Raw genomic sequence first — 134,900 nt, 5'->3', positions numbered from 1 at the left:
TGAAAAGAACGAGTGAAGAATTGCGTGTGTGTCAATTTCGCTTCTTTGAAAGAGTTTGACCCTTTAAAAAACAAATTTCAGCAAATACATAAATACAGTATTTAATACACTTTGCCGCTGCTGCTGCTCAGGCAAACGCTCGTTAACCACCTCTGCTGCTGTTACGATCGCTGCCAGAGTGGAGGCTGTGGCTGAGTTCTGTGCCAGTCCCAGCACATAAATATGATGTTATAGCACCAGAAGCCATCTAGCAAATGTTACTGGTCGTCGCCGTCCCCTCATTGTCCTCAACCCGTTTGTTTCCCACCCTGTTTTTCCAGCGCGCAGCTCCCCAATAAGCGTCAGCCGTGATTCCAGCCTCCCCCTCACTTTTCCTGGTGGTATTTTTAGAGGGGCTCGGCCCGGCAGTGCGGTCCTCGTGTTGTTTTCTGTTGATCGCTGCCTTGCCACGCTGGTGTGATGACCCGCAAAGAGCTGGTGCCTCCACACGTCACAAGAGGCCGGAACGAGTGGGAGTCAGGCTCCGGGGTCTATTAAGGCAGGAGGCAGCTGCTCACATTATTGGGCAACAAGTGAAGGGGGGCCGTCCCGTGGATTTCCACTTACGGCTATTTTTGGTGTGAGCAGCAGGTCTGTTTTCAGTTTAGAGAGAACCCACAATATCCTATTAAGCCATTTCAAAGCGATTCATCAGTGTTTAAGTCAGTCTCAAAGATGAATGATGGATAAAAATCACCAACATATTACATGATTATAAAGTAAATCAATTAATTGATATTATAGCACCTAAAGAAGAGTATAACTAAAACAAAACTAATGTGTACTTTTAAGCACTCCACAGGATGTGATCACTGCAGCGTGCGTGTGGAAGCGGCCTGAAACAGCTGGACTGTGGCTGGGTCAGCAGCGAGGCACAGGCAGGTCATCCAACTCCAACTCACCACCGGCTGACGCATCCAGCACAGCCGACTTCAACTGAGTCTGTGGTTTGAATTGAATCCTCAAAAAGAGCTTAAGTGTCCAAATGATATAAGAGCGTGCAAGTCTCTTCAAAAACGTTTATTTGTACGTGTAGGTTTAGGCGAGTGGTGAGCGAAAGCATTTTGAACCCCTGGAAATGGACGGATTTCATTTCGGCTGCGCTCATATTGACAGGAAAATCCAACTTAAAACCAGGATTGTGCTAATGAGCCTCTGGGTCTATGATCACAGTTCAGTTCATTAATAGGAACCTCAGAGGCAAAACCACAGGAACCAACAGGCAACAACAGTGACTGGAAAGTTGGTACTGACCGGTAATAAATGGTCATGAGCCGATTCGCCTTCTGTGAGTCAGTCCATGCTGTAATCACCCTCAGACAAACACTTGGAGCCTACAATTTACACAGGCGGCAGATTTCACTGAAATGAGGCCCAGTCGGGATATTCTCTGAGGAATATGTTGCTTAAAAAGCAAAAAAGAGGACGTTTTTTTTATTACAGACAGCGAAATAAGGAAGTAACTACTATAAACACACACAATCTTCAATTGCATTAAAGAATTGTGTGGTTCATGTGTTATTAGATTACATTTAAACCGTAATCTTTCTTTAATCTTCCTAAACCCAGTCCTCAAGTCCCAGTTTACATGTGTCTTACTCTCAATTCATGTCACTGTTGCTTTAATGTTATTATGTTATTATTTTCACTGTTTGCCCCAAATGTAAAAAAGTAACGGCTGCGTACTATCGTAATATTGTTATTGTCATCCTGATCATCTCACTTTAAGCAACGCGTCTTTCCTCGAAGACACACGCGCGTCTCATTGCTCTCTTCAGCAGCAGCGTGCGATCAGTGAAGCTGAGACTGCTTTCCTCTTATGAATGAGCCGCTCCTCAGCAGGTGACGGGGCAGTGGATGATAAATACTAGCATCACCCCACTCACACAGGCATGTGAGAAAGGTCTAGAGTCTGAGGAAAGTCACACGACGGACACACACACACGCACGCACGCGCGCACACACACACACACACACACACACACACACACACACACACACACACACACACACACACACACACACACACACACACACAGCGCCTACGTCATTATAGCACTTTGCACCACAGCGGTCCTGCCAACAGTCCGGAAGCAGATCGGAGCAGCAGCGAGGACAAATTAAGACGACTCTGTGGGCAGAGGGAGGAGGGAGCGAGGCGGAAGCCAGAGCCCATTTGTAATTGCTTGCGTAGGCTGACACATCTGAATTTACAGGATGCCCTAAAGCTGCGCCGCTCACTTAACACCACTTATTTAAGAGAGAAAAAGAACAGAACAGAGATTTTGCCCGCTTGCTTCTTATTCCGGCGTCACACCCCTCCCTTCTTTGCTGTTGCTAAATTTGTCTCCCACTCGCTCGAATGCAAAAAAAAAAAAGCCAAAATGACACCATTATTTTGACTAGACTGTTTTTCCTCCCGGGGAGAGAGGCCAGAGGAAGTGTAGGTGACCCAGACTGGTAAACCGCCGCTGGGCCGCGGATCGGCCGAGCCGCCGCCGCCCCCTGCGAGCGCCCGGCGCGCGTTTCTGCGACTACGCGCCGCGACCGCGAGCGGCCTCGCTCCGGTGCCGTCGCCCGGCACGTCATGCGGCTTTTTGCGGGACAGACGCGTACGCGTGTTTACATTAGGGCGCTCATTTCAGTGCGCCATCGCAGCCGCCTGACTCTTATTTGCGCCTCCGACGTGCTGCTGCGCCGAAGATTTGTCTTGGCACGCGCCTCAGCTCCAGTCGTAAATGGCACTACATGCAATGCACACAGGATGCAGAGTTACTGGCCTTTGTGGGCCACATTTACAATGCAGCAGTTTCAGCGGAGCGCAAGACGGGTGGAATGGACACAATGAGCGGGAGCATGGAACCGCACGTGTTTGGTGTTATTTGGGTGCAAAAAAAAAACACGGTACTGTAAACACTGAAACACCCTTTTCACTGGTTGCGGTACGCCGTCTGAGGTGTTTCACACCATTTCTTAGTTTCAGCAACACTCCAGCCAGGTGGTGGGATGGAGACATAACAGAGAGTCAGACCGTGGCTGCTGGTTTGGACGCACAACGCTCTCATTTATTTGATCTTAAGCCTTTGTGTATGATTTGGTCGACGCTGAAGCCGGCAGTCGTTCTCATTTTCAGCACACTTCCCATCATGCATTAGTCAGAATGAAAACCTCACATGTGTCATTAATTTATGCCTCGTTTGCTCCTGTGTGTTTATGTTCACTTTAATGAAAACGTTGTGGACTTTGACGACTTTTGTGGTTCAGTATCTACACCCGTTCACTCAGTGTGTGTCACCTTTGACCCTTGTTTTGCTGGATCCCAGCAACACAAAAGTCTTAAAGTCTGCTAAACAGCAAATAGGGCAGTTTGCAGCTGTGAAAGTGATGAAGGTGAGCATGCGTCAGCGCTCAGATTCATATACAGTGACATGAAATGAGCCATTCTGCTTAAGAGGTATTTTTGAGTGGGAGTGTTGTAGCAGACAGTACCACAGTGTAGTTCTACATGGTGGTATTGCTACTTTTACTTAAGTAAATAATCTGGGTACTTTATCCACCACTGCTCACCAAACCTCAGGCAGCATTTTGTTTTTACACCAACCAATATTTTTAACCACAGTCCCAGATTTGCGCCTTTATGTCATCTTCACTTGCACAACAGAAAAATCTACGATCCACGTCACATTACATAATCCTCTGAGCTGAAATGCTGCATAAAAATCTCTGTTTGTCGGCTTGGACGAGGACCGAGAGCCGGTGACTCACTTTTAAAAGAATAATAATGTGATATTTGCACATGTCCAGACACAGGGCCTGGTGGTGGTCTGCTTCTTGGCCAGATTTTCCATGTTTCTCCTCTGTGGCGATGATGGCGGCGGTGCTGTTCGTCCCAGTCCAGACGCTGTCAGACTTTCCTGCGTCGCTGCCGTGCTGAGGTTTTCCCCTGCGCCTCCACCAGTGACCGTCACCACGTCAGCTGATGATGCTTTTCTTCAGCCTACGAAGCGCTTTGACGAACTTGTTTTTGTGCTTGTGAAGTGCAAAATCAAATTTCTAGAGCCACATTTGTCTGGATTGTTGCTAATTCACGCTACCCTGCGTGTGCGGCTCAGTCATAATATTGGTTACACCTGGATTTACATGATGTTACTGATGATCGCTGATGTTGCCGTGACCCTAGATCCTTCTTTTAACCTAGTGTTCCTTTAGTGACGAAAAGCATTTATAACTGTCTGCATCAGTGTGACACTGTGTCTCAGAGTCATGTAATGATTTGCATTTTTCCGCTTGCAGTGCAAGTTTCAGCCCAATGAGATGACTAATTAACAGAATTCATTCTCTTTAGTTCCCATATCAGCAAGTAGTTTTGCAATACTTGCTCATGCTTGACTTCATTGTGACATTTGTGCATTTTTTGTCATACCCAAACAATCTATTGATTTCCATTTGATTCATGTGTCAGCACGGTTTCATAATGTTATTAGCATTCATTGGGAGAGGTTTGTGCTTGTACATGCTGGTCACACATACAGGATGTAAAGGTGTGTACAATGTGTGTCTGTGATGCTGATGTCCTGCATTTTATGTAAGCGAAGGTCTCACGAGAAGCTGTCAGGTTTGTCTGAGCACAAACACGCACTGTGCGATCAGACGACTGGCGCTTTAGGATGTGGGGAAAGTGGGGGAGAGGAGGTAAGGGGCAGTGAGCAAAAGGAGGAGGAGAGTGTCTGGGTGTGGGACTGTCGTCCCATTGAGGGAGTAACTGTGGTGTTTTGATTGAAATCCAGCAGATGTGGGAGAGAAGAGGGGTGAGAGAGAGAGAGAGAGAGAGAGAGAGAGAGAGAGAGAGAGAGAGAGAGAGAGAAATATTTCCACCCACCCAACAAGGAGCAACACTCATAAACAGCAGGCAGAGAGAGTGCGAGTCAGAAAGACACAGGATCTCAGGGCAGCAGCAGAAGCTCAAGCAGCGAGAGAGAGAGAGAGAGAGCGAGAGAGCCAGGGTTTCATTGAGAGGAGATGTTTAATTAAAGGGCAGGAAAAGTCACCCAGACAAAGCCCAACACACACTAATAAACCCTGAGTGTGTCGTCCAGGCAGACAACAAGGAACTAGCTGAGCACAAGAAACACCTTAGCTAAGACAGGAAAAGTCACACATACACACACACACACATCATCTCCCCCCCCTCACGCACACACACACACACTCACCCTGGTGCTGGCGTGAGAGAAGGAGCTGGTCGACCCCAACAAGTGGAGCATCAGTGAGGAAGGAGCGAGCGAGTGGATGGATGCCTTCTGCAGACTCAGTGGTCTGGACCCTCTGTGGGTGAGTTTGTGACCCTGAACACACATGGCTTTAGTGCGTTTGTGTCTTCTGATCCCCGCAGCGGAGCCGATGTTTATTTATGGGATACGTGCGTGCAGGACACATTGAAATAATCTTTTTCTTCCGCTTGTGGCTTGTGTGACGAGTCACTGATGAGCAGCGTGAGCATTAATCACGTCAGCATGTTGCTCCGATGATTAGTTTTACCGTCCAGCCTTGAGTTACACAGCAAAAATAACGTGCTCGTTGTATGGTAGCATGTCGGCGCCGCTAGACGCCCTCAGCATCGGGGGAGAAAGCACCTCGGCATCCTCCGGCCTGGAGGTATGCAAGAGTCTGAACCAGCGTGGATCAGAGCCCCACGGGCCCAACTGTACAGCTGTGACTCAGAACAATACGCTTCTAAGGAGGCGATTCAGCAAAGCGAGAGTCTAAGGATCAGGGTCGTGTCTCACTGACTAAGTTGCTGTTGTTGGAAGGGCTTTTGTACAATAACAAACCTCCACGTTGTGAAAATAAAAGGATGGCCGCGGTCCATTTGACACCAGAGTTATTGGATGACCTCAGTCCCGAATGCTCCCCACTCCCCCTGTTTCTCAACACGGAGGGAGTTTAACCCCTGCAAAGCCACAGGCAGACGCAAATCAAAGCTCACGGAGAGCGCGAGGGCACCGGGTTTTATCTCCTCATATCGCTGCCAGGACAGTCTGAACTACAGAGTGATGTTCTTTACTCCAACACATCACATCAAACGGGCCGATCTCCAGTTATGAACTGTGCTAATCAGTTCCTCGCATACTTGAAACAGCCTGAGTCACTGGTCGCTGCCTAAGGGATTAGATGGGAATCTACTTAAAGCTACAGCGTGCATAAAAGAACTTGCTTTATATGCGTTCAAACGTATCTCATTGTGCAGTTTGTGCTATTTCTGGATGTTCTTCAGCCAATCAGAGGATTTCAGTACTTCTGCTAAGCTCTGCATTATTTAAACTGTGCGTGTGGTTGATGCTGGAGCACATCAGACTGACTTCTCGTACTGTATATGTGCGTATTGTACATGTGGCCTCCAGCTCCACGTACTGTAGGTGACACAGTCCATAAACACGTGGCGCGCAGGCTTTTGAAGGGCGACAAGTTTGAGAGGAGCAAATTTAGAAACTAACTGTGTGTTTAGTTTCTTTGTACTTACTGTAAATGATGTCATCCTGTAATTTGAACAACGGGCCAAAGTCAGGGCGAAACCGTGGGGGGAGCGATCGTTGATCCCCAACACTCGCTTCCTTGACATTACACAGGGAAGTGACTAAGAAATGGACACTCAGCAGGTTTTCAGTACAGTAAAAGTCTCTCTCTTCCCCCCCGGTTCACATCCCCGTGTTTGCCGGGCGAAAATAGAAACCACGCAGCGCCCGGGTCTTTGGCATCTGTTAGTTTAGTGCCACCACTTCAAGCGGGAGTGAGAAACAGGATACGCGCAGAGCAAAATGCACAAGAAAGAGCTTGGAGAGGGTTCGACAAGTGTCGCGTCCGTCCGTCCGTCCGTCCGTCCGTCCGTCCGCCGGCCGCAGGAGTCGGACCGCTCTGCGAAAGCAGCCTCCCACTCGCTGCCCAGCAGATTTATGGCCTTAACTGGTTTGGGCACCGGTGCCTGGAGGCCACCAGTAATGTGGAGATTAGCGTGTTTGTTATGTAACCGTGACCAACATGCACCAGACTCCACTTCAGTGCGGGAGCGGCGACTGGCTACAGATACGGCCCAATCAGACCCCCGCCGCCCCCGGACCCCCGCTGGGCCTCACCCGTCGGAGCGTCTCCCCCGCGGTGGCGCTCCGGCCCGACTGTGGGCGGACGCTCGTTTACGTAATGACCCTGCAGCTGGCACTAATTGCGGCCACTCTCCCTTCTCCCGGCTGGGAGTCTACCAGCGCGGCCAGACTGCTGTGCCATGCTGGAAGCTGGAAACCACTTCCTGTGGTGAGTCCGCAGCGCAGCCAGACACCCTGCCCCTCATTAGACCAGCGAGGTGATAAACAAGCAGAGCCAGACAACAACAGGCCGCTCGGCTGTTTGTTTTTTTTTAATCAACCTATTCTTGTTATTACGCTGCTGCTGCCGTTATATAATCTCAGATGCTTTGGCAGCGTTTTGCCCATCGCACCCCGTCTGCGCAGGCCTTCGATCAGTCATGAGCTTCGCTATTGGTGCTGTGCTCAACATCATGGTTTAAAGTGCGTTGACAGCTTTCAGCGTTCTGGTGAGATTTGAAAACGGGCCAGAGGCGTGTTGAGAAAAGTCCCGAAACTGACTCAGCCTTTTAGCAATAAAATAAAAGAAAAAACCCTCTTCCAACTCTCTCACGATGGAGCGCAGGCCCATTTTCTGTTGACTTTCCGTGGTTTCGCTCTCCTGTGATTGATGGATGAACTGTAGGACCTGCTCCCAAGTCTGGATCCTCTGAGCTCGGCCCTGGCCAGCTCTCGCTGTCAGATGATGAATATATTGCCTCAGTTTGACCTCAGCTCCCGGCCAGCCTGGCTGCATTGTCTCCATGTGAACCTTTGACCTTCTGCTGCAGGACTGGAACCGTACGTGGTACACGGCCAACCCGGACCTGACCCAGTGTTTCCAGAACACCGTGCTGGTGTGGGTTCCCTGTGTGTACCTGTGGCTGCTGGCCCCCTTCTATTGCCTCCACCTCTACTGCCATGACAGTGGACGCATTCACATGTCCTGCCTCTGCACTGCCAAAATGGTGAGACGTTTGGCCCGGTTCTCTTGTATTGTTTTTGTTGTAAGAATTTTCCCATGACTAGAAAATACAGTACCAAAGCAAACAACAAACCTCTGCTTGTTTTTTTCTCGGCCACTTTCCCGTCCGGCTCAGGTGCTGGGTTTCCTTCTCGCCTCCTTTGGCTTCGTGGAGTTCTTCTACATCTTGCTGGAGAGGAGTCAGGAGATCCAGCAGCACATGGTCTTCCTACTCAGCCCCATAATACGCAGCATGACAGTGGTAAGGCCCCTGCTTTGAATTCCTTTCTTCATTTAATGTATATTATTATTCCTTGCTTAGGGTGTCCTGTGCAAGCATGAGCATATCCGTGACAAGAGGTGGACTGTAGGTGCTGTAGCAACATGCAAAACAACTTAAACGCCGCACAGTTGAAATGCTGTTAGGCTGCTGCTTCAGTCGTGATCCTCCAATGCTTGACAAAGACACGGTGAAGGTGAATCTCGTGCTGTAGCTCCCGATGAGCCCGGTGCGTCCATGCGTATCTGGAATGTGACGAGGTGCCAGCACATGAAGGCGCACACAGGCACTTAGGTGCAAAGATGCACGACCAGAGACAGATTTATGGAGCTGAATGCAATGCAAACATCACGGCAGCATGTAAATGCAGCCTGTGTTTGACCATCACTCAAAAAGTGCTGAGTACATACATAATGACATCAGTTACTGTTTGATATGGACCCTATAGTGTATGTGCAAAGAAATATGTGTCTGTTATATATACTGTATACTGTTATATAGTATGGCATGAGGTCTAAACGCAGTACGAGCTGTTCTTTTCTCTTCCGAGTGTAAATAGGAGCAAATTGAGTGTGAAGTGGGGGCAGTCGAGTTCATACAAAACCCATCCAGCTGTTTGGTTCCTCTTAAAAAAAAACAACACAAAACCACCTAAAGCAAAGGTGATAATACAAGCAATTGTAGCCTATGGTGGACGTAATTACACACAATAGCTCAGTCTTAATATAGACTACAGGTGTGCAACCTCTTCCTTGAGCGCCATTGTTCTGACCAAAACTGTATTTAAGATGGAAAGTGTTTAACTTTAATGCCAATGTAGAAAACGAAGCAGTGACCAAACGACAAGCGGACGTTTGGAATTAGCTAAGCTGCTTCGCTCACTGCGCAGATGTTTGGACCTGGCTCGGTCACAGGTCGGGTTGCAGGGCATTTATGGCAGTTAAGCTGGGTGCAATCAGACACGCGGTTACGGTCGCTTGCGTTGATGAAAATTGCCCCGAGTGTTTCCCAGAACATCCCTCCCCCTCGTTTCAGCGGGCCTTTAATGATAGCGGCGCGCTAGCTAGGAGAGGAGCGCTAGCTAGGAGAGGAGCGCTAGCCGCGCCGCGGGTGGCTCGCCACGCGCTGTTTATGCTCAGAAGCAAGTCTAGAGGCAGAACAATGCAGACGGAGGAGCTCTCAGAGACCGGCGCTCACGACGCCGCCCGCGTACAGGTCCTCCACAGTCTCCCTCTCTCCCAGTCAGACGGCCTTGCCCACCTGTGGTCGTGTCAGACGCCTGAACAAATACCAGCACATGTTTTTGTAAAAGCACACTGAAACGTCTCTTGTATCAGGGAATATATTTTAAAACGGAACGTTTATTTTAGGGACGTCATTTATCGCACCAAGGGGCCCGAGTGACAAGCATCTACCCGATCAGATTAAGAACATCTCCTGCCAGGCCTTTCTGAATTAAAGGATATCATTTGGGAAATGCTCGTTGTGGCCGCCCACCACCAGCTCCGTGGTGCAGGCCGGGAACACTGTGCTCCTGTTGTTCTGATCCACTTGTTTTGTTGCCCTTAAACTCATGTCCTTGCATCGGAACCCATTCAACTCACCCATTCAGGCCAGTATTGATGAAGCGCACACGAGTGACGCTGGCTATAAGACGACCTAAAGCTCCTGCCCCTGCGCTCCTGCCGTGTAATTACAAGGCATGGCTTTGAGTCGAGGCTTAGCGATGGACTTAGTTCCACCCGCTAGCTTGTACAAACAGAGCTGAGGGCTGCAGCTGTATTACAAGTCAGAGCGTTTAGTTAGGGATGGAGGGACCCTCGCTGAGTCCAGGGTCGTCTTCGTTCGCCTTCGCTGTGTAGTGGAGCTGATGGAGACTCAGCCTTGTCGGCTAGCGCAGGCTAGAGCTAATTCAGTGTGATAATAATAAATCCTCAGAGCCTTATCTCCTGGCTTTTAGCCTGTTTATGAATATTTAGATTCCCAAATTTTTTGGAAAGCCCACTGTCCATTGGCGTCCCGTGCCCAAAGGCAGATAAACTTCAAAGCTAGACTTTGTTTTTGGAACATTTTGGTTGGAAGATAAAAGGAGAGAACATAGTTATCTCACTTGTTAGATCGCTGTATCAGAATAAAAGCTCATCGATTACTTTCCTGGCTCCATTCAGTTGGCATGCACATTGGTTTATGAGGCTTACGCAACAATATTAGGATGAAATTCTCCTTAACTTCTCACTTGCTTGTGGTTGGAATCACAAGGTGGAACTAAAAGTCGGCGCAATGGACTGGATTTGGCCATTTGTTCCCCATACAGTTCTTGGAAACGCCTTTGCGCGTTGCGCGTTGTATTTAGATCGCCTCCACAGACGTGTCCTTGGTTCCACTAAAGACGTCCGAGTCGGGTGGACAGGAGACTCTAAATTCCCCATAGACACAGGGCATGTCTTTGTCCTTCTCAATGGACGGGAAGGACTCAAACACGTATGAGGAGTGAATGAACGAGAAAAACCCTCAATGCTGTTTACATCCACCAGGGCATATAAAGATATTCGCCCTCTTGGCCACCACACACAAACGTGTACACATCTCCACATACAACACTTATATAATTACCTGACCGCCGTAGTTTATAACAGGACAGTGCTGCGGCTCGTCCCAGCGCAGCCGATGCGGTGCTCATTATGAAACCTAAACCCGCTTTCTCTCCACTTGGTGATGAGCTGGCATGACAAAGTGACGTCTCACTTGGCCAACCGCTTGCAGAGGGGCCAATTATAGTGGATGTATGAATTCCTTGAGGATAGCTAGTCGTGACTGAATCTGTCTTGTTTTGTTTTTTCTGTTTGTTTTTTTTATTGCATCGACTGCTGCACGTCCTCTTTTTGTAAGCGCACGCCAGCCGGATCACATCTGCGCCCATGGCCTGGGAAATCCCAGGAAAAGTCCTCAAAGCGCTGGCGGCTAATACGGAAGGGGATCGAGCCACTAGATGTTTCCTCTGGGTCCTTGACACTAAGAACCACACCTGAACGTTCGAATCAATCATCTGTGTGTCTGTGTGTCGCTCTTTAGATCCTGGCCTTGTGCATCATCCAGCTGGAGAGGATAAGAGGCTGCCGTTCTTCTGTGTTCCTCTTCCTGTTCTGGGTCCTGGCTGTCGTCTGCTCCCTGGTTCCTCTCAGGGCAAAGATCCAGTTGGCCATGGACGAGGTACCGATCATTCATTTGACCGTTTAAAAAGAAATACTGCGACGACGTATTTACACATAATGCTGTAAATCCCAAAGCCTCTCTGTATTCGGACAATCCTGAGCGAGTGTGTTTGTTGAACACTGAACTCTGCGAACCCTGAAGTGTCAAAACACTGTGCAGGGATATCTAATCAGGTCTGCTCCTGCCCAAAGTCTAGACAGAGGACTCCAGAAGCCCAGCGTGAGATATACCCTGTGTCAGCAAGAGAGTTTCTATTTCCTCCCCCAATTTTAACCAAGGTAACCTAAAGTTAACCAAGTGTTGGAGGATGACACTGCCAATTCTGGTCAAGGCCGTGTGTGTTTAAGTTTTCGTTTTCTTCCTGTGTCTTCTGTCAGACACTGCAGTCATTGTTGCATGGGCTCAGATTCTATTTAGGCGCACACAGCCAGTCACATTTGCATTTCTATAAAAGCACACAAACACACACACACACACACACACACACACATCCATATTTCTGTTTTATCGTCCTCCGTGTGACATTCCCACACTGCTTGGAGGAGAGTAATGATGGGCCTGGGATAAATGCTGGTGAGACATGGCAGCCCAGGGTCAGACCAGAGGAACGCCAGCGCAGTGTTTACAGGCCTACACTCGTAAACACAGCCAGATGGAAATCTATGCATCCGCACATAATACGAGGCCATTTAGGATTTGGACACACATGTTTTCATTTCATACAACCACACGCGTGCACAGAACGCACACATGGCCACCGTGCGGTTCATCGCCGCGTCGCATACGTCTCGATGAAGCTCAATGCTCAGGTTCTGCTCATCACCGACTTTTCAGGTTCTTTTCTACTTGATAAGAGAGCGGATGGAACCAATAGGCGTCAGATGAGTCCGTATTAGCGCAGGACAGATAAAATTTGTAAGACACCCATGAAGATAACTATAAAAATGAAGCTGGTAAATGATTCATTAATCATTATAGTGTAAACTCAGTCACTAAAGTCAGTACTGTATGTTTGTTTTCCTGGCAACAAAAGTTTATTTACACTAAAACACCTTATGTGTTTTTAGTTTTTAGTTTTCATATTTCATCTTCCAATTCATCTCTCCTTGATTTATGAAATATCAATATTTATCTTTTTGTTTTGTAGCTTAGTGAGACTTTCTACTGTGGTTTTCTTTCAGGCTGACATAGTAGAAAAGATTTTCTTTCTTTTGCTATAAGATGCATGAGACAAACAAAACCAGTGCTGCACAGCTCATCTACAGATTCCACTCACGCACTTTCCAAATATTTATAGGGAAAGTCGCTAAAACCCACTGCAGCAGTGATGGTCGACCTGTCGAGTTGAGTTCATGTTTGTGGATCCTGTCCATTCTTAGCCACTTGACCTACATTTTTCTCACCCACTACACGACCATCCTGAGCCCGAGTTGTTCTTTTCCTCACCGTGCGGCCAGATCCCATTTGGCCCCTTTCTATCTCCCGTCTGGGCACGCCGCCACACTTTTCGCAGAAAATCATTTCACTGTTTGCCATGGCTCTGAGTCGTGGCGGTGGCACTGACCCAGTAGTAAACAATGGCTCTGCCAGAACCCACAGTTTCTGTATGTCAAGAATAACATGTGAGTCCCACTTTTCACAAAAGCCTCTGAGGGTTAATATCACAGCTGCTCCTTTGATTGAAAGCATGGCTGCTGGTTTGTGAAGCCACAATCTGCCTATTTACAGATATGAGCGTGACTCAGCTTTAACTGCTGCTTCATAAAGTCCACCAGTCGACAAAGGGCTTGACCTAGATTGAGCTTGATCCTAAATGCTTTACTGTGCCTGTGATCCTTTAAACTGTAACCTTTGTTATATGATGCAGCCAGATGATGAATCCAGTGTTGTTGTGAAGCTGCACACGAGGCCACCGGGCCGATAAGTGGCACAGCACACCACCATGATCCTCTGTGATGTGTTACGTGACGCTGAGGAACCTAAAACAGCCAAAGAACAATTAGATCCCACTGAAACCCTTATGCCTGGATGGAAGAACAATATTATTCCTCTGTGGCGTGTGTACAACCATGAGGCAGATTCAATTAAATCTGGCCTGGTTTAGAATGAAGGGCACATTCCAAAATTGTCTGGAACTACTTAAAGCAACTAAACTCAGTAAACCCAGCTAGCACTGATCCGCTCCAGCGGCCTTCATCCATGCAGCCTCCGCTTGCTTGTGTGCTCCGCAGGGCATCGCCTCTGACATCGTGCGATACCTCGCCTTCTTCTCATACTTCACCATCCAGCTGGCCCAGCTCTTCCTGAGCTGCTTCGCCGACCGGCCCCCAGAGGGAAAAGCAGCCCTGGAAAAGGTAGGCAGTGGAGAATGTTCCCCACTTCCGTCGAAAACATCCACTCGGATCCGACACCCAGGATAGAAAATGCCCCACATGCTATGTTGTGGTTTTCAGCTTTTGTTGTCGGGACATTTCTCCCATTTGGAGGAGGTGATGTGACTCACATCCCTCCGTCCTTCCTCTCCCGCCTTGGCTTGTCGGCGTGAAAGAGTGCGAGCGTGCGTGTTTCATGCCTTCAGGATGAGTCTCGGTGCAGCATCTTGACCGCTGCTCAGAGTCCGTACCCGCACAGCAGCAAACGCCGGCTAAACCGGCGACTGAGCCGTCAAACGCGAGCCTGGAAAAGATGGCAGGTGAATGAGAAGGAGCTTCACGCAGCCGTGACGTAACAGTTCCCCCGGTGATGAACAAAATAGGCGGAAAAAGTCCCTAACAGGCGGTGTGCCGATGCCGAGGAGGCTGAGGGTTTGAGAAGCCGCAGCCTGGCGGTGGACACACCCATCCTCCGCTTTCCCCACCTCCTCCGCTCCGCTATGGCTAGAGTTACTCACGGGAAGCGGGGAAGCGGGGTGAGGAGGAGAGTAAACACGGGGCTAGAGTGATGCCGTAGCGCATGAGACGACGCCGGCGGGACCGGCCTGATGACACATCTCCGCTCCGTCTGCGTTTAACCTCAGGACGTCACCTCCATCCTGAACACTGAACACTGGGCTCTATTTATCGCGCCCCGCAGGACTGGACGGTGCTGTTGACACAGCGGCGCTCCATCAAACACACCCCTCACTCGCAGAACGTGGCCTTTCCGCAAAGCCGCGCGTGTTTCTCGAAGGCCTCCGAGCGCCGGGAGATTTACTGCGAAAACAACAGTGAGGTCTGGTCTTTAATCTGTTGCAGAATCCCTGTCCCGTGAAAGATGCCTCTTTCCTGTCAAAGATCCTCTTCTGGTGGTTCACCGGGTAAGATGGTTCTTCCGAACCCCCTCATTTTTAGGTTTCGGACGAATCGCTACAGCAACAGTTTTCGCCTGTTTACAATAATATGCGTGTTTTTTTGACATTTGTGTGCGTGTGAATCATCTCCCCAGGCTCGTGGTGAAAGGGTACCGCACCCCACTGGCAGCAGAGGACCTGTGGACCCTGAGGGAGGAGGACACGTCCCACAAGATAATCTCCGACCTGCAGGAGGACTGGACGGACGAATGCGCCAAACTGCAAAAGTGAGAATTACTGATGATTCATGGGTGACGGCTGAGGCCTCGCGCACATTTAGCACGTGTAGCGATACCAAAACAAGCCTTTATAGATGTCTGGACCTTTAATGGAGCACGATAAACTGACAGGACACGCACATGTTGTCCTTCATCATGGTTTGCTATTTAGACAGCAGCTTGTGGTCCTGCATACAGTTCTCCTCTCAGTCTACTGCTCTGCGGTTGAACATCATAGGCTGCTGGTTGAAGAGGAGGACTTCATCACAATAGCTCATCACCGGAGGCATCCAGGGTCAAATATAAATAAAAAAGAGTCGTTTGAGGATATACAGTAACATCATTTTATGACATGAGCTCTGTGTCATCTTCACGGTTTGTTACATTGTTCCAGCGCTTTGAAGGCCACTTGTTAACTTCAGTCATTGTGTTGACGAACAGTGGGGTTTTTTTTTTGGTTTCATACATTAAAGACGGCGTCTCTGACACACACGTCTTTCCCGTGGCAGGCAGGAGAAGGCCCTGGCATCGGGCGCGGCGCTCGGCAGCCGGCTGCCGGACCAAGCTCAGCTCCTCCGGAAGCTGCAGAAGGAGCAGAGCTCCGGGTTCTTCCTGCTCCGGACGCTGGCGCGCAAGTTCGGACCGTACTTCCTGACCGGCACGCTGTGCATCATATTCCACGACGCCTTCATGTTCGCCATCCCCCAGGTCCTCAGGTGAGACAGAGCGGGAGCCTCCATGCTTTGTGAACTGTATCACAACCCAAGAGTGTTTCCACATGTCACTGTGCCACATAAAGGGAAGTATTGCCAAGCCTCAGCTCAGGCTGGAATTAGCTGGATGGACATGTTCCCAGGCTGAATTTAAAGGGGTTTCAGTGTTTAGTGGCAAAACTGTCAACTTCACTTTGTAGATTTAAGTTGAGCGACTTCATTGTCCTGCTTTATTTATAGAGCCGAGCGTGGAGGGACAAAAACACTGCAGGCCAAACGCATACAGTATCAGACATCATCTTATTATTTGTGACACCTACAGCTCAGCAGCAGCCGGCAGCAGTGCCATGCCGTCCCACTCGGCAGACTGGAATGTTGTTGATTCCCAGGCCCGAATCAGGGGAAGCGTTAATTAGGGCCACGGCGCAGTGAGCGAGAAAAGTAGATGAAACCGCAGCCGTCTGCGCTTCAAGCGCGGAGGACGGCGCGCGGAGGGGGGAGCGAGGCTCCAAATGGCAGAAATGCACGTCGGGGCCACAATAAGGGAGCCGCCGGGCCAAGCGTGAGGGCAGCCCGGCCGCAGGCCCGGCGCTGTTGCGCAAGCCGTGCTACTTGGCGTGGACCAGTCCGGCAGCGACCACAGCAGCGCTGCAGCCCATTGGCTCGAAGCGCACAATGAAAGGGAAATAATATCAAGCTCGGGGGAAGAAAAGCACATTAACAATGATGTTGACAGGATAAAAGCTCCCCTGAGGCTGCTGTGATTTGTACCGTTCGCTACCAGCAGCAGGATTCGAAGCGGCCTTCTGACCGCCCCGTGTCTGTCCTCTGCTCCCACAGTCTTCTTCTGGGCTTCATGAGGGACGAAGACGCGCCCCTGTGGAAGGGTTACTTCTACGCCACCCTCATGTTCCTGCTGTCCTGCCTCCAGTCCCTGTTCAACCACCAGTACATGTACACGTGCTTCACGGTGGGCATGAGGGTGAAGACGGCCGTCATGGGCCTGGTTTACAGAAAGGTACGGCGTGCCCCCCCCACACACACACACACATGGGCGTGAAGCCCCCGCGTGAATAACTGCTCTATCCCCTCGCTCCCCGCAGTCGCTGGTGATAAACAGCGCCGCCAGGAGGAGCTGCACCGTGGGCGAGATCGTGAACCTGGTGTCGGCCGACACTCAGAAGCTCATGGACTTTGTGGTTTACTTCAACGCGGTCTGGCTGGCGCCCATCGAGATCGCCCTCTGCCTCTTCTTCCTGTGGCAGGTACTGTACGGGGACCACACTCCGTTCGCTGCACGAATGCACACTGGAACTGCGCCTAACCCAGTTTCTCCCCCTCATCCTCTCATTAGCACCTGGGCCCGTCGGCTTTGGCGGGCATCGCCACCGTCATCCTCATTTTCCCACTCAACGGATTCATTGCTAAGAAAAGAAGCAAGCTGCAGGTAGGAGCTCTTACTGGAAGAGAACACCCCTGACGTCTGGCACGTAACTGGAGGTCAGGGATGCCACAGCTGGTTTAGATAGTGGCTGAGGAGCCGTGTGGGTGTTTGGCCCGGATGGTACATTCTCTCTTGTCCTTTTGATGTCGGACCCATATAATGCGTTTGAAGAACAATGACAGGAAAGGGTGGGCAGGAGGAAGACATCATTTTTCATTTCTTTGGAGAAACAACAAACGGTTCTGTACATTTGGATGCCAATTGAATCGAATTGAAGTTTGAATGCAGTGACCACATTCCCGGCTCTTTGTTGTTTCCTTCTCGTAAAAATCACTAAAATGTAACAAGCAGTAAATTTGAACGGAATTAAGCAAGTTCTGTGTTGTTCAGGAAAACGACTGCGGCTACAACAAGCGCAGACAAATAATGTTCACGAGTGCATGTGTTGCTTTTGTCCGATAATTGACTTTCCAGTGCTTATGCTTAAATTTTGAATAATAAACGCCTCCTTCTGCCTTCTGTCTGGACTCCAGGAGATCCAAATGAAGTTCATGGACGGCCGCATCAGACTGATGAACGAGATCCTCAACGGAATAAAGATCTTGAAGTTTTACGCCTGGGAGAAGGCCTTCCTGGAGCAGGTCCTGGGCTACAGAGAGAAGGAGCTCAAGGCCCTGAAGAAGTCCCAGATTCTTTATTCCATCTCCATTGCATCATTCAACTCCTCTTCCTTCCTGGTACGCGCTTCAGACTGAGGCATCCCTTTGATTCCCCAGGTCACCGAGGTCTTTCATTCATCGTCTGTGCGACGTGCATGTTTGGTACAAATTCCGTTTTAAGTCACGTAGCCGCTGCTGAGGTAACAAAAAAAGAGGGATTGGAGCTGATGATGCAGGCTTATGTTTAGTATAAAGGATAATGTCTGGCTGAGACGTGCCACAGACAGGGTGGGAATCACAGGAGCGAAGGGGAGAGACAGACTAAAAGCATCGTTCATTTTCTTCTTTTCATGGGATATATTGACGATTACAGAAATTCAGTATAACACCAGCCTCATGCTCTTAATTGTGGCTTTAAATATCACCTGCCACACAAAAACACCACTTGTTCAATGTTAAGTGCTTCATTTTCCCTTAGATTGCCTTTTCCATGTTTGGAGTCTACGTGATGCTGGATGACAGGAACGTCCTGGATGCCCAGAAGGTGTTCGTCTCAATGGCGCTGATCAACATCCTGAAGACCCCCCTCAGTCAGCTTCCATTCGCCATAAGCACAACCATGCAGGTGGGTGACCTTGATTTTCCATCACAGACAGCGAATACCACAGAGTGGGGTCTTAATGCTTCACCGCCTCCGTTTCAGGCTTTGGTCTCGCTGAAGCGCCTGGGGAAGTACCTGTGCTCGGAGGAACTCAAAGCGGACAATGTTGCCAAAGCTCCATTGAGCTCTGGTAGGAGCCCCACCCATTCAAATACTCAATGAACAAAGACCATACTGCACTGATTCCTTTCAGAAACATACCGCCTGAAATCATAGGCTGTCATGATCAATATAAGCAGCCCACAAAATTTGGTTGTTTATATGTGCGGAGAACCGCAGCCTTGCATGGATCATGTGCACTGTCACTTCCTGGGTCCCAGGGTGGCTGGTAGACGGGGTAATTATAGGATGTTCGCATTTAGTGGTCGGACGTAAATCACAGCGTGAATTCAGACGTATAATGATTCATAGAGAAATTTAAAGGAAAAAGTGCACATCTGAGCCTGTAACCTGTCAACACTTCCTATGTTCGCTTGTGAAAACGCAGCAGCTCTTTAATTTGTATGATCAAGCAAATTCACATGTAATTATGCCCAGACTGTTCCTACAAGGAACTTCAAAGGGCAGTTTTGTTTTAAACGTGGGTCTTGCTGCTCAGGTTGAAAGAATATGTTTTGTTAGTGTTTATGCTGGTTCTGCTCATTTTCTACAAATCACGTGTTGCTTTGTTTAGATGGGGAGGACGTGGCCATAGAAAACGGCACCTTCAGCTGGTCCGCAGAGGGCCCTCCTTGCCTCAAAAGGTACGAATTATGAAAAACCGGACTACAGAAGTGCCGACGGCGATAAAAAGCAGGCGTGACTCACGGGGTCGGTTGGCTTGGCTGTTGCAGGATCAGCGTGCGCGTGCCGCGGGGCTCCCTCGTGGCCGTGGTGGGACACGTGGGCAGTGGAAAGTCGTCGCTGTTGTCCGCCATGCTCGGTGAGACGGAGAAAAGGAGCGGCTGCGTCAGTGTCAAGGTGCTGCATCTGTGTTTGATGTACAGGTCTATTCATAGCTGGAGGGTATAACTTAATAAATATTTATCTGACATCTGCCTCCGCAGGGCTCTGTGGCCTACGTTCCTCAGCAGGCCTGGATCCAGAACGCCACGGTCCAGGACAACATCATATTTGGCCGCGACAAGCTGAAACCGTGGTACCACCGCGTGCTGGAGGCCTGCGCCCTGCTGCCCGACCTGGACATCCTCCCTGCTGGGGATGAAACAGAAATTGGAGAAAAGGTAAAGGCACTAAATGTTCGATATCGTCTTTAATCCTCAAGAGTTCTGTCTTCGTATTCTCATGATGTCACCCACGCAGGGGCTGAACCTCTCCGGCGGACAGAAGCAGAGGGTGAGTCTGGCCAGGGCCGTGTACAGGAAGGCGGACGTGTACCTGCTGGATGATCCGCTGTCTGCTGTTGATGCGCACGTGGGCCAGCACATCTTCGACAAGGTCATCGGACCGAAAGGAGTCCTCAGAGACAAGGTAGGATGTGTCACCAAGCTCAAAGTGCAGTCTACAGTAGCTTCTTTCACTGTACCAGAACCACATACACGACCTGAGCTATTGTTGTCATAATATGGAAACCACCACTTTGCTGACCCTTTTATTTTGAGAAAGCCTCAATTTGGTGTTGGATTGTGCTTACAATCCTATTTTTCTGGCTCGCTGTGCAGACCCGCATCCTGGTGACCCACGGGATGAGCTTCCTGCCGCAGGCCGACCTCATTCTCGTCCTGGTAGATGGGGAAATCACAGAGAGCGGCTCCTACCAGGAGCTCCTCGGTCGTCACGGGGCCTTTGCCGATTTCATCCACACCTTCGCCAGTACAGAGCGAAAAGAGGGCCCCATACAGAGAGGTGAGGACAGCCTGCAACAGGCTGCATTCAAGAACTGCCAGGCTTAGCATTCAACATGTCCCCATCTTGCAGCTGGCTCCAGGAGGTCCAACGCTCGTCTCAGCATGGTGGACTTCATGCCGTTCTCCAGAGATCTCTCCCAGGAGCAGCTCATTGGGTGTGTAATGTAAACATGTCTTGATGTTTCCCCATGAATCAACTACTGATCTGATGAGACTGACCTTTGACCTCTTTTCTGTTCTTTAGGGGTGACACCACCAATACCAACCTGCAGAACATGGAGCCTGTGACGGAAACAGACGAAGAGCAGGTACCGGAGGACTTGGGCAAGCTGACCGTGGTCGACAAGGCCCGCACTGGGAGGGTACGTCTAACATGGCCATCGCTTACACATATTATTATTTAAAGCCACTAGAATCGATATTTGTGTATGAGCAATGAAAACAGCTGAGCAGGTTTCAGACGGATCCTCACAGCGGTGGAAGCCACAAAAGGATCATCTCTACAGCTCCTCTGGGCTGTACGGAGCTTTACAGCTTCCTGTAGCCTATTGTCTTGGTTTTCCCAGTGGCTGCCTTCATGTTCCGTTGTGTTGTTCTTGGCTGCAGCACATCGCTATTTGGGAGAAAAGGCTCTAAAACCTGCCGTTGGCCGGCTGGCCGTCAGCAGGAGCGTTAGATCCAATAGAAGCGTGAAATGATGGAGGGTTGTTTTTAAACAGGTGAGGCTGGAGATGTACAAGAAGTACTTCAAGACGATCGGCCTGGCCATCATCATCCCCATCGTCTTCCTCTACGCCTTCCAGCAGGGCGCCTCCCTGGCCTACAACTACTGGCTCAGCATGTGGGCCGACGACCCCGTCGTCAACGGCACCCAGATCGACACTGACCTGAAGCTGACCGTGTTCGGGGCCCTGGGCTTTGTGCAAGGTCGGTCCGGACGGGGGTTGACACAGCGCGGCTCGCCTCCATTTTCGCTAACGCTCTCCCGTCCTGCGCAGGGATCGCCATCTTCGGCACCACCGTGGCCATCTCCATCTGCGGCATCATCGCCTCCCGCCAGCTGCACGGCGACCTGCTGATCAACGTGCTCCGCTCGCCCATGTCGTTCTTCGAGTGCACGCCCAGCGGCAACCTGCTCAACCGCTTCGCCAAGGAAATCGACGCCATCGACTGCATGGTGCCCGACGGCTTGAAGATGATGCTGAGCTACGTCTTCAAACTCATGGAGGTCTGCATCATCGTGCTGATGGCGACGCCTTTTGCAGCCGTGATCATCCTTCCTCTGGCCTTCCTCTATGCTTTTGTTCAGGTACAGTACGGCTCCTTCGCCCCAATCTCGCCACTATTCCATTTCTTTTCACTCAAGCATGTGAGCATTGGCTGAACGAGGGCTGGGTTTCATTACCGTATGTTATTGGAAAGCTCGGGCCTCCAAAACCAGCCCTGCTGATGTTGCCATTCCCTCGTATTTCACCCCCCCCCCTCCAGCCGCTGACACACATTTCGCTCACACCCGCTATGAATTATGGGAAAGCCCTGAGTGTTCCCTGTCGGTTTCGCGCATTAAATCCGCCGTTTTACTTTTCCACCGCGCAGAGCTTCTACGTCGCCACATCCTGTCAGCTGCGTAGGCTGGAAGCCGTGAGCCGCTCGCCCATCTACACCCACTTCAATGAGACAGTGCAGGGCGCCAGTGTCATCCGGGCCTTCAGAGAGCAGTCCAGGTTCATTCTGCAGGCCAATGACAGGGTCGACTTCAATCAAACCTCCTACTTCCCCCGATTTGTGGCCACCCGGTGAGATGATATAATTATAACCTTTTATAACTTTGATTTATAACTTGATTTTTTTTACAATAATATACTCAGTTAACAGTAAGCGAGGCATAATGATTCATAAGGCTAAGATTTATATGGCTAAACAAAATTACATGTGGCTTTAGTAATGAGGACACATTTTGAGACTTGACTGCCCACAGCTAAATCAAATGTTACATCCACAGCTGGCTGGCAGTCAATCTGGAGTTTGTTGGAAACGGTGTGGTCTTGGCCGCTGCCATTCTCTCTGTGATGGGAAAAAGCACGCTGAGCCCGGGGATCGTTGGTTTGGCCGTGTCACACTCCCTCCAGGTAAAAGGATCTACTGTACCGTACCCCAGTAATATTCCAACCCGCTGCTACTGAAACCCCACGTATTACCATCAGAGGCCGTTGTTTTCATACAACACACGCTATTGTGGGAATTCTCTCCAGCTGCAGGCTGCAAGTGGCAATTAGAGGCGAAACTGGCGAGAGGGAAATACAGAGGCCCTGCTTTGCTCAGTCAGCAGATTCATTTTATCCGACTTATGACTTATACTTATTGGTCTTGGATATTTCAGGTGACTGGAATCTTGAGTTGGATTGTGAGGTCCTGGACTGACGTGGAGAACAACATTGTTTCTGTGGAAAGAGTCAATGAGTATGCTGACACTGAAAAAGAGGTTCGTGACCCCACCCCACACACCGGTGCTGATGATGCTAAATCTCTAAATCCTCCCTTTACGGTAGGAAGGCTGCTTTGCTGTCTACTCACTCTTCGATACGCTGTCATTCAGGCTAGTTGGAGCGTAGAAGGCAGCTCTTTGCCCCAGGCCTGGCCCCAGACAGGCACCATAGAGTTCACAGACTATGGGCTGCAGTACCGCAAAGGCCTTGAGTTGGCTCTGAAGGGCATCACTCTGCATATCAACGAACGAGAGAAGGTGGCTTATCTTGTGTAATCTTCCTCAAAAAAATTGCCTAACTTGAAGAATTGTCACAGTCATTCACACTTTCTTTCCAGGTGGGAATAGTTGGTAGAACGGGAGCAGGAAAGTCCTCCCTTGCGTTGGGAATCTTCAGGATCTTAGAGGCAGCAAAGGGGAAGATATTTATAGATGGAGTCAACATTGCTGATATTGGACTCCATGACCTCAGATCGCGCATTACTATCATTCCTCAGGTATGACAGTAAAAATAAAAGAACATGAGCTATGGCTTTCATCATAATAAAATAATGAAATAATCCATTCAAATTTTAAAAGTCCTGTTGCCTTATGGATAGTTTGGTAGTAAACAACGCTGATGTCTTCCCTCGTAGGACCCTGTGCTGTTCTCAGGTTCGCTGAGGATGAACCTTGACCCCTTTGACAGCTACACAGATGAGGAGGTGTGGAATTCACTGGAGCTGGCTCACCTCAAAACCTTTGTCTCCAACCTGCCAGACAAACTCAACCATGAATGCTCAGAGGGAGGAGAAAACCTCAGGTAAACACAGTAACCAGGTCAATATGACACGTTACAATGCAGATAAACCACGAGGCATTGTTCCGCCATGTCAGTCACCAATAGTACGACATCCAAATACAGCCGCAGGGTACGAACAGTACTCGCCCTAATATGTGACTCCATCCTTCTCCCTCACACGTTTTTTTTGTTTTTTTTTCTGCTTAGTCTGGGTCAGCGCCAGCTCGTGTGCCTGGCCAGGGCGTTGCTGCGGAAAACCAAGATCCTGGTTTTGGACGAGGCGACAGCTGCTGTGGACCTGGAGACAGACACACTCATCCAGTCAACAATCCGTACCCAGTTTGAAGACTGCACCGTCCTGACCATCGCTCACCGCCTCAACACTATCATGGACTACACTAGGTATGTTACAGTACAACATGTAACCACATGACATGAACTTAAAGAATAAAATAATAATAATAATAAAAATTCTTAATATTGAGAATTGCTGGATTTAAATCTGTGATTCTTTTATTTTTGCTGCTCAACAGAGTGATTGTCATGGACAGAGGCCACATTTCTGAAATGGACTCTCCGTCCAACCTCCTCTCGAAACGGGGACAGTTCTACCGAATGTGCAGAGAAGCTGGGCTGGTCTAGGTCTTTGTTGGACCTCGTGGCATGGAGCTGGTGACCTGAAATACAGATGGGGCACCTTATTTGTTTGGCTCTGCATCACAAATTCAATGGGGCCATTCAATGATTTCTGGCAGCTCGAAACGCCTTCCCAAATGGGCATTGTTGATGAGTCTCAAGAGCAGCTGTTGACGCAGCTCCTACAAGTATTGGTTGCTTTTTAACATGGAGAGAAAAGCTGTTCCAAGTCAGACAAAGACTGTGTTAACCTCACATTTTGAACATTCAGAACAAAGCTAGAGTGAACAGTTGAGACTCTCCAGACTATAAATATTGTACATAGAGTAGCGGAGTCAGTTCAGTCCATGGACGGAACAGTAAAAATGAAAGATTACCATACGTCTAAGGATTTGTCATTCTTTTGAATGAGATCATATTTTTGTAGAGTTTATAAAGCACATGACATATTTTTCATGTTGTCTCAGGCTTAAACATTGATGTTTACTCTTTTTTTTGCTTGTATTAGAAAAAGATGCAATTTTGGAGTTATAAATCGATATAAATCTATTTTGTCTTCTTGCTCCAGAAACTGGGACAGAAACTATTGTGACACACTAAACTTCAGAAGCCTGGCAAATGCAGGGGAAGTCTAAGCTTGAAGCAGCCAATGTAGAGTTTTTATATGTCAGGGAGAAAGAAAAAAACATTGAAGTGAGCCAAGACATTAGCACTCGTCCAACTATGCTGCGGCTGTTGTTTATTTCTGTCAAAGTAAACACATAAAAATAACCCAATAGAGACCTTGCTGGTCAGATTTAACCTGACACCCGTAGTGAAAACCACCATGAATGAAGAGAATGTTTCTAAAAAACAATTGTGATAGATGTCTGTGATTGTCTCTCTGCCTCCTCCACACAAACTCAGGCCATACACACATGTGCAAAGTTGAAAACAAAATATTGTTTTTTTTTCTGGTGCTGACATGACAGGCTGTATATAGTCCATGTTAACCCTCGCTCCTGATTCAAAGAAAGAACCCTATGAACTTTTCAAAGAGAAGAGGCATTTACTGTTTTTGTCTTACTGGTTTAGACAATATATTCTAAGAGAAGCCCATAAGCTTATTTATGTCATACGACAAAAGTTTATTAAGTGTCCTTAAAATTCTGAGGATTACATTATATTTATACTTTTTTATAACAAGCTTGTGTATTTTTCACTGACCATTTACTGTTAATGTACTGTCTTGTATTAAACAGTACATCATGCTGGATAATAAAATTCATTGAACACTATGGTTATGCTTCTATTTATTTTTGTTTTAGGCTAAAGTTTAAAAACAAGCTTGACAGAACTTTAAATTCACATTTAACATGTTTCAATTTGGTATTTATGATTATGCTCGTACTGACATACAGGCTTTTTTCAGATTTAGGTCAGTTTTAATGGTTTGCAGTCTTTGCTTGATCTTAAGCTCGTCGTAAAGGCTAAAAACAAAGCATAGGATTTGTCTTTTTTTTTTATTAAGAAACTCTGCAACCTTTTGTTTTTTAGCCAAGCTGAGTCACTCATGGAAAAGCTGAAATTTAAATAGGGATTTTCAAAATGAGGGCTGGTTTTGTTGTAATGCAAGACAAAAGCGTGCCTCTGCGTCATTTGTGTTTGTGGATTTTGGGGACATTTTGTAAATGAATGTCAGCTCAGTGCTTACATTCTGGAACACTGTGATTTGCAATCGTTTTTGTTGTTTTCACAAACGTCACTGTGCTCTTTCTTGGCCAGAATATGTTGGCAAAAAGATTTTAAGTCTCAGTTAGATTCTATCTCTAGGTCACATAACAGTTTAAAGCCTCAAATAGAATATGATTATAAAGTTTAATTAGAGGGCAATCTTTAGATGCTTTAGCCTTTGTGTTGCCATAAATGGATGAGGTCTTGAATTTATTAGGTCCCACCAGTCAAGTCTTAACCATTTGATTGATGTTAGTTGAAAATAAAAATGAAGGGCTGGTACAGCTTCGCGATTCAGACGTCTATTGTCCTCTCAGAGCCGCCGTACAACTCAGCCAGTGGCAACCGTTTGTTTATTACTCTCGTCGTAATGGCGACCATCACTGAGCTCAAGTGTGGTAAGCGCTGCAATCAAAATTTGTCGTTGTAATGCTTAGCATTAATTACTACATCCCTAGCAGAAACACGACAAACAGCTCGTCGACAACAACGATGGCTATTAGCTAAATACTGACTTTAACAACGCCCTTCTTATACACTGACATTTCAGCTAACATATAGATGTGACTGCATAGAGTCATTGATTTTAGCATTCTTAAAGCCTACGTTTCAGTTCGGAACAGAGAACTTGGATATATGACGTATAATATTGCTTTTTAACTACTATAGTATTTGTACTGCTCCCAAACACGGTACTTAATACTTAGCTAACTTTTGCTAGGTGGCTACCGTTAGCTAGAAAGCTTCGTAGCATCAGCTGCAAACGAGTATAGGGAAAGTGTGATGAATATTATAACGACCTACTTATTTGTTACTAACTCAAGACACGGTTAAACATTGAATGGACATCTTAAAAAAACTAGCACTTGTCAGGCACAGAGCCCCTCTCATCTGACCAGCGGGGCACGTAGCCTCTTCGTATATGAGAGTAACTGGGTGAAATGTGAACCTTGTAGCCGTGAGGGAAACGCTGGAGTCTCGCGGTGTCCTGGGTCAGCTGAAGGCGCGCATCAGGGCGGAGGTGTTCAGCGCCCTGGATGAGCAACGCGAGCCCCGGCCGCCGCTCTCCCACGAAAACCTGCTCATCAACGAGCTCATCAGGGAGTACCTGGAGTTCAACAAGTACAGGTACACTGCGTCCGTGCTGACGGCAGGTGGGTGAGAGGATCCGGAGCCCAGCACCAGAATCATTTCACATCCTAACGGCTGCTGTCGACACATAACTTCTGCATCGTGTACTTTTAGCATTTGTCGAAGCCTATGTTCAATAAGTGAAATCATGTCCAGTTTTTTTTTTGCAACTGGTAGTAAAGTACTAGAGAAATATCACAATGTAACGATATTGCGGCTGTTTTAGAAACACGCAGCTGTTTGTTTCCTCAGAGTCAGGTCAACCCGAACTGCCCTTGGACAGACAGTTCCTGGCCAGTGAGCTGAAAGTCGCAGAAGATTCAAGCTCCAAGTCTGTGTATGTACAGAAAACTAAAATATTTGGGTAATTATTACACAGAGAAGAAGGTATTTGAAAAACAATTCATGAGCGCCATTCGTTCTTTTCATGATTGTCATTTTGTTTTCAAACTAAGTTGAGACTTCATGTTATCACAGCCTGGCCCACTGCTGGACAGAAGCAAGGCTTCTAGTTTGTGTTCTCTAGACTCTTATCTTGTACTACCCACAGCAAGAGAACTCAAAGTACTTCATTCAAATTGTTGGCTATGTAGTTTACTTTAATAATTTTTTTTTGTTGATTGACTTTTTGATTCTGGCTTAGGACACTATTATTTTCCACTTAAAGTTTTTTCTACATTTTCTCCACATTTTACCTTCCAGACCCCTTCTCTATGGCTTAATATCTAACTTCATGAACAACACTGAGGGCGGAGGCAGGGTTTTTCTGCGGGGTACCTCTCTGCCAACTGGTCCAACTGCCAGCAGCACAAGACCAGGACCTGATGCCTGAAGGTGGAACTGCATGGACGCACTGACACTCAAAGACCTATCAAAGGTTATGGGACTGTTTTCACGTGAGCATACTGTATTTCAGTATCTGAGGTGTATGAATTGTCCTCAGTTGTATCTGAAGGCCTTTGCATTGCTGCCAAATGAGCTCAGATGCCTCAACATGTTCTAAATGTAATGCCTGACGTTACCAGTAGTTTTAACTATCACACATTCTCTCAGTAATTCAGGCGAAGTGTGAAAGTGCATTTGATGCCTTCTCTCCTTTATAACTGTGTATACTTCTGTGTTTTTTGTATTTGGTGGTTGTTGTAAAATAAACGTTTATATTTATACAGTGCTTTGAATCGGAAACTTTTGGAGATGCTTTTCAGTTTGTGACCACATGGTGGCAGTGTTGGCTAACATAGGGCTATGCATGAGGCCCGTGAGCTTTTTTCATGTCTTATCACTTACTTTCATATGAAAATCGTGTGTTGGGCTAAAAGTCAACTTTTATATGCAGTGCTAGATGGAAGTATGCATTTTCTTGCATTAACACAGCAGATGTAAAGCTCTTAAACAATGTGGAGTTTGCATGCATTGATGTTTTTGAGTTTAATTTACATTTTAATACTCATATGAAAGTTGTAAGATTTTTGTACATGTCCACTTGAACGTATGTAGAGTTTTGATAATAGAACAGTTTAAGAGGTGATAAATATACTGCACCTGAAAGTGCCCTCAATTCGCATTGACTTATCCTTTCCTGTGATTGTGCTAACATTTTTACACTCATTGTGTTTTTCTCTGCAGCCTAACCACGTTGCCACAGCATCACCCTTGACTGGGCCTAAGCGTCTTTAGCAACGCTACATCTCTGGCATTTGCCTGTAGTAGGCAGACACCTTGTGATTATTAAGATTAAGAAAGCAGAAGTGAAGTCCCCGTGACATGCCTGATTTCAGTTTATCTACTGGAGATGATAGCTTGTGGTCATGCAACACTATTTGCTGTGCTCGAGTCCTTCAATTTTAACAAGTCATTCAAAAGAATTTTTAACAGTGTGCTTGTGACAAAGAAACAACAACTGTGCATGGAACATGCAAGCCAGTACTTTTTGTACCTCACTTTCACCATTCATGGGAACTTTAATGTCTTATCTCACATCTTAAACCCATACGCTTCTGGAACTGATTATTGACAGAGCTTCTATTTTTCAGCCTGTTTGCTAATGCTGGATGCCTTCTCTACCACCTCAAACCTAACCCATGCCTAAACCCTCTTTAGGCTTCGAGGGTTTATTTGTTCGGCGTCTTTTGCCATGTCCACATCTGTCGCTCTTGATTGCAGCAGCTTTGAAGGGTGAGATCACAGCTCTCAATTTAATCCACTGAACAATGAGGTCATAACATCTAGCCCACATCTATGCTTCTGATAGAGAGAGTATGGGATCCAGTTATTCACTGGTAGAAAGTACACTTTACATTATACAAATTCTAACTCATCGCCTCTAGACATAGTATTGGTTTACTTAGTTGTGCTGAAAATAGTTCCTCATGCGTCTTTATTTAAAACCTTTTGAGTTTACTTAATTGGAGCAAACCTTACTTTCCTTTAAATGCTATGGACATGAGTTTTCTAATTTATTGGCATCAAATACAAGTGTTCTCTTCAATTTATACAACTGTGTTGTTATATGACTGTATTACTATTTGCACTGCAATTGGTAGCAGTTCTCCTCTGTATAAATTAGTTGGGTGGAAAAGGCACAGCTGTATAATACTATTGAATGCTGTGGTCTTTACTCCACAGCAGAGTGCACTGATGTTTGCCACTGGACTCAAATTAGAATGCGATTGCATTCCACTGGGGTCAGACATATCCATAAACATGTTTTCTCTCCAATAGATGGCCATCTATGGACACGGGGGTGTGGAAAAACATTACAGATATTATAGGTAACAACACTCACTCAGTGATGCACAGACATACAGTGCAAGTGCTGCTGGAACTGAATTCCCCTTATGTTAACTTGAAATATTCCACAATCATATTTTTCCAGTATAAATGTGTAAGTGTAATTTTTGAAAACACAATACACAAATAATGGTTTTTAATGGGATTTACTTGTATTTACTCTAATGCATCTTCTCTTTATCTCTGTGAACTGTTACTGTGTTCACTTAGACATTACTCTTTGTCTCAGTGAACCGTGGGAGGCTTCACGTACTGACTGTGTTCATTTTATTACCAGAGTGCCTGCAACTCATCCAAGTGAAGCCTTTAATTTCTTAGATAAATGCAGACTGTTCTCCCGTGAGTACATAGCATATATCACAATAAAGGAAAACATAAAAATGACCCTTTTTCTGACAGCATTCATAGACTAATGGTTTAATAATATACTGTAACCTGTGGGGATATTGAACAAATCCGTGAGTCTAAGTATGGGAGATTAATTATGATAAAATACTGTTTCTCCTCAGAAATGAGATGAATTAAGAGGCTGCTGGAGCCTTCCACATACAGTAGCTCCTTGTCTTCCTGGTGTCGTGGAGACTGATAAGCTACAAACCTTTCTGTCACAGAAGTAAATAAAGTTATCCCCATAGAAGCAACTTTGTTTGTTTGAACAATGGTATTGGTGCTGGACCATATTTAGTCACTGGAGCCTGGGGTGAAAGTTCCACAGCAAGCTGTGGAGATTCCATACAGACCCCACTGTCCTTATATGGCACACACTGCAACCTCTCTGTTCAGTGTATCTACTGCTTTCTTTCCTCTCCTCCTGCTCCTCCTCCTCCTCTTCTTTCCTCCCACTGTCTCCCCCAAGACTTTCAACCCTACATTTCTCTCTGTGATCACCACTCTACCTCCTTGATGTTGCCCAGAGGTGGCCGGGGATCCTCTGTGTGATTTTCGGTTTGTCATTCTGTTTCAAATAGACACGCTCAAGCAATGATGCTTTGCTGTGACTCTTTGGCACACAACAGACCTATCAAACAGCGGCTTGATTTATTGAAGCACAATGAACAGTGTCCTTATATAGGAAGTTCCACTGGAAAGAAAGTGCAAACAGAAGGGATGCAGCAAAGGGATGGAGGGAGCAGGGTTGTTTGTGATAGTGGAATGTGGTGTGCGTAGGATAGACAGGACACACACACAAAGAAACTTACATACAGAATAAAGTGTTTATTGTGGAGGGGACCTCTTTGGAGCTGTTACAGTAAAGGGGGATTCCTGTGCTGGGAACAGCTAGTTTGCCTTATGAGGAGTGAGAGATGATTACATAATCCATAAATTTACTGGGTGTGGTACTGGAGTACACAAATAGATGTCTAACGTGCAAAATACTTGTTTACTGCTGGGCTGGATGCCTTGTATTGGGCTTAGAGTATGCATGTTATCCAGGTGTAATGAAGGTGTAGCACACCTGTCTTGATTGGTGACTTGTGTTTACTTTGAATGTGGTCCAGTCTGAACAACGGTGCCAGCCTCATGGTCAAACAAGGTGTGACATGGGGAAGAGAAAAAGAGAGAAGGCTAAAATAGTAATGACAATCTAATAAAATCATATTATTATAAATAATAACTATAAGCATAGCAGAGATATTACTTTTCCCTCTGATACTTAAATGCATTTACTGGTAGTACTGTACTTTTAGCTATGTAGGAGTTTGTGTGCATTACTGATTTAGCAGATTAGATCAGTCTCAATGAAAATGCCCTCGTGTGCAGTAGCCCACATCTTTGCTCATCCAACACTAGTAACTTACATATTTTCCCACATAGTCGTCTGTCAGTGATCCGCAAGTTCCTCCATTCAAATCGGGCTTTTCTGTGAACTCCGCAAACAGAGCGTCGTCTGTCCGCACTGCGCATGTCCACTGCCTCCCGCCTGGCCGGAGATGCTGGAGGAGGTCCGGCTCGCGCGCGAAGCTCCCCCCTCGCGCGCCACCGTGCGCGGTTTAAATGGCCAAGCTCGGAAATTGCCAGGGGTCACTTCGACTGTTGGTTTTTTTGGAGTACGTCGTCAACGCCGGCCGCTCCACACCCTAACCTTCCGTTTCCTAAACTCCCCAGAACACACGTTTCTGCCCATTATGTAAGTATATAAACTGCTGTACAGTCGTTTTACGAGTTGTGATGCGGGGCTGCACTTGTCAAACCGCCCCATCGAATGTTTCTTCATAGTTTCTCGCTGTGAGCTAGCACAATGTAGGCTGCGTATTAATAGTGATTAACTGTACCCTTGTTTGTTCATCACTCACTTGAATTAATTAGCTCTCACTGAGGTTCTACAGCAAGTACCATTATGTCGATACGTTATTATAACTCGCAGGCGTTGTACAGTAGTAAGGAAGTAAAAGGACGTACAGTCTGAATTTCTCAGATAAGGGCTTGGCTGTAACCATGAAGTTTCCTGTTTTTTATGTAGTTGTATTAAGCCACGTTGGTCAAACTGAACATTGTGGCTGAAGGTGCAGAAGCTGGAGGAAGGGCACACAATAAACCAGTCGCTGACAGTAAACCTGTCATTGACATCAGTGACAGGTTGTGTCACGGTATGCAGGACATGTTTGTTGTATAGCTAAGAAATGTTGGCATCACTGCTCACTGACACGGTGCTATTTATATTTACAGGAGACAGCATCCTCACAGGATTTCTCACCAGAACATTGTAGTTCATTCATTACTGCTCTACTGTTCTTATAAGAGCAGCAGAGCAGTAATGAATTCACTAACATATAGTCCTGTGGTCACAGCTCAGCAGAACCACTGCCCTAAAAAACGTCAGATGTCTTCATTCATCTATTTTATTTTGCAGGATCTAATGAATTTCTTCCTGTGACCCTAACTGCCTTACAGAGGCATCATAATCATAATGTGTTATGTTAATTAAGAAAGCTGGAAGAATGTTTGTGAAAGATTGAAGAGAGGAAATGAGTAAACTCATTCACAGGCCCTGCAGGTCAATCTGTTTCCCCACAAATAGAAAGGTCATCCAGTCTCTAGGGTGACTTTCCCACATGTTTATTTTTTTAATAGAGACTGTAAAACCACAAGAAATTTATATATTTTGATGCCTGATATTTTGTAACAGTGATGTGTATAATAATGGGACATTGCTTACATTCACCTAAGTAGGTCTTCAAGATTGTGTCATGAATGTGACATTATTGTGCTATTGTGCATTAACCATTATTTCTGTAGCAACTGAATGTATTTCTGTGGACACAGATTTGTCATCTGTTAAATGTCCACGTATCAACTTGTTAACCTGTCAACCCCACTTCATACGTCTGTCTTCAGCATTCAGCGGCTGAGTACAAAGCTTTGTTGATGCAACAGGGAATGAGAGAGAGGAGCTTTACAAAGGTATTAAACCATAGAGAGGCTGTAGAGGAGAACTGGGGTTAGCTTCACATACCTGGACACAGGACGAGTGTAAGGACATGTCACTCAGAAATCAGCTGGCTTCTTCTTTATTTTGTTATAAATGTGCAGTGTTTTGGAAAATTGGAAGCATCTGCCTCAGTTTTTGGTCTGCATTTGTATAGTTTTTGTAGTTTCTGCCTTGGTTTGGTTTGGCATGTCTCTGTGCCAGATTTGTAAGCTTTCTCAGGAGGCTCAGTGGCTTTTTTACATAGTTCACACTCAATTAACATGTGTGCCAGTCTCAGTGTACACAGATGTAGAAAGTGGTTGAAGTCAGAGCAGTGACAGGTTGTCCGTAATCCAAGAACCAATGTCTCAGTTTCATAATTAGTAGAAGAGTCTATTTAATTTGATACATTATAATGTGTTTATATTGCAATAACATGTTAGATTTCCTCCCATCTTTTCACTTCATTCATATAGTGTTATCTAATCTAATTATCTAATCCACTAAATCCTGTTAAGGATCCCAGCAGGATTAGGGTCACTGGACTCTAGCTGGTGACGGCACAAGTGCAGAACCGGCCGAGCGGAGAGACATATTTGTTTCAAGGCTATATTTAATCTTTCTTTAAAGTCAAGCAGGTGTCTGCACTGTTTCTGTTTGCACATCCCATCGTCCTTGCTCATAATTAACCAGTTACTGGCGCATTTCAAAGCCAGTGCCGCTAGGGGCCCCTGTGAGGTACGACTGTTAAGGCTGCCGGCCCCCTCAGGCCCGGTGCCTCGCTGTTATCATTTTGGCGTAAACGCCGGGGCCAGCGGGAGACATACTATTCCCTATATGGGCTTTGTTTGGGTGTTCTCCTGCCTCGCTGTTTAGGTCCACAGAAAAGAGTCCTGCTCCAGAGAAGGAGCCCATATATGGTCATCGCAGCACGAGACTGAGGCCTCGTGGCCGAGAGACAGAGAGTGAGAGAGAGATGGAGGAGGAAAGAAAATAATGGATGTTGCCAATTAAGCAGTGACTTCATGATAAAGCATGAGTCCGGAGCAACAAACATTAATGGCCCACAGATATTTCATAAAGGACCGCTGACGAAATGTCATGGATTTTGTTACTGATTTTATCAAAATCAACTCTCTAGCCTCAATCTGTGTATCTAAATGAGAGAGGGAATGCTTTGTCCATGTCCCTAGTGACGTGTGTGAAAGTGTGGGGTTGAGCGGAGGCTGGAGGTTTATGAGAACGGCTGCACTCTCCAACTCCCTACTAGATAAAACATATTAACTCTTTGAGTTGCAGCCACAGGGACGTCTGAAGCGTCTTCTACCTTTAGAGACTTATCGCTAACTGCCTTGTTGACCCTGTTTAATTGTTTTAGCCCAAAAGAAAACCAAAGGTCTAGCAGTAAAAACTTCATCTGATGTGAGGTGTATCGTACATTATGTGATTGCATTGCCTCTACCTCTTTGTGTTGTTAGATACAGTACCTTCCTTAATTTGACCTTTTAGCTGTTTTTTTAACCTTCCAACCATCCATTTACATTTGTTGCTTCCAGTTGGCCCATCGCTGTACTCCAAGATGTCCAAGAAGGCCCCAAGTGAGGATGAAAAGTTCCTCTTCGTTGATAAAGACCTGCTGAACAGCCCCATGGCACAGGCGGACTGGTCGGCTAAAAAACTGGTGTGGGTCCCGTCTGAGAAGCATGGCTTCGAGGCGGCGAGCATCAAGGAGGAACACGGCGACGAGGTGCTGGTGGAGCTGGCTGATAACGGCAAGAAGATGACAGTGAACAAGGATGACATCCAGAAGATGAACCCACCCAAATTCAGCAAGGTGGAGGACATGGCTGAGCTCACCTGCTTGAACGAGGCGTCCGTGTTGCACAACCTTCGTGAGAGGTACTTCTCCGGCCTTATTTATGTAAGTATGCAACAAAAACATCAGTGCTCGTAAAACACTTAATTCATGAAAACATAAATATGCACCTATAATATTAACTGTACTGTGGTTAAATTTGTTGACCACCAACTATTCCCTATGTAAAGCTCAAAACAAAACCTTCTCTGTTTGTTATTGTTTCTTCCCTTAGACATACTCTGGCCTGTTCTGTGTGGTGGTGAACCCCTATAAAATGCTGCCAATCTACTCAGAGAAGATCATTGACATGTATAAAGGGAAGAAACGACATGAAGTCCCCCCTCATATCTACTCCATCACTGATAACGCCTACAGAAACATGATGCAAGGTAGGATGCGATGTACCTCAAACAACAAGCCTTTGACAGGTCTCAGTCCTCACAGCGGTTGGTCTGTTACAGTTGAAAAAAATGAGGTAAACTCCATAACAGCAATATCTGTATGCTGTTGACAAACAAAAGCACAATACAGCAATATTTGTACTACTACTATGGACTGTGTTTATACAATAACTACAGTTGCTTGTAACACTGTATGTATACAGACACCACTGCACCACTGGGCATCAGCTGTCAAAGTCTCACTTCTGTCTTGTTATGACAGCTCGCAGCATTTGGCTTTGTCACGCTGACACGGTGCTCGATAAAACCACCAACACTGTCAGGCTGATAGCTTGAAAAGCAGAACTGTTTATTATTAAGCCCAGTCCAATAACAAGCGTAGAGCTCCATCTGCCTGCTGCAGGCTTATTAAACATCTGCTGGTTAGAACAATGTAATCAGAACTTTAAGGGCTGTTAGAGACTCAGTGTGTCGTGGAGGTGACGATGGTGGCGATGGCAGGATCCTGCTTACAGTAAATGGCTCTTGGCAGTGAAATGGCTTTAGAGCAGCTGGTTTCCTGTGGAACCGCTTCCTTGTGCCCACTGGACTTCATGCTGACGTGAGGATCTTCTCTCAGAGGAGCTGACATCTGCTTTGAGATGGGTGGAGGGCAGTAAACTACTTCCTGAAGCTTCCCTTTCCCATTCAAATTTTTCAACTCTACTTTTTCTCTTTTGGTTATTCTAAAATTCCGAGAAAGATCGGTTTAAAGCTTCGGTTAAATTGGTTTGGGATTGCATGTTTCTCCTTTGGTTTAATGAGGTTTCTGACACAATCTCAGTAATGTGAGGAAGGCGCTGTTTAGACAGCTCCAAAGAGCTGTGGCTGACCACCAGACACCCAAACACACAATATAAAAAAATTACCATACCTGATAATAAGTCTCAATAAAAAGTGTGCAGTCTTCTAAAAGTAACTGTGATTATGTGCTTTGGATTATGGACCTGCTTTGTCTTTGTACCCTGACGTGGTCACATCCTTTGTGTTTTGAATGTGAAGGGTTTAGTGTGTTTTATGTGCATAAATCATTTTTTTTTATTGGTAATGTGTGTGTGTTTTAAGGGAGGGGGTGATCTATTGAGTGGTGCTTTAATTATAACCTGCATCTGGCTTCTGGGCACAGTTTATTATGTGAAATGGATACAGAGAATATTAAAAAGTGGAGCTGCAACATTATTCTTAAATATCCTAAATCTGTATTAGGTCCTTGATAACGTAGTATAATGTTCACCACTTACTCACCTACTGTACTACAAGGACACAGTTGTCAGTAATATGTGCACATTGAAAGACTTTAAGTTTAGCCAGTGCAGTACACAGGAAATGATTGTATTTAGCTCTGCAGCTTTAGTGAGTAAACACAGTGTCATGGATAAACAGTGGTGGGGAGGACTGATATATGTTTGTGTATGGTTTACACTTTCATCAGATCGTTGTAGCAAAAGGAGCCACACAGCTGCAACTGGGAGACAAGTTTTAAATACTGACATGATCACACATTTGTTACCACCCAGGCTGTGCATTTGTTTCAGACTAAACAAAGCAGACATTAGCTTGAGCTTATGATATGTGTATTTACTGTAATGGTCATTAACATTTTGGCTAGTGGACCACCCATTCAGATTATACATTTTATATAAGCTCATATTTGAAGTTAATAGGAAACAGAATCATTGGTGGCAGTAAAAATATCAGTCAATGCTTTCAATTGACTTGTGCATTGTTATTAGAGTGTTCATTTTCAACCTTCCCATGTCAAGTCTTTGTTACATAATACTGTCCTGCAGGGGGTGGTTAATGCTACAGTATTAATGCTTTAATGGGATTTCCCATGAAGTAGTGACAAACAATGGAAAGTGTACAGTACTGTAGTTAAAATAGTTCACATGTTACAAGGGAAGTGGTCCATGACTACAACAGATCCAGATAACACTCCTGAGCATTGAAGCATTCTTTCTGCATCTTGGCACAGATCCCATTCCTTGGAAAATTGTCCTCTGTGTTTGATGTCCAGGAAGATAAAAATGTGAAATTCCCTAAAGGAGTTTTCTGTCCCCTGTGGCAAATGACTAACTTACTGATGTGTTGTTTTTCTTGATCTCAGTGTATTAACAGGGCTAAACATATAGAGAACAGAGACACAGCATTTTTATTTTACTGGATTTCTCACAGAACTAAATCTGATTTGCAAAGATATTCCTATTTATTTGTATTGACTGCAAACCTGTCTCTTGTCTCTAAGAAGCTGAAGTAGGACTAAAGTGTTTCTTTTGGATCTTTCACTATTGTTCACACCTCTGGTCCCCTCTGTCTCTCTGCCCATAGTTAGGAATGCAGGCTGCATTTTGTGTGTGTATGTGCAGACTGGAAACGTCACCTCTGCTGGTTTATAGTTCAGGACAGGCTGTGCTGTAACTGTATGTGTATGTGTTCACTGCATGAGGATGACTGTTGGTGAAGGCTCTGTGTTGTGTCTTCCACTACATTTTGACAGTGCAGGCTTTAGGTTTGAGGAAGACTCATAATTATCAAAGGTAGTTTGTATTGAAGGCTACAGTTACGACAGAGCCATAAATGGACTTGGTGTAGTCGCTCAGGAGTGTTTTGGGAAATTTTGCAATGACTCATTGCTTAGATTTGATTTTCTTACTTAAAATGTTCTTTAGGAGCCACAAGCATGTGCACCGTCATTTACTTGCTGGACTCTATTTTGTCTGTACTCTAGGCTGACCTGTATAGTTGATCTGTTACTTATGGTTATTGGTGGATACTTATGGTTATTGGTGGATAGCTATAAACACATATACTGTACAGTATATGAATCCCTCATACTTTGTACTTTTTTAATGTACTCATTTGTATTATAGGTTTTGGTGAGTTCTTTGCATTATTCCATTGTATTTCCTTGTATGTCAAGGTATATCTCGTTCCAACTCATCCACATGTTTTGCAGAAGGAATTACATTGAAATTTCCTTAAAGCTGTATGTTTGTTTCCACAGATCGCGAGGACCAGTCCATTCTCTGCACGTAAGTAAAGATCAGTTACTTTCAAACTCACCTTTATCAACTTTCCTTTCCCGTCTTCATTCGCGTCAGATTAATGCTGTTGTGTATCTTTGGAGGAACGGTTACATAATGCTTATGTAAACACAGAGCTGAACTAATGAGGCAGCTCTTGGGTCTCTCAGAACTCCATCGCAACCAGCGAGAAATAACGCACAATACAGCAGAGATACTGATGCTGCTGTCTGGATTCACAGTGCCTTTACTTTGTAAGATTTTGAGGGAGGGGAGTCGCGTCGCATTGAAATGATGTAAGCATGAATCAGCACTGATGTATTCAGAGGGCTGTGGCCCCACTCTCCTCACGGAGCCCTTGGTCAGGAAGTATGATGGAGGACTGAGATTAGCTCTCCAAATGTTTGGGCTCTGTGTGGTGTATTTGTTTATTTTAAACAAATTAGAACCTTTACTTGATTGGACATCGAAGGAAAAAAAAGAACAACCTGATGTGTGAACTGACATGAACTTTACGTCGGGTTTCTGAAAGCGTATAAAGCTTTTTTTGGCTGAATGCCAGCAAGCTGTTACATTTGTAGGTTTTCTGTTGGTTAATTCATACACGATACTGTACATTTACTAATTAGATCCACTCCCACTCTCTCTGCTGAACATCTCTACTAGAAATGTATATTATGAAGGAGATAAGGTGCATGATGCTGAGTATACAGCAGTCCAAGTTAATGACAGCTTGTACAAGCTAAAATGTCTTTTATTTTCTTATCATACTTTTGTTATGTAGCTGTTAACAGGAAGACATTTGCTGCTTAACACCCAGTTGTTACAGAAAAGGAAATGAGAGGAAGGGCTCTTTCTCCTCGAGGCCTTCTTTGTAAATTTACTGATGTCAACATGCAGCAAATTCTTAGATCACATCAGACCATTTCCTCAACAATCAAGCTTTTTTCTGTTTATTCAGGTTTGGGAGCATTTGTCTTGGTGTGTGTGTGTGTGTGTGTGTGTGTGTGTGTGTGTGTGTGTGTGTGTGTGTGTGTGTGTGTGTGTGTGTGTGTGTGTGTGTGTGTGTGTGTGTGTGCAGTCATACTGAGCCTGCTTCTCTTTGGAGCACAGCTGGTCTTAACGGCATCTGGAGCCATATATGGGAGAAATGTTTCTGGTGCGATTCATGGAATGTCATGTATGAAATTTGCCCTACGTGTGAGTGTGTACATGTATGTTTGTATTGCACTGGCAATTGAATTGTTGCCTTTTATCTCTATGGCATGAAGTTTATTTGAAGTATTTGTTTAGTATCTCTTCATGAGAGATTAATTTCACTATAATCTGGGGATTCTGGTTTTAACTTCACTTTATAGATAACATCCTTCAACATAGACAATGCTAATTATTACCATGACTGTAAGGTGCCTAGTTCCTGCAAAACGAGTCCAAATCATTAGTCCTCCACTGCTCTGCTTGACATTAGGTATTAGCTTTTTTGTCTGAAATGCTGTGTCTGGATTTGCCCACAATGGAACCAGCAATTCCATCAACACCACTTTAATCTCATTTGTCCAGGGCATTGTTTTAGACACCATGTTGTTTGCTCAAATTTAGATTAGCCAATTGCAGCTCTTTGAAGATGTTCTCCACTGGCAACCCTACTTGCCCTGTCTTCTTTTATTGATGCTGTCATGGATTCAACATGTTCAGTGAGGCCTGTGGGGTCTGAGATGTAGCTCTTGGGATTTTCCTTTTCTCTGAACATTGCAGTATCTGGCGTGCTGGGACGTTCAGTCCTGGGAAGATTGGCAACTGCCTATTGTGACCCTTTCCAGATTGATGATGTGAAGCAGGAATTCCATCTGCCTCCACTGCTGCTTGTGTGTTTTCCACTTGTATAGTGTTAACACATCAGCGAAGGGCTGATGATTATCACCACATGGCTGCAGTTAACTCTCCTAAATCCTGGAAGTATAGTAGCACAGAGGTATTACATTATTAACATGACTGATGAACATAAAGAACTGCTCCAGTCAGATTATTTTATTGTGTTTTACATTCTGCATGAAGTTCAGCTGTATGTTTCTATCACTTTGTTCCTCCACACAGTAGAGTTTGCCCTGGGAAATAACTGAGAGCCTTCTAGATTCCTCGAGATGTTGACATTTCATCTACCAGGGTCACCCGTTTCCTTGGTACTTTCTGCCTTTGTGTGTGAAAGTCTGGAATGAAAGAATGACGATGGTGGTCAAAACGTGGCAGGATGTTGCTGAACAGTGCTGAGTCGCAACCTTTCCTGACGCTACTGATGCCCAGAAAATGCAATCCCCTAATTTATCTCTCAAGACTATAGAGATTGTCAAAGTTGTTCAAATGTTTTTTTCTAGAAGATGAGCCAAAACGTTGCTCATTCATTATAAAACATTTTATCATGAGTCCTAAGAAAAGAGTCCTTCATATGACAGTTAATTAAATCCATTCTACCCTTATGAATAATCTTAATTCTAATGGTCTTCCATGCTGGAGATGCAGGAAAAAAGTTTCTGAATTTATTCTGGACTAACAGCTGCCCAAAGTCTGGATGCTGTACGTCTTTAGCAGAGCAGAACAGGACAGAGTAATTAGATTCCTGTCAGAGCTGCCAAAGCGCTAGCACAGAGTGCATCCAATGCCTTTTATGGACCCATGTCTGGGGATGGGTCCGTGTGTTGGACTGCTGTTTGATGGCTCTGGGATCATTCAGCTTTCAGTCTTTTAAGTTTTCTGGAAAGAATGTGTTCCTGCTTCTGTTTGACAAGAAGCGAGATATAAATTGCTTTTTAAGAGACAGTGCGTTTTTTAGGTTTAACCAACTCAATCGTCCTGTAAATGTCATGAGGCTTCTCCTTAAACCGTAGCAATGCCAATTATGTTGCTTTGGCGCCTGAGTTCCTTTCGTTCTCCGATTACATCAACCATTTATTGAAAGGATTAAAATGTCAGCATCCGCGGCTAAACGTGAAGCGTCTGCCTGCAACTTGTTAGCTTCACTTTCTATCGTTTCAGAGAAGAAGCAGATTGAAATAAATAAATATGTAAAGTTCGTCTCTACTTTTAAAGCTTCACATTTACAGTACAGACATAAAAGACAGAAAATGAAGTGATAATCTTGTCAAAAAGCAAAGACCCATTACTGCTTATCTTTTTGTTCCCTCTCCTTCAGTGACTATCTCTCCGCTGCTTCTTTAATCCCCTTCTTTCTTGTCCTTCCCCAGTGGGGAGTCTGGCGCTGGAAAGACAGAAAACACCAAGAAGGTCATTCAGTATCTGGCTGTTGTGGCCTCCTCACACAAAGGCAAGAAGGACAGCAGTGCTGTAAGTATCCATGTCAGGCCGTCCTGTTGTAGTTAGAGTCGGGATCGACCAACCAACTCCCTCACTTTGCAAATTTCCGGAATCTGCCGAGTTTAATCATGTATATCGCCATTTCCTCCAAATAGCAACAATCAGGATCACAATTGGCCTACGTGAGTAACGGGGAATGCCTGGCGTGTGGTTTTGTGTGTTCTTTGTGTGCTAGAAAAGTGCATGAAGGTAGCATCACTAAGTTACCCAGAAAACATTTTTTCTCTGTTTGTACATTTCTCCTACACCACAGTTAAGACGCCAAATCATTCTGTTCTTGGGTTAAAGATGGTGCTTTGGCCGGCGTTTCTCATTTCTGTTTCTTTACCCAGTGAGAGCTGCATGATCATCATCATAGTATTGACCCGTTAAACCTGTAAAATGTTCAGCGTTCCATCTCTGGTGTCCCACACTCCTGGACTGGTTTATGGTGTTGGGTTTTGTGTTTTCCGTCTTCTGATGACCACCCTTTCACTGCCAGTGGAGAGTAGGTGGGAGCCCCCTGGCAGTGACAGGGTCTTTCACAGATCAACGTGCACAGTGTGAGCATGCCCCTCTCCTGTTCTTGTCTGTAAACCACAGATCCCCTCCCCCCTCCCCCTACCTGCCGGTTGCCCTGACATTGACCTGTCTGGTTCTGTAGCGTGTATTGGACCTTGCGGTTTGCACCGTGTGGAACACCCATGTTGTGAGACTTTCCTGATGCTTCAGCATCCTGACTGACCTGAAACGAGCTCAGTCGGCCTCTTGACTAACAGAAATCACACGAGTTGATGGTCTGCGGTGTTGATGTGGCATCAGTGTAGGTATCAGAAGGATCCATCCGCTCGCTCACTGTGGTTTTGAGCCAGAGGAACTGCACTTTTTTCTCTGTAAGCTGTCAAGGCTCCCGCAGACCTCGCCAGAACAGAAATAGCATTGGCTTGATCCTTTTTCTCTGCTCTCACTTCTTCTCCTGTTCAGGCAATGCTTTGATTTCTGCTTGTTATCTTCTTCCTTTTTTATTTTTTTTATATATACAAACACAATCTCAAATGACGTCTTCCTGTCAGCTTTTGCATTTACCTTCTTGCTATTTTCCTGTGCCCTCTTTCTGTGTTTCTTGGATCTCCTGTCTTTCACTCAGCGACATAAATAAACAGGCCCCTCCTCCTCCTCCTCTCTGCTTTGCCAGCTCAGAACTGCATCTCGTCAACTGGTCTGTATCTTTGCTGTTTTTCTGTTTTTTTCTTTGTGAATTAAACATCTTAAGTTGACTTAATAGACATTTTGCTGTGATTATTGCAAAATATTTTTTGATGAATTATAAGCAGAATAAAACTTTATTGGATTGTGTTCTTCTGAAAAGAAGAGATCATGTATACCCTTTTTTATTCCCAGTCTATTTCTCTATTACAGTATTACTTTCTTTCTTTCTCTGTATGGCTTCAGCTCGTTTACAGGGCAGCTGAATGTATTGTTTTTAGGAAAGGGAGTATTTAAGGTAGAAGTCTACAGCACCTGACCTTGATGCTAGGCTGACACGGACCCCTTTGATCAGGTGGATTAGCTCGATGCAGAGTGATGGGGTGTCAGCCTCGTTTACTGACCCTCGCTCGGCTCCACCCATCGGTCCACTGGCTCCACAGTCACGCTGCAAACACATTGCCTGTCCGAATGTCTATTAGTGAATTAGAACCATTTCCAAATTGGCAACACACTGAATGCTAAGACGTCTTTAAAGGTTTTAGCCTGGTTTGACAATGTATAGACCAAGTACTGTTAGCTCACTTTCAGTTTCACCTGAACAACAGCTCCACTTCATTTTTACAGTTTCTGTGAGACTACATTATGTTTTTTAAATGACATATAGAGGTTGGAGGCAATGTCCCCTTACTGTTGTTCACAGATATAAAGTTTCATGAGACACTGATTATTCTTTGTTATTTTTCTTTTTACTCAGTTGTTGGTGAACATTCCCCAGCACTTTTTTATCCTGACGTCCCTCAAAAACACTACATAACACTGATGCTCTGGTATATCACTGTTATCACCAGGGGGAGCTTGAGAAGCAACTTCTGCAGGCCAATCCAATCTTGGAGGCCTTTGGAAATGCCAAGACCATCAAAAATGACAATTCTTCCCGATTTGTGAGTTTTTAAGACATATACTTTGCTATTTATTTCTGGTGTTTATTGAAGGCCTCCTACACCACAGCATTTTTGATCCAAATACCAGTCTATGTAAAAAGGTTTTGTCTGTCTCGCAGGGTAAATTTATCCGTATCAACTTTGATGTGACCGGCTACATTGTTGGAGCCAATATTGAGACTTGTATCCTTGATTATTCTCAAATGTCTTATTAAATTGTGTTTTTAGATATGAAATTATATTGATAATATATTGAGTATTTAGAGTCAGATATTATTTTGGGGCTGGGAAAAGGTTTATATGTTTGTATTCTTTAACAGCAGACTGATCTCAGATCTGCTGGAGAAGTCTCGATGTATCAGACAAGCAAAAACAGAAAGGGCTTTTCACATCTTCTACTACATGATTGCTGGAGCCAAGGACAAATTACGTGGTAAGACAACGGGAAATCTAAAACATCTTTGTTTTCCAAATCATGTTTCACTTTCTCACAATCATGTAAAAGCTCAAAAATCTTAGAATAGAAGGACGTCAGTCTTGATTTTGGTTTGTCTATTTTGTGCGGTTAGTGATCACTAACCATTGTGTGTAATTTACAGAGGAGCTTCTGCTGGAGCCCTTCAGTAACTACCGCTTCCTGAGCGCAGGCCATGTTCAGATCCCCGGCCAGCAAGACGATGAAATGTATGAAGAGACAATGGAGGCCATGAACATCATGGGCTTTACTGACGAGGAAAGAATTGGTACCGTGCATTTGTTGAAGTTGATGGCTAGACCAGAAAGAGGGTAAATGTCCCTGTGCTTCCCAGCTGATGGAGTCTTGTGTTTCAGACATCTTGAAGGTGTGCTCCACTGTCATGCAGCTGGGAAACATTGAGTTCAAAAAGGAGAGGAACCAGGAGCAGGCCACCATGCCAGACAACACAGGTGAGACGCCATGTGGCTTCTCTGACAGAACTACTGGATGTTTCTGGATTCCTCCTTTGTGCTGCTGAGATATCAAACATTTTTCCTTTTACCCTAGCGGCTCAGAAGGTTTGTCACCTGCAGGGCATCAACGTGACAGACTTTACTCGTGCCATCCTCACTCCCAGAATTAAAGTGGGCAGAGAGGTGGTGCAGAAGGCACAGACCAAAGAGCAGGTACGACAGGAGGAGTAGCTTGTAAATTTATTCAAACAAGAACTTGTGTCTCTGACTAGATATTTTCTGTTTGCATTTTCAGGCTGACTTTGCTATTGAAGCTCTGGCTAAGGCTGTATTTGAGCGACTTTTCCGCTGGATACTGTCAAGAGTCAACAAAGCCCTGGACAAGACCAAGCGTCAGGGGGCCTCATTCCTGGGAATCCTTGATATTGCTGGCTTTGAGATCTTTGAGGTATGTGTGTTGCCCATGAACAAGAACTAGACTGAAAAACAGTAATTAATTTAGAAATATTTATCCTGTCTATTGGTGGTTGCAGGACAACTCGTTTGAGCAGCTGTGCATCAATTACACTAATGAGAAACTGCAGCAGCTCTTCAACCACACCATGTTCATCCTGGAGCAAGAGGAGTACCAAAGGGAGGGCATTGAGTGGAACTTCATTGACTTTGGCCTTGACCTGCAGCCCTGTATCGAACTTATCGAGAGGCCAGTAAGTGACTTTGAAAGCAAAATGCTACTGCATCAATTCTACTCAATCGTTCACCCAATTAGACGCAGACACAGTGGGATATTAGGATGTGTCATTCTCTGTAGAACAACCCTCCTGGTATCCTGGCCCTGTTGGATGAGGAGTGCTGGTTCCCCAAAGCCACAGACATCTCCTTTGTGGAGAAGCTCATGAACACACAAGGAAACCACATGAAGTTTGCCAAACCTAAACAACTGAAAGACAAAACCGAGTTCTCTATCCTTCATTACGCTGGCAAGGTGCGTACAAACAGAAAAGGATGATATGATGCAATGACGCATAACATAAAACAAGTACTCAAAAACTATATTTGTAGGTCGACTACAACGCCACAGCCTGGTTGACAAAGAACATGGACCCTCTAAATGATAACGTCACAGGGCTGCTCAACAACTCCTCCAGCCAGTTTGTTCAAGAACTCTGGAAAGATGGTAAGATCTTAGACAGAGATGATGGGTTATATTAATATTCTGTGTGTTTTGTGGAATCGTCATTGACATTCATCGATGCCTTGTCTCTACAGCGGACAGAGTGGTGGGTCTTGACACTATAGCTAAGATGACAGACACCTCCATGCCAAGTGCCTCAAAGACCAAGAAGGGCATGTTCCGCACAGTGGGACAACTCTACAAGGAGTCACTCGCCAAGCTAATGACCACACTGCACAACACCCAGCCCAACTTTGTCAGATGCATCATCCCCAACCATGAGAAGAGGGTAACAGAAACTACTACTCCAACAAGTCATGTGTTTTTTTATATCAGCACTTATTTGCTGATATGAATATGTGCTGTGTACAGTATGTGTACTAGCATCACAGTTTAATGAATCCTTCCCTCTCTGCCTTAGGCAGGGAAGCTGGATGCGCACCTGGTCTTGGAGCAGCTGAGGTGCAACGGTGTGCTGGAGGGGATCCGAATCTGCCGACAAGGATTCCCTAACCGCATAGTTTTCCAGGAGTTCCGCCAGCGGTAAGTGTGATCTGATGGAACGGGATATTTTTAACTTTGGTTTACACCATTGCTGCAAAGCTTTCTAATCATACTAGGCAATTCTTCTTTCTTGCAGTTATGAGATCTTGGCTGCTAGTGCTATTCCCAAAGGTTTCATGGATGGTAAACAAGCCTGCTGTCTCATGGTAAATTTTAGGAAGAATCCTAGCCTTTGTCTACGTCAGTGCCATCCCATAGATTGTTTGTGCCCAGGTACCTTTATAGTCATAGTCTTTCTCTGTTTGTGCAGATCAAACATTTGGACCTGGATCCCAACTTGTACAGGATCGGACAGAGTAAGATCTTCTTCCGCACGGGAGTGTTGGCTCAACTGGAGGAGGAGAGAGATCTGAAGATTACTGTGATCATCATCGCCTTCCAAGCTCAGGCCCGAGGCTTCCTGGCCAGAAAGTATGATTGTTTATCCCCCCATTTTAACCTAAAACAAACTGCTGTCTGTGATGCATTTCAAGTTCTGCATACAGTAACTCACCCCTAAGTTTCAGTGCCATTTTAACCTTAGAAGGAGGATTTACAGGAATTCTGTCATGGCTGTTTCTGTGACTATAAAATAAAATCTAGTACACATGCATAACATTGTTTATGATATAAAATACTATTATGTATTTGTATTTTCAAGGGCCTTTGCCAAGAGGCAACAACAGCTCACAGCCATGAAAGTAATCCAGAGAAACTGTGCTGCCTACCTCAAACTCAGGAACTGGCAGTGGTGGAGGCTGTTCACAAAGGTCAGACAAACATTCTGTGTTTTTACACAAAGTACAAATGTGCTTTTTAGGATGTCTATTTTAGGATTTTGTATAGACATATACATAGCTTGCCATGACCCAGCTTTAAAAATACCTAATGACCCACAGGTTAAGCCTCTACTGCAAGTGACACGACAGGAAGAGGAGATGAGTCTGAAAGAGGAGGAACTGCTGAAAGCAAAAGAGGTCGCAACAAAGTTTGAATCTGAGCTGAAGGAGATCACCTTGAAACACGCATCGGTAAACTATAATACATCTGAAACAAATGACACATTGTTGAACTGTACTGGATTTAATGGATTTGATTTAGGATCAGATACATTTCAGTTTAGGTTTTGGAGCCCCAGTAAATTTCCTGATATGTCTCGGTCTTTGTACTCCAGATTTTGGAAGAGAGGAACGCACTTCAGGAGCAGCTTCAGGCAGAAACAGAGCTTTACGCTGAGGCTGAGGAGATGAGAGTCCGTCTTGCATCTAAAAAGCAAGAGTTGGAGGAGATTCTTCATGAGATGGAGGCCAGGCTGGACGAGGAGGAGGAGCGTGCCCAGGCACTTCTAGTGGACAAGAAAAAAATGCAGCAGCAGATGCAGGTCAACACATCTGTTGTTTGTTGATACTTCTTCTGTTATTGCTTATGTTCTTGTTTATTTGAAATACATTTTTACAATATTATGAAAAAAGTGTAACTAAAAACTAAATAATTATGTCTCATGTAGGAGCTAGAGGAACATTTAGAAGAAGAAGAAGATGCCCGTCAGAAACTACAACTAGAGAAGGTTACCTGTGAAGGGAAGATCAAAAAGCTGGAGGATGACATTCTGGTAATGGAGGACCAGAACAACAAGCTGTTGAAAGTAAGTGAGGACATCTGCCCTTTTTTCAAAATGCTGCTGTAATTTGGCATACATGAACTCCTTCACAATGCTTTGTAGGAGCGCAAGCTGATGGAGGAAAGGATTGCAGACTTCAGTGCCAACTTGGCTGAAGAGGAGGAGAAATCCAAGAACCTCACTAAGCTCAAAAATAAACATGAATCCATGATCTCAGAACTAGAGGGTAATCAGCGCTTACACATTGTAATGTTCTGAATTAAATATGATGATTCAATATGATTTGTGTTCATACTTGGATCCTGTTCTGTACTTAACAGTCCGACTGAAGAAAGAAGAAAAGAGTCGGCAGGAGCTGGACAAGGCCAAACGTAAGCTGGAGGCAGAGTCGAATGACCTACAGGAACAGATTGCCGACCTTCAGGCTCAGATCGCTGACCTTAAAGCTCAGCTTGCCAAGAAAGAGGAGGAATTACAGAATGCCTTGGCCAGGTAATATGACTTTACACATTAATCTTCAGTACACGATAATCTGCAAGTAACTTAATATCATTAATATTATTATAAAAATAATAGAATAATTTCTTGGTTATTCTTTCTGTGAATTCATAGTGATTACAATCACTGATGTCTGGTTTGACGCTTAATTTCCAAGGTTAGAAGATGAGACAGCCCAGAAGAACAATGCTCTGAAGAAGATCAGAGAGTTGGAAGGACACATATCTGATCTGCAAGAGGACCTTGAGTCTGAGCGAGCAGCTCGGAACAAGGCAGAGAAGATCAAACGGGACCTTGGGGAGGAGCTGGAGGCCCTCAAGTCTGAGCTGGAGGATACGCTGGACACCACTGCAACACAGCAAGAACTAAGGTGTCCACGAGTCATACTGAACTTTAGGAAATGCACCAATACACAATGCAAGGCACTGCTACTATACCCAAAAGCATGCCAATGCCATATTTGCTCTATAACCATTACATGATTCACTTATTTGCTGTGTAGAGCCAAACGTGAACAGGAGGTGACCCTGCTGAAAAGAGCCATTGAGGAGGAAAACAGAACCCATGAAGCCCAGATCCAGGAGATGAGACAAAAACACACCCAGGCGGTGGAGGAGCTCACAGAACAGCTGGAGCAGTCCAAACGAGTGGGCCAGCATTCGTTCATACAGACAAATGCTTTAGGAGTGCATTGACTTCTTATATGATGTAGAAACATGTTTTTAGAAACATGTTTTTTTCTCTCTTCGGCTCAGGTGAAGACAAACCTGGAAAAGGCTAAACAAGGGCTGGAGAAGGAGATGTCAGAGTTAACCATGGAGGTGCGCTCACTGTCCCAGGCTAAGCAAGACGGGGAGCACAGGAGGAAAAAGTTGGAAGGTCAGGTGACAGACCTGCAGTCACGCTTCAACGACAGCGAAAAGCAGAAAGCCGAGCTGGGAGAGCGCTGCTCCAAGATCACTGTAAATAAAAGTTTACATCTGTGCTGCATGGAATATATAGATATGTGCCAGAAAACAGAATAGTTACAGCTGTGCTACATCTCTATTCAGGTTGAACTGGAGAGTGTGACAGCGCTACTGAATGAAGCAGAAGGCAAGAACATCAAACTCAGTAAAGACGTCGCTACCCTTTCCTCCCAAGTTCAAGACACACAGGTATATGCCCAAAGACCGTTCATGTGTGACTTTACCTGTGAACGCTGTCAACATGCTAGAGTGAAAGCATTGACTTTGGTCTGGTGTGCTGGCGCAGGAGTTGCTGGCTGAGGAGACGCGTCAGAAGCTGCAGTTCTCTACGAAGCTTCGTCAAGCGGAAGACGACAAGAACAGCTTGCAAGAGCAGCTTGAGGAGGAGATGGAGGCTAAAAGGAACGTGGAGAGGCACGTGTCCACCCTCAACATCCAGGTCAGGTTTCAATTCCAGGGTCACTGATTAACAGTTTCACAAGGTGGAATTATGGAGAATATGCTAATGAAAGCAATTCAGATGAATAATTTTCACTCAGTTAATTTATACAAAACTATTTCTTCTGATTAACAATGTGGTCAATGACCGAGCACACCTTGGACCTGTCCACAGCTCTCCGACTCGAAGAAGAAGCTAGAGGAAATGGCAGGAAACATTGAACTGCTGGAAGAAGGTAAGAAACGTCTGCACCGAGATTTGGAGGCTGCCAACACCCAGTACGAGGAAAAGGCTTCGGCATACGACAAGTTGGAGAAGACCAAAACCCGTCTGCAGCAGGAGCTGGAGGACACGCTGATGGACCTGGACAACCAGAGACAGAACGTATCAAATCTAGAGAAAAAGCAGAAGAAGTTTGACCAGGTCAGATTAAACAGGGAGCTGATAGCACTGTCAAATAACTACAAAAGTGTAATGGAAGTGTACACTACAGACTGTTCAGACACCATTTCTCTGAACTTCAGATGCTGGCTGAAGAAAAGAGTATCTCCAGTAAATATGCAGAGGAGAGAGACCGTGCCGAAGCCGAGGCCAGAGAGAAGGAGACGAAGGCCTTATCCTTGGCAAGAGCTCTGGAAGAGGCCCAAGACTCCAGAGAGGAGCTGGAGAGGGCCAATAAGGCCCTAAGGGCTGAAATGGAGGACCTGATCAGCTCCAAGGATGACGTGGGAAAAAATGTTAGTTCTAGAACACCACAGACATGAGAAAACCATCATACTGTTGGCCTGGGAGTCATTCGTAGATACCGATGTGTTGTCCACTCTTTTGACGGCAGGTCCACGAGCTGGAGAAGTCCAAACGGGGCCTGGAAGCCCAGGTGGAGGAGATGAAGACTCAGCTGGAGGAGCTGGAGGACGAGCTGCAGGCCGCAGAGGACGCCAAGCTGCGGCTGGAGGTCAACATGCAGGCCCTGAAGGCCCAGTTCGAGAGGGACCTCCAGGGACGCGATGAGATGGGAGAGGAGAAGAAGAGGCAGCTCATCAAGCAGGTAAAGCCGTCTAAAATCATTCAGTGACCGGAGGGAGGATTCACAGAATGACCGATGAAACAATGTCTATTGACTGCAGGTTCGTGAGCTGGAGACAGAGCTGGAGGATGAACGTAAACAGAGAGCCCTGGCGGCAGCAGCCAAGAAGAAGCTGGAGACAGACATGAAGGATCTGGAGGGACAGATCGAAACCGCCAATAAGGGACGAGATGAGGCCATTAAACAGCTCCGCAAGCTGCAAGTAAGACTGACAGAATTTAATAAAGCCTGAATAAAACAGATGTTAGAGTGTTCCTTACGAGAAGTAGTCAAAACAAAATGCTTTTGTAAAGTACTTACTGCATCTGCAACTATTCCCATTCCGATCTGTCTCGTCTTCCCAAAGGGCCAGATGAAGGACTTCCAGAGGGAGCTGGAAGACGCCCGCGCTGCCCGAGAGGAGGTGCTAACTACTGCAAAGGAGAGTGAGAAGAAGGCCAAGAGTCTGGAGGCTGAGCTCATGCAGCTACAGGAGGTAACGCAAAGTAGACTCCAAACAAGCCAAGAGCTGCTCTGAGAGACGTGAGACATGAAATGCACCTTTGATCTGTCTGTAGGAACTGGCTGCGGCTGAGAGGGCAAGAAAGCAGGCGGAGGCTGAACGGGATGAGCTGTCCGATGAGCTGGCCAGTAACTCCTCTGGAAAGTAGGTGTCACTTTGCCTGTGAAGCGAACGCGTGAACTAAGCGTGACTGCATTTGGTTTCCCCTGCGCGCAGGTCAGCGCTGGCGGACGAAAAACGCCGCCTGGAAGCCAAGATATCGCAGCTGGAGGAGGAGCTGGAGGAGGAGCAGAGCAACATGGAGATCCTCAACGACAGGCTGAGGAAGAGCACGCAGCAGGTGAGGCAGACGCAGACGCACGGCCTGGGCCCCGGGCCGCCCGGCACCCCGCTGACCGAACGCTCGCCCTCCGCAGGTGGAGCAGCTGAACAACGAGCTGCAGACGGAGCGCAGCACCTCTCAGAAGAACGAGAGCGCGCGGCAGCAGATGGAGCGTCAGAACAAGGAGCTGAAGGCCAAGCTGCAGGAGATGGAGAACCAGGTCAAGTCCAAGTTCAAGTCCTCTATATCAGCTTTGGAGGCTAAGGTGGCGCAGCTGGAGGAGCAGCTGGAGCAGGAGAACAGGTTGGAGGGAAAACACAAAGCAAGGCGTTTATGAAATACCAATTTTTGAGCTTCATTGTTTGCTTTACTTTTATTTCTCGTTCTTCCTAAGCGCTTCTTTCAATCATTTCTTTCTCAGAGACAAGCAGGTTGCTGCCAAGAGTATGCGCCAGAAGGACAAGAAGCTCAAGGACCTGCTGATGCAGGTGGAAGACGAGAGGAAACAGGCAGAACAGAACAAAGATCAGGTAAAGGCGTCCACAGCCGGGTGACGGGCTCCGCTTCCAGTGCAGCAAACACTTACTCGCTTATTACCCCCTCTAAAGGCGGAAAAGGCCAACGCTCGCATGAAGCAGCTGAAGCGGCAGCTGGAGGAGTCGGAGGAGGAGTCCCAGCGAGCCACGGCCGCTCGCAGGAAGCTGCAGCGGGAGCTGGATGAAGCCACGGAGGCCAACGACGCCATGAGCCGCGAGGTCAACTCGCTCAAGAGCAAGCTCAGGTGAGAGAGAGGGGCGGGTCTGTGCACAGAGCTCAGTCCTGGGACCAGGGACGGATTTCTTTCTTACGTGGACATGGACGCCACTCATGTGAAGCTACAACATTACACAATTGCTACACATTCTCCAGATCTGGATGTAATGCGTGTACGCTTGTTTACAGAAAGCACAGAATTCCACTTTAGCAGCCGTCCTCCTCAGACGAATATGAACACACATTTGAAGCAATGGAAACAGTCTATTATCTAGTTGGTGAATTCAGTCTTCTATTAGCAAGTACAAGCAAAACAACAATGTCCATCTCTATTCCAGAGGCAACCCTGAGCCCAAGGAGTAAAGCAGCAGGTACCTCTGTGCCTCAAAGTTTCCCGTCACCATTTTCCATCAACTTCCAGGACTTTTCATTCCCCCGTGCACACTCTTAATCCTGTCATTTCTGCCATGGAGCCTGACTGAGAGAAATATGGCTCATCAGCTGCTAATAATTGCCCATTGGAAGACAATGTTACACCGCACTATTTGAACTCCATTCCATCCATTTTTTGGGGGCCATGTTTTTCTCAGTGCTTGGTTTAATTGCCATAAACCAAACTCATTTTCCTGAGTCAGGATTCAAATGAGTTCCATTGAAAACAGCGTGCTTAACCCGTAACTTGTGATCCTGCATTTCATTGTTCCTCTTGTAGTGTGTAACACCCCAGTGGTTTCAAACGAACATTAACGACCCCGGAAGCTGCCGCATGTGCGCTGTTCACCGCTCATCGTGTTCTCGTCTTCCTGTTTGTCTGTGGCCCTCTAGACGCGGGAACGAGCCGTCCTTCGGCAGCGCGCCTCGCCGCATGGGCGGAGGCCGCAGGGTGGTGGAGGACGCCTCGGAGGAGGAGGCCGACTCTCAGGGCGACTTCAACGGAACCAAGTCCACGGAGTAGAGGGGGCCAGCCGCTTACGACGAAGAATAACTAACACCCGTGCTATTTACTTCTTCCAAGTCACTTCAAAAATATATATTTCTTCCATCTTCAGTAGTGACCTGTCTTCTTGCACCTTTTTTTAACACAATACAGTTAGAAAGACTTGATATCAGCTGGGTGACTTGTTTTGGTGGCTCTGCTCTGCTGATGTGTGATTTGCTGTTTTCAGATTTTCTTTCATTTACACCGACTTTGTACTGTACGGCACTCAATGACTCATTAGTCTTATGCAAGGATTTGTCCACGAAAATAGGTGCTTCTAATTACACTTACCTGCCAGCGAGGCCTCGAGTCTCCACAATAAGTCACCATGGAACCTGTAGTAGAGACGTTGTGTAAATCTTCAGCTCTGTAACAATCACTGAATGTCGTTCTGATGCCTGTGACTGCTGTTAGTGTTTCAGAGCAGCGCTGAAGTGGCTCATCAGATTGGATATGTGGGCAGATGTTGCTTTTCCAGTCTACTTTAACTCAGTGCTGCAGTTTGTACCCCAACAAATATTTCCTTTGTCTAAATTCACTGATTTATATTACTTTCACCTGTATTGTTTGTAGAGTTTAGATCCCTCACATTCCGGTGTTTCAGGGCAAAAAGCCTTTTCAGGTTTTTCCAAGTAGGAGCCACTCGGCTGCACTCACGTCTTAAAAATGTCTTCCCTTGTCCAGATTTACAAGTTTAAGCTCCTCCCCCATTACTCCAAACCAATTCATTCTCATTTGATACGATTATATGTAATCAATGATGTTTACATGACACCATTCATATGTATTAATTGTTGAACCACTTGCACAAGAAATAAAGGCCTTTTTAAAAAGCGTCAACTTTCTCCCTTTAATGTTTCTGTCTCGGTCCCAGCAGAACATTATACAGTAGAAAACGTCAGCAGCAGACCAACAGGTTAAATGCTGGGTTTCGTACTTCAGGCACATACAGTTTAAAGTCCTAATGCAGTAGCAGATGCAGTATACAAACCCGCACAGTACACAGTGGTCGTGGGTTCCAATTAACGTTAGCGACAGCAGAGAAGCAGGAACTGCATCATGGATCAAGCTATTTCTACACATACGCTACTGTGAGTACAGCTTTGATACTGAGATATGTGCTGTACTATCTGCTTACTGAGCCGTTGAATGGCAGTATTCCACATCTAGGGGAACATGTGTCAATTATTTCCCTTTACACAATGTCCATTAGCATTTGGTCTTTCAAGATAAACTGTATTTACTTACACAAATATACGATCAACTGTGCTTATCTTCAATTGTTAAAATCTATTATTGCTTGGTTTTGTAAGCATTCACACCTTTGATAACAGTTCACATACAAATATAAGACATATATCACTTCACATTCAGCAGTGCACATGCCGACCTACAACCCTAAAGTCCAAACAACAGCGGTTCAAACTTTCTAGGAGGAGATCATAAATGTGCAACATGGCAAATCATATCAGAGGCAGAAACCTACTCCTTTTTCACATTTATCAGATGTTTATATAAAGAATATTCTTTGTGTGTCTAACAAGCGTGTAAGGTATCAGGGTCATTAAAACGTTTAGTACAAAGCTAAAACTGAAGGCAGTGATGCCTAAATCTCCTAGGTAAGGGAGTAATTGAATTTCCACGCTGCCACATTTATGAATAAGTACTAGCATCAGACTAAGCTGTAAATGTCATTGCTACCTGACCTGGGCAGCTTTCAATTTAGCAAACCTGCTGTTGATGTAGTTTAGAATCTGGAATGGAATGTTTAAAGTACACACAGAGTAACAGAGGCTAATACTCAAATGTGTTTTTTTTTTTAACCTTAATTAAGGTTTCCTATGCTAATGAGACTAGAAATCCCGCAACTGCACCACTTGACATTGACCCACTCATCAGCGACTTCACAGCAGCCTTTTTGATTAATCCTACATGCAACAGTTTACCAAATAAAAGCAGACTTTTACATTTCCAAAAAGAAATGAAGCCAACCAGATTTTCATCTACAGTGGAACTACCCTATGTGTGTCTTCTGGAAAAGATAAAGTTTCAAAAGCCCTGCTGTGCTTGATCCAACACACGAAGCTACTCAGTAACATCAAAGATTCAGCAGAAGACATGGTGTGAGCAGGTCCTGCATTCCTGGGTTTTAAGCTGTAGTTCTGCACCGTGAGATACGAGACGTTCATGCGCTGATTACGTGAGGTAAAGAGCAGCAGGTGCGGTGTGCAGGGAAGACAGTTCAAAGTCCCACTGCTGTAATTTATGGGAGGGGGGGTGTATTTGTGGTCAGGGTGGCTTTATTGAAGGGGAGGCTGGTCTTTTGTCTCATAGCAGGATCTTGACCCCTCCCTGTGGGGACTGGGCACCCTGAGAGATCCCTCTTGAAGGAGCTGGTCCAAACTCTAACCGCTTCACTAAACTGTGAGACAGATATAGCACACAGTCAACAACTTGTATCCACTATGACTGAAAGAGTTGGTCACAATTTACTTACACAGCATACAAGAAAAAGATCACGAAAAAACCAAAACAACCAGAATGAACGACATGTAATAAGAGTGCACATCTTGCAAATTTTCAGACAAAGTTAGTACAGAGGATAAAGGCAGCATGTTAGATTTAAATGGTCTTTTTAAACCTCACCTGTCATACTGAGGAGGAGGACTCATGCTGGTAGCCTGGACCTCAGGGCCTGTTTCTAAACCAGAGGGACTACAAGGGACAGCAGGAAGGGCTGGTCTGCTGACAGACGTGTCGTACACAAAGTCTCGACAGGATGCCAACTTGGACTCCAGATTCTAGCAGAGATTGAAAAACACGTTCAGTTATAATCATAGCACTGTAATATTGTAGGAGGTAAAATTCAGGGGGTATAGACTTTTCAAAGGCTGATTTCAATAGCCCATGTGATGTAAGATAAATGTATGTATTTTAGCAAGTCATTCACACTGATACACCAAGTAATTTTAGTTGCATAAAATGCTTCCAGTAGTGACTGACTATACCCAGTAGCAGACCAATACAGATTATTTGGAAATGTCAAAAATCAGTACATTTACTGATCAATAAGTAAATCACTAAGATTTCTGGGTTTAAGAGAATATCTGTAAAATCTCTTACGCCAACTTTTCTCAAAAGCTCTCCCACAATGTTGAGTGCAGATATTCTTGTTGACGTTGTCAGGGGAGTCCCTGTTAGAGAGTCACCTAAAACAAAGCAAAACATTAGGTAAACACATTTTATGCTAATGCAAAGTTGGCTGGTATCGAATTGTGCAATGTATTTACCTCGCCGGATACTGGAAGCAGGAGGCGTCATAAACGAGTTCAGAGGTTTGGACGGTGTGACTGGGATGGATGGGCTTCCAGCCGGGGGGCAACCCAGGTCTAGTCGGTCTGTATCTTTGCACAGACTGCTGGATGAACGTCTTTCCTTCTGACGTACAGCTAGCTCCTGGCGTAGATCTGCCACAAAAATAGAATAGAATACCTTTATTGTGCCCCAATGGGGAAATTACCATAGCATAACCAGACACACTTAAGCGACAACTTCAATCTAGAAACTGAAACACAGAAGTAGCAGCTTTTAGAACATTAGCTATAAAACAAAAATGGTTTGTCAACATGACATTAATGCAAGACAAATAATTCACTGCCCACATTCAATTCAGCATGCTGACAAAAGAGACACAGAATTGTAATTTACTGTGTATGTGTGCACACCTCTAGCTTCATCCTTTAGTCTCTGAACAGACTCAAGCAGGTTCTCCTTTTCATCCAGCTCGCTCTCAAGAAAAGCATTCCTCTCAATGACATGGTTCATGCGCTGCTCAAAGTCCTCCAGAGACATGATGGTAGCCCTGGGACATGCAGAAGGAGTTGGTCAATAAAATCATCATACATCAAATATATTGGTTTATTAACTATACACCATTTATTTTCTCTAAAGAAACAGTCACTTGGGTTTTTGAAAAATAAGTCATGTAATACTATGATAACATGAGATCTTCCCGACTGACCTTTTGGTCCTCTCCAGGTCATCATTGGACTGCTCAAGCTCTCTGATGTACTTCTGAAGGTGATCTCTAACAGCTCTGGTCTCCGTCAGATTGTCCTCTAGGGTTGAGATGTGTCTCAAAGCTTCAGAATGCTGGGTCTCAAATTTCTCCTGCCATCAGACAAGAAGCATCTAATTGACATACTGTAGACAATTCCAGCAGCGCTGTGCCGTGGCAGTGTTGATTTTAATCATTTGTGCTAAAACAGAAATCCCACAAAATGTTCTTTTTCCATCTACTTGTCCCCAGGGGTCTTTAGTACAATCTACCATTCTGGTCTTTCATCAACGTTCCCTTCCCTATAGAACACTGGACAGAAATAGCAGTGAGATGGTATAAAGGTAGGTTGTGTGTGGGCGTGTATGTTTCTAGAGGGCCCTGTACCATCGTCTTCATGTTGCTAACTGGAGCACTATCCATGTCTGCAGGGGCAATACTATTTATATTCAAGGTGCTCTACCTTAATGGTTTCCAGCTCCATGCAAAGTCGGTTGTTGTCCAGCAGCAGCTCTTTGTTACGCCGCTCACACTGTTTCAGCTCAGTTTCCAGTTCTGCCTCATAGTCTCGACTCATCTGCTGAAACTCTTGCAGCTCATCGTGAGCCTCTTCAGCTCTGATTACGAAAAACAATGTTACATTACTTAAGGCACATGCTGACAAACAAATAGTAAGTAGCTTCAAATAACTGCCTCTTATTTTTACCTTTGCTGATGTCTCAACGCCTGATCCTTCCAGAAGCCCAGTTCTTCTTCTAGGGATGCAAACTTGTGGGTTGCTGGCTCTACCATGTCTGCTGCCCACAGCAAGTACGAAGAAAATACCTAAATGAATCATAACATCATATTTGATCTTTATAATTAGGGACGCTGTAACACGAGAGCACGGACACCTTTCGAAATTTCCCTATTGTGTGACTATTAAAGGTTTTCTTTTTCTTACTTTAAACCAGGTAACTGTCACCATTAGCCGATGCTAGCTGGGATGATTGAGTACTATATCTCGAGCGCGATAGACTTCTTTATTAAATAGTACGGGTGGAAATACTAACAACGAGGTACAATTGTTACGTGTTAGCGTCTATCACGTAGGTCACTGCAAAAACGAGAAGTGAAAGTTTTAGCCTGGCTAAGTGTTCAAGCTAAGCTAATGCTTAGCTTGAAAACGCTAGCTAGCTAAGCGATATAACCACATCTTATCATCCAAACAAAACACCAATTAAGGAAAAGCACACTCACCTGAAACGAGAAGAGCGATTAAAACATGGTAAGGATAAAGAATGGGTTTAAAAGTAATGCTAGATTTTATGGATTGTGCAACAACTGTGTTGTGACTTGCACAAACTAATCCTTTCGTTACACCGAAGCTCCACACGCCAACCAAATATAAACGACGCTTCGGTTCTCAAACACCATTGGACAATGCATATGACGTAGCTAGAAATCGTCCAATCATATCATTCAACATACGTACGGCTTCGGAAGGCGAAGACCCATTGGCTGCCGAATCGGAAGGCTCTCAGCTCTAGCTGTTGGTCGGTCGTACAGCACAAAACAACAAAAGCCTCTCGTTTCCACGCTTTCATGCATCATTGGGTTTAAATCTAGAATCATTCCTGTTTTGGATTTTAATATAAATTTGTTTAATCGTTGTTTTATTGCTTTGTTTTATTTTACATAAATTGCAGAGAAAATAAATACACGTTATAACATAATCTACAATGATCTGATCAGTACTACAAACCCTCAGTGATCCATGATCTTACTTGAACTTGGTCTGTAAAAAATCTGTATTTCTATTCAGTATTTTATTATGAGGTTCTTACCTGTACAATGAGGTTGATGTATGTTAATCCTACTTTTTATCCTATTTTTTCTGACTGTTATTGACTGAAATGTTATAGTGTAAGATATACTGTATATAAACAAATATGTGGAGAATTTCATTATTTATTTCAATAATATTTACATTTACGTACATTTCTACAGCAAAATCTTGTTTTGTTTAACTTTTATTATGCACTTACACTATACAGCCATTTATAAGCAGACTTGCACACAAGAATTCACATGCTTTACAGTTCAGACGGTGATTCACATAGTTCATGTTAATTTTAAACTTACTTTGTCACCATATCTTTCCCTCAGTTATCTAAGTGACTCTAGCACTAGTAGATTGGTTTACTTTAAACGGAGGGCGTTGCAGATCCTGAGAAACTTAGCATGTATTTTTGATACATGCTTCTTAGTAAAAATGTCTTTTTAACCCTTTTAATTCAGATCTATTCAAGATTTGTTGTCAGAAGCAGACCTCCTTCCACCTGAGGATGTGCAATGGGCAATGCACCAGGATTTTCTCACCATATTTCTTTCCATGGGAGCAGGACCATTCATCTTCGCATTAAAAACACAGGGAGGTCTGAAAAAAACACATTTATGGTTAAATTCAGGGTTGTTAGTTGGAATAAGCAGACTTCATTTCCTCTCTTACCATTCTTCGGGCTTATTAGTATCTTTGTTCTTCCCTGAGCACCTCTTCTTATTGTCTAACATATCGGTCTTCACCTGACCCAGAGTTCGCAGTATGCACATGGGGTCAAGCCCCTCACCACCAGCCTCCTGCAGCAGCTCAAGCACCTGTTGATAATACAGCTCAACTTTAACTATTTTCTAACCACCAAACTGAATCTTTGTCATGATTCCAGACCCACCTGCAGACATTTAAAAGATTTCAGTTCGCTCAGGTTCTCCTGCAGGAACAGCAAGTAGATACTCAGGTCATTGTAGAAGGGTGTGACCACACCTAGAGCACCGAATCCTGGTAAAATCTCATAGGGCCGGAGGAAGCTGGAGCTCTGGCGAGCAGGTCCAATAGCAGCATGTAGCACCAGTGGAACAAGGAGCACATAAACCACCAGGTTGGTGTAGCTGAGCAGCCTGAAGACACCCACTGCCACAAGCTTGCACTGGACTGCAGAGGGCACCGTGCTGTCATTCCTCAGCAATCCTGTCCGCAGGTCACAGGAAAACTCATCTATGTAGGAGGCCAGCTGGATGTAGTAGCCAAGGTAGAGGCAGGCCAGCAGGAGGATCAGCAGAGTCAGACCACGACATGTCAGGTACTTGACCACCAGCCAGTGGGAGAAGCGCTTGGTGTTTAGATACTGCTCCACTAGAGGGTACTTAAAGCAGCCCTCGGTCAAGTCTAAAGCGCTGCTGCAGAAATAAGATGTATAGGTGATTATGCATGTTTATGTTCAGCAGAACATTCTTCTCATAGAAAAGATTTTCCACTGCACAACCACTGGTGTGTTTGCCTGCTCTACTTGGTCATTTATTGTTGTATTTTATTTATTATGTCGTATAGTGTATTATTATTACATCAAAACAGCTAGAGAGTCATCACTGAACTCGACTCTACGGAGCAGTTTATTATATTTTACTTTATTGTTTTAGTTGTTGATCAGCCTCACTGCTTAACACAGAAGCACTGCTCAGAAAACGCCATTAAATTGAAAGGAGTTTTATGTTGAACGATATCCACTTAATTTCATTGGTACAAAACCAAATACATTTATGCAGACAATGACTACTTTTTTTAGTTTGCACCCATCACTTGATTTGAACAGACTTTAGCAAGTTGTTTCTTCATGGTCAGTATAACTGAAAGAATGATTCCAGTGCACAGTATACTTTAAATAGTGGACATTCATTTTGTTTGAACATCTTCATCACACAATCGTATCCCCTGCAAATTTTGTCTGAGAGGGATCAAGCCAAACTCGTGCTTACCCCCTGGTGTCCTCAGGTGTGTCTTTGCCATCTAAAGATGCTAGATTTTTTGCCAGCTTGATGCCACGATTATAAAAGCGATCCAGTTCCTCCAGGATGAAGTTAAGGTCAGAGGAAAGGTGTGGAGCTGCAGTGAAACGCCAGAACAAGGCAGGCACGTACATGATGGTTGCAAGAAAGAGCAAGATGTATGGGAAGAACTGAGGTAAGAAGAGAGACGGAGAAAACAGAAAAACAAGCATATCAGTAAGTTGAAACTGAGCTGATGACTGAACCTCATGTATCTAGTGTCTAGTATGAACACTTAAATATAATAAAATAATAAAAAATAAAAATGCCTCAATACAATACAGTCAGATAGAGATATATGTACCTTGTGCAGCCATAGTGGTGAATTTGCAGCTTGTTGCTGCACCGCTGCCCAGCAAAAGGAGTCTACATAGACTGCCTGTTTCATAGAGAAGGTAGAGGGAGCAAAACAGCTGATCTGGGTTCCTGAAGAAGGGAAACGTATTCAAAGCTTAATGACATGTTGGTGATTCATCAATAAGCAGTTGTCCTCCTTTCTAATTTGTTAGTGAGCTGCTTTCAATAGGGTGATTTCCACATTTGTCCTCATTATGATGGGAGTACAATAGAAGTACAGTCTGGCTTGTAGAGTTCAGGCAAATGACCTAGAACCTCTAAAAACTAATTAATATTTTAGGCATGCAGGTCTCACAAGATTCATTTTATTTAGATATCTTTAACCAAAACTCACTCATAACTTACTAATATGTAATACTGAGTAAAATTTAAAGAAAAAGTTTAATGTTAATGACCAAATTAATTCCTTCAAGCTGCTTTGTTTGGACAAGTCAACATGTCTGCTGTGAAAAAGTCCTCCCACTTCCATCTTACCGTGGTTTAAATGACCTTCCACTATTCCTCTCTGCTTCCTAGTTGTGGTTACGCTAATGTATTAAACAGGAAATCAATGAGAGAGCTTGGCCATAATGTCTTTCCGGTCCTGTCAGGACCTCTAATGGATCCATCCTGTCAGAACTTTCAGTCTTCTGCACATGGTATCGCAACCGACTGTAGAATTGCTGAACTGCTGATTGAACTGTACATTTATGTGAACTACCCTTTGTTGCTTGTTACAATACAATACAAGTCATTTATTTCACAAAACGCTCATGTTGCACCAGTTTCATTTGCAGATAACTGTACTTGACAGAGATTGTTGGTATGTGAAAGCTACAGCTTCACCAGCATCATCATCATCATCATCATTAGCAGCAGCACTGATTCCCTCGGTCTGGGCGTGAGAAACTGAAGGGTGGAGACTTGTGACACACCTTCATCTAGTTTTGTCACAAAACGATCAATATGCGCCGATTCATTCCATAGCATGGTGAACTATGGGATGGCTGCGCGTCTCAAATGACTCAAATGCGTCTTGTAGCTTTTTAGCAGAAGGCAGCGACAATAATAAGCTCAGATTCTTCCAAGGACGATCACAAAGTGTTTACAACTCACCGACTGACACCTCTTGGGCAAACGCGAGAGAGATGAGAAACAAAGGCAGCCCCACCGCCAGAAGCGTGACTATTTTGTCTATGGCGAGCTCCAGACGCACCCCTTTGTATTTCCCCTCCGCATGGTCCTTCAACAGAAAGTCGGAGAAGACGTACTCCGTGGCTACGTGGGCGATCGCCATCACCAACGGGAGCGCACGAAATGCCGGGTTTTGTCTAACTGATGGAGATTTTGTCGCTTTTTAAAATGAACTAAAAGCGAATTGTTTCTATGGTTACATTGACAAAATAGCTGCCATGCAATGCAGAAAAATAGTAAAAATCCTTACAGACGCTAAAACGTTTAAAGTTATTGTTTACCTCTCTCCTTTCTCAACCGGGACAGATGGCAGAACCTGCTGTCCCGCTACTTATTAAATGAGCTACATGCCGAGTCAACAGAGGGGGAGCTATTTTCCTGCCAGTCGCTGGGGTGCGCTACAGTCATTGTAAAAAAATGGTTTTAGGCTTTTATTTTGAAAGCATTTGTTTATTTACTGTACTATGTGAATTATTCAGCCAAAACCAGAAATCTTGCTTATAAAACTAATGAAATATATCGATGCTTTTAGGATTAAGTAGTTACTAAACTGTAAAACAGTCTTTTTCACTAGTCATATTTATCAATTCCAAATTGTGCAAAAGTGTGCTTTGAAGAGATTTGGACCAAGTGCTTGTAGCTAATTAATGAACTTAAAATAGTCTCATTAACTATTCATAATTAACCAGTCAAAGCAGAACTATTGCTTTTAAAGCTAATAATTTGGATTGGTGCTTTTATTTTGAAAAGATATAAAGGTGTGCTTAGACGTGTGTGCTTATTACTAATCAATCAAATAGCGTATTGAACTAATCAATCATATACATAGAGCTGCTACACGGAGCATCAGGAGTGTGACCTGTCAGTCAAACTGTTTCAGTTGATGTCAGGAAAGTTCGGTATTTTATTATAACGTAAAATGACGTTATTGTATGTTCACGTATTTCTGTCTGTTAATGAAATGTTAACAAAACATACTGTATATAAACAAATATATGGAGAATTACATTATTTATTTCATCATTAATTACATACATTCATTTCTCCAGCAAACTCTTTGTTTAACTTTCATCATGCGCTTTCACTATAAAGTCATTTATGAGCAGACTTGCATACAAGAATTCACATGCTTCACAGTTCACATAATATGGCTCCAGTGATTTGCATAATTCATGTTAATTTTAAACTTACTACGTCACCATATCTTTCCTTCAGTTGATGGACTCTTGTACTAGCAGATTGGTTTACTTTAAATGGAGGGCGTTGCAGATCCTGAGAAACTCAGCATGTATTTTTGATACAAGCTTCTTGGTAAAATGTTTTTTTAACCCTTTTAACACGAAAAATTCATGGTCTGTTGTCAGAAGCAGACCTCCTTCCACCTGAGGACGTGCGATGGACAATGCACCAGGATTTTCTCACCATATTTCTTTCCATGGGAGCAGGACCTTTTATCTTTGCATTAAAAACACAGGGAGGTCTGAAAAAAAACACGTTTATGGTTAAATTCAGGGTTGTTAGTTGGAATAAGCAGACTTCATTTCCTCTCTTACCATTCTTCGGGCTTATTAGTATCTTTGTTCTTCCCTGAGCACCTCTTCTTATTGTCTAACATATCGGTCTTCATCTGACCCAGAGTTCGCAGTATGCACATGGGGTCAAGCCCCTCACCACCAGCTTCCTGCAGCAGCTCAAGCACCTGTTGATAATACAGCTCAACTTTAACTATTTTCTAACCACCAAACTGAATCTTTGTCATCATTCCAGACCCACCTGCAGGCATTTAAAAGATTTCAGTTCGCTCAGGTTCTCCTGCAGGAACAGCAGGTAGATACTCAGGTCATTGTAGAAGGGTGTGACCACACCTAGAGCACCGAATCCTGGTAAAATCTCATAGGGCCGGAGGAAGCTGGAGCTCTGGCGAGCAGGTCCAATAGCAGCATATAGCACCAGTGGAACAAGGAGCACATAAACCACCAGGTTGGTGTAGCTGAGCAGCCTGAAGACACCCACTGCCACAAGCTTGCACTGGACTGCAGAGGGCACCGTGCTGTCATTCCTCAGCAATCCTGTCCGCAGGTCACAGGAAAACTCATCTATGTAGGAGGCCAGCTGGATGTAGTAGCCAAGGTAGAGGCAGGCCAGCAGGAGGATCAGCAGAGTCAGACCACGACATGTCAGGTACTTGACCACCAGCCAGTGGGAGAAGCGCTTGGTGTTTAGATACTGCTCCACTAGAGGGTACTTAAAGCAGCCCTCGGTCAAGTCTAAAGCGCTGCTGCAGAAATAAGATGTATGGGTGATTATGCATGTTTATGTTCAGCAGAACATTCTTCTCATAGAAAATATTTTCCACTGTACAGCCACTGGTGTGTTTGCCTGCTCTACTTGGTCATTTATTGTTGTATTTTATTTAGTATGTCTTATTGTATATTATGTATTAACAACAGCCAGATTGTCTTCATTCAACTCAGCTCTACAAAGCAGTTTAATATATTTTGCTACTGATTTGAGAAAACTAATTTTATTAAAGATCAAAGTTCAGTTAATGATATGAACGTAACTGACTGTAGGATATTTTAGTAATGGATTATTCCAATCCAGTGCAGTGATATGGGTTGATATTTCCTGTGGTTAGTAGTCCATGAAGTACTAAGTAGTACTGTGAAGAAACGGTGTTCTACTCATTTGAAAGTCAAATTTTATGAAAGGTCAAAGTTCAGCTTTTAAGGCTGTTTACTGTATGATATTTAAGTAATGGATTATTCCAAAACAATGCAGTAATATTGAGGAGCTCATTTTATGGATTATTCCAAAACAATGCAGTAATATTGAGGAGCTCATTTTATAAAGGTAAAATTTCGGATAGGTAGGATACTTTAGTTACTGTGTCTCTCGCATCTTTTCTGCGACACTGTTACCGTAAGTATCGCACGAATCGCGCACTTCGACTATAGCGGAAAAGCGGCTCATTTGACCGCAATGAAAAATGTCAACGAAACAGCGACAGAAAGACCGAGAAAGTGTGTGACGAAGTCATTGTGAGGCCGTTTAATTATGACACTAAAGACGACGACTTCAATGAATGGACTGCAGCGGTTTTAATGTCCAGAAGGCAGTGGTAAATAGTCATCAATTATCAATTTCTGTGTATCATATTTCGTAGGTATACCCGTGGCTTATAGACAGGTGCGGCCTATTTATGAAAAAAAATAATTCAAATCTGATGGATGTGGCTTTATAGCCCGAAATTACGGTAATTCAAGCATTGTTTAAATATTGGACATTCATTTTGTTTTTGAACACTTTATACATAAATGATACATACATATCATATATAAATGTAATGTTTTTACACTAGAAAACATGACCAGATTATCTATTTCCATCACCAAATCCTATCACCTGCAAACTCGTGCTTACCGCCTGGTGTCCTCAGGTGTGTCTTTGCCATCTAAAGATCCGAGATTTTTTGCCAGCTTGATGCCATGGTCATAAAAGCGATCCAGTTCCTCCAGGATGAAGTTAAGGTCAGAGGAAAGGTGTGGAGCTGCAGTAAAATTCCAGAATAAGGCAGGGATGTACATGATGGTTGCAAGAAAGAGCAAGATGTATGGGAAGAACTGAGGTAAGCAGAGAGACGGAGAAAACAGAAAAAGTAAGTTGAAACTGAGCTGATGACTGAACTTCATGTTTGACCACTTTTTAAAATTGTAATAAATTCTCTCAAATCTAGTATCAACACTTGAATAAAATGACCCAATACAATACATCCAGATAGCATTTTTCCCATTGTTTATGTTAAGGAGACATATGTACCTTGTGCAGCCATAGTGGTGAATTTGCAGCTTGTTGCTGCGCCGCTGCCCAGCAAAAGGAGTCTACATAGACTGCCTGTTTCATAGAGAAGGTAGAGGGAGCAAAACAGCTGATCTGGGTTCCTGAAGAAGGGAAACATATTCAAAGCTTAATGACATGTGGGTGATTGAGCAATAAGCAGTTGTTCTCCTTTCTAATTTGTTAGGGAGCTGCTTTTCGGTAGCCCGATATCCTGTCAGAACTTTCAGTCTTCTGCACAGACTGTAGAACTGCTGATTGAGCTGTAGGTGCAAAATTAGCTTTTGTAAAAAGTTCACATTTATGTAAACTACCCTTTAGTTAAAATACAATACAAGTCATTTATTTCACAAAACGCCCATATTGCACTAGTTTCATTTGCAGATAACTGTACTTGAGAGAGATTGTTGGTATGTGAAACCTACAGCTTCACCATAATCATCATCATCATCATCATCATCATTAGCAGCAGCACGGATTCCCTCTGTCTGGGCGTGAGAAACTGAAGGGGTGGAGACTTGTGCCACACCTTTATCTCGTTTCCTACGTCACGATCAACATACGCTGATTCATTCCATAGCATGGTGAACTATGGGATGGCTGAGCGCCTTGTAGCTGTTCAGCAGAGGCAGCGACAATAATAATCTCAGATTTGTCCAAGGACGATCACAAAGTGTTTACAACTCACCGACTGACACCTCTTGTGTAAAGGCGAGAGAGATGAGAAACAAAGGCAGCCCCACCGCCAGAAGCGTGACTATTTTGTCTATGGCGAGCTCCAGACGCACCCCTTTGTATTTCCCCTCCGCATGGTCCTTCAACAGAAAGTCGGAGAAGACGTACTCCTTGGCTACGTGGGCGATCGCCATCACCAACGGGAGCGCACGAAATGCCGGGTTTTGTCTAACTGATGGAGATTTTGTGGCTTTTTAAATTAACTAAAAAGCGAATTGTGTCTAGGTTTACATTGTCAAAATAGCTGCCCTGCAATGTAGAATTTTTTTAGAAGCAAAATAAGTTATTGTATACGTATCTCCATTCTCAACCGGGACAGATGGAAGAAGCTGCTGTCCCGTTACTTATTAATAAATGAGCTACATGCCGAGTCAACAGGGGGAGCTGTCTACTTCCCAGTCGCTAGGGGGCGCTACAGTGCAGATGAGAGCCGCGCCAGGAAGCTGCATCACTAAATATTGTACTGCACTTTAAAAAGTTAAGTCACCCTCAAAAATAAAAATTAAAGTAAAACGAGTTACGTTATTTTATTGGTTGTCAGCCTATAATTCAGCCTTAAATTCATGGTTATACAAAAGAAGATAATGACACATTAATAAATAGACAGCATTTTCAGTTGCATTATTTCCAGAAGGAATTCTTTTTAATTGTTTTTTGCATTGATTAACAAATATAATGTCGATTATGTATATGTGTATGTAGTCTAAGCGTTTCCTGTCATTGGTGGAGTAAAAAAATATAATATTTCTGTTTAATGTGTAGTGAAGGAAACGGTACAACATTAATATAAGAAATTAGTTTTATTAGTAGCAAACACATGTTGCCTGCAACGTATACAATTAAATCACATACATTAACATTCAACTCAGAAGCCAAAATACAGGCGTCTACTGCAACCGTGATCCTGACCATCACGTTTAGCATTCACCAACAGTAACGTTTGCGACAGCTTGGCCTGATTTGTGGCAAAAGTAGGTTACAAAAGATGCGCGTTCCCTTGGAAACAGGTAGAGGAAGAATGGTTCTCGGAGAGAGATGTAGCAGACAAGGCCGTCTCAGGTAGTCAAGCAGCCAACTTCTTTCCTCTATTTGTTCACCATTATTGGATAATACTGCTTTTAACTTAAGAACAGAGGCACGTAGGAGCAGTTGTCCTTTTTCATTTGTACATAAGTGCTAAATAAGCCTGTTGCTAGCTTGTTGTTAGCGCTTGCCTCAGCCATCGGGTTAGCAGCTAGCCTTAGCAGATCTCACCTGATTTATCAAGAATCATTATTAGTTAGTCGCAGAAAGGCGACGTTAATGTCAGCGTGTTAGCTTGTAGCTTCTCGTCCGCTGGGTAAGTGTAGATGGTGCACTTTGGTAAACGTAGCTACTTTAATAACGTTAGCTCTAGAAAACAAAGAAAACTTTCAAGAGGTTTATACGCTATGTTCCTTTTGTTTTAGATCGTTAGGCTGCTGTGTTGAGTGTCAACCTCATTTTTAACGTAGATTCTTTTAGTAGGCTAGTCAGCAAGGACTTCAATCGAATTCTTGGTTAATATTAACTAAAGGACTGCACACACATCTACATAAAACGCGTTGTAACGCTAGGTGTAACTGTTGTAAACTTTGGTTTCTTTTTAACACGAAAGCATGAGCGAGAGAAGAGAGATGAAATTATGGTGAAAGACATCTGGGTTGTATGATGGAAGGACTGGGAGAGGAGAGATCCACATGCAGCTCTAGACCCTTCCCATGGCTCAGTCCCCCCAAAACAGAGGCCTCAGGCCTACTGTGGAAATTTAAAGACTGCTTTTCCACCAGTGAAACCCCCACCCCTCATCGCACAGATAAACAAGTAGGTATTCAGTTGGTTGTGATTAATTTTGGGGCCTCTACAGAGACTTGATGGGTGGGGGGAGCTTGATTTTAATATGTATTTCATAACTTGATTGAATTGAAATTTTGGTACATTCAAAAAATTACTATTTAATTTATCAGGACTTTTGTCCCATCTCAGAATTTATCATTATTATTGTCAGCACACTATTATCATTAATATTATTACTTCACTAATATTATTACTACTTTTTTGTAGTGTGCTATGCTATTGCTACGTTAATTGATTTTCTAACACCACCACAAACTTTTTTTGCTATTTTTCAGAACAGTTACATGGAAAGCAGAAAGGCCGTGCTGGAATTAAGAGATGTTCCTCCTCCACCCCCACACCATACCACCTCGCAGTCATCCCAACCCTTCTCTTTGGCCACTCTCCCTTTGCTTCCTCCCTGCTTGCCTCCACAGCTTACACAAGACACCCACCAACAACAACTACCACAGCAGCAAGAGGGGTCTAGACCCAAAGTAAGCATTTGCACTCACTGTGATTACTGCAGCAGAGATGGCTATGGACTATTGGGTGGTGGAGATGTTGTTGGTAGACGTAACAGCGTTGCTGGTGTTGTCTCACTTTATGTGGCCCAAGGCTCTCCAGGAGCCCCTGTCGTCAGCAGTAACAGTATTAACAAGTCTGGGCCTTGCTCTGTGGCCACATCTCATAACCATCATAAGCTTAACCTGAACAGTGGAAATGAAGCCACAAATCCTTTGCTCAGATGCCAACCTCATCTGCCTGCTGCTATTGCTACCTGTCAGCCTGTGTCCTCACACTCCTACCTCCCCTGCTGTTTAGGGCTTCATACTTGCCCAGCTATATCCCTTCCATGCAGTCAGGCCAACCTGTTTGCCTCCTCAGTCCCTCTAGCTTCATCTCCTCCTGTTTCTTCTCTATCTGGCAATTTGCATGGCACTTGTTTGGCCTCTTCTGGCTGCTACAGCTATGGTGTTTGCAGTCCATCAGCCATCAGAAGATCGCAGAGAGGCACACTTGGTGATCACACCACCACCACCACCGTCACTACTACAACCACCTCAGCACACTTCTGTTCTAATCCTTTGCATCTAAATGTAGAACGCACGGTTTTGGTGAAGGGTGCACACTACTGCAAGGAGTGCTTATTAAAGGTTGGTAGAGTACTTTTCAATCACTGTGGCTTTTTGTATTGACAGTTGCTTAGATAAGGTTTTTCTATTGGCATGTATTACCCAGTCAAGGAAAGGTTTTATATGGTGGTATTAAATACTGTTTTCATAGTATTACTTGCTGTTGATATAATTGTTGCCCATTTTTGTTTGCCTATTTGCAGCCCATAAATGATCTTTCATCAGAGTCAGACAAGATGTGGCCTAGTGCTCCTATTCCCCAGACTGTTTCTCTTCCTGTCCCTATTTGTAATGGCTGCGGCACTTCTTCAGATGGTATGCAGCTCATGCCATTGACCGGCCTTGGCAATGTTGGTCAGAAGTATGGTTAGTAGGCCCAGTTTTAAATTGATTTTTGCATCACATCTAAATTTAGAAAGTGCAAACTCATACGAGTAAGCAGCATGTGAAAGGTTCTTTGCTAGCATTGAACTCAATGTAACTGAATAGATTTAGAATTTGTTTTCTCATGGTGTTATTCGTTTGCTAGGATCTCCAGAGAACAATGGTCCTGAGAACATCCCTCCAGTGGGCGTCTTCTGGGACATTGAGAACTGTAGTGTTCCCAGTGGGCGTTCTGCTGGAGCTGTGGTCCAGCGTATTCGTAGCCATTTCTTTCAAGGTCATCGTGAGGCAGAATTCATTTGTGTCTGTGATATCAGCAAGGAAAGCAAAGCCGTCATCCAAGAGCTCAATAACTGCCAGGTACAAACAATGTTTCCTGAAATGAAAAGCTTCCATGTGTATAGTGTGACTTAAGAAAAAAGATCATTTGAAACGTACTTTTGCCCATAAGGTTACTGTTGCACATATCAACGCCACAGCCAAGAATGCGGCTGATGACAAGCTTCGTCAGAGCTTACGCCGCTTTGCCGAGACCCACACTGCACCTGCAACTGTTGTGCTAGTATCCTGTGAGTTCAGCTCATATCTATAATAAACAGTTTTTGAAAGAGTTTACATATTTGAATTGCCATCATAATTGATTTTATTTTATCAATGCCAGCGGATGTGAACTTTGCAAGTGAGTTGAGCGACTTGCGTCATCGCCATGGTTTCCAAGTAGTTCTGGTCCATGGCAGCCATACATCTCCAGCCCTGTTGCAGCATGCCCATCGCCATGTGGCTTTTCAGGAGATTACAGCTGATCTGCCACCACGAACTCTTGTCAAGTCACAGGTAGGTCGTACCAAATGCTTTAGCACTTTAAATGCTTTTGTGGTTTCTTCTATTATATAAAACAAGTTGGTGCTGGTAAAACTAAAACGACACAATCTCATTTGTGAGGGCAAAGAATAGGGCTGATAAATTGGATTTTTAGGAATAATTTCAAATTAAAAATAAAGTTGTATCTCAGGTATTCTCAAATGTTTTTTTAATTAAGAGGGAAACTGTAAAATTTATTTGTATAAACTATAAAAACCAGAAAGGCACGCTGTCTCTCCCTCCACTCCCTCAGCCCAGTTACAACTTCCTCTATGTGCACAACCTTCCTGTCAACTGTGACAAGAGTCTACGGAATGCTGTGAAGCTCAGGCTCCGCCGCCTGTCAGACAACTGTGGCGGCAAGGTGCTGAGCATGTCCCAGGGCTCAGCAGTCCTCCGGTTTGGCAGCCCTGAGGCAGCTGCACGCGCCCGCAAGAGAATGGAAAATGAGGATGTCTTTGGCCGCAGAATCAGCCTCTCCTTCTCCCCACATCCCAGAGACTATGCAAGTCCTGAGCCTGTGCTTCAGTCTCATCCCTTGCCTCAAAATGCAACTCTGCCCCAACCCTATGAAAGTCAGGATTCAGTGTTTGCGCCTCCTCCATCTATATCCTCTTTTTCCTTTCTGCCCCTGGAGAAGCCCAGGTCACCCAGGAGACCGCGGCGAGCAACGCGCCCTAGTCACACCTCTGGCCAAGTGCTTGAAAGGCTCTACAGCCCAAGGAGGGGCTGTAGTGGGCCTCCTGGTGGTACTCCAGCCAAACCCTTACAGGTCAGCAGACTCGCCAGTGCCTGCTTTCCATTAACATCCATTGCCCTCTGTCCTTGTCTGGGCTGCTTTGTAAATAACAGCCTTATTCCCCTGCCCAGTGTCCTTCAGTCTCGTTTTCTTCTTGCTTTGACTAACGGCTTGTGGCTGCTTGTTAATCTGCAATGATAGTTGTTAGTGCTGTACATGGGCCCCTCTTGTCCTGCATGTGCATTAATCATACAATCACGTTAATGCATGAAATTAGCTTATAATATATTTTTTTGTTTGTTTGTTTTTGTCCACCCCCCCCCCTTTGCTGCGATACTACAAGTCTGACCCTGTGCCTTCATTTGTGTGGCTGAATTTAGCCCGTGCTGTTTTTACATTGGTTTGTTTGTTTTTGTTTTTATTATAACATAACAGAAATAAAGCCATACTATCTGTAGTATGTCTTCTGTAGGCTTTATTTATTCTTCACATGAGATTTAGTCATGTAAAGGTACAAAATGAACTTGCATTCCCCAATAAGTCAAACACATGAACAGTAGGCAGTCAGTCAACATAATATTTGCTGCTTTTCAGGAGCTGGCTGGTTTGGAGAGCAAGCCTAGAACAGACTTTCACCCTTTGGATGAAGTACGTGCAGCTTCCTCTTCCCCCCACAGTAATGGTGAAATGGGAACCTTGGAGCAAGTTAAAAAGCCTAGTATCGCTGGAGAATCCCTGTACAGGAGAAGGTACACATTTTGAAAAAGAATGTAAACAATGGCCTATCATTTTATATTGTGTAATTTTACAAACTGTTGTGAACGTAGTGGGTGTTAAAGTCCATATGCAGCCAGCTCTTACCCATGTTCCCTCGTTTTTCTTCTTTCTATGTAGAAGAGAAGGCTCTAGTCCTCGTCGAGTGTCAGAGTCCCCTGTAGAAAAAAGGGAAGGAAACTCGGGGGAGTTCCAGATTAGCACACCCTCAGCCTTCAGCAAATTAACCCTGCACAGGAGCTTCAGTCCGCTTGTCCTTTCCCAGGGCTCCTGGTCCTCCAGGTGATGATATGGGTGTAAATTGCTTATGCTTGGCTAAATTGGTTTATGGAATTCATTATTTAAGAAAAAAAGACACACAAATTTCTAAAACGTTTCCCTTGCAAAATGTAAAGTTCTCTTCCCTGTTTCTAACTGTAGGAGTGCATCCCCCTGCCTGTCTAGCCGCTCCTCACCACTGCTGGCTGTACCCCGTAGCCCTTGCCCTGAAGGTTCTTATGAGCAATTCATTGATGGGGCAGAGATTCAGGTGGCCAACCTGGACTATCGTATGTCCCGCAAAGATCTCCAGCAAACTCTGCACGACACCTTTTCTAGATATGGACGGGTAAGACTGAGGGGGACTTCTTTTTTCCCTTTTTTTTTTTTAAACTTGTTGTAGAATTATTCTGACTCTGAACCATTTCTTTAGACTGAATATGTTGAATGAATGTGAACCACCTAAACATGACTTTGTTGTGTCTAGGTCAAAGCTGTAGAGCTTAGCCCCCACACAGACTATCAGTTGAAGGCCATTATTCAGATGTTGTCACTACAACAGGCCATCAGTGCTGTCAGCGGCCTACATCGTTATAAGATCGGAGGAAAACGCATTCAGGTGTCGCTGATCACTGGTAGCAGCAATAAATCCCTCACCATGCTCAGGTAGGCTTTTTTTGTTACCATAGAAGCTCAGTGAAAATGATAGACAGAAGTTGTATTCATTGGCTGATGGCGATCAAGGGATGTCTGTCTGTCTTGTTTATTTTGGCATATTTTAACTTTGTCTTTGTCTACAGCACTGAGATCAGAAGCATTCTCCAAGATGCACCTGCCAATTGTCTTCCTCTATTCAAGTTCACAGAGATCTATGAGAAAAAGTAAGCATTTGGTTTTTAACTCAAGGTTTTCAAACTTAATAAACGGTAGTTTATTATTTCCTACTTGGACAAAACTGTATCCATTGCAGTAAGATGAATGCTAATGCTTTTTTTTCACCACTCCAGATATTCCCGCAAGCTTTCAACTGGGGACCTCTACAGACTACCGGAGGTGGTTGCGGTAAGGGAACAGGGAGGCTCGAGGCTTGTGTGCCTTCTGCCCAGCAGCCTAATCCGCCAGAGTCCACTGGGGTCTTCACAGTCCCAGGAGGGCTCCTCCTCAGCAAGTGGAAGCCCTGTGGTGTTTGAAGAGCTCGAGTATCATGAACCTGTCTGCAGACAACACTATGCACAGCAGGACTTTAGGTTATTACATTATTTTAAATATGATTTAAACATTTTGTGAGTAGCATGGCCCAACATTACACTGACTACCCAGTTATTTCAAAAGTACAATTTAGGCATTAGTTCTCAATATTTGCTCTCTGTTTTTTTTTTTAGTGAGGCTGACTTTGACCCAGACTCCTGCAAAATTCCGTTTACTGTGATGTCTCTGAGCACTTTGACCTCTGATGTCCACAGTTTACTGCATTCACATGAGGGTACCCTTCCATTGCTTAGGTAAGCTGCTGTAAAAGAAATCTGTAAAATGACACTTTTTTTTCCCAGATTATATAAAAGAAATCTGTAAAATGACACACACTTTTTCCCAGATTATATAAAGTCAGTGATGTGTTTTTCTTTTAGTTTTCCTGACTGCTATGCTGCAAAATTCAGGCCACTGCAACTTGGCAATGAAACACTGGAGGGTGGTGTTCCCCTGGAGCACCTCATTACCTGTGTTCCCAGTATCACAATAGTAACAGCTCAGAATGGGTTCAAAATCATCAAGTGGATACACAACAAACCTCCAGCACCAAATACTGGTAGGATCACTTACAATTTTTAAAATTTTCTCTCTTCAATTAACATTAAGCACTTGATTCAGATTATTTCTACCAGTGTCATATTTAAATATGTAATACTTATTTTGTAAAATTCTTTCTTCAGAGCCATGGATTCAGCGCTGCAAGAGTCCCGTTGGTAATCCACAGCTCATCCAATTTAGCCGAGAGATTATTGATCTGTTGAAGAGTCAGCCATCATGCATCATGCCCATCAGCAAGTTCATACCCTCATACCATCATCACTTTGCCAAGCAGTGCCGTGTCTCAGACTATGGCTACTCCAAACTGATGGAGCTTCTGGAGGCTGTGCCACATGTCCTGCAGGTAGAGGCAAAAACATCATACAATATGCAGAGGTTTAAATTAGTAGTATTAAAAGTAGTATAAAAGTATTACATCTTTTTTTTTAATTGGTTTACCCATAGATCCTTGGTATGGGTACCAAACGTCTCTTGACTCTGACCCATCGTGCTCAGGTGAAGCGCTTCACACAAGACCTGCTAAAACTGCTTAAGTTTCAGGCCAGCAAACAAGTGTCAATCAACGACTTCATGCAAGCTTACCACTGGTCAGTCAACATTGCTTGTGGTTGTGGATAACCTGATCCCTGATCCCTATATTCTTAAAATGTCTTAACTTGCTGAGATGTGTTTGAGTAATAATACCCTGGTTACTTGCAATTTCTATTCAGGTGCTTCTCTAGAGACTGGAGGGTGATAGACTACGGGATATGTGACCTAATGGACCTGCTGACTGAGATCCCTGACACTACCATTACCATCACACAGCAAGATACAGACACAGTGATTTCTGTACCAAAGAGAGGTTGGATTAAACTAGCTATAAACACCTATGAGTGTACCTGTTCATGCTTTATACAATTTCTGTTGATCCAAAAATTTTTTTGTCTAAGGTAAACATTAATAATTAAACAAATATGCCTAAAAGCCGTTCAAAGGTGGAACTGCCACTGAGTCCTTTGTCTTCCTGTAGAGCGGACAGTTGATGAAATGGAGCGCACAAAGCAGTTTGGGAAGGAGGTGGTGGACTTGCTACGTCACCAACCTCACTGCCGAATGCCCTTCAGTAAGTTCATCCCCACCTACCACCACCACTTTGGTCGCCAGTGCAAGCTCAGCTACTACGGGTTCACGAAGCTCATTGAGCTGTTTGAAGCAATCCCTGATGTGCTGATGGTAAGTAAGGTCTTCTCTTTGTATAATACCCTGTGCTTCTTGATGTCCCAACAAAAACATCAGATACATTAAATAAACAGAATATCAATGCTGATGAATTTTATACATATAATTATAGCAGTGACACACTGGGCTATTTTAAAGTGCCTCATTAAATGCCAGTAGTAGTCCGTCAGAAGTGTGTCCTTCTGCCTTTTCTCTCCGGTTCCTCCTATAGAGATGAGCTCCCCTCAAATTAAGTATTTTTATGCTCAAATTTGGTGTTTAGTTTTATATAAACCTTTTTAAGAAACGTGTTTACTTCCTTTGCCAGGTATTGGAGTGTGGGGAGGAGAAAATGTTGACTCTTACTGAAGTGGAGCGCATCAAGGCTCTGGCAGCTCAGCTGGTCAAGCTGCTTCGGGGTCAAAAAAACTCGAGCCTTCCAGTCAGCCAGCTGCTCACGGAGTACAGCAAAACCTTCGGTTATGGCTTACGCCTGCAGGACTATGATGCCGGCTCCCTGCCAGCTCTACTAACCAAACTTTGCCATGTTGTTAAGGTATGCAAGGATGGCCTGCATTCATGTGAATTTGCCAGTCTGCCATACATTTTTGATCTGGTGGGAAATCAGTAATTTAAAAGAATTGTATTATCCACTTTCCATTATCGTACCATAAGCATTTCCGCTGAATGGGTGACCGCTTCTCAAAGCTGAGCTTTCAAGAGAGAAGCTCTCAAATATACTCTAGTAAATAATTTACACCAGTTTTAAGGCAGTGTTTTTATCTGGTGTAGTCAATGTAAACACACCTAACCATGATACCAAAGTCAAGGACATTTAGGACATTTGGCGTTCAATGAGTTTTGTCTACAACACTGGAATGAAATGTTTATCTGTAATTTTGTTTTATGTCTCTAGGTGGTGGATGGCTCAGAGGGTCGTGAAGTGCAGTTGATAAACAGGAAGTCTCTACGCTCCCTCACCTCACAGCTACTGGCCATACTCATGTCTCAAGACGAAGACCTGGTCATCAATGGCCTGAAGGTGGAGGAGCTCAGCCAATATTATTCGACTGTCCACGGAGTTCAACTCAACCCTTGTGAATATGGGTTTCTCTCCCTTAGTGAGTTACTTAAGAGCCTGCCCTACCTCGTTGAGGTAAGTAGACGATTAGAGAGAAGTTGTGCTGTTCTTGTTTCCTCTTTGAGCTTTTTTTTTTTTTTTTTTTTTTTTTTTTTTTTTTTTTTTTTTTTTTACATGTGATAAACTGAATGTTTGTTTTTCCTTTACCAGCTATACAACCGGGAAAGTGATGAAAATGGAAAAGCTGGCAGCACTGCTAGTGGTCAAGTTGAAGGTTGGGTGAGGTTGACAAGGCTTTACCAGTTTGCCCGTAACATACGTGCCCTGCTCCACACTTACCATTACAACCAGATCTTCCTGACTGAGTTCCAGGGGGCTTACAACAAATTTACAGGCTGCAGCCTTGAACCTCGCTCCTATGGATATGCCAGCACTGACGAGCTACTCAGTGCTATTCCACAGGTGGGAGCAATAATTCAGTACAGACTTGTACCATAGAGAGACTCGTCTTTGCAGGTCTCCGAATGCAAGGAGGAGATAGTAATGTAGTCTAATTAGGAATATTTGATTTATTGCCTCCCCTTAAGGCAGTGAAAACACAAACTTTTTCACAAAACTTGAGCTTTACCTTTGTGTTTTGTGGCACATCATCAGGTGGTCTGGATCAAAGGACATGGTCACAAGAGGATTATCGTTTTGAAGAACGATATGAAAGGTAAGTGTAATATCCGCAAACACTCAGTTCCTGGTTTAGGCCACATGGCAAAACACTGAGCTTGGAACATCTGGCACTATAAATGCATCTGCCTGTCCACATTAATCCCTAAAGTCTCTAGTGATTAACAAAGTATATGTTATTGTAAAACTTCCTGTGTATTGCGTTTAGCAAGAGCAAGCTCTTCAGTCACCAACAGCCCCCAACCAGGAGAGAATGCAGAAAGTCCAAGAGACAGCCCGATTAACACATCTGGAGCCCAGAGTCCAAGTAACGCGCACATTGGTTTCTTAGCTTTTTTTCTGATTATGTATTCTTAATTCAAATGAGTAAAATAAATCACCACCTCTTTCTAGGTAACAAGGTAGCTTCTGAGTCAGAGCTACTGTGTTTGTCATCTCCTGTGGATCTGCTGTGCGGTCCTGTACCCTCCTGTCTACCGTCACCTCAGCTCCATCCTGACCCTGTTCTCCTCCAGCAGACAGACCTTATACACTTTGAGGAGAAAACTTCTCCACCAACAGGTCAGTTTGTGTTTTCAAATGATTTTCCTGGAATATCGTATAGGCTTTATAAAAACACTTGAATGGCATGAGAGGCCACAGATCACACTTCTGCTTGCACCTTTGCCCTCTTTTTTGTTAGATGCAAACTCGGTCTTTTCTGCTTTTTATTACAGATGACGACGAACCTGCATCGGCAGCTGCATCAGGCACTGACTGCGCGTGTGATCCACCTAAGCAGTCCTGCAGCACAGATGACCTCACAGGCACAAAGTCACAACCAGCCACCCTCACAAAGACCCCCTTGTCTGTGGACAATCCCAGCAGAAGAGCATCACGCAGCAGAATCAAGCTAGCTGCCAATTTCTCTTTCACAGCAGGCGTCTGACTCATTCAAGCACACACACTCAGTCGTATACATGCAGAGCAGTATAGTGTAACTCTAAATACAAGAAGTGACCAGCTACACTAGAAAGCAATGAAATTGCACCCTGTACATCCTATTTGGCTGTGGCATTTTTCCACCCTGTAACTCTATGTTCATTTGAATGTTACCCAAGCTGTGATTTTTTTTTCTTCCTGCAGATTTTCTGCATTTTATACATTTATCACATTCACTTATCATATTCTGTCTTTGATTTCAAGCCAGGAGGAAGTTATTTATGTACCCTCACCTTAGAATCACAGTTACACATTTGCTGGCTTACAAACGTAAAAATAAAGCTGGGTTAGTTGCCACTGTTTACACGAGGTAGTAAACGATGGAAGAAGTGCTGGGAATGAACTAGGTTTTATAGCTCCCCACATTATCAGTTTATTAAATTGAAAGGTTTAACGTGATGTTTTGTTCATGACCTATCGAATAACCTTTCTATTTATTTAGTTATTTTCTGTCTTCCCAAAGACAGAAAATTCCACTTTTGAACGCCTTTTTAAACTTTTTGGCGATTTTTACTTCCCCAGGCAAACGTGTCATCGCCTGCCTGTTTGATCCGAGTGAGAAGGTAGCTTCGGTTTGAGGTATAATTTCACCTTTTGTGTCTTACAGGCAATATTACCAGTTCTGTTTGTAATATGCAGTGTTTAGTCCGGAGAAGAGCTTGGCTAAACGGTGCAGTGTAACTAGTGGCAATTCAGTGTTAGGACTAGAGAGAAACAATTCGTTTCTGAAGCAAAGGTTTTTTTGAACAATTATGTTTGAATCCGAAGCTTATTGATTGATACTGTGACCAGCGTTGCTCTCAGGAATTAGTATCCATGTAATTTGACTTGATTTACAGCAAACCCACCCCTGAGGCCATAAATGAAGGTTAAAAGCGAAGTGGGTGGCTCTTTAAGAATCCAAACAGACAAGCTGTGGCAGCAACTGAAATATACTTTGTCTTTAGCCAGCAGTTAATGTGTTTGTTCTTTTAGCGGTGTGTGGTTTACACGGGAGAAGTCTGTGTGAAGTGTGCATAAATATGTTTATGCAGGGTGTAAGCCCAGGAGGAGCTGACAGACGATAGTAAGATCAGTCTTTTATTTCCGCCATGTTTTAAGTATGTTAAGTATGACTTCACTCTCACAGTTGCTATGAAAACGCTCAGGGTTTTTTGAGTCAACCTTGTTGCTGGTAGCCGCTGGGTCAGTGGTGTTGTCCACACAGAGTTGATGCATTTGAGGGGAGTCGTGAGCCCTCCTGAGTTTTGATTTTTAATGAGTACCTAAACAGTTGTAAGTTTTAGGGGAAGATGCGGAGCAGGAGGTAATGTGCTGTTTGTGGAGCAGTGTGGGGGGGGTGGGGGGCCCGAGGAGCCCCCTCGATAGACAGAGAACCCCCTGTAGCTCTCTGGAGTTTGCCGGGCTTTTACAATGGCTTGTATTTGCCACGGCGCTGAAGGAAACTGCCGTCTTACCTCCCACTCCTTACATCCCTCACAGATGAGATTTTACTTATTGGTGTATGTTGGTGTTCTGTTGCCTTCTGTCTCAAGTATTTACCAGACTGCAAGCTGCTGAAGTGCCACTAAATATTGCTGGCCGCCCATGAAGTTGAGCACGGCCCAGGCACTGCTGAAGTCAAAGGGTTGCTGCGTTTGTGTTCAGAGAACAGGTTCATGAAATGGGCAGGAGCCCATTTATTCAGTTTCTGTGCAAGTTTAGTGTTTGGCATAATGTTTTACAGCGCATGTTTCTTTCTTTGTCACACTTATTTTTGCCTGGGTGTGAAAAGTCTTTAATGCTGGGAGAATCCACCTGCCAACTCATCAAAGTGTCTGCGGTGCCAGTTTGTAAATGGGACGGTTCTGGCTCCTGTCTCTCGTGCCGCATTTAACTGGGGGGGGTTATGATGAAGGAACAAGCGGTTCAGAATAAATTTAGATTTACTAGAGAAAATGGCTTAAAATGCTCACATTGAACGTCCGGATTTGAATTAGGCCATATAAATTCATTACTTTGTGGGTTTGAGGAATCCCTAGCACTCAAACAGCAGTGGCAACTAACTCGGATCTATTTTAACTTCCCAGCTGGCTATTTTTGGTTACACCAGTGTGAAGCTAGTGTCCACGTCATAATATGCACTTTTGCATAGTTTTGGTTCGTGAAAAGCATAAATGGAGTTTTGTTTGGGGTTTGAAAATGAAAACTGTGTTGGCTTCTTTAATTGGATGCAAGTGTTTCCCTATGTCTTACTTTTACAATTTCTTTACACAACAGGTATAGAACTGCAGGTCGACAACGACAGCCTTGCTCTTGCTTGCAAATGACTTCCTTTAGTCAACACTGTTTACCCCAAAACTCCTGTCTAGTGATTATTTTTGTTTACCTGACCCGCACCTTCCCTTCCCCTCACAGTCGTACTGCCGCACCACACACACACACACACACACACACACTGGAACAGTGTAACATGTTGAAGGGACCAAATCTGTTAATAAATTTCACAAGCATTATTTGTTTCCTGTGTTTTGTGGTCCTTTTTAAATTACCAAACCAAATCATACAGCGTTTTTCTGAAAGATGCTCTTTATTTAAACATGTATGTACAGTTAGCTTCAGCTTATTTTCTGCATATTTGTTCAATATTCAACATTGGGACCTTCATAACTTCACTACTACTACAGAACGCTACGTAATCAGAAGGGACTTTGAGTGACGGAGCAACACTGTGCTTGAGTCACCGGCGCCCTAAATACACTCAAGCACACACCATCTATTGTAGGCATTTACAAGAGTTGCATCCATCTCCTGCTGTATCATAAAAATGCAAGACAAATTCCAGAGGATGAATATTCTTTGTCGGCAATATATATACACAATGACTTGGATGTTGGTGACTGATGCTCGTGTGACCGGGATGCAGTATTTCCTCACCTTATTGTGTGCCTGTTAATTTGTCAGCTTTCACCATCTGCCAAAATATCGTAATCTGTAGCCTGGTTGTTTGCTGAACCTCGTGGATGGGAATGAGCATAGAACTGTAGAGTCGTGGTTTCCATTAAAAACTATGTGGGAGCAGAAACCCAGACTGACCAAAGACAGCAGGTGTGTTTCCTGTGGGACCCAGAACCCCAGCACCTGCGCTTGACTTTATGGACATTGTGCTTGTAGTTCTCTACCTACATGTACATATAATCGTAGACTACAGCCACACTGAAAGGAAAGGAATGACCCCGTCTATTAACTCGACACGCTTTATATTTACACTATCCATGCTTCTTGCGTTACTCATTAGGGAGCCGTGTCCAGACGTCTGGGGTTCTGGTTCTCTGGGGCACAGGGAGTGATGTATGGCCGGTCGTGTGGTGCAGGCGTGTTTGGGTCACGTGGAGGTCGGCTACATGATGGCGCACTGCGTGGCTCCGCAGCAGTCCTTAATGATGGCCACCCCCGACTTGGTGACGGAGGGTTTGTTGGGAGGCGGCTCTGGAATCTGTCTTTTCGGCTTCGGAGGATCTTGTCGTTTTTAGAAGAAGAGGTGAAAGAAGTTATGAAATGATTCACACACACTTCTCCTGACAGTGGGTTATTTTTATCCTTCACTCACGTTGTGCGACTTTAAGCTTCTTCTCCAGAGGCATCAGCTTCAGCCTGAGGAACTCTGCCATCTCCTTGTCCTCCTCTTTCTCCCTGCGGCAGAGCACGGTCACGTCTTAGTTGGTCAATCAAAAGCGAACCGCTTCAAATAAATGGATGCTTGTAATTACTGTACATGACTTATACCATATACAACTATATTTTTTTATCACATTTTGGCTCTTTGAGGTTCAGGCTTTCTGATTTCTTCAGGATTTTTTACTATATAAAACTCATTTCTCATTAAGACTCTCGGATGCTGGTGCAGTAATTTCCAACCATCCTGGGATCTTCTTGATCTTGTCTTTCTAGACATCATCACACCGTTGGTCGACTGTGGAGGACGGAGAAGGAAACGACAGCACGGCTCCATGGTCATCGGCCTCCCTCCCACGCGCACAGACAGCGGGCAGCGCTGTAATGATGAGCGCACCCAGTCCCCCGCCTTCACTCCCGCTCGCGCTTGTTTCACACATTTGCTCTAATGAGGCTCCTTCCTGCTGTTTCTAAGCCGTCCTCTGTGTATACGGTGTAGGAACAGAGGCTGGTGTGAACGGCCGCCTGCGACTTCACGGATATTAGCCGTCTCATGGCTCTACCTTAATCTCTCCACCTCTGCATCGTCAACCAGGAAGTCTCGCTTCTCAACCAGCTTATGGATCTTCAGGATCAGTTCCTCCTCCCGCTGCCGTTGCTTCTTCGTTTTGTCTTTCTCTGGCAGAGAAAGGGGCGAAAGAAAATGAATTATTGAGTCTTGTTTATGACTTAATGTTGGGGGGGATGGGCATGCAGTCGATAGCTCCCTTTCAACATTAAATTACACTGCAAATACCATGTATTGACCTGATTCTAACAAAGTGACCTTTGACTGAAGTCAGCCAGCTCCTAAATAGTGTCGCATCACAAACGGACCCTGACCTTTCTTCACTGACGTAGTTCAGCAAACGTTTTATTTCATTTGGAAAAGGAATTTTTCATTCACAGCTGCACAATCATTCTGTCTCACTTACACAACTTACACACAACAAAGAAACAAAAATTCCAAGTGCACATACACACACAGGACTCGGGTACATGAGCTGTTTGCCACCGCTGGAGTCTCATCTATCGGCGAAAGCGAGCTCGAGCAGAGAGTGCAAACATCAGCTCTTCTCTCGCTGCCATCTGGAACTAAAGTGGAGCGGTGCAGGAGGAGGGGGGGTCTACCACGAGCACAGAGAAGGAGCCAGGGTCTGTTTGTCACGTGACTCTCATCATGTTCACAGCACTGATCCAATGTCACATGGGCCGAGGGCGGGTCGTCTGCTGTTCATCTTGCAGTTACCACGATGATGATGATGGACATTTTATGGTAGTTATTCAAATAAAGCTCTGAAACTGGGATGGAAGTTTGCAATTGAACCTTGAGTTGTTTTCATGCATTCATTTCTGAACTCCACTCTGCCACAACAACATCACAACCAACATTAACACCAACGGCTCCAGAACTGAATTCAAATCAGCACTAAAAAAATCACATAATAAATTATGACAAATTATGGCAAATAAATCCTTTTCAGATCATAATGCAAACATACTGTAAGCAGCTTCTGTGTTGGATTCTATTAGATTGTGCTGTTGCTTCTTTTTCTTTTTTGACCCCCCCTTACTCTGTGTAATTGATTTTAAAATAATATAAAATAAAATAATATAAAATAAAATAAATAATATTAGATGAGCAATCATGTGGCACACACACACACACACACACACACACACACACACACACACACACACACACACATACATCTTCCTCCTGTTGCCAGGCGTCATGTACGTGTCGCTGTGTGTGATGCATCTGACGTCAATGTATCACTCAAGCTTTTTCTCACTATATGTCAATCAGTGTGTGTGTGTGTGTGTGTGTGTGTGTGTGTGTGTGTGTGTGTCTTTCACTATACCTGGCACTGCGACAATCTGCCTCAGCTCCTGCTTTAAGCTCATGATATCTTTGCAGAGCTGAATGTCATCCATCCTAGAAAGAAAACAGCTCATCAGATTAAAGAGCAGCTCGGTGTATCATCTGCTTCCTCTGCCTCTGTGAGTATCTGTTTCTGACCCATATGACGGTGGACAGAGTTATATGAAGCCTGAGTGCAGACAAAGCTAAAACATACTGGGCCACTTTTCCCGTTTAATCTCGCTGAGCCGTGTGTCTGTCAGGTTCACCTCGCGGGTGAGGGTCATTAAATCTGGTCCCCACAGTCGAGGCCCAACTGCATAAACCATTTTATGATGTTGTGATGTTTCATCTGGTGCCATCGTCAGGTCACACAATATTCTCCTCTATTGTACATATGCCCTGTTCAGATCCGACTCAAATCTAACTGGAAACACGGCATTTTTCTCAAATAAAAAGTCACACTGAACCAGAACTGACTGTTTTGTGTCAGCTGCCGTGGATGCAGTAACTCATCGCTCTCTGACTCCTGCAGCCCTGACGTCGGGCCCCTGGGTCGCTCTCTGACAAGTGCCACCGATTTAATCCTGCCAGTGATAGATCAGGTTGATGACTCATTCGCGGCCTCCTCCCTCCTCTCCACCTTCCTCTGCATTTTTCTCCTCGCTCCACTTCACACCTCCCTCCTCCGCCTCCTTTCTCCCCCTCGCTCTGTTTTCCTCCCGCCTCGTGCGTCGCTCTCTGTGGTTTCCAGCAGCTTCTCTACTCCATCCGCTAATTGTGTGTTGACGAGCCGCGTTGAGTCACAAAGATCCTGATGCCGGAGACGTAAGCAGCGCGGCAGCCTAATGAAGTGGGCGTCTGAAGTAATATTGCTAAATGAGTGAGCGGCAGCAGCTTCATCGGACGCCTTGACCTGATGATGCACATTTAAGACCAGCAGGGACCCACAAAACACAGGTTTCTAGTGAAATTGCTTGACTTATATATATTGTTAAGCTTTACTTTATGAATCATTTACAAAACAGAACATAACTGGTTTGATTATTATGTTAAATAGACTCCACAGCTTAATATTAATAAATAAGCATCTACAAGTTTCAGTCATTTGAGACTCAGATATGAACGTTTTGAGGCTCACTCAAAACAGAAGCAGCTTGTTTAGTATGTTTTAGAGCAAACCTAATTTCATAAAGACAAGAGAACGAAGAGGAAGCGAGTGGGTGCTTGTAGATGAAACCTTAAGATTTGAAAAAATCTGCCCTTTATTATAGAAGTACATTTTTGTTCTTTGTGAAAGGGCAAAATAAGATTGGAAATAAAAGAATGAATACGTGGCCTTGGGGGCGGAGGATCACTCCATCATTGAGCCTAATATGTTATTAACATCCATGTTGTCACGTTGCCCAAAAGCACAGACACAACAATCCTGTGATAAAGATAATGAATCATAACCTCCGCAATTGCTGTTGATGAGGAGCCAGAGAGTTTATCTCAGTGACTCATTCAGCAGCTATTGGCACACGGAGGCCTCTGAATAATCAATGGACAAATGAACACTTCCCTCAGTATTGAACTGCCTTAAAACAGCCGATCTATGTCACAGCGAAACACTTTGAAGCCTGTGAAGGTGTGCCACGATGGGGCCGTCAGTTGTCACGGCAACGGGGACGACCTCGTCGGTCGCTCAGGGACGACAAGCGCAGATGTGAACCTCACGACGCTAACTCAGCCACTTACATGAACCTCAGCTCAGACTCTCGGCGCACCAGGACCTCACGCAGCCGCTGGATACGAGCCATCTCCACCTCGATCTCCTCCGGAGAGATGGTGCTCTCTGCCATGGACACGTCCGAGTGACCTGAGAGGCAGAAAAAAGGAAGAAGAAGACACAAGACTCTGAGGCAGGAGAGACTGAATCGATGTAGGAAGGTTGGTTAGAACCATTGCTTCAGATCCTATAACGCACTATTTCTCTATAAATTTATACTTACAGCGTTTTCAGACACAAACTTATTCCACCGACATGCATCTGTTACTGAATGAAGTGAAAGCATGGTAAAAAAAACTGTGTTTGCGAACATGGAGGATGAAGAAGCGGCTGCTTCCGACCACTGCAACAGACGCCCTCAGCAGCATCTGAGCGGCGTAACAACACGCCTCGACCCCAACGAGGCGGCCAACGGCATCATGCAAAGGCCAAGGACCTTTTAATCGCCCACCGTCACACATTTTCAAAGGCCACTTAACCAGTTCGGAGATATTTATGCATCCTGCTAGAAAACGATGCGTCTTTATGCGATGCATGACATTTATCCAGCGTCTCCAGTCAGATGCAGGTCGTCCCGCAGCAGCAGCAGCATCCTGCAGTCTGCGTCTGTGGTCCTGAGACGGAGCTGACTCACCACAGCAGACAGAAGTCTGCACAGAAGGGCCCGGTTTGTTTGTGCATCTGATGTTGAATCACCGCTCAACGTGACGCTGGCGCCAAGTCCAAGTTTGCGTCATGAGAAGTTTTGAGAGGTGTTTTTCTCATCTTTTGTCTCTCTCTTTTTTTTTTTTTTTGCACAAAGTCACTCATCGCCACGTGCTCGCCATCAACAGGACCAAGCTGCATTAAGTCCCGACTGGGCCTCTTTAAAGTGCCAATGTGCCGACTCAGTGGGGCCTGAGCAGCCGCACACACGCTCGCCATTAAAAACGCTGCACAGCGTTGACAGCCTGTAATTAAAAGGAGCTGGATAAGTGAGTTTAAACATCAGTTTTAATAACCACATCACCGTCACATGTAAACCGCACGTCCAATTAACGAATTGTACCGACTGGCTCGTCACTGTGACTTAACGAGGTGTGAGCAGCGCGGAGAGCGAGGATGCGGCACATGGGGCTCAACAACAGCATTTGTATGACAACATCCCCCCCACCCCAACACACACACACACACACACACACACACACACACACACACACACACACACACACACACACACACACACACACACACACACACACAAAACAGCTGGTGATGACAGAATACAAAGTGCAGGGTGAACACAAGCAGCGCTTGCGTTCTATAAATAATATAAATAATATAAATATCCACAGGCTTGTGTTCATTCTCTGAGCTCATCTGGAAGTTTCTTCACGCCTCGCTCCTCTCTGATGTCTCTGTGACGTGATACCTCTCAGTGTTGCCAACTGTGACACAGTGGGAAAGTCGTATCTTTTGTGACTTTGTTGCCGCTGTCAACACATGCGTCATTCGCCGCCCTCTGCAGCTGGTAATGTTTACGTGTGTCAAAGCTGGCTTTCCAGATGTGTGTGTCATTTTAAAGATAAGTATCACGCCACAAACCACATGATGACGACAAAAACTATTAATTTGAAAGTCGTTGTCATTTATAAACCAAAATAAAACAAATGAATATGAATTAGAGTTTTTGATATGTTCTATAAACTTTATATAATCCGTCTTAAGATGTCATATAATAAAAATGTGCCATAATTCCTGATTAGAGAAGAAAACCGCTGTTGAAAGCTGTCACTCCACTTGCTTCGTGTTGGTGCATCTGATCGGACTGAACGAAAAGCGCCCACAGGCTTTTGAACACAAGGCTTTTGTCACGTAGAAGGTTGATGCTACTCGAACGGTGCAGTCCGCGCAGGGAATTAATGGGCCTTTTAGCGCCGAGGCAGCGCTATAGATACATCCCTGAGCTTTGTGACTCACACGTTAACCATTGCAGCGCTGCCCGCTCGCTGGCTGTTCACACAGAGGAACACTCTGCGACAAACCACGGAGGGGACCTGGGTCTGACTGCGCGAGGCTAACAAGCAGGCGTTCGCACGCACCACGCTCACCTTTGTCCGTCGTCCACGCAGTTTCCGACACGGAGCCGTAGCTCCTGAGCGCGCGCTCGGCGTCCGAAATGGATTTCTTCAGCTCCATGTCGCTCGCGCAAACGAATCGAGGGGGGCGAGGTCGTCCTTGCTCAGTTCTCCGCGTGCACTCTGCGCGATAACTCAGCTTCACCCGGTGACAAGGCGCGAGCGACCCGAGACGCTGAGCATCTTTATTCAAGCTTTCAGGCTGCTCGACGTGTGGATGGAGAGAAGGGGATGTACGGAGCATGCGCACTGCGGGCGGGGATGCAAGAACTTGGGAAACACCCACTGGCACTGGGATGGTGTTAAAAATAAAACAAAACGATCACGTTAAAGTTTGGGGCCTTTTCATGTTTTATTCTGGTGTCCTTTAAAGACCTATATTAGATCTTGAAATATTAAAAATATTTAACAAAGTAGAACATGGGGAACATGGGAGCCAGGTGTCTTTCTATGTGAAGTTTGTCAGTCAGGTTAATTCAAAACTCTGAACTGCCCGTAGGTGCAAATGTGAAGGATCTGTCTGTGTGTGGCCCTGTGATGGACTGATGACCTGTCCAGCACCATCTCATCTCCCATCCAATGACAGCTGGGATGCATTCCAGCACCCTGTGGCTCTCAAGAGGACAAGCAGTTCAGATGATGGATGGATAAAGGAAGACTAATGCAGTAGTCATGTCATGAAAGCCAGTGGTTGAACAGGTGTTTCCACATGCTACTATTACAATTAAGACCTTAAGTTTAATTAGCTCTTAGGGCAAAAAAAATGTACAGGTGTTACACACATACTGTGCTCATGTTAAACTATGCTTAACAAAAGCAAAATAAAAGCACAAGTGGTATATTATTAATTTATTAAATAATAAATATTACAGTTCTTTATCTAATTCGTAGTGCAAAATGTTAAATACTTTCCATGCATCACAATCAACCATCTTCTTAGTAAATGTCGCTAATTAGGCACATAGATTTGTATGGATCAGCTGCTGATATGACAAACGTTGAGAATCAGTGACTTAAACATAGAACCACAAAAATAATAGAAATAATAACGGATCATTTAAATACTTTAGTACTCATCTAAACATACACAAGAATCCAATACGCCTGATAAAATATCAAACAGCTGTGAACATCACGCTGAGTTTCTGTACCCGATTCAAACAGGCTTGCCTTAACATTTTCATAGTAATTACATCTCTCTTTACAGAAGCAACCGATTTTTACAAAATATCCCAAAGATTTAAAAAAATGTTTGCACCATCAAATGGAATTAAGGAATCAAGAAAACATGCAAAGAGATACAGCAGACATCATCACACACTAACATAATTACAACAGGCTGTCAACATTTCCATATTCAAGTAATAAACAAACCTGCAGTAATGTTCAGTAGTATGTTTATTACTAAAATTTATGTGAAAAGTTTTTTTGTGTGGTTTGGTGAACTTGAAATCCAATTTGGATATTGTCCTTGTTAATAAGTATTCATACATTACTAATAAAACTATGAATATAATAGACTTAATCTGTGTAGTGTGTTTCATATATTTTGGCACTTGTATAATCAAAGTGTAAAAAGAAACCATGGCACCCAGAAACTAGTCATTCTGTCACAAACGATCTCAGCATATATTACGGGATCGTTGGTCCAACTGAATAACAAGAGTCATCTGTTCTATACACTGCATTTAGAAAAACAACCTGATGAGAAACAATCCTCTGTAGAAGCAAACTGTGTGAAACTGTCCTGTACACCATCCTTTTGCTGGAGGCAGGTTCCCAACGTATCACAATTTTGGCTTGAACCTTGGGAAACTTTAACCTCGGTTCGTGGCAGTGATAGTGTGGTAACAAGACAGCAGCAGTATACAGTGACTGTCGCCTGGACCACTTGTACCTGTGTCCTCTATTTTCTCCACCGTCTTTCAGTTTGGGGCTGATTTAGATGCTGCCATTTCATCTTTGGCATCCGCTACTTTGTCTTCAGACTCCACAGTCGCTTCTGCATCATTCCCTTTGGAGGGGAACAGCCACACCAGGGCAGCGCCGGCGGTGCCGTCCCCGCTCTGCAGCGAGAAGCAAAGGAAGGTGGCCCAGACGAAGGCGCAGCAGCCAGTGAAGCTAGTCCTCATGTACAGAGGCACCAGCGCAAAGTTTAGAAACTGGAGGGGGGCAGGAATCACAATATCTCTGTAAATAATTACTTCAAATTTTAAGAAAGGTTTGGTAAAGAAAGATTTTCTATGCAACTGTATTGTCTAAAGTGGTCAGAGGGTTTAACCTTGTTTATGCAATAAATCAACTTCACTGTACACACAGCAGTTCCTCAAAGTCAGAGATGAACATTTACACATAAAATGTTGATTTTTACCTGCATGAATGGCCAGAACATGAGCCCAGTCTGAAAGTAGAAAGCGTAGGAAAGCACACCAATATTTATAGACTCATTAAATATTGACGAAAACCTGGTAAGTAGTTAGAAGCATCACTTGGTAGGAATCAAAAACTGATAATGGATCCACAAAACCATGGAACACATAGACACACAATACACAGTGTGTACATGGGGCCAGAGGAACACTCAGCATGAAGTCATTAAAGCAAACCGCTCCAATTTCGATTTGAAGAGGCAGGTTAACACACAAATCAGTGTCCAATCCATCACTCTGAATCCGTCTCCTACCTTATAAGTATTTAGGAATTTCTTTCTCCAGTCGTCCATCACGTCCTCTTTGCCCTCCAAGAAGCTGACACCTGGTAGAGACGCAAAACAAGAGCAGCAAAGGTTTTATCTGTATCAGTATGTAAACACACGCTTCGATACTGCTGTTCCACTGGTCCACATGTTGCAACACATATCTATTGAGTAACAACAGTATCAGTGCAAATAATGTGTTAGGAGTGTTAGTAGGAGATTAAAGCGGATGTTCCAAATTTGTACAGTTTTGGCATTTCATAATGCAGGCGAGATCAGGTTTCTCACAGTGCCGGTGTGGGTCATTTTGTCATTAGTGAGTTACTAAGGTGACGAACAGGCGCAGCCGTAACGTTCAGGTCATGAACCCAGTCCCGCATGAAGCCTAACTTGTTCGACGGGCTGACGCTTCGAGCGCAGACAGACGTGGATCAGGCTTCACGGTGACGGGTACCTGTGTAGAAGACGGTGGTGGCCAGTGGGGCCGCGGCCGTCTGGTCCAGCACCAGTTTCCTCATCAACATCCCGACGGACTTCCCGGGAAACCTGCGCTCCAGGAAGCGCATCCAGAAGAAATTGAAGTTGCCATGGAAACTGAACGCGACCAGGGCGACGTTTCGCGTGTGGCCCCAGTCCATCCGGTCGCCGCGAGAAAACCACTGGTGGACGAAGTCCCCTCCGGCGAACAGACAGCCGTACAGCGTGACGTTGGTGAACCACGGAAAGCGACGGACGTGTCTCACGAACGCATTCCGCATTATTTTAGTTACTGCGCCGGTAAACGGCCCGGTATAAACTTGCGTAATGTGAAGCTCTTACAGCTAAATAGCAAAATGTTATCTGGTCTAGTCTTTGCCGCACCGCTAATACTATACATGTCAGTGTCCCGTACGACGCTTCTCAACGATAAACTGATTATGTTTCGTATGTAATTAACTGATATACTTTTTTAGAAAGCACAGTCGCTTGCGTAGTATCCAAAGTGCGAACCCACGCCCTGCCGGGCGGTTCTGTAGCTGTAAGACGAACACGCCCCTTTATGTGTTAGAGCTGCAGCCTGTGTGGGCGTGGAAAATGTCACACGTCAACGAGCCGCTTCACGTGTTTGCTTTGGCTGCGGGAAATAACATTGACGAGTTGAACACAGGTCCGGCCTATTTATTGGTTCTGATGTGAAGTAATATACGTTATTTAAACTCCTCACTATTGCTCTATAGAAATAAATGTATATACATTCTCAATGTACACGTGCAGTTATATTTATTTTGCAACAATTACATTAGTATGAAGTTGCACTCAAGCACCTTGCAACTCCATGGACACCACAAACAAAAGGCTTGAAAAGTAGCAGATAATACTGTTTGGATTTTTCAAAAAAGACAAAACTGGGAGTGTCACTCAGAAGGTTCTTAAACACATGCATTTATGAGACATTCAAAGCAAAGATGTTATGTTACCATCCTATCAGAATGAGTTGATTTATGACAAACTTTGCTCAGCAATACAGAGATATTCTTTTTTTTGCTGTTGTCAACAAGGTGCAAAAAGAACAATATTGTCTGTAGTTCTTCTTTCAATATCTATATTTCAGGATCAGATTGTTGGTATTTTAAGATTTTAGCCTTTTGTTTAGTTCATAATTCCCATGTTCGTTTAAAGTTTGTCAGCAGCTGAACAGGAAAATATATGCCAGTTGATTTTTATTGTGTGTCAACTTAACTGATGTAATTTAAATACTAAAGAAATTGTGACAGAAGATTTTTACAATGTTATGACATGGAGTTACAATTAGAGGCAAAGTCAAAATCACTTCCTCTACTCTCCTTAATGGACCAGCCAACTGTGTGAGGAGAGCCATTTATCGCACATACTGTATGGACCAGACTTTGGTCACCTGCTAGTTAAGACACATGGAACATAAAACAAGGTTTGGATAAAAGGGTCACAGTGTATCCACTGAGCCGAGAGGCAAAACGAGACAGATTCCAAGTAAGGTTCTTTGAAAACAAATTATTAGACAACCCTCTCCCATTCCCCCCTCTCGGTCCTGTGGTAGAGCTGTGGCTGCCCTGCAGGAAACAGGCTGTCAGTGCTCGGGTGCTGTAAGATGAACTGGATGGTGGACTTCATGTGCTGGACAAAGTATGGTGGCTCAGCCATAGGGGAGGTGGACAGGTACTGTGCAGTAAAGGAAAGTAATACCAGAGTTGTCTGTTTTCTTATTAAAGTGCTTTGTGTCATAACATAATTCCTGAATTTAAAAGAAATGTTTAAGAAGTAATAGTTTATGTATGGTTGTGTGCAAAAGTTAGTTTCCCCTTTTCCACTTATATGCTAGATGTAAAAACATTAATCACAGCATGTTTAGATATTAGACAATTACAACCTGTAACAAAATACAACATTTTATCTGGGCTGTACATTAATTGTCAAGTCCTATACTTTTACCTTTAATATTGTGTCATCATCTTGTGATAACCAGATGGCAATATCCAAATTTGGAGACCACTTGCAGGGTCCAATTTTTACATATCCCTGACTTGAGTCATATATGTCAGCCATCTGCAAGGCAAAGGAAAACTGTAATATTGATCTTTGCATTAAGAACACTTCAGACACTTTGCAGTCTAGATTACCTGTCCACCAGTAAAAGTTCGTGCTGACCGTAGCTCTTCTGCAGGTCCTTTATAGGAGAATGACGCAGGAAACACGTCGCCTTTTTTGACATCAACACCTGTGTACAACCAGTACACATACAAGTATGAAACACAAACTCAGATCTCACATTCTATGACAATTGCATCCTCCTTAATCATCAATTTTCCCCTTACCTATTCCATATACTATAGGTCTGTGAGTTCCATCAACAACAACGTCATTCATTTCTAAGAAACAAATTATTATTAGTAAAAGTAATATTCCCATTATCCAAACTGTAATAAAATGTCACACATTAGCGCTTTACCTGTGATGCAACATGTTTCCAGATGAATATCCTCTTTCTGTTTATGAAAGGCAGCTGCAAAGTGAAAAGAATGTTTTTTCATGTTAGGCAAGACTTAAACATTGTCAGCATAATATCACAAATGGTCATGAAATAACTGAAATGTCTATACCCAGTATATTAAGGCTGAGTTTATGAGATGTCTTTGACTCATCATTAAATCCACCAACAAGATGAACCTCAAGTCTGCGTAATAAAAAGCAAATAAAATGAAAACGACATTCTTGCTTGTAATATATAGTGACAGTGTGTTTGTGTTTCATACCTGCCCTCTTCATTGGCATTACTTAAGGATGCAACAGATTTCATAAGTAATAGTACTTCAGACCAAGTGCTGGAACCATCACAGTGAGCGAGACAGACAGCTCCACTCCCTAAGAAAATTGATTGATCATAATAGACATTAAAAATGTTAATCTCTAACTTCATACAATGGGAAATGAGGACATGTATTTAATAAAACAAACATAGTCACCTGTATGTCGTAGCACAACCAAATGGCAGGTGGTGGCATCATCAGAGCCAATAACTGACACCCATTCTGTAAAAGACCCGCATGAGTTCTCGGTATGAACGACAATGGTCACCACAAGGTCTCATGAAATAAGTGTCATATATGCAGTGGTTCCATCAATGCAAATGACAGGGGCCTATTCTTGGGAACTACATTTGCAGTTTGCTGATGGTTTTAATTGCATTAAGTAAAAGAACAGCACCAACATTTAACCTAACCTAACATTTGATTGAGGATCTGAGATAAATTATGCTGATTGTCCGATTATTATCACAGGGCTTACTCACTGTCTGCTGGTGTTGTTGCAGCAAACTCTCTTTGTTGGACATACAAAAGGCACTTGGGGTCAACGTTAGCAGGTGGCTTGGAGCGAAACGTTCTGGCACTCTCCTGTGGGTGGAAGAGGACACAACATTTAGCAATGAAGACTTTCGTAAGTTTTGTTTGAATGGTGATTCTTCTACACAATAGCACGTCAAGGTACTATGTCCATAAAACAAACTGACATATAGTAAGACGAATCAGATAGACACTAAACGTACTGAGCACTAAAATAACTGAGAGTCTGCCACAAACTGCCTACTTACTTATTACTGACCAGTGATGAGATGCTGTCCGCAAACTAAATTTAGCCACCAACCTTTAAATGATGATATTTGTCGAACAGTTCCCCTGTCGAGTTGAACTGGTCAATTCTTCGGTTCTGTATAAATAATGGCATTTTCTTCTACGCTATCTTCTTTATCTCCAAGTGAATATCATACTGTTTCAAAAGAAACGAATATCATCCTATTTTTATGGCATAATATCTTATATTATACACTTATATTACAGAATAAGTGCTACACTACTAATCGCTCATTGCCTCAGACTTCCTGTATGACTTCCTCTATCATTATTTATGTTGACATGACCCTCCGCATATGTCACAGCGCCACCTATAGTTAAGCCGCGGAACTACACAAACGAATCAAATTCACTATTTGTACTTAGCGAATAATCGTACGTAATGCTGTCACTTTCAGGGGACGCTACGTAAGGTTTGTAGTTGAAGTTACGTCGCTACAGAGGGCGGGGCAAAGAGAGAAAGAAGGAGCGAAGCCATTGAGCTATATGACGCATCGAGCAGATGTTTAAGAACAACCTTGTTTTGGCGTAGTTGACGTTTGTTGTACACATAATTATACGCATAATAAACCTTAGTCTTCTTTAGAGAGAGCGCAAGTGGCGTTTATTTAGCAGTTTAAAGCCCGCAACGCAAACAACGGCGAAGGTTTGACGGTGAGCTAACAATACAGTTAGCGTAAACACCAGCTTTACAGTTACTGGTCAAAATGAGAGGCGGTTCTTCCTATGGAGATAGAGACCGAGACCGTGGAAGGGACAGGTATGTTTGACTTAACGTGTGGAAACACTATAGACACATTTACGGCGTATCTAACGTTGCATTAGCTTACTGTTATCTATACATCTAGCTAGGTTAAGTAAACTACTACCAGGTACGAGCCAAGGCCACGTCTGTTTCTGATACACATGAAGCTAGTTGACTGTCCTCTGCAATGGGACAATAAATGCAATAGGAGAGCCAAAAAGCGCATCCATTACATGAAAGATCACAATTATTATACCGCATAGCGTAATAGGTCGGGCATTAATCGGGCATGTTTTAAGGTACATTGTAGACGTCTGTATTAAAGCATGTTCCAAAGCATCGCTACATTTGTTGATATTTTTCAGTGAAAACAACAAACTTACCTTTTTTCCTCAGGCCAAGATTTGGGACCATGGGCAGTCGCGGTGGAGCACCACCAATGAAGTTTGGGAATCCAGGCGAGCGACTTCGCAAGAAGAGGTGGAACCTGGATGAGCTGCCAAAATTTGAGAAGAACTTCTACTCTGAACACCCTGAGGTCCAGTGCATGAGTCAGGTACGTTATTTTATATTTACCTTCATAAAACTGAAGAAGGGAAGTTGTAATAATTGTTGTTTTTGTGTTTTTTTTTTTGCTGCCTTATCCAGTATGACGTGGAAGAGTTTCGTAGAAAGAAGGAGATCACCATCAGAGGCTCTGGTTGTCCGAATGCAGTCACAGCTTTTCACCACGCCCACTTCCCTCGTCAGTAAACCATACAGTGCACCCACCATAATATCAGGGAACCTCTAGCTCATACTACAGTATATAGTTTCTATTTATAAGCTCCATCCTCGAGCTACTCCAAAATATCATTTTAGGTATTGAAACTGATGGTAAATTTGACCGAAGCAACACTTCTAGTCTTATAACTACTTGCAATTTTTATAAAATGTATTTTACAAAGCAAAATTCTCTTATTACATGGCAGAATATGTGATGGATGTGCTGGTTCAGCAGAACTTTAAGGAGCCCACAGCGATCCAGGCTCAGGGTTTCCCTGTGGCTCTGAGTGGCAAGGATATGGTGGGCATTGCACAGACTGGCTCTGGAAAGACCCTGGCTGTAAGTATATCATCATATGGCGTGTTAATGAAATTACCTTAATTGTTGCAGTAAATGTTCTAAAAGTCTCTAAACTCTGTGCATCTGAATTGGAGCTTTAGACAAAAAAGTCTTGTGTGAGTCATCGGGTGGTAGAGAGCAGAGAGAGAAATGTCTGAACTATTGAGAGTGAAATTGCAACATTATTAGATATTGATTAGTTTGTTTGCAACTACTTATGGGGCAGTGTGCACCATCACATTGTGACATCAGTGTGTTTGTTTAACGGTAAAACAGCATGGGAACATAGTGATTATCGTCATGAGGAGATGGTTAAGTATGATTAATTGTTTGTGTGCTAACCTTTGGACACTCTTCTACCATGACTCATGAGTGTCAAGTAGCTGTGTAATGCCCGCACTTGCAAAGCAGCAAATAGCAGCAGTGAAAGATTTACACAGTCCAGGTGCCTTTCTGTATTTGCATGCTATTCCTGTGTCCCAGACCACAGACATAAGTCAGTTTGACTGGTCAGGCCAAATTACCTGTAGGTAACCCAAAATAATTGTTAGTTGCAGCCTTAGACTAAATGCTGAACAAGTTTAAAAGTAATAGTTTTATTCAGTATGCAAGGCAGCGTTACAATAGCAGGACATTTAAAGGGGATTTAACAGGGAAGCAGTGTTGTCTTGTCTTGTTGAGCTGTGTCTAATTATTTGTCTTTTCAATCTTGTGGTTCATTGCAGTATCTTCTTCCTGCCATTGTTCACATCAATCATCAGCCCTACCTAGAGAGGGGAGATGGCCCAATCGTAAGTGCTTATGCTTAAATGTGTTGTTGAGTTTTTTTTTTTTTATTTTGTTGTAGTGTAATCATGGCATCAGGAAACACTCTCAAAGATCTTCCTCTCCTCCTAGTGTCTGGTGCTAGCCCCCACTAGGGAACTTGCTCAGCAGGTTCAACAAGTTGCTTATGACTATGGCAAGTCTTCCCGAATCAAAAGTACATGTGTCTATGGTGGAGCACCCAAAGGACCACAGATTCGAGACCTTGAGAGGGGTGGGTATCCCTGACAGAAACACAGACGATTCTTAAAAGTAGATACAGCTTTGTTACTACTGGTACTATATTGCTCAACATGCAGTAAGCAAGTATAAAGTCAATTCAGGTAGTTGATGAAATTCATAAAAAAATCAATTAATGCTAAAAACTTGTGTTAATACTATGTTGTTAAAATGTAATATATATTTATCTATTTAATAACTAATTATTTAATGAATTGATAAAACTGACTTTTTGATCTGTGGCTTCCACTCAACGCATTTTATTGTTGCAGCTATATTCTCAGAATTGTAGAAATGCTCACACAGAAAATAACAAATTCACCAGCAACCGGAAAACATTCAAAGCCTTTAATAGGTTTAACTTAAATTTTAAATTGTTCTAGGCGTTGAAATCTGCATTGCCACACCTGGTCGCCTCATTGATTTCTTGGAGGGAGGGAAGACTAACCTGAGGCGCTGCACCTATCTAGTGTTGGATGAGGCTGACCGCATGTTGGACATGGGCTTTGAGCCACAGATTCGCAAGATAGTTGAGCAGATCAGGGTAAGACAAAGGCTTAGTTACAATGATTACTCACTGATTACCACTGACTACTGAAGTAAAAATCTGAATTCATGAATACTAAAGTATGTTTTGTTTCTGCTGTTTTCTTTTCTGCTCTTTTTTTGTTTTTCTTAGCCTGATAGACAGACTTTGATGTGGAGCGCAACCTGGCCAAAGGAGGTTCGGCAGCTAGCAGAGGACTTCTTGAAGGAATACATCCAGATTAATATTGGTGCTTTGGAGCTCAGCGCTAACCACAATATCCTGCAGATTGTGGATGTTTGCATGGACAACGAGAAGGACAACAAGTAAGGGCAGCCTAAAATGGCATGACTGTTTTATTAACTGCAATGATAATGTTAGAACATGAACTTCAGTATAGTTAAAAACTGATATCAGTATTACTAATGTTCTCTTCAGATTGATTCAGTTAATGGAGGAAATTATGGCTGAAAAAGAAAACAAAACCATCATCTTTGTGGAGACAAAGAAACGATGTGATGATCTCACAAGAAGGATGAGACGTGACGGGTGAGGAATTACAGACAGATCTGAACATTCTTTCACCTTCTATAGTGACTTATGACTTTGTCGTGTGCTCATACTTTACTAATAATTCTTTCTAGGTGGCCAGCAATGTGTATCCATGGAGATAAGAGCCAACCAGAAAGAGACTGGGTACTCACGGGTAAGAATCATAAAGAGCTTCCTTCCTTCCTCCCTCCTGCTCTAGATAATGTGGCTGGCTTTATACTATACAGTAGCTGAAGGTCCAGTCAACAGTAAGGAATAGTTGCTTATTCATAGGTATTAGTTTTAAATCCTATTTTACAGCTTTACTTTTACATAGGTTACGTCTAATGTGATGAACTGATGTATTTATTTCCACAGAGTTTCGGAGTGGCAAAGCTCCTATACTGATTGCTACAGACGTTGCCTCTCGTGGTCTGGGTATGTCTCCTCACACATACCATTCATGCTGTGTATCTCTTAATCCCAACATTGACTCCTTTACTATTTTTAAATTTGTTATGGAATAGTATTTGTTTTGTGAATAATACAGTAGTATACATACTCAATAACATAAGTATATAATCATGACGTTCACTTTAATGTGTTGAAATACAATGAGACTTCCTTTCTACGAACGCATTTTGAATTATGGGTAAGTATCCTGTGTAGCTGTTTTGAGACCAGCTATATCAGGCAGTCTTACAACAACTCCGCTGCAAATGTATGCGCTACATTTAATTCCAACCAAACAACAACAAATAAAAAAATGAATATATTTTTGTAAAGCTGTTATAACATTTAGAGTTGTTTTGGTATATACAGTACATGACTTAAATTAATATATAGGAAAGTATACAGAAGATGGATAATGGAATAAAACGCATTCTATAGTTAAGTACCTTCTCATTGTTCTATAGTTTGGAGGCTGCGGGCCTTGTGTTCCACCAGGTTTACTGTCTGTTTCTTGTTACTGCAGTTAATAAGCTTCCTTCAGTCGGGGCTCTTTGGCACGCTGCCTGAACAGAGGGGGTGTGTGGGGCAGATACTCCAGCACATCTTTCTTATGTCTCCTTTTTGGTGTCACTACAAATTCAGAGATCTTGATGCCTATTGCACATTTCCCCGCACATAAAATTATTATTGTAGTCACTCATTTAATATCATTCTGCAAAATGCTACATGTTTCTGTTTTGCAGACATGCTTGGGTAGTAACAGCTGAGCTACCTCAGGTCCATAGATACAACAGGGATGCTAAGACGGATCTCATTGGACAAAATTTAAAAGGGGGGATAGGTGAAGTGTCTTTTGAGTTGCCAAAATACCTATGACCGAATTGTTCTTTTCTCCCCTCTTCTCCTCTCAGGGTTTGGCAGCAGATGGCAGCTGTAACAGTCTGCGCTGCTGTCACTGCCCCCTCAATCACATTAAAGTAGAAGCTCAGCTAGTTTTAGAGGGATTAAAGCCTCTCTTATTCACCTTGGGTAACTAAGATCCCCCCTGCCCAGTATTGTCAGACTTTGAAAATCCAGCGAGCCTTCCTTGGGAGCATCCTGAGGTGCCTGTATGTCTGCACGTCGGTCCGTCCCAAAAAGCAGACAGACAGGGGAGAGGGCGTTAGGCGGGCTCGTCTGGATCCAGTCCTGGCCGGGGTCTGAGGAGGGTCCTGCAATTCGACGAGAGAGCAACAGAACCAGCCGTTGTGTTTCTCATGAGGTTAAACGGTTCTGCTCCCGTCTGATGTTGCTGGTGTGCGCAGAAGGTGAGGGATGAATCCTGTTTCCCTCCCCCTCAGCCCCTCACTATGAACCAGGACTGATCAGGGGGGAATGGCTACCTTTATAAAAACAACATGAAGGGGGTAAGTACCTCACCGCCCCTTTCTCCTCTATGAGCTCACCATATATTAAGGTACCTCCATCCTGTTCATATTGTGAACGTTTTGGTTGAAGTGGCTTCCCTCTTCCATCATGGAGGGAAAATGGAGACTTGTTAATCGGCAGTGCTCTTAGAGCCCCACGTCTTTTGTAATGAGAAACAGACTCATTGTCATCACACATTTTAATCAATAATCCCTTTGGTGTAAGGATCACAAAGCCTAAACGTGGTTTTTTACACTTAAAGCCATGCTCGCTGTGACATGAGCATAAAACCCTGAAGACAAGTTCAGTTCTGAGTTAAATATGTGTCTGAATGTGTGTGTTCGACCTGGCTGATAAAGCAGGTAAGTTGCTGTTTGTTACGATTGTAATTTATAACCAAAAACAAACTACGTCTTCTCTCATTCAAAAAGAAAGTTATTTATTATATGCATAACTGTTCTCTCTGTAATTAGGAAAAATAATAATTTCTTTGTCTTGAGGCATTTTTTCTTCCTGAGATCCCTTCTTATCATACTTTTCCTTTCCCCATGCTGTAAAACCACTCATTCTTTACCCAAAAGATGTGGAGGACGTCAAGTTTGTCATCAACTATGACTATCCCAGCTGCTCTGAGGATTATGTTCATCGTATTGGACGTACAGCTCGCAGTACCAACAAGGGCACTGCGTACACCTTCTTCACCCCAGGAAACATGCGTCAGGCCCGTGACCTCGTCCGGGTGTTGGAGGAAGCCCGTCAGGCCATCAATCCTAAACTGCTTCAGCTGGTGGACTCAGGCCGCAATAGTGGAAGCGGTAATAAGAATGAGTCTTTCATCGTTTTAACGGTTGCCAACTTTTAGGCAAATATGTGCACAGTTAGTGACCCACAGGTTAAAGTGCACCGATTTAACATTTGTTGTTTGTTGTAGGCGGCAGAATGCGTTACCGTGGCAGCAGCTCCAACAACCCTAACCTGATGTACCAGGATGAATGTGACCGACGCATGCGCTCGGGTGGCGGCGGAGTAGGCAGCAAAGACAGCCGCAGCGGGTTCAGCCGCAACAGCCGGGACGGGGACCGCTCCACCTCCTCTTCCTCCTACAGGGACAGAAGTCGGGATCATAGGAACAGCTTCAGCTCTGATTCAGACCAGTATCCGAACTACAGCAACAGTGGGGGCTACAACGCTCACAGCGGGGGCCAGTCAGGTAGTGTGGGAGTTCAGGATCAGCCGAACCAAGCGCAAGGTCAGTTTGTCCAGCCTCAGCCTCCTCCTCCTGCAGCAGCCGGTCCACAGCCTCTGATGGCTCAGCAGTTTCCTCCACAACCCTCCCTCATGGGCTTCATGGGGCAGCCACCTTATGCTTTTGTTTCTCCACCCCCTCCTCCCCCAGGCCCCCCAGCAACCCGGAAATAGAAAATGGCAAGAAAAAGCTCTGTCCAACAAAGGAATCTTTTGTATTTTTAATACAATCACTGTGTATTTTAAACGTTCCTATGCAAAAGGAAACAGGGAAATCTTACCCATGTAAAATCGCTTGATACAGATTGTCACCAGCATCTCATACTATTGCTCTCGATTATGTGCCATGGAGGATGAGGTTTGTTCTCATTTCAAATGCTGAGGAAGTAGATCTGATTTGTTGTCCCTTCTCTAGTTAAAACTGGTTCAGGTTTGGCTTGAATAAAAATTAGAATGTGCTGAAGTCTTGGTGAAAGTGTTTTACAATAGTCACCCTATAGATATCATCACATTCCAGTCTTGTCTTGATTTAGCTTTCGTTTGTCATTTTAGTGGCCTCCACATCATTTAACTTGACTTAGTTCTGTTGTAAAAAGACTGGCTATATATTTCAATCAATATGCAGATTATCTTTTTTTTGGCTTGTATTACTCTAAATGTTGAAGCGATGTATCTCAACTTGGGTAAAAAAATATTAGTACAGTAGTTTGTTGTATAACACACAAGATTAAATGTTAATGCATGTCTATCGATTACCCAGTCTTGTAACAAGTTAAAATTTGTATCTCAAATTTTTTAAAGCAGTCTTTTCTTTCTCGTCACAGATTTGTACCATTTTCTTTTTACAGTTTTTAATAAATAAATGAGCAATTCTAATCTGTATCTTCTGAAATGATTAATCTTTTTTTGACATTTCCATAATAGGAACTTTATTTGCCTTAAATACACTTAGTTCATTCTCAGTTTGTACCAGCAGTATGTACATATGTTGCTTTTATTGATAATCGTACATGTCATGAAGTTCTTATTTACAGTAGGAACAGAAAATTAAATTTACCCTCCCTCCTAGAAATCTATTTAAATTGTCTTTTCACTCTTTGCATCACTTCCTAACAAAGTTCTGCTTTTTGATGCGTGTTGGTTCAAAAACTGACTCAATTTAGTTTATAAATGAGTTGTGGTTACAGTCAACCCTGACACATCCTGAAGATGAAAGGTGACTGCGTTGCATGCACTATGACTGATCAGCTCCATGTGTCTTTCTGAATTGGAAACTCAATACAAGTCACTGTAGGAAAGGTTGTTCATCACCTTGATTAATGATTCTTTGTTGATGCATTTCTAACTCTTCATGTGCTTCCTTGGCCACACTTACTCACCTACTTGGACTAAGTTGAACATCCACCCGATTGGTTATAATTCTTCAGTCTCAGGACATTTTGCTTTGCAACCCTGTATGAGCCTCCTTGATGCATAGTTATCAGTAAAGCGTGATGTAAGCAGAAAATGTTCTACTTAAGCAATGCATGAAGGTTGCTGAGGCTAGTTTTTGTGCCAATATTGCTTTTTCCTGCAGCAGCCCTAGACAAGCTACTAGTGAAAATGTACTAAATGAATGAAAAATCTATCTCCAGTTAACAGCATTAAGCAGACTGATCTACAGTGTTAACCGTGGCACTTCCCTTTACACTGGTCTTAAACTGAATCACTTTTAGCCACAAATCTACTTTATTGAGCCCTTACTAAATTTCCCATTTTAGTTCCTTCTGTAGCTACACAGATTTGAGCTGCATATGTATTTCTGAATTAATTATTGATTGGAACCTCTCTGCCTTATAGTCAGGAAGCCCATTACTTGTGTTCCATCAACTTAGTGATCACAGATACAACCATTTCTCTGTCATGTAATTTGTTAAAGAATTTCCTGACAAAGAGACGTAAGCACATGAAACTGGTCATTTGTACATATACAGAAATTCATACCAGGCAAAAGAAAATCAAACATTTCACCTCAGGCACATGTGGTAGAATACAATTGGATGCCAGTGATGTCAAGTCAGTCTTTGGGCCAATCAACAGTATACGGGCAGCCAAAAAAAGTAAAGGGAATGGAACTATCCAAAGTATAGTTTCATCTGTTAAATCAAAACAAAAGTGCATTAAAAAACCCAGCTGTATCAAATCCTGAAAGAACAAAAGTCTCAATCTCCTGAAAGTGAACAACAAAGAAAAGTGCTGAATTGAAAAGCAAAATTTTAAAAAAGGTGCACAGATTAGTGTCTTTGATAAGAAAAGACAGAAGCGCATTTTGACTGGAAAAATCCCATGTACAGAACAGCTGATGGCTAATTTCCAGTAGTTGCAACCTTAATGTTAGTCGTGAAAAAGGGACAGCTATTGTCAAATCTTCCACCAATGTGTCAGAAACAAAACAATTTCAACACCTAAAATACCAACACCCATCTATTGTGTATGTCCCCTGGATCATTTGGTTTTTGGCTCACACTGAACTGTTTTAGGGTCAAAATAATAATAAAAAAAAAAAACATTAAACATAGTTGATACTTTGTGCAAGTGATACTGTTAATGAATTTGTTGCTACCTGACATGGATGCTTTGTAAAAACTTGCCCTCCCAAGAGTCAGCGCCACGGTTTGACCGACTACGAATTGTTGAAGATGAAGAAAGAAGCAAAGCAACATGGGAAACAGATTGATGAAGGGACAGGAAGGCACAAAGTCAAAGCTTGCTCCCACAGCTGGTCTCCTGTCAGTTTGTTACCAAACCAGGAATGCATGAAGTCTAAACAGGCTGCTTTGCCAGCAATGAGGGCAAGTTCAACACAAATCTAACGGAAGCAGCAGATCACATGACAGGAGGGTGGTCCGTCTCTTTAAAGGTTCCCCCAGGTGTTTGGAGATGGGAACTGGTCAACGTCACCAGATTCATCATGAGATTTGTTCCCCAAGTTGAACGTTAGTTTGTATCGCAAGCGTACTTTTTCCTAGAATGCACAAAAATAAACATATCAGTTCAACATTAACCACCTCAATGCTGGATCTGTTCTTGAGACATTCAGAATGGAGTCATTTCCAGATTTTGAACATGTGACAAATGTTCTGTACCTTCTGAGGGTTAGCCAAAAGTAGAATCTGTGTGATGGCAGCTGGAGGTAGGATGGGATTGAAGGCTGGGAGCTCAGTGTTGGAGGGAGGCTGCAGCTTTACTTTCATCACCTAGATGATGTGCAAACATAAAAACCAGAGCAGTGGAAAATGATCAGTGAATGTACAATGACTACTAAATATTACTAAATGAAAATGTTTAAACCCAACTCTTACATTCAGGTATGTGTGTACCATTCAGCATGGATAGATATTAACTCACCTTGGGCACAGCTGCCTGAAAGCGGATGTTGGTAACTGGAATAGGGGCCGATGACAACATAGAGATGATCACCACCAGCACATCAGGCCGTGATGGAGGACAGTCACGCGCAAAGGTGAACAAAACCCGGAGACTGTGTTTATCAAAGACAGTCACCGGTAATAAGCTGCCTGAAGTTCACAAAAGGAAAGAAACAATATGCAGTATGGTTTAGAGAGAGAGAACTTCACCTATGACCATGATTTCATCAATGGGCCTAGTGTTGTGTTGTGTTGTGCTTACCAGGTTGGATTGTTTCCAGGGGTACAGCAACATCAGACAGGGAGATGCTGTCGTAGAGATCAGGAGTAGTACAAGAGCCTTTTTCACCAGATGTGAGACTGAGACTGGAGAGGAGGAGGGTGTCAGGCTGCTCCGAGTAGGTGGATGCGATTGGAGCAGGTCTAGAATTGGTGCTGGACTTAGCCTGGAGGTCTCTTAAAGGGACTTTGGATTGAGGCTGGAGTTTATCCCTGCATATGATACAAAAAAACAAGTTATATTGTAATTGCATGCGTATGAAAAAACAAATGTTAAAAAATCGTAGTTAATTATTACTACTGGTTTATAAAAAAGGAGCTGGTGGATAATGTGTGAACCTCAAATGTTTCCAATTTCTTATTTTTCTTACCATTTGACCTGCTGACTCTCTGGCGGCAGGGACTGCTGCATCAACGCCTTCCCCAGCAAGTCCAGCTCCTCCATGGGCTTGGGAGGAGCCGTAGATATGGTTGCTGGTGGGACCTGCTGAGTTTTGACCACAGCCGGTAGCAATACTGCAGCTGCTGATGTGGCAAAGGATTCTGTGCTGTCAGAAGACTGAGAAAAGACGCCATGGTTAAAAATGTTCAAGTAAAGGAATGATTAAAAAAAAAAAAAAAAATACAGTGCCGGTGTTCATTTGAAGCTGCCGTGTGCAGAATTTTGATTTCAAATATTTTGGGGTATGTTGAAGTCACCACCGCTGCTGTCAAAGTTAAATGCACACATTAATCCCAGCCTCACCTGAGAAGTGGTCTGTGCCTGGCCATTTTCAGTTACATTCAATCCTACGACAACAGAAATATAAAAAGGGCTGTAAAAACAAAATAACATCCACTCTAGTTTATGGTCGCTATTTATTGTCAGCGTTTTTGATGTGCAGCGAAATGGTAAGGGGCTATGACGGAGTCTAGCTTTGTTGTGGTTTGGCCAGATGTGGCCTGCTTCCATTGGCTTTTAGCCACCTCTGCTTGTGGAAATGCCGCTTTGTGCTGTTTAAGCTCTTTCAGTTAATCGTTCCTCTCAAAAAGCCATATTCTGTCAGCAGCAAGCTGTGTTTACCCAGAGACATGAGCTCATCATCCAGGAGGCTGAGGCCCACGCTCTGCGTCAGACCGGAGGGCTCTGGGTCCGACTGTGTTGCATTGGCTGATGCATTCAGTTCCATCAGGTCTACAAGCGCTGAACCGCTGCTGCCTGAAATTAGAAAGAGGATCTCCGTTGGTGCACTTATACAGATGCATGTGATGGATCAGTGACCTTGGCAACCAGAGCACCTACCTGCTTGTGAGAACATGCTTGTGCCATCCTTTGCCACCTCCTCTCCTTGTACCAGCTGCCTATACAGATTAATGACCTGCGTTAAGCTGTCGTTGGCCTCTAAAATATCCGCTGTGTGAAGAAGATGGATTATCAGAATGTTGATTTCAGACAGGTGCTATTTAAATATTGTCTTGCTTCATGGCATCAGTAAACTAACCTAAGGCTTCGTCGTTATCCTCTGTATCACTCGCTAACCGGAAGAGCGTAGGCCTCATCTTCTCACAGCGCTGGTAAAGATCCTGCAATAAAAAAGGTAAAACCACTAAAACAGGGCCCCTAGCGTGCGTTACGTGCAGCGCTGAGCTCTGCTTACCTTAATGAGCTCCTGGTTGCTTCGGGAGCAGCTGTCCTTGCTGTAGCCCTCCAGCAGCTGGCTCAGCAGGCTCACACTCTCCTTCACCTCCTGGATGGCGTTTACTCGCTTTGATACTTTCTCCACACGCTTTTGGTCCTTAAAGAAAATTTAAAAAATAAATAAAATCATTGTGTGACTGTTGGAACAACCTGCAACGGGTTGGGGACACACCACTGAACAGTCCAGACATGCCCCCCAACAAAACATCAATGTGGATAGTTTACACCAGAACTTTAAAAAAAAACAGGGCATTTACATTACAGATTAACACTTTTTTTTTAATTCTACACTGTAAAGAAATGCATTAGATCTCCCTCTGCTGAGCACATTTGGTTAATAAAACAGATGACTCACCTCCTGGACCATTTCCTTAATGAGCTTATTTGCCGCTCTTAGATCTTCCTGATTGGTGCTGTTCAATAGGCGAGACAGTGTCTGGAAAAACAGGATAGGTCAGAAAAGGCAGAGAAAAGAGGAAGACAATTTGTAAATGGTTGTTCCCCAAGCGATTTTTCCAGGATATTCATTTTAATGGCATACGTGGCTCGGTAGGCAGAGCATTGGCTTGGAGAGACAAAGGTCCCAGGTTCAAGCACCAGGTGTGTCCTTGAATAAGACACTTTACACTTGCTCCCCAGGCGCAGTACTGTGGCTGCCCACTGCTTTCCCAGTGGATGGGTTAAATACAGAGATAAAGTTGGGGGATCAATAAAGTTCTGTTTATTTTTATGAGTTTTACAAGATTTTTTTTTCCAATCAGGAATAAACTACAACCAAGTGCTTCTCTTTGTGAAGCTATGTGATGTGGTCAGTGTCAGTCTTAAACACATCCTTACCTTAGATTTCTCCTCATCCTCAAAAATGGCACTTTTGGCTCTGGGTGGAGGGGGTGGTAGGGGCTTATCATCAGGAAGCGCAGGGTCCTGCTTGACAATGCCTGGAAGAGAGTAACAACACGAACAGTTAACCTTACAAAAAAATGCACAGTGTTAGTTGGTTGTATTTTGGATCACACAGTATGTGTAAATGCATCAGAGACATGTGATACTGCTGCAGTGAAATCGTCCTCAACACTTCTCATACATACATTGAGTTCTTATGAGTTTTCTTTTAGTGTTTTAGTCCACAGGTTTTAAATATTTTATGAATACACTAACAAAATCCAGCACACATTGTTTAAATCTAGTTAGCGAGTTCTGATGGTACTACAGTATAGAGAAGTAGAGGTTTGTGCCTTTGGGTCATCGTCATAAAAAAAGGAGAACTGACGAAAACGGATTTGTTAAAACAAGAAAAACATCAGGAACAAAAAGAACCCTGACAAACACGTCTTCCCTGAAACACAGAAGTTAAAAAAAATAAAACACACCATGAGTCAAAATGTGGTACCTTTATGACACAACACACCTAACTATGAAGAACGTGGGACAACCTGCAGCTAAAGCTCTTTTGTCCCTTGAACACTCACCCTGTTTTTTCAACATATGATACGCTTCTGCTATCTTGGTCTCCTCCGGCAGCCTCACAGTCCAGCTGTACATGATTTCAAAAACCTTCTTCTTCACTGGCTCTGGAGCCCGTGCACCTAAATACTGCAAAGACACAATGAGGGGAAGGTAGCAAAGTCTCTAAAGATATTTATTAAGCTTTGAAAAAAAAGCTATTAATAATGTCAGTTCATATTGTAGTGAATGACATGAGCAACTAAACATTAGAAAAAGACACAGTCAGGGCCAAAATTTGTAGTTCTAACATTAAATATCTTGTGAATTCTAGTACTTCATTCAGACCATATCCTAGAGAAAGCTGTGTGATAAAAGCTTCTGTTTTCACTTGTCAAGGAACTCCTAAAATATTTCCCACAGATATAAAATTGCAACGAATCCAGTGAGGCTGAATATAATATAACAAGCATTACCTTGGGTGAGACCACCTTGATGAGCTCATTGAGAAAGCGAAACTTTCCCACTTCATTGTGAAATCGCTTCCCACAGTTCTTCACGCATGTCTCAAGAACCTGGGAAATATGTAGCTTTTGTCAGCCAGTGCATTTGAACCGAGGGGCCTTCAAACAAAGCCAGTGGCATTCGATGTAGCCTATGCGCACAGTCACACTCACCGTGAGCGCTTGCATAGCCTCCCACTCCTGTGGAGACTGGATTTTGTGGGCCAGAAGTCTGGTTGCGAGCTGTGGACTAATAAACAGAAAAATATAAAAAGGTTGAATAAAAAAGAATTATGATTTAAATGCAGATATAATTTCAGAACGTGTTTGCAGAATATTATTATTATTGACTTGACATTGCAATACAAAAGTTTGCATATGGGATAAAGCTAATGCTTGACAACAGACCATTTTCACAAGACTCCCAAGAGCACATGTTCAAAAGACAGACAGATATGAAGATGTCCAAACAACAGGTTATGTTAGACTAGAAAAACACTTCACAAACACCTTACTTACTGTTATGTTATACCAGACAAAATTGTAAAGCTGGATGAACGTTAGATATGATTGAATCACCACCATCTTACCCTTCTGGGTCATCGTTGAGCTGATCACAAAAACTCTTGATACTGTCCCAGTCAGTCTCTGTATTTAGAGGATTTGTGGCTTTGTCTGTGTAAAACAAACACTCATTAGACTAAACCTGTGTGTCGTCTACACATTGACTTTAACAAAGGCGAATCCCGTGTGTTTTTAAACGCCCGAGACTCGTATCAACGAGCTGTAGACTCTGGTTGTTCTCGGTGATTAAATGGGTGAATGAAGTGCGAGGCTGCAGCACAAGTGACGGTTCCTGGTTTAGAGTTCGCTCAGCTGACTGGTCAGGAAACAGACGAAAGCTAACTACTTAGCGTCGAGATTTTGACAACAAGGCATTTATTTGAATTATTAATTTAAATAGCACATCTTTCTCACCTACAACCGAATATCACGCATCACGTGGTCACATGATGGGAAATCATTACACATAAGATGATGAGACAGTTTGCCCCTTGTCGTCAACTGCACTTTGATTTGATTACATTCGATCTACTGACTGAAGAATCGATTCTAGAGAAGAGTATAAAAGACTAGCATATTTAAAACCAGACTATATGTCCGCATCCCCCCAACTTACCTCCCCCCGCTTTAAGTTGTAAACGTAATGCAATATCGTAACGTATCATGACTTACTGATGCGAGACTGCAGGCTAGCCTCATCTGGAGGCGCCGCCGCCATCTTTCGGGAATTCTAAGTGTCACTATCGCGTGATTTTTGTGACACATCGCGTGAACTGATAGGACCGCGTGGCGCCCCCTGTTGGGCGAGCGGCGAAACGCCACCGTAGCGCACCGCGTCGCTGCTGTGGAGGGAGGGTCGACAAACCTTCAGCCAGTGCAGCTGGTGTAGGTTACGACTGGCGATGGGCTGCTTTGTTCTCCGTTAATGTCTGGGTGGGCGTAATCTGCACACTGTTTTAGCTAATTGTGTTGTTTTAAAGAACCAACTGCCCACCGCCTCATCCACGCCGCGGTGAGATCCACCTCAAGGAGGAAACTACCGCCGCCGTGTCGTCTGATTCGGCATCATCGGGCGAAAGTAGCGGCGCCGGACCAGCTTTGCAGCGTCAACGCTCGCCACACGGACCGGACGCCACCGTGCAGCCAGCGCGCTGTACCAGCAGCTGGTTAGCTGCGCCGACTCGGCGTTGCGTCGGGAACTTTGTTGGCCGTGACGTGACGTCGCCGCTATCAGCGCCGGGACATCGGCCGTGATTAGCCCGGCTAGTGCTGGTCAAAGCACTGCTGTGCCGTCGGGCGGGGAAATGCTCGGTGGGTGAATCGTGGGCATAATGCGGGCTGTTGCGAAAGTTAGCTAGTCCCCACATAGCACGCCAGGCTCGTCTTGGACGTGACTCACGGGCGGTGGATGAATGCACCGCCACATCGGGTGTTGTCTGGCTGCCGCCTCCTCACCGAAACCCCGCCGATGACTCGGCTGCTACTGTACAACGGGGCACTTCATTTCGTCTAGTCGTCGGTTTTGTTGACGGGAGCGCTCAGATTCCTGGGACGGCGGCGCGATGGGCTCGCTCAAGGCTCTGCAGGAGTGGTGTCGGATCCAGTGCGGGGACTACGACGACGTGGACGTTAAGGACATGTCCGCGTCCTTCCGGGACGGGTTGGCGTTCTGCGCTATAATCCATCGCTTCAGACCTGATCTCATGTAAGTAAACGCAAGTCCGTCAATGCAACGTCGGTCTTAAGTAGCTTCGATCTGCCATCGATCTAACACGCCGTTGAACAGTTGACGGCGGTTAAACTTAGCGGTAACTCATTCGACTTCATTTGATTTTATGCTCTGCCTGTCGGATAACCGTTTCCTCCGAGCTTAGATTTAGAATTTTACATTTTTAATCCGGGATATAAACTTTATATGTATGTTTTATTGGGAAAACATTCTTAATCGAACACCAGGTCAAAAGGACCGATAATGTGGAAATTGCCTTTTTAGAATCAAAACATGTCAAGAGTTTCCGATTTCAGTCGTTTTCTGTTGTCATTGCCACAATCGACAGTAATAATATTTCTATGGCTGTTGTGCAGTGAATAAGAAGCCAGTGTGTTGTGCTAAACTCAGTCTGACAAGCCAGCTCCGACTGTAACAACACACCCTCCTCTCAGCATTTTCCACCAACGCATCAAGCACAGAAACCTCTGCTCGACCACTGTGTTGCAGCTGTTACAGTGAGGACTGGTGGAGATGGAGGGATGACCTGCTAATGTTCTAGTGGAGGCCAAGAACAGAAATGTTTTTTAACCTAAATGGCTCATCTGTGTGTTATTCAGTGACCTCGTGTATCAGCTTAGGTAAATGACTCGGTTTGATAAGTTCCCATTATTTGCGTTGTGACGCTGAGCACGCACGTTCGACCCAAGCTGGACTGCGTGGTGCTGCTCCGTGGGTGGAGAGGCTGCTGACAGCATTACACCACTGGTTTGATCACCGACTGAGCCCGCGGCCCTCGTTGTCCTGGAGGGATTTGGGGAAAATACCCAGTAATGACATGTTATGTGTGTTCCTCCTGGGTCGCGGAGAGGAAAAACATGGCGGGATGGAATGGGTTCAGACAATAAGCATCTTAGTCACGCTGTTCACCTCTTAGGTGGTCTAGATTGTTTCTCCCAAATTGGACCGCGCTCGGCCGGTCAGAGAGTGGGCCAGTCGCTCAAGGACAAAGCCGTGAGGCGGAACAGCGGATCCCTGAGTGCAGAGCACAGCGGGAACGCTCGGAGCGTGAAAGCGGGCGAATTCTGGACCCCGCTTCAAAGTTCTGCCCCATGGCTCTGTGTTCCTGACTGCACTGTCCGTCCAGTGGCCCGGTCTAACTCCCTCTGATCCCCTCAGACACTGTGTCTGAGTCACTAATCCTCAGATGAGACCTCTGCCCGTCAAACTGGATCAGGTCTCACGCTGTAGCCGTCGCGCGACACTGACGCACAATAGGCGTTTTTCAGTGAAGCTAATTGCCTCGGCTGAGCCCAAGAGTCACTCACAGGAGAGAATGGAAGGCAAGGAAGAAATCTGTTCCTGCGTGGTTGATAAAGCGACCTTGCAGTGATAATTCTGTTAATAACACATAATATCCCAATTTTGCATTTTTCAGCACATTTCTGTGTCCGCTGAATTTAACAGAAGTGCTACTTTACCCAGGAATTGATCATATGGATTTTTAAACACTCTCTCTCTCTCTCGCACGCGCATGCACACACATGCATCATTCCTTAGCAGCAGCCCCCTCTCTCAAAATAACCGCTCACAGCCAGCCTGTGGTTCGGGTCACCCAGTGCTGCCCAGCGCCCGTGTGCCCCCACGCTGCCCGTACAGCGGGGTTTGAGAGGTGAAAGTCCGCTTTTATAAGGTGCCGCAGGGCCGTCTGACACGGCTGACCTGGTTTTCGGAGCCATCCTGAGCGGGTGCTGTGTGCGCTTGTGACCATGGGAACTAGATTAGGGAGGACAGAGCCCGCTTTGTGGGCCTCTCGCTCACAGGGCTGTGCCTCCTTCAGAGCTCCGCATGGTCTCCGCCAGCTTTTACCAGGGCGTCTGTGGATTTTCCGACACGCTGGTGTCGGCGTGCGTTTCCCCGTGCACACAGACACTTTCATCCCGGAGCACCTCAGACATTTTCCAGCTTTACTGCAGGATGTTTACTGCCGAGCGCCGGGCCTCACTCCCTCGCTCCAAGCGCTTCAAAGCCGAGCCTTGTAATTATCAACCCATCGCTCCAGTTTAGTGCCAGCGCGTTTCCCTCTTTGTCCTGGCAGTCTTTCGCACCTCACAGGTTCTGTCTCACTGTCAAGCTAATAATAGCACTTTGATGGCTCATCACGTAAGTGGAAATAGGTCAGCAAGCTAAATACAGAGTCCTAGACTACCATACCATAAGTTGTTGCAGGTTGTAACTGTAGACCATCTACGTGCACATTCCAACCTTTGGAGGATTCTAACCTTGTTCCTCTTGTCTTTTCAGAGACTTCAGCTCACTGTCTAAAGAAAATGTCTATGAGAATAACCGACTGGTGAGTGGATTAACCGCCGCATGGTTTCATGCTACAGAGTTCGACTGGCATCCTCAACTCCCGCCCCTCTCCCTTGTACTGTGCCTCAGCTTCAGGTGTTTGATCTGGTCCACTTGTGTTCTTTAACTGTGAAGGAGTGTGACTTTAAATGTCTGTGTGCACAGGAGCGTTGCTTCATGACATCATGGCTTTTAGGGTGCATAGGATCTCAACACAAATGGGTTTAGGGTAGATTTGTACTTTAAAGGGCTGAATATTCTTCATATGATGAGCATGTGCCAGAAACCACCAGAGGAAGCAGGAGAGTCTGTCTGACTGAGCCCTCCTATTCTCCTGTTTACATTCCTTCTACCCAGCAGTTGAGGAAAGCCCCAGAAACAAATAGGTCATCTGCCTTTTTCAAATAAATGAAACACCTGGTAATATCCAAAAGTGCTTAAGCCTGTTGATACAGAGCAGGTGCAACGCCTCTAGGTCTGATTTGATGGTTTAGGAGCCAGATGTGAGCTCAATACCTTTGTTCATGGATTACTATCTAATAGCTCTGTCATACAGGCGATGATGGTGATGATGATGATGATGATACTGAATAGATTGCCAGCTTGTGTTTGACTACAGTTCTTCACACAATGCTGCTTCAGTTGCATGACATCATAGTTAAGTGTCAGCTTCAGTTCCTGCCGGATGTTTACACCTCCACTGACGTTGTCCCACTTCATTCACCATCTATAGTTTCTTTTTTTCTTTCTGTATACATTTTATAGATTTGTTAAATGTTTAAATCCAGCTCAACCTTGGCTGCATGGTGTCTCTCAGACACCGTGGCTGCTCCTCATCTGTAGCTCTGAATGAGGTCTTGGCATATCAGCAACCAGGCGAGTGCATCGATTGTCAAATAGTGCTTTATATTAAATTGCAGGAAAACCATCTATAATCTTCAGAGGTTGTATTTGTAGTTGGTGCATTAAGTTTGTTTGTTCATGTGTACAGTAGGATTTGTTGGACAGATCCCGTGTCCTTGTTGTGTAACTGCCTACAGTTGTACAGTACGTGTGCTGTTGCATAACCCAACCAGCGCTTTCATTTCTTGAGTGGAATTTTTCATTATCGTAACTCTTCTCCTCAGAGGACTACCGGTAACATTACAAACAGCTGACTGATGTTTGTCAGCAGAATAACATTACTCAACGCTCTGGTTTGTGAAATGTTACAGGTTTTGTTCATTGTTTTGTTCATTGTTTCATTCAATATCCAGACATTCCTGCATTTCTGCATCTGTGCTAGAAAATCCATTTTCATACCATATTTTATTATTATTATTATTATTATTATTATTATTATTATTATTATTATTATTATTATTATTATTATTATTATTATTATTATTATTATTATTATTATTATTATTAAGCCACTCAAATGTGGTGTGTAGCCTGTATTTTATTTTGTGTCAGACTGTTTGTCTAAGAGATTTCTTCTACTTTAAGGTGAATGAGGTGAAGTGTCACATTGCACACTGCACTACTGGTGTTTGGGCTGTTAGGGAACTTGTGCGTAGTTTGGTTCAGACACTAATCTGAGCAACGCAGCCACCTTTGGGGTTGTATTGAATTATTGTCATGTCACACACTTTTTTTTGTTGTCCTCGCTCTCTTCACTCCGTCTTTTTCTCCATCTCTGCCTCATTATAGGCGTTTGAAGTGGCTGAGACAGAACTGGGGATTCCTGCCCTGTTGGACCCAGAAGACATGGTGTCCATGAAAGTGCCTGACAGGCTCAGCATCATCACATACGTCTCCCAGTATTACAACTTCTTCAACAACAAGTCTCAAGGTTGGAACACAATACATCCGGGTTTGACTTGACTTGTTATTGTTATCATAAGCTGTAATTAGCTTGAAGTGTGTGCTTCCCCTCCCACAGCAAACCCGCCTTGCATGAAGAGGCTGAGTTCTGTTGGTCACAATGAGCCGGCTCAGAAAAGGCCTCCAACTCCTCTGGACAACAAAGCACTTGAGTCTCAGGTAAGAACAAAAAAATAGAAGACAAAGCAGATGCAAACACCATTTACTCTCATGCATGTGTTAATGTTCTAGGTAAATTTAGACCACTCTGAACTCCAAAAGCCTCAAAGCTGCATCCCTGACAAGATAAATAATAGTCTGCTCATGGTGGACGTTTGATTATCACACTGTATCTAAGCCTTGAAATGCTGATATACTGCAACTCTGCATGTGCTATTTGTGGATATTACTTCATCTGATCTGTACAATACAAATCCCATCCTGCTGTTCAAGCTCCACAATATCCACATATGTGCTCTAGATTTGGTTTTTCCTCCCATGGGATTTGTGTTGCACAGTGGGGGAAACCAAAGAAACAGAGGTAGTGGTCCTTCTTTGGCCTCTGTATCCTGTCTCTTGTTTCTTTCACATGACTCCGACCTCTTTCCTCCATCCTCATACTCCCCTGTACTGGCATCCTCGTCCACATTTTCCACCTCCCCTCCTCAGCTGGAAATTCATTCCACTTCATCCTCTTCCTGTTCTTCTTCCTCCTCACATCTGATCCCCCCTCCACTCTCTGGTTCTGAGCGCAGGCAGTAGGAGGAGGAGGGGGGGGGGTGGATAGGGTGGGTTAGTATGTACAGGCAAAACATTTAGGTCAGCTCTTATGAAAAAGCTTCTACATATATGGACTATGTTTTATTATTTAATGTTTTATTATCCTCACACCAGGACTTTCAATATGCTGTTTCTAACATTTTCACTGTTCTCAAAGATGTCTAAAAATCAGTACTAATTATCAGTTGATTTTTTTAACGTGTAATGTATCTTTTGATATCGTGACAAACATTGTCAGTCAAATGATGATTAAACTAAAATGCAGTAATGAGCCACATATCAGTGAGCAGTAGATGTAGCCAGCTAAACAGAATGAACAATCTACACCCTCAAAGCCTGACCATGTTTGATGTCCCCCTCCCCCATTACTCTCCATCCTCCCTGACCCCCCACCCCCTGCGCACATCATCCTGGTCACCTGGTCCAGCCGAGGCAGCCGGCACAGGCCGTCTGGTGCAACACGCTCAGCAGCACCTGCGCCGCCTGCCAGAAACACGTCCACCTGGTGCAAAGGTTTCTGGTGGATGGCAAACTTTACCACCGCAACTGCTTCAGGTGAATACTTTTAATAGTATTAATTTAAAAAATGGTGTGTTGAGCGGTTGAATTAGATTGTTGAACTGTGGTCTGGAGCCCTAGCAACTTTCTAAACAAAACCCAACTCTTAACTTTCAACCTTTTTAACCCTTGAGATTTGGTCTCTGTTGATTCAAAAGTTGCCATGGTAACTGCCATGGGTAATATTACTGTTACTAGATTGCTGTTGCTAAACATATGGGTGCGAAATCATTAAATAAAAATCAAGAAAATGTTAAGACCTAAAAGTAGAATAAGTAAAATTAAGTGATTATGGATGATTTGCGTTTGCTGTCAAATCTGGAGTCTCAGAATAGCATCTTATTACGTGTATTTTTTTTATTTAGTAGTGACTCGTGCAGGCGTTGTTGTTGTAGCTGTATGCCGGTATGAGTCATGTGTCACTGAAGCTTCTGTCCTCCATGTTGTCATTGTTGGCTCAGGTGCACAGAATGTCACAGCACTCTGCTTCCTGGATCCTACAAAATAGGAAGCGGCTCTGGACTGCTGGTCTGTTCAAACCACCTTTCACGTCACGCTTTAACAAGTCAAAATGGCCGACCAGACCTCAGCAAGAAGCCACCGCCGGCACCACATGGTGCCGTTCAGTCTGCCAGGATGAGCACAGATCCTCACACGTCGCCCTGTCATAGTGACCAATCAGAGACTCCTACTGCAGCGAGCCCAACAACTGACACGACAACCGATAACTCTGGCACCGTAGGCTCTTTAGAAAAAGCCAAAGAGACTGATGCCAGCGAGGAGGCTGAGGAGACCACGCGTTCTTCTTCTCCTCCCAACCCTTTTGATGAGAGCGACGAGGACGAGGGAGAGAAACGGGAGGAGACTCCAACGGCGTCGGCCAACGGAGACCTTCCGTCCACCACACCTGACAGTCACCATGAAGGGACCAGCCGGCCGGTGCCAGCGCCCCGCAGGCCTTCTGAACCCACGCCTCCTCCCCGCCCTGCCCCCCGGGTCCGGTTGCCTCGTACAGCTGATGGCCTTGTAGCCGGTGTGTGCGCAGTGTTAAGATGAATTCTTACAAAGATTAACTTGTATGTTAATATGCATCCTTCATTTTAATTCAAACCTCAGGGGAACATCTGAAGCCCCCAACTCCTCCCAAACCTCGGGAAAGATCGCAGTCTCCTGGCAGGTATAATTTCTGTCCACCATTTCATATTGTGTCGCCTCCATCATTTGATCGTGCTCCTCGTGTGTTACAACTTGTTGTTGCTCCTTCATGCCTCCACTTGGCTGTGTATTGTTGTCTATGACACCTCCATACCTGTCTGTGTATCTCACCGTCCAGCCTGTCCACTGGCACCCCTAAACCCAAAGACCCACCTTGGCTGGCCTTGGTTCAGTCAGAGTCCAAGAAGAAGAAAGCCCCCCTCCCTCCCGGACTTGCGACCCCCCCCAATACAGGCTCTCTGTCCTCTCTCAAAGGGGAGGGCTCCAGACCCAGCACGCCTCCTCCGCCGGCCAATCCGTTCGAGGACGACGTTGAAAATAATGAGGAGGTGGAGGGGGAAGAGGCCGGCGAAGGGGGCTCCGTTCCACCCGCCGTGGCTGCTACTCACCCATGGTACAGCATCACCCGGCCCGCTGACGCAACAGGTACAAGCGATCAGCCAAGCGAGGCGGGCTCATCCCAGTCTGCCAGTGCTGAGAGCGTGATGGGAAGGAAGCGTCCAGCGCCCCTGGCTCCGCAGCGACCTGCTGGGAACCAAGGTCAGTCGCTGGTCCCCTTGTCGCCAACACCTCTTAGTAAAGACTTCAGCAACAAAGAATCTAATATGAACCATTTCATACATGCGGTTCATTAGAGCCAAAATGATATACAGCACATGGTTTCAAATAATTTCAATTTTGAAAAAGATTAATCTAGATTAATTACTTATTTTGTATATTTAGTGACCTTTGAGACAGGCATGCAAGATGTTTAGAGGTTACAAACGTGACAAATACCAATGTCATGAAGATCAATAAGAATTTCCATCATTCTTTCACTCTGTATTAAGCAACTTTTAGGAAAAAACTTTCTTGGAGTAGAGAAACATAGAAATGTTACTTTTTTTTGCTTCATAACAATCCTCCCTTCTTTTTAATTTGCCCCAACTACTTTTATTCCTGTTTCACCTCTGCTGACCTAAACCTTAAACCCACTTTCCAGTCCTCCCTTGCTCTCAGCCCTCCTCTTGCTCTCCTTCTCCAGCTCTGAGCACAGAGAGTTTGTCTTCCGGCTCAGACCACAGCTCCTCCAAACCCTGCTTAAGCAGCGGTGCCAGCGGCGACCAGGACAGCGCCTTCACCAAAAGCATCTCGGAGCCTTCCATCTGTTCGCCATGTGACTCTGGGGCCTCACCTTCTCCTTCCTCCTCCTCCTCCGAGCGTCTGCCTCAGTCTTCCCTAAGCCCCTACCCGTCTCCCATGCCATCAAACGCCAGCTCAGCTCCCGCCACCCCACAAAGCAGTCGCAGCTCAGAGAAGAAATGGGCCAGGTCTCCTCCCCCACGGCCCCCAACAAACCCCAGCCCGCTGGTCACAGAGGCCAGCAAATCTAACAATAAGGTAGCTGGGCCAATTACACCTAAAACTCAACACGAATTAATAAAATATACAATTTATGTTCTAGCTGCGTCTCTCTTCACATTTTAGAGGATCTGCAAGGAGAATCCATTCAACAGGAAAGCTTCCCCATCTCCTGCTAATTCCAAAACCAAGCCAACAAAAGGCCCTCGTCCCGCCAGACCCCCAGCCCCTGGCCACGGCTTTCCGCTTATAAAACGCAAAGTATAAAAACTAAACGCACATTGTGTTTCAAAATAGAAATGCACAGAGAGGACAGATGACTCAAATGATCCACCCTCCTCAACCCTCTGTACAGGTGCAGTCAGACCAGTACATCCCGGTAGAGGACATCCACGGGGAGATGAGTCAGCTGGAGAAACATCTGGATGAGCTGGAGCACAGGGGAGTGGAGCTGGAAAAGAAGCTGAGAGACGATCCTAATGGTATATCACATCACAGTTTTATTTTGTCTTCCACATTGGCATTCTTTTTGAATAACTTAAAAATCATGAAACCATTTTCACAATCTGTGCACTAGTAAGTGATTAGATTAAAAGTCTACCAACAATCACTTAGACAAAAAATTGTTTATTTTTTTATAGATGAGGACGAGGAACGCTTGTTGGTGGAATGGTTCACTCTGATCCATGAGAAACATCTGTTGGTCCGAAGGGAAGCTGAGCTGGTTTACACGTACGTACGTTTGCAGGCAGATGTTTCAATCGCTGTGCTTTGATTCCCCTTTGTTCATATATATCTTTGCAATCTTTGATTCAGTCGGAATTATTCCTGCAACATTCACACTGGAGAGGTTGAAGTAATAAAAAACACCCTTGTTTAAAGCAATCCTCCAGTAGAATCTAGTCAGACTTGGCCATTTGCGGCATTCTTACAAATATACTGTGTGCATAGTATTTTGTTATAAAGCTAATAATGTATGTGTCACTGCAGGGCGAAGCAGCAGAACCTGGAGGAGAGGCAGGCTGATGTGGAGTATGAGCTGAGGTGCCTGCTCAACAAACCAGGTGTGTTTACACCAGGTTACACAGAAACAGCCCAACAACTGTGTCTGTCATCGTGTTACATTTTAACACACAAATCACATTAAGCATAAATACTACTGTAACTACTGTTTATTGGAACAAAAGCATTCTTAAATGGAAAGTGACCTCATTTGACTTGATCTTCACTGACCCTTACCCCTTATTTCTTACAGACACTCACAAAGCGTGAGTTCAGTCTTCATTTTAAATTGTGCAACTGATCTTATGACACCAGCTTCACTATGAATAATGTATGCCAGTGGTGGAACAAAAAGATCTAGACACCACAAGCTGACCACATCTTCCCAGATAGGATGGTAGTTCAGATAGGACGCACATGTATGGGTTTCAGTTATTTCAGCACGGTTTCCTGCGTAATTTATAAACATCCTGAACAACTCCTAAGTGCTTTGATATGAGCATATTAATTACTTGGCTAATTCAGATAGTAGATGGTAGAACAATGAAACTCCCTTTTGTTGTTCTGTATCAGAGAAAGACTGGACAGAGGAGGACAAGAACAGAGAAAAGGAGCTAATGGCGGAGCTGGTTACCATCATTGAACAGCGCAACCAAATCGTCAACAGCATGGACCAGGACAGACAGAGGTAATAAATACATGGTGTCTACTGTGGATCTCTGCAAGCTCTGGAAATGTATGAATAAGTGTGACAGTGTGTTCCTGGTCCTCACAGGGAAGAAGAGGAGGATAAACTTATGGAAGCCATGCTAAAGAAAAAGGGTAAGCTAAGGAAGAGGTGTCCTTGCTACAGATGAGAGCAGTGGCTAAACAAGTTCACTTTAGAACCCATGTGAATTCTGACTTCATTTTCTTTGTTTTATCAGACTTTCATAAGGACCCAGACAGTGACCAGCAGAAGAAAAAGGGGACAAAGTTCAAACCCATGAAGGCGCTCAAGCGGCTGAGCCATAAAGGAGAAGCAGCCAAAGGCCACAGCCCCAGCAAGGACAAAAGCTGACCCACAGTGACACACGCCGAGAGGATGTAAGTCTGTTTCACCAGGAGTAAGGAAAAGAAAGAGGGATGTGAGAAAAGAAATTCATCAGGTCAATATGTTCCAGTGACCTCATGTTTGTGACTGTGGTGTAAATGATTTCAAGAGCAAACCTACATCTTACTTGATGCTTCTCCAAAAAGTCTCTTTCTGTTGCATTTGTGTAAAACAACTCAAGTGCTTTAAGAGCTAATGTATTTTTACAAGCTCTCTGAACCGTCAAGCTCGTGTAGAGAGTAGCTTTCTGAATCCCTGCACCTATTTTTTTTCTTCGTGCTTCAATGCACACGGCCACTCTCTTTGTAGAGGATTATCAGCAAAAGGTGCGATTCCTCCATTTGCCTTGATAGAAGTTGGCTGCATGCTATTATGTGTATATGCACCACCCCTGGTCTGCTCCTGGTAGTCAACTTTGCAGATGAACGTCTCAGAAGGTTTGGTGTCCGTCTGGTTCAAGTCTGGAGTAAAGGTTGTTTAAAGCTACGCTGCAGAAAACAAACTCTGGACACATGAGCTCATCTAGCTGCTATTTAACGACTGTGTGTTGTTTCCTCCTTTAGTTTTCTCTGTGATAGGGTAAAAAAAATGTGTGTGTATCTACATACATGCATATACATTTTTTTTTATAAATAGGTGTGACTGGAGACTCTAATTTTAGGAAGAGAGAACATTTTTATTAGGATGGCAGGTCACATGCAGTGATAAATATGACAAAATGCTGAAACGGTATTTTAACAAATGGAACAAAACGCACACTCGAAACAGTTGCAGCCAGTTCAATATGCAATTAAGAATTCATACTTTACTTCGCCTCTCTGTGTTTCTTGTGTTGCATTGAAAGCTGATAGGCTAGTGTGTATATTCACATTGTATGTTTGTATAAGTGCCATGTATTTAATTGCTTATGTGGATGAGCGTGTGACTAATTAAGTGTTTATTGTTTACTTATTTTGAACTTGGTTCATCATGTATTGTAGTGTCTCTTATATGTCTGGGCTTCTGCTGTGTGTCTTTCTTTTCCTGTCCAGCTCAACCCAAGGGCTTTTCTAGCTCTGCACATTGTCCTAAAACAACAGAAGGATTATATCAAATACTGACACCTGAAGGCAAGTTAATTCAACTAGTTTGTCTAATTTTATGCTTCCATCACTCATCACATTTGAAGCAGTGGATCAGGCATCATTTTTCTAGATATGTGAAACATGGCTTGTATCGGGAGTCTGCCAATGCTTGTCAGAATATACTACTATTGATATACTATTATATAACTAATATAATCACAAGTCACAGTCTTGATTGTTTTTCCACATGTTGTCGTGTCATCTGCTCTTCCCTCTACTCTTTTCTCTCGGGTGCAGGTGCATTCTTCTTCGAGCAGTTGTCCAGCATCTCCAGTTCTCTGATTTTCTGGTGTTGAGTCATGAAACAGAAATTTAAATATACAAGAATTTCAGAGACAATAAACTTTGTCAATATGTTAGGAATTTGAAAGTGGTCCTACTGTGTATTTAACATCTGAGTTTGATACTCTAAATAAACTAGGACCGTCAAGCTAAACAAATTATTCATACATGATCAGTCAGTTGAGCTGATTACCTGCGATATCTCCGTGTTGATGATGTTGATGTATTTCTTCTCCTGACCCAGAGAGGCCATGTCTGCCAGAAACTGCCTTCTTTCCTCTATCTCATCCAAAACTTCAAAGGAAAAAACTGTCACTAATGTATACAGTTACAGCAGTATTTTCAGTCTTTCATCAGCCTGCCGTCACGTTTACCCTCCTGATACCGGTCCCTGTCTTCTGACACCTCTGGGCTCTGATATGCAGCATTTGTTGGAGATGGAGGTTTATCATGCCCATTTGACAGAATACTCTGAAGCCTCTTCTTTTCTTTCTCCAGGTCACCTTGGGTGAAATAAGGGAAAAAGCCTTGAAACGATACAAATGTATTCATATGTAGCAGTAATAATAAAAGCTTGCAGTGAAGAAGCAGGACATACGTGTAGGACCAGGATGGAACCTATCTCTGGTGTAACTGTTCCCGGAGCGACAGGACTCAGCGCTGCGTCTCTGAGGCTTGCCTGGCAGGCGTACCTGGACCGATTTACGGCTTTTAGGCGCAGGGGGCGTAGATGATGGTGTGGGATCAGGGGTCAGTGGCAAAGCTGCTCCATCTGTAAGGAAAACAGTTTAATATGCTTTTACACCTGGTGTAGTGCAGCACTAGCAAGTACTTTGAGACTGCTACTCTATGGCCACAATACTTCCACTATCTAGTCAGCTGTGTTCACATTTAGATTGCACTTCATTTAAGTAGATTTAAACTCATCCAAAAGCCTCCAACTTACTCTTCAGGCATTCATTGATCTGCTTCCTTTGGAGGGTGGTGAGCCTTGACTCCTGCATCATCACTGAACACAAGGACAGAGTACGGTTAAAACACAGCGAGATCCTGTAGAACTGCATCCGCATGCACACAGCCGTCTCCTGTGTCTGTGCACAGAAGTCATTATCTTACATCTCAGCATGTCCTGAGTCTCCTTGCTGTACTGGGCCGCCCTGGGCTTATTCCACAGCCCCCCGCCGCCTCTGGCCTGTGAGGAAGTCTCCATCTGCAACGTGAAACACACACACAACTTCATTTACTTTTGTACTTTTAACTAGAAACGTTTCACTACTCATTCGGGGAGCTTTATTCGACTGAAAATGTTTAGATGCAACTAATATTAATTGATAAAAACCAGAAGTCCGAGTGTGCCACTAAACGTCACAGTACTCTGGTCAGAGTGGAGGCAGAGTTAGCATAGCTTAGCTTACTGTGTCTCCATTCGCTGGCGCTGGTAAATGACTTACTGTACAATAACAGCTCTGAAGCTGACTTCACAGAGAGGAAGGCGCTGCGTGGGTTCACAAAGGATCACAAGAACCTACTGAGACACTTCTAGCTCATCGGACGCCAGAGAAAAGCATGTCCTTCAGGACGCCGGACACGTTGCCACGACAACCAAGCAGCCAAACAAAGTTATGTAAACGCTGATTCGGTATAATTTCAACATCCGTTATTTGTGAACTAATTATTAGATTAGATTCATGGATGGATTATGAAGCGCATTTGCCTTTTATCGACACCCTACTACAAGGCGATGTATTGGGTTGCGCTGTTATTTTCACTTGATGGTTCTAGTGAAGAACGAGCTGCGCTGTAAACGCATGGCCTCTAGATGGCGCCAAAGATAATTATATTAGTGAGACGTTTCCGCCACTATTACTACAGTATTTACTGCTACTTAATTACTATTTGTATTATTCGTACATGTTTTGTTTGTGAAAGATACATACCAAAATATTTATTATTTCAGACTCTGGACTACGCATATCAATAAATAGTAATAGTGATATTTTCACTTGATGCCAGCAGATAAAATGTATAAACAAGGTGATCACTTAACAAAATAATAAATAGCATTTGTTATATAAACACATTTGTAAATAGCAGAGGTTATGACTAAATACAGCACAAGGTTGATTGATTAGTATCATATATACGTACATATAAAGTTAGTTTATTTTGTGTAGACGTAACCATACATTATTTTAAAAGCAGGCTACTGTCCGTGATGTGTTTAAGTTTAGGAAGCGACAGCTTTCTGCCCGTGTATTCATTCAGAGTAAGAGCGTCTTTATCAGTGGCGGGCTGGTCATCTTAGATCAGCAGCAGTCAGACGTCCATTATCTGTGCGAAGACAGCGGCCCTACGCAACAGATAAACAGCAGCCAAACTATAATCACCTTTCACACACAGATCTTCTCAGAAGCTCGAGCTGCATGTCTTCACCAGGAAGACAGAGAGCAACCTGTGTACAGCTGCATTTGGATTAGCACTATTAGAAGTAATGTCTCAAGAATAATTAAACATGAACAGGAATGTTTGCTCCTGGTTGTGTTTAAGTATGTGCTCACTGTTATTATTGTTTATTAATAATATTGTATTAATAAGCAACCATGAATGTCCATAACATTATATCACTATTTATGTAAATATTATCATTCTACATATTCCTGAATTTTATTCTTCATTCATATTTTATGCTGAACACTTTACAATATATTACAATGTAAAAAGTAAACATCTTTTGTATACTGTAAAAAACAACTGTTCTGTACCAAAGCATGCTTCATTTAATGGCCTGTCATTTCACAATAAGCAATGAGTTGTATGCTTGTTTATAGCATCTCTTGTTTTGTTTTTTTTATTCTTACTACATCATATGTCTGGGATTGTGAGTGCTTTAGATTGAAAACATATTTTCTGCAATAACTTGCTTGATGCTCAAGGATTAGAATTAAGTCTTACTGAGCTCATTTGTCTCATCAAATGCAGATGTCAACACAAGCTTCACTGTCCTGTAGTCAATGCCACAGAACAGGAAAACAGTGGGTTGAGGTGAGATAATAATAGAGTTCATTTGTGTTTGTAAGTGATCAATCTCAAGGGATTAAAAAAAAGAAGCATGCTAAGTAGCTCGTAATCCACGCTCCACCTCCTAACGGTCAAAACCTGCATGAAAGAGAGAGATTTGAAGTCAGACCTGCAGCTTTAGAGATAGACGCGAGCGAGGAGGGAGAGATAGCACGTGGGGGCATGGAGGGAAGGACACAGTAGCGTCAAGAAGCTGTTTCCGTGGACTGTAACTGGGGTCAGAGGCCGGGTCAGCTGGGGTTTGACTTGATGCTAGCTGAGGGTAAGATTGGGATGTAAAAACGCTAAAAGTATAAACGAAAACAAAAAAAAAAGAAACAGTTGCTGCCAACACTGTCGACGGACGTCAAAGCGCTTGATGGCTGTTACGCAGGCTGTGCTCCCGTCCTTCAGCTCCTTCTCCAGCCTCGCTCACTCCAGTGACAATATGAAAGTAAGTGTCAGGTTGACTTTTTCTATCAAATCACATATTCATTTGTGTGCATGCGACATGACAGACTCAACCACTTTGAGAAGTCTGTTTCACAAAGTGGGAGCTGTGACTGCAAATAATTTGCATTTGAGCTGCTTTTATATTTGGGAACAGCTCAGCATTTAAGGGGTTAAAAGGTCAGCGTTGTAGCTTGGGTCAAGTTATTATTTTGCAGCTTAGTATGTAGTCATAGTATTTTAGTCATTCCGGTGATGACTGCAAAGAGTTGATGCAAAGTGCTGTTCTTGTTGGCACTTGCGTCTTCAGTTGTCAGGTGCAGTTTACTCCTGCAGACGGAACTCACAAAAAAATAAATGAATGAATGAATATGTCTTCTAATAATCCTCCGAACTGTGCAGGAGTGGAAGTCTGAGCGCGGCTCTCTTCCCCTGGACTCTCTGAGCAGCAAGCTGTCGCCGAGCGGCTCCGAGCAGCTGCGCGTCTCACAGCAAGCGGCCGAGGAGCTGCTGGATGACGACAGCGAGGCGTCCTGGGACATCGAGTTCCTGTTGTCCGACTGGAGCAGCCCCTCGCCCGACCTCAACCCCTCTCTGGACAGCGGCGACCAGCAGCTCGCGCGGCTCGATCCGACCTCGGCGTACCGGGAGCCGGGCGCGTTTGAGGCCCAGCCCGGGCAGGAGCACGTGCAGGCGAGCGGCGGCGGCCTCGTGGCCGAGCTGATGGCCCCTCCGGGAAACGCGGCGACGCTCCAGACGGAGCTGTACCATCACGCTTACGCTGACGACTACACGGCTCCAGCTTCGCTTCCGACTCTGCCCAGCGTGGAGCAGTTCAGCTTCCCCCAAGGCGGCAGAGGAGGCCAGAGTAAGGCCGTGCCCTGGGACTTTAACCCCTACTATCCCCAGCAGCAGCAGCCCACCCCTGTGACATACCCCAACAGCAGGTTCATGCCCCCTGATCCCAGACACTACAGCTACATGCCCCACTTTAACCACAACACCAGCCTCTTCAGTGACTACATATCGAGCCAGGCCCCGGGCCATCTTCCCCTTCACCAGCAGCCCCTGCTGATCGGGCCCCCGCTGCCCCCTGCTGGGGTGGAAGGGAAGCGCGGCCGAAGGGCCACAGGGAAAAAGAGGCCAGCCATCCACAGCTGTGACTACCCCGGTTGCAGCAAAACCTACACCAAGAGCTCCCACCTCAAAGCTCACCTCCGCACCCACACAGGTAATGAGCGCCACAGGTCTGTTCGCACCATCCAAGCAGTCGTTCACCTAGGCGTTTGTTGTTTCTTCTCCAGGAGAGAAACCCTACCACTGTTCATGGGAGGGCTGCAGCTGGAAGTTCGCCCGCTCGGACGAGCTGACGCGCCACTACCGCAAGCACACGGGCCAGAAGCCGTACGAGTGTCTGCTGTGTCAGAGGGCGTTCTCCCGCTCCGACCACCTGGCTCTGCACATGAAGAGACACAACTGAGGCCCACGCACACAAACACACACACACACACACACACACACACACACACACACACACACACACACACACACACACATGCACGCACGCACACACACACACAGACACACACACACACACACACACACACACACACACACACACACACACACACACGCACACACACACACACACATGCACACACAACATCAAAACAATCAATCAATCAAATGTTTTAAAGGATTGATTGATATGCACTGTTAAAGATATTTACAACTCACCTAACAAGATTCTAATGAGACCAGTCTAGTGTTGCACTGACTGCTGTAAATAAATAGATGATTTAGAATAGATGCAGCATGGTGCCTACATTACCCACAATACTACATGTGTAAAACAGCTCAGTGTATCATGGCTTGATACAAAGGCTTGCACCTTTGTCTTTAGGACCAGGTGAGGAGTGAGCCATGCACCAGTCATCACAGTTTCCTTTCCTTCATACACTTCTTTAATGTGCCAATGTTTTTATTTAAACTGATACTTAAATATGGGGCAGTTCATCCCAGGCTTTAACCTCAGTAGTATCTGGGCAACCATCATGTACAAATAGCTTACTTATTGCACTAGGAGCCACTCAGGAAAAAACACTGTACACACAGAGGTCACGTAGACCTAAACACTAACAGTCCTATAAAAGGAATTTGTGTCACAGAGGTTATAATGGCTCAGTTAGCATGGCCGCTTAACTATACATGTAAGAACTACTATGGTGATAATGATTGTAGCTACAATATTATGATATTGTGTTTTTGTTGTTTCATACAAAACTTAAAGCTGTAAATAATTTGCCTCTCTGTTTCTTATGGTCTAAAGTGATACATATTTATTAATATGTTTTATATTGACAGAAGATAATATTTTATTGTATAAATTTTTATATTGTCCAAAGTACTTTAAAAGATTTTAATTATTTGTATGAAAGTCATTCTTCCATTAAAGATGTCAAATGATGTAAACGGACTCTCTAAAGAACTGATTTATTTAAGCATCACATCACTGTGTGAAGGTCTGTTTGTCTCTGTGTTAAACTCCGTCAATGAGTTCTTCCCAAAAACTCCAAGATTCCAGTCTCATAGTCCACTTAAATGTAGATACAAGCTGCAGTGTCAGCCTTTGGCCTGTAGGTGGCAGACTGTCACCGTGTCGGCCATTGTGCCTGCAGATAGATTAGGTGGATGGATGAATGGATCTCGACTTGTTCTACTGTAATCAGTGAGGAATTGCAGTGGGTCCTGCTTGATTAGTGCGGTTTAGATCAATCTCACTTAACAAACAAATAAATTATTTGTTATTGTGGATTAACAGGCAAAACCCTAAACTCAGCATGAATTAATTTGGCACTGGTAGAACAACATAGCTCTGTGCTCTACATGGTTTAGATAGGTGACATAGTTATTTTTTAAAAATAATTTATTCACTTAATTATTCATTTTTTATATTTCAAATCCACAGGAAGATTTGTTGAAAAGAAGGGATATGTAAATAAATCTTTTCACCAGCTTAACTCCTCTAAGATGGTCTACTGTAGATCAGCAGTCCTGGGGCGGCAGGCAAGCTTGTTAAATTGATTGCTTAATAAGGTTAATTTGCTTCAAGTCTGGCTCAATGGACCGTCGGCTCCGCTCACACACTCGTCTTCTGCCACTTAGTCCTCGCAAGGGCTGTGGCCATGTTGGAGCCTATCCCAGCTGTCAATAGGGTGACACCCATCGTGGGGCCACATACAGACACACACACACACACACACACACACACACACACACACACACACACACACACACACACACACACACGGAATGAGTGAAAAGTGTGAGAGAGAGAGCAATGGCTCAGTGCATGAAGGCCCCATCCATGTAAGTAAATCAGCATGTTTTCCCGGCCACGGGGCTCCGTGTGCAGTAGCAGTTTATTTTAGTGTTCAAAGGTGATTTGGGATTTAGAGGTGATATGAGGACAAATGTGGCGGACTGACCTGTAATACCCAGCAGGGAACAAACAGTCGGTCTAATTCCCTCTACTTGCGCCTTCTAATTGCCCCCTCCCTGTTTACATAATGTTATACAGGGAGAGAGAGAGCGCGCATTACATAACGGTTTTATACGTCCACAGCTTGTTTGAATTAGCAGCCAATAGAATAGATTCGCACCATTAACATTTCATGTGGTAAATCTTTTGTTCTGACGGGAGGGCGACAGCTTTACAGGTCAAAGATGAAAACATGTCATTAGTAGAATGCTTGTGACCAGTGGATTAACGTCTCAGCACCGCGTGGAACAAATATATCCAATAATTAATGCGTTTGCGTGCATTTGTGACTTTTAGTAAATCCTCACTGCACAATGGAAGATTGTAGTAGGGAAACATTTTTTTCTTCTCCTTCCCTCCGCCCACAGAACCAGCATAAGGAACCGCTTCTGCCCGACACGGAGTCATGAATGGACCTAAAAGCTAGTCGCACAAACTACTCTATACATGAAGCTGCCTGGAAGTGAAAATATGATGTATGCGGCTGACATGTCTCATTGTGCATTGTGAGAGCCGCCTCGGTTCAAGCGAACAAAAACGCTCGCGCACGCGGCGGCTTTCAGGAGCTGCGCGTCTCCAGGGCGCAGCTATAAATGGATTTCTTCTGCATTATTAAACCGAGCCACTTCAGGACGGGACCGGCCACCGAGGCATCTGCCCGCCCACGTTTGGATCCATTCAGGGACTTACGCGTTCACACCGCGTGTGGAAAGATGCAGATTTCTAAATGACATAATCCCGTCCAGATGTTATAGCTTGTGTAACCGTTTCCGCGCGCGTGCGCGCGCATGGCCGCACTGCGCGCGTTTGGTTGCACAACCTCGCATAATGGGAATCTTGGCCTGATGTCCACGAGCAGGATGAGGATTAGGGAGGTGGAAAGCCACCGTGGGACCACGAGTGTGAATCGAGGGATGTAAAAAGAGGGAGGAGGGCGAGGAGGGGGGAGGGGGGGGGGGGCGAGCTGGGTCTCCTGATTTGAACCTGAGCGTACACACACAAAGTCAAACAGGGTCAGTGTTGGCTCGCAGCGCTGGCGCTCAGTGACTCTGTGCCTTTGTTTTTGGAGGAGCTAATGAAGCCTCTCGTGCACGCGAATGCACATGGACACACACGAGCCCTTCTGCTCCGGCGAAGACACTGGCCGCTGTGTCCGCCGAGCCCTCACGTGACCCAAGTAAAGACGGCGGTAAAGATACTGTAGCAGGCGATCAGGAGGCGGTCGTCGCCAATTCATTACGTTATAAAGGTCATTCAAAATATCATTCAAAGAATAATTGGCGAAGATTCTGGACATTTTCAAACATCCATGTTTTTCATTGGCTTTTGTTGATGCACATCTGTAATTCAGGAAGCTTGCGATACATAATGTAAATCTCGAGAGTGGGCATTTTATTCATTTGTGTAGTTGATACAAACACGGCCAAACAAACACATAGTGAACTGATGATTTTAATGTTGATCTCTTGGAAACAAACTCCCAACACTGTTTTTTCACCTCCAGTTAAATTACATTTTTAAATGCCTTAATGGGTCAGGCTCTGTTATTCAAAATGCCAGCGCAGGCCTGCCTGCCTCCACCCGGTGCAGCATATGTGTCGATATTCTCACATCATGCACAGTTCACTTACTTTCTAGGTTACATAATCTGGAGAAGACACGTTGAACCTTCAGCACAACATATGGAGACATGAGCGACAGAGCTGCTGTTCAAAGGTGAGGCTTGTGTCAGTGCAATGCATACTTTACTGTACTCAGGGGGCTTCAACCCAAGTCTATTAATTATTGGACATGGCAAATGTTTTCTTTATTGTGAATTCAAAGGTCACATGCTGTGGAGTGACCTCTGTGCTAACATACGCTGTGTATTTTGTTTAGGAGGTCTTGTACTGTAGGTCAGTGCCTATTACAGTCGTTACACTGGAAGCTAAAAGAAACCCAGTGAAGAGTCAATAAAACATTAGATGGGGTTAAATCAAATGTTTGGTTTGTTCTTATAACAGGAATAGTCAACTGAGGAAGACCAAAGTACGTGAAAAGTCTGAAAAAATAACAAGTTTTCTAGAATTCTTGCCCTTGTTGAGATCAAAAACCACCGTCAGAGGAAGATGCAGCTGATCCCTGACCAGCGAATCTGATCAGTCCAATATAGACAAAACTCTGTCAAGGTTCCCCTGAGATATAAAGGTAATCAAAGTGAAGGAGCTGCTACTGAGCTGCCACTCACTGACCACAACACAGGATCTTTTTTTTTATGATAACGTGTCTTCAGATGCAGCCACGTCTTATTAAGTTATTTTTGGTGCATGTGCTCCTCGTCTGCAAACTTCTGTGGAAACATTTATTCGGGTCGTTCAGGTGAACCCCAGTGTTCTCTTCTCAGAATACCCCCCCCCCCAACCCACCACCACTGCATGTCACAGCTGTACGTGCGTGTTCCAACTGATGTCTGAGGTCACGGGCGCCGCTGTTGTTACCAGTCCAGGGCTCCAGAGAGGACGTGCATGCGTACGCGGCTGTAACAATGAGGACCCCGGCGTTCGCACGTGCGCTGAGCTCCGGCGAGAAGCAGCTCCGTGCGCGGCCAGGATGTATCGCTGTCCGGCAGCTCGCTCCTGTAACAATGTCCCTATTTTCTGTGCAGCCTCACCCCGGCTGAACTCCCAGTCCTCACATGCTCTCTCTCTCTCTCTCTCGCTCGCCCCCTCTGGATTACATAACAGCCCCCTGTTCTATTCAAGCGCTCTCCCCGTGTGTCTCTGCCTGTACAGTTCTATAGAAGCCCTGCTGGTTGATTCACATGTGAGCGACACGCCTGATGTCCGCGTCTGATCGCACGAAAACCCAAGCAGAGTCGCGCGTGGAGCGTCCCTCGACAAGCGAAGGCCGCACGCACGCGGCGCGCCTTCCGCGTAACGTTGTTCCCCTGAACCGGCGGCCGCGGCTGCTCACCTGCAGAGAGCAGGCGAGGACACGCGGGCCGGCTGCGACTGTCCACACGGCCTCGGTCCAAGTGAGTGATCTAATCCGACACGGTGATGCAACCGCTGCAGGAGAACCTCACTGTGCTAGTGTAAAAGCTGCAAAGGGGATTAGCAACGGTTACCACACGTTCTCCTCCTCCAAATGCAGATTCCCTGAGAACTTTAATGCCGCGTTCCTTTAAAATCACCAGTGTGGGTTTGCAGAAGTGCAGCCTGTTTGAACTCAAACTTCTAGGGAACGTCGGTGAAGCTGCTCTGGTTCTGTCTTTATGAATATTTTATGGGAGGCTTCACGTTGTGTAATCCACTAGGTTCACTCTGAGCAGCTTCACATCTGTATTTGTGTGCTGGAGAGGACAACCTAGAACTGTGCAAGGTAATGATTTCTTACACTGGTTATTACATAAGTGTTGCACTAGAATAAAGACGTTTATTTAAGCCCATTTATAGTCACATCACAAGTGTGGCAGCAGTGGTAGATTAAATAATGTCAGTAATACTTGGTCTCACATTTTGC

At 44.3% G+C, this 134,900-nt stretch overlaps 15 protein-coding genes across 35 annotated transcripts; 7 read left to right on the top strand and 8 right to left on the bottom strand.

Moving 5' to 3' along the window:
- The first annotated feature begins 3,804 nt into the window (after positions 1 to 3,804).
- abcc6a (ATP-binding cassette, sub-family C (CFTR/MRP), member 6a) lies at positions 3,805 to 25,660 on the top strand. Its single transcript, XM_029152096.3, has 31 exons — positions 3,805 to 5,370; positions 7,946 to 8,122; positions 8,255 to 8,380; positions 11,471 to 11,608; positions 13,843 to 13,965; positions 14,845 to 14,906; positions 15,035 to 15,166; positions 15,667 to 15,873; positions 16,711 to 16,888; positions 16,974 to 17,135; positions 17,225 to 17,317; positions 17,848 to 18,051; positions 18,452 to 18,598; positions 18,677 to 18,764; positions 19,308 to 19,377; positions 19,468 to 19,594; positions 19,681 to 19,857; positions 19,937 to 20,104; positions 20,296 to 20,479; positions 20,552 to 20,636; positions 20,726 to 20,843; positions 21,201 to 21,408; positions 21,480 to 21,790; positions 22,078 to 22,277; positions 22,484 to 22,610; positions 22,862 to 22,963; positions 23,078 to 23,224; positions 23,305 to 23,463; positions 23,602 to 23,768; positions 23,955 to 24,149; positions 24,281 to 25,660. Exons 1-31 carry the CDS (start codon positions 5,329 to 5,331, stop codon positions 24,387 to 24,389), a joined length of 4,533 nt encoding a protein of 1,510 aa, XP_029007929.1. The 5' UTR covers positions 3,805 to 5,328; the 3' UTR covers positions 24,390 to 25,660.
- Positions 25,661 to 26,339: 679 nt separating this feature from the next.
- On the top strand, positions 26,340 to 28,791 carry cep20 (centrosomal protein 20). The gene is made up of 4 exons (XM_029152113.3): positions 26,340 to 26,494; positions 27,053 to 27,250; positions 27,480 to 27,564; positions 27,930 to 28,791. Exons 1-4 carry the CDS (start codon positions 26,365 to 26,367, stop codon positions 28,057 to 28,059), a joined length of 543 nt encoding a protein of 180 aa, XP_029007946.1. The 5' UTR covers positions 26,340 to 26,364; the 3' UTR covers positions 28,060 to 28,791.
- Positions 28,792 to 31,987: 3,196 nt separating this feature from the next.
- Positions 31,988 to 54,901, top strand: myh11a (myosin, heavy chain 11a, smooth muscle). Of its 2 annotated transcripts, XM_029144825.3 has the most exons (42): positions 31,988 to 32,145; positions 34,983 to 35,347; positions 35,517 to 35,673; positions 38,729 to 38,756; positions 41,987 to 42,086; positions 42,212 to 42,238; positions 44,153 to 44,245; positions 44,365 to 44,428; positions 44,580 to 44,678; positions 44,845 to 44,988; positions 45,077 to 45,172; positions 45,270 to 45,388; positions 45,471 to 45,623; positions 45,709 to 45,882; positions 45,987 to 46,160; positions 46,238 to 46,352; positions 46,445 to 46,638; positions 46,771 to 46,892; positions 46,990 to 47,059; positions 47,164 to 47,324; positions 47,554 to 47,662; positions 47,792 to 47,923; positions 48,067 to 48,273; positions 48,400 to 48,537; positions 48,616 to 48,739; positions 48,834 to 49,005; positions 49,169 to 49,381; positions 49,514 to 49,658; positions 49,767 to 49,973; positions 50,064 to 50,168; positions 50,266 to 50,418; positions 50,593 to 50,841; positions 50,943 to 51,155; positions 51,254 to 51,466; positions 51,546 to 51,707; positions 51,852 to 51,980; positions 52,063 to 52,151; positions 52,224 to 52,347; positions 52,424 to 52,632; positions 52,751 to 52,859; positions 52,938 to 53,110; positions 53,908 to 54,901. In XM_029144825.3, the coding sequence occupies exons 2-42, from the start codon at positions 35,006 to 35,008 to the stop codon at positions 54,035 to 54,037; spliced, it is 5,937 nt and encodes a 1,978-aa protein (XP_029000658.1). In that variant the 5' UTR covers positions 31,988 to 32,145; positions 34,983 to 35,005; the 3' UTR covers positions 54,038 to 54,901. The 2 variants fall into 2 exon arrangements, with proteins under 2 accessions (XP_029000658.1, XP_029000666.1); XM_029144833.3 differs by lacking the exon at positions 42,212 to 42,238.
- LOC114852454 (nuclear distribution protein nudE homolog 1) lies at positions 54,898 to 59,520 on the bottom strand. 2 transcript variants are annotated; one of them, XM_029144851.3, is made up of 9 exons: positions 59,458 to 59,520; positions 58,825 to 58,943; positions 58,582 to 58,735; positions 58,083 to 58,231; positions 57,787 to 57,923; positions 57,352 to 57,528; positions 57,185 to 57,270; positions 56,708 to 56,862; positions 54,898 to 56,483 (listed from the first exon to the last, which is right to left on the bottom strand). In XM_029144851.3, the coding sequence occupies exons 2-9, from the start codon at positions 58,908 to 58,910 to the stop codon at positions 56,390 to 56,392; spliced, it is 1,038 nt and encodes a 345-aa protein (XP_029000684.1). In that variant the 5' UTR covers positions 58,911 to 58,943; positions 59,458 to 59,520; the 3' UTR covers positions 54,898 to 56,389. The 2 variants fall into 2 exon arrangements, with proteins under 2 accessions (XP_029000684.1, XP_029000678.1); XM_029144845.3 differs by having other exon boundaries at positions 59,358 to 59,516.
- A 501-nt stretch (positions 59,521 to 60,021) lies between these two features.
- On the bottom strand, positions 60,022 to 63,930 carry LOC114862427 (pannexin-1-like). Of its 3 annotated transcripts, none has more exons than XM_029162726.3 (6): positions 63,432 to 63,783; positions 62,284 to 62,405; positions 61,911 to 62,110; positions 60,830 to 61,331; positions 60,610 to 60,755; positions 60,022 to 60,537 (listed from the first exon to the last, which is right to left on the bottom strand). In XM_029162726.3, coding segments are annotated over exons 1-6 (1,152 nt in total). In that variant the 5' UTR covers positions 63,613 to 63,783; the 3' UTR covers positions 60,022 to 60,536. The 3 variants fall into 3 exon arrangements, with proteins under 3 accessions (XP_029018559.1, XP_029018567.1, XP_029018550.1); XM_029162734.3 differs by lacking the exon at positions 63,432 to 63,783 and adding an exon at positions 63,791 to 63,930 and having other exon boundaries at positions 60,023 to 60,537; positions 60,830 to 61,334; XM_029162717.3 differs by having other exon boundaries at positions 60,023 to 60,537; positions 60,830 to 61,334; positions 63,432 to 63,781.
- A 575-nt stretch (positions 63,931 to 64,505) lies between these two features.
- LOC114862888 (pannexin-1-like) lies at positions 64,506 to 68,510 on the bottom strand. The gene is made up of 6 exons (XM_029163651.3): positions 68,035 to 68,510; positions 67,329 to 67,450; positions 66,933 to 67,132; positions 65,283 to 65,787; positions 65,063 to 65,208; positions 64,506 to 64,989 (listed from the first exon to the last, which is right to left on the bottom strand). Coding segments are annotated over exons 1-6 (1,155 nt in total). The 5' UTR covers positions 68,216 to 68,510; the 3' UTR covers positions 64,506 to 64,988.
- Positions 68,511 to 68,995: 485 nt separating this feature from the next.
- LOC114855290 (meiosis regulator and mRNA stability factor 1) lies at positions 68,996 to 82,331 on the top strand. 9 transcript variants are annotated; one of them, XM_055511331.1, is made up of 28 exons: positions 68,996 to 69,140; positions 69,718 to 69,923; positions 70,232 to 70,958; positions 71,040 to 71,092; positions 71,275 to 71,437; positions 71,601 to 71,815; positions 71,907 to 72,024; positions 72,117 to 72,289; positions 72,570 to 73,088; positions 73,650 to 73,804; positions 73,950 to 74,111; positions 74,250 to 74,436; positions 74,575 to 74,753; positions 74,888 to 74,968; positions 75,095 to 75,334; positions 75,470 to 75,589; positions 75,716 to 75,894; positions 76,019 to 76,239; positions 76,341 to 76,483; positions 76,607 to 76,740; positions 76,909 to 77,111; positions 77,425 to 77,652; positions 78,013 to 78,252; positions 78,388 to 78,639; positions 78,832 to 78,892; positions 79,064 to 79,162; positions 79,249 to 79,416; positions 79,572 to 82,331. In XM_055511331.1, the coding sequence occupies exons 2-28, from the start codon at positions 69,768 to 69,770 to the stop codon at positions 79,781 to 79,783; spliced, it is 5,388 nt and encodes a 1,795-aa protein (XP_055367306.1). In that variant the 5' UTR covers positions 68,996 to 69,140; positions 69,718 to 69,767; the 3' UTR covers positions 79,784 to 82,331. The 9 variants fall into 9 exon arrangements, with proteins under 9 accessions (XP_055367306.1, XP_029006243.1, XP_029006225.1 ...); XM_055511349.1 differs by lacking the exon at positions 68,996 to 69,140 and having other exon boundaries at positions 69,782 to 69,923; positions 70,232 to 70,432; positions 70,906 to 70,958; XM_029150410.1 differs by lacking the exon at positions 71,040 to 71,092 and having other exon boundaries at positions 70,232 to 70,432.
- Positions 82,332 to 82,386: 55 nt separating this feature from the next.
- Positions 82,387 to 89,522, bottom strand: bmerb1 (bMERB domain containing 1). Its single transcript, XM_029150539.2, has 6 exons — positions 89,255 to 89,522; positions 87,134 to 87,254; positions 85,395 to 85,468; positions 84,054 to 84,168; positions 83,426 to 83,508; positions 82,387 to 83,334 (listed from the first exon to the last, which is right to left on the bottom strand). Exons 1-6 carry the CDS (start codon positions 89,340 to 89,342, stop codon positions 83,216 to 83,218), a joined length of 600 nt encoding a protein of 199 aa, XP_029006372.1. The 5' UTR covers positions 89,343 to 89,522; the 3' UTR covers positions 82,387 to 83,215.
- A 593-nt stretch (positions 89,523 to 90,115) lies between these two features.
- On the bottom strand, positions 90,116 to 93,073 carry LOC114855367 (mpv17-like protein). Its single transcript, XM_029150504.3, has 4 exons — positions 92,431 to 93,073; positions 91,965 to 92,035; positions 91,653 to 91,682; positions 90,116 to 91,443 (listed from the first exon to the last, which is right to left on the bottom strand). Exons 1-4 carry the CDS (start codon positions 92,732 to 92,734, stop codon positions 91,207 to 91,209), a joined length of 642 nt encoding a protein of 213 aa, XP_029006337.1. The 5' UTR covers positions 92,735 to 93,073; the 3' UTR covers positions 90,116 to 91,206.
- Positions 93,074 to 93,219: 146 nt separating this feature from the next.
- Positions 93,220 to 96,400, bottom strand: ntan1 (N-terminal asparagine amidase). The gene is made up of 10 exons (XM_029150497.3): positions 96,135 to 96,400; positions 95,782 to 95,884; positions 95,456 to 95,521; positions 95,246 to 95,354; positions 95,093 to 95,166; positions 94,942 to 94,995; positions 94,808 to 94,861; positions 94,613 to 94,710; positions 94,425 to 94,538; positions 93,220 to 94,154 (listed from the first exon to the last, which is right to left on the bottom strand). Exons 1-10 carry the CDS (start codon positions 96,213 to 96,215, stop codon positions 93,990 to 93,992), a joined length of 918 nt encoding a protein of 305 aa, XP_029006330.1. The 5' UTR covers positions 96,216 to 96,400; the 3' UTR covers positions 93,220 to 93,989.
- A 157-nt stretch (positions 96,401 to 96,557) lies between these two features.
- On the top strand, positions 96,558 to 104,059 carry LOC114855325 (probable ATP-dependent RNA helicase DDX17). The gene is made up of 13 exons (XM_029150461.3): positions 96,558 to 96,881; positions 97,263 to 97,422; positions 97,515 to 97,611; positions 97,838 to 97,971; positions 98,697 to 98,762; positions 98,869 to 99,010; positions 99,399 to 99,559; positions 99,695 to 99,867; positions 99,980 to 100,090; positions 100,186 to 100,247; positions 100,451 to 100,510; positions 102,514 to 102,747; positions 102,864 to 104,059. Exons 1-13 carry the CDS (start codon positions 96,829 to 96,831, stop codon positions 103,349 to 103,351), a joined length of 1,941 nt encoding a protein of 646 aa, XP_029006294.1. The 5' UTR covers positions 96,558 to 96,828; the 3' UTR covers positions 103,352 to 104,059.
- A 1,006-nt stretch (positions 104,060 to 105,065) lies between these two features.
- On the bottom strand, positions 105,066 to 112,591 carry LOC114855333 (ADP-ribosylation factor-binding protein GGA1-like). Of its 4 annotated transcripts, none has more exons than XM_041071064.2 (17): positions 112,451 to 112,591; positions 111,078 to 111,162; positions 110,662 to 110,737; positions 110,461 to 110,559; positions 110,011 to 110,134; positions 109,379 to 109,479; positions 108,897 to 108,977; positions 108,501 to 108,638; positions 108,345 to 108,426; positions 108,146 to 108,256; positions 107,927 to 108,061; positions 107,609 to 107,652; positions 107,235 to 107,422; positions 106,847 to 107,076; positions 106,565 to 106,734; positions 106,303 to 106,413; positions 105,066 to 106,181 (listed from the first exon to the last, which is right to left on the bottom strand). In XM_041071064.2, the coding sequence occupies exons 3-17, from the start codon at positions 110,674 to 110,676 to the stop codon at positions 106,071 to 106,073; spliced, it is 1,740 nt and encodes a 579-aa protein (XP_040926998.1). In that variant the 5' UTR covers positions 110,677 to 110,737; positions 111,078 to 111,162; positions 112,451 to 112,591; the 3' UTR covers positions 105,066 to 106,070. The 4 variants fall into 4 exon arrangements, with proteins under 4 accessions (XP_040926998.1, XP_029006321.1, XP_029006314.1 ...); XM_029150488.2 differs by lacking the exon at positions 112,451 to 112,591 and adding an exon at positions 111,917 to 112,056; XM_029150481.2 differs by lacking the exon at positions 112,451 to 112,591 and adding an exon at positions 111,724 to 111,899.
- Positions 112,592 to 112,613: 22 nt separating this feature from the next.
- On the top strand, positions 112,614 to 124,058 carry micall1a (MICAL-like 1a). Of its 4 annotated transcripts, none has more exons than XM_029150440.2 (16): positions 112,614 to 112,756; positions 115,064 to 115,112; positions 116,804 to 116,945; positions 117,036 to 117,136; positions 118,164 to 118,291; positions 118,756 to 119,315; positions 119,411 to 119,471; positions 119,628 to 120,049; positions 120,492 to 120,889; positions 120,977 to 121,111; positions 121,206 to 121,332; positions 121,492 to 121,582; positions 121,841 to 121,914; positions 122,426 to 122,540; positions 122,628 to 122,674; positions 122,779 to 124,058. In XM_029150440.2, exons 1-16 carry the CDS (start codon positions 112,614 to 112,616, stop codon positions 122,910 to 122,912), a joined length of 2,727 nt encoding a protein of 908 aa, XP_029006273.1. In that variant the 3' UTR covers positions 122,913 to 124,058. The 4 variants fall into 4 exon arrangements, with proteins under 4 accessions (XP_029006273.1, XP_029006284.1, XP_029006264.1 ...); XM_029150451.2 differs by having other exon boundaries at positions 118,756 to 119,327; positions 120,534 to 120,889; XM_029150431.2 differs by having other exon boundaries at positions 118,756 to 119,327.
- Positions 123,601 to 126,055, bottom strand: c1h22orf23 (chromosome 1 C22orf23 homolog). 3 transcript variants are annotated; one of them, XR_003785932.3, is made up of 8 exons: positions 125,803 to 126,043; positions 125,468 to 125,561; positions 125,298 to 125,360; positions 124,950 to 125,123; positions 124,726 to 124,854; positions 124,545 to 124,645; positions 124,230 to 124,355; positions 123,601 to 124,012 (listed from the first exon to the last, which is right to left on the bottom strand). XR_003785932.3 is itself a non-coding variant. In XM_055511405.1 (8 exons), exons 2-7 carry the CDS (start codon positions 125,559 to 125,561, stop codon positions 124,284 to 124,286), a joined length of 633 nt encoding a protein of 210 aa, XP_055367380.1. In that variant the 5' UTR covers positions 125,803 to 126,055; the 3' UTR covers positions 123,601 to 124,014. The 3 variants fall into 3 exon arrangements, 2 of the variants coding, with proteins under 2 accessions (XP_055367380.1, XP_029006355.1); XM_055511405.1 differs by having other exon boundaries at positions 123,601 to 124,014; positions 124,284 to 124,355; positions 125,803 to 126,055; XM_029150522.3 differs by having other exon boundaries at positions 123,601 to 124,355; positions 125,881 to 126,055.
- Positions 126,056 to 127,514: 1,459 nt separating this feature from the next.
- On the top strand, positions 127,515 to 130,330 carry klf1 (Kruppel-like factor 1 (erythroid)). Its single transcript, XM_029162408.3, has 3 exons — positions 127,515 to 127,862; positions 128,261 to 129,089; positions 129,163 to 130,330. Exons 1-3 carry the CDS (start codon positions 127,788 to 127,790, stop codon positions 129,336 to 129,338), a joined length of 1,080 nt encoding a protein of 359 aa, XP_029018241.1. The 5' UTR covers positions 127,515 to 127,787; the 3' UTR covers positions 129,339 to 130,330.
- Positions 130,331 to 134,900: the final 4,570 nt, after the last annotated feature.

This window comes from Betta splendens, chromosome 1 (genome assembly GCF_900634795.4).
Source record: "Betta splendens chromosome 1, fBetSpl5.4, whole genome shotgun sequence".
Taxonomy (NCBI): Eukaryota; Metazoa; Chordata; class Actinopteri; order Anabantiformes; family Osphronemidae; genus Betta; species Betta splendens.
This window is presented reverse-complemented; position numbering and strand designations above follow the sequence as displayed.

Excerpts from the sequence above, each read along its gene's own strand:
- LOC114862427 (XM_029162717.3), bottom strand. The coding sequence starts at position 63,612 with ATGGCGATCGCCCACGTAGCCACGGAGTACGTCTTCTCCGACTTTCTG. Across the intron at positions 62,111-62,283 it reads CACCACTATGGCTGCACAAG|TTCTTCCCATACATCTTGCT; the intron begins GTACATATATCT and ends TTCTTACCTCAG. Across the intron at positions 61,335-61,910 it reads ACACCTGAGGACACCAGGGG|CAGCGCTTTAGACTTGACCG; the intron begins GTAAGCACGAGT and ends TTATTTCTGCAG.
- myh11a (XM_029144825.3), top strand. The coding sequence starts at position 35,006 with ATGTCCAAGAAGGCCCCAAGTGAGGATGAAAAGTTCCTCTTCGTTGAT. Across the intron at positions 49,006-49,168 it reads TTACAGAATGCCTTGGCCAG|GTTAGAAGATGAGACAGCCC; the intron begins GTAATATGACTT and ends TTAATTTCCAAG. Across the intron at positions 50,419-50,592 it reads TGTCCACCCTCAACATCCAG|CTCTCCGACTCGAAGAAGAA; the intron begins GTCAGGTTTCAA and ends ACCTGTCCACAG.
- LOC114855367 (XM_029150504.3), bottom strand. The coding sequence starts at position 92,734 with ATGCGGAATGCGTTCGTGAGACACGTCCGTCGCTTTCCGTGGTTCACC. Across the intron at positions 91,683-91,964 it reads AATTCCTAAATACTTATAAG|ACTGGGCTCATGTTCTGGCC; the intron begins GTAGGAGACGGA and ends TTCTACTTTCAG. Across the intron at positions 91,444-91,652 it reads TGTTCTGGCCATTCATGCAG|TTTCTAAACTTTGCGCTGGT; the intron begins GTAAAAATCAAC and ends GCCCCCCTCCAG.
- micall1a (XM_029150431.2), top strand. The coding sequence starts at position 112,614 with ATGGGCTCGCTCAAGGCTCTGCAGGAGTGGTGTCGGATCCAGTGCGGG. Across the intron at positions 119,328-119,410 it reads AGCTGATGGCCTTGTAGCCG|GGGAACATCTGAAGCCCCCA; the intron begins GTGTGTGCGCAG and ends TTCAAACCTCAG. Across the intron at positions 120,890-120,976 it reads CCAGCAAATCTAACAATAAG|AGGATCTGCAAGGAGAATCC; the intron begins GTAGCTGGGCCA and ends TTCACATTTTAG.
- klf1 (XM_029162408.3), top strand. The coding sequence starts at position 127,788 with ATGGCTGTTACGCAGGCTGTGCTCCCGTCCTTCAGCTCCTTCTCCAGC. Across the intron at positions 127,863-128,260 it reads ACTCCAGTGACAATATGAAA|GAGTGGAAGTCTGAGCGCGG; the intron begins GTAAGTGTCAGG and ends CGAACTGTGCAG. Across the intron at positions 129,090-129,162 it reads TCACCTCCGCACCCACACAG|GAGAGAAACCCTACCACTGT; the intron begins GTAATGAGCGCC and ends TTTCTTCTCCAG.
- c1h22orf23 (XM_055511405.1), bottom strand. The coding sequence starts at position 125,561 with ATGGAGACTTCCTCACAGGCCAGAGGCGGCGGGGGGCTGTGGAATAAG. Across the intron at positions 124,855-124,949 it reads GTTCCATCCTGGTCCTACAC|GTGACCTGGAGAAAGAAAAG; the intron begins GTATGTCCTGCT and ends ATTTCACCCAAG. Across the intron at positions 124,646-124,725 it reads CAGGGACCGGTATCAGGAGG|TTTTGGATGAGATAGAGGAA; the intron begins GTAAACGTGACG and ends TTTCCTTTGAAG.
- LOC114855333 (XM_029150473.2), bottom strand. The coding sequence starts at position 111,716 with ATGATACGTTACGATATTGCATTACGTTTACAACTTAAAGCGGGGGGA. Across the intron at positions 109,480-110,010 it reads TCATATGTTGAAAAAACAGG|GCATTGTCAAGCAGGACCCT; the intron begins GTGAGTGTTCAA and ends ACTCTCTTCCAG. Across the intron at positions 106,182-106,302 it reads TTTTGGCTAACCCTCAGAAG|GAAAAAGTACGCTTGCGATA; the intron begins GTACAGAACATT and ends TGTGCATTCTAG.
- cep20 (XM_029152113.3), top strand. The coding sequence starts at position 26,365 with ATGAAGGGCTGGTACAGCTTCGCGATTCAGACGTCTATTGTCCTCTCA. Across the intron at positions 26,495-27,052 it reads CATCACTGAGCTCAAGTGTG|CCGTGAGGGAAACGCTGGAG; the intron begins GTAAGCGCTGCA and ends TGAACCTTGTAG. Across the intron at positions 27,251-27,479 it reads TGCGTCCGTGCTGACGGCAG|AGTCAGGTCAACCCGAACTG; the intron begins GTGGGTGAGAGG and ends TTGTTTCCTCAG.
- LOC114862888 (XM_029163651.3), bottom strand. The coding sequence starts at position 68,215 with ATGGCGATCGCCCACGTAGCCAAGGAGTACGTCTTCTCCGACTTTCTG. Across the intron at positions 67,451-68,034 it reads TACACAAGAGGTGTCAGTCG|GAACCCAGATCAGCTGTTTT; the intron begins GTGAGTTGTAAA and ends TCCCTTCTTCAG. Across the intron at positions 67,133-67,328 it reads CACCACTATGGCTGCACAAG|TTCTTCCCATACATCTTGCT; the intron begins GTACATATGTCT and ends TGCTTACCTCAG.
- LOC114855290 (XM_029150374.1), top strand. The coding sequence starts at position 69,768 with ATGATGGAAGGACTGGGAGAGGAGAGATCCACATGCAGCTCTAGACCC. Across the intron at positions 72,290-72,569 it reads GAACTCTTGTCAAGTCACAG|CCCAGTTACAACTTCCTCTA; the intron begins GTAGGTCGTACC and ends CCACTCCCTCAG. Across the intron at positions 77,112-77,424 it reads CAATCCCTGATGTGCTGATG|GTATTGGAGTGTGGGGAGGA; the intron begins GTAAGTAAGGTC and ends TTCCTTTGCCAG.
- LOC114852454 (XM_029144851.3), bottom strand. The coding sequence starts at position 58,910 with ATGGTAGAGCCAGCAACCCACAAGTTTGCATCCCTAGAAGAAGAACTG. Across the intron at positions 58,232-58,581 it reads TGGAGCTGGAAACCATTAAG|GAGAAATTTGAGACCCAGCA; the intron begins GTAGAGCACCTT and ends GTCTGATGGCAG. Across the intron at positions 57,271-57,351 it reads TGCTTCCAGTATCCGGCGAG|GTGACTCTCTAACAGGGACT; the intron begins GTAAATACATTG and ends GCTTTGTTTTAG.
- LOC114855325 (XM_029150461.3), top strand. The coding sequence starts at position 96,829 with ATGAGAGGCGGTTCTTCCTATGGAGATAGAGACCGAGACCGTGGAAGG. Across the intron at positions 97,972-98,696 it reads GCTCTGGAAAGACCCTGGCT|TATCTTCTTCCTGCCATTGT; the intron begins GTAAGTATATCA and ends GGTTCATTGCAG. Across the intron at positions 98,763-98,868 it reads AGAGGGGAGATGGCCCAATC|TGTCTGGTGCTAGCCCCCAC; the intron begins GTAAGTGCTTAT and ends CTCTCCTCCTAG.
- abcc6a (XM_029152096.3), top strand. The coding sequence starts at position 5,329 with ATGGATGCCTTCTGCAGACTCAGTGGTCTGGACCCTCTGTGG. Across the intron at positions 15,167-15,666 it reads GAATGCGCCAAACTGCAAAA|GCAGGAGAAGGCCCTGGCAT; the intron begins GTGAGAATTACT and ends TTCCCGTGGCAG. Across the intron at positions 15,874-16,710 it reads GCCATCCCCCAGGTCCTCAG|TCTTCTTCTGGGCTTCATGA; the intron begins GTGAGACAGAGC and ends CTGCTCCCACAG.
- bmerb1 (XM_029150539.2), bottom strand. The coding sequence starts at position 89,342 with ATGGAGCTGAAGAAATCCATTTCGGACGCCGAGCGCGCGCTCAGGAGC. Across the intron at positions 83,509-84,053 it reads GCAGAGGTGGAGAGATTAAG|GGAGAAAGAGGAGGACAAGG; the intron begins GTAGAGCCATGA and ends GCTCTGCCGCAG. Across the intron at positions 83,335-83,425 it reads GAAGCTTAAAGTCGCACAAC|ATCCTCCGAAGCCGAAAAGA; the intron begins GTGAGTGAAGGA and ends AAAAACGACAAG.
- ntan1 (XM_029150497.3), bottom strand. The coding sequence starts at position 96,215 with ATGCCATTATTTATACAGAACCGAAGAATTGACCAGTTCAACTCGACA. Across the intron at positions 94,996-95,092 it reads ACTCAGCCTTAATATACTGG|CTGCCTTTCATAAACAGAAA; the intron begins GTATAGACATTT and ends TTCACTTTGCAG. Across the intron at positions 94,862-94,941 it reads GGAAACATGTTGCATCACAG|AAATGAATGACGTTGTTGTT; the intron begins GTAAAGCGCTAA and ends TTTGTTTCTTAG.